General features: G+C 50.9%; 5 protein-coding genes and 2 non-coding genes across 12 annotated transcripts in view; 1 reads left to right on the plus strand and 6 right to left on the minus strand.

The window, feature by feature from the left end:
• Positions 1 to 17,570: 17,570 nt before the first annotated feature.
• On the minus strand, positions 17,571 to 84,025 carry PLXDC1 (plexin domain containing 1). Its single transcript, XM_027517815.1, has 14 exons — positions 83,806 to 84,025; positions 75,964 to 76,142; positions 52,821 to 52,964; positions 52,463 to 52,532; positions 51,727 to 51,849; positions 50,911 to 51,029; positions 49,812 to 49,911; positions 40,599 to 40,694; positions 35,664 to 35,745; positions 32,289 to 32,349; positions 30,822 to 30,957; positions 23,156 to 23,191; positions 20,216 to 20,376; positions 17,571 to 18,892 (listed from the first exon to the last, which is right to left on the minus strand). The coding sequence occupies exons 1-14, from the start codon at positions 83,879 to 83,881 to the stop codon at positions 18,773 to 18,775; spliced, it is 1,503 nt and encodes a 500-aa protein (XP_027373616.1). The 5' UTR covers positions 83,882 to 84,025; the 3' UTR covers positions 17,571 to 18,772.
• A 1,817-nt stretch (positions 84,026 to 85,842) lies between these two features.
• Positions 85,843 to 85,914, minus strand: TRNAC-GCA. Its single transcript has one exon. It is a non-coding gene; the product is annotated as a tRNA-Cys (tRNA).
• Positions 85,915 to 86,576: 662 nt separating this feature from the next.
• On the minus strand, positions 86,577 to 86,648 carry TRNAC-GCA. The gene has a single exon. It is a non-coding gene; the product is annotated as a tRNA-Cys (tRNA).
• A 1,032-nt stretch (positions 86,649 to 87,680) lies between these two features.
• Positions 87,681 to 94,935, minus strand: ARL5C (ADP ribosylation factor like GTPase 5C). Its single transcript, XM_027519153.1, is given in 5 exon segments — positions 87,681 to 88,282; positions 90,243 to 90,302; positions 90,304 to 90,392; positions 90,941 to 91,024; positions 91,876 to 94,935. Coding segments are annotated over 5 exon segments (459 nt in total). The 5' UTR covers positions 92,053 to 94,935; the 3' UTR covers positions 87,681 to 88,233.
• A 4,180-nt stretch (positions 94,936 to 99,115) lies between these two features.
• Positions 99,116 to 119,058, minus strand: CACNB1 (calcium voltage-gated channel auxiliary subunit beta 1). 4 transcript variants are annotated; one of them, XM_027517303.1, is made up of 15 exons: positions 118,100 to 119,058; positions 117,564 to 117,694; positions 115,036 to 115,122; positions 111,946 to 112,065; positions 110,905 to 111,027; positions 110,201 to 110,337; positions 109,892 to 109,968; positions 109,328 to 109,482; positions 108,163 to 108,243; positions 107,645 to 107,703; positions 107,351 to 107,460; positions 107,053 to 107,204; positions 103,826 to 103,921; positions 103,209 to 103,394; positions 99,116 to 100,989 (listed from the first exon to the last, which is right to left on the minus strand). In XM_027517303.1, the coding sequence occupies exons 2-15, from the start codon at positions 117,645 to 117,647 to the stop codon at positions 100,525 to 100,527; spliced, it is 1,932 nt and encodes a 643-aa protein (XP_027373104.1). In that variant the 5' UTR covers positions 117,648 to 117,694; positions 118,100 to 119,058; the 3' UTR covers positions 99,116 to 100,524. The 4 variants fall into 4 exon arrangements, with proteins under 4 accessions (XP_027373104.1, XP_027373105.1, XP_027373106.1 ...); XM_027517304.1 differs by lacking the exons at positions 109,328 to 109,482; positions 118,100 to 119,058 and adding an exon at positions 108,500 to 108,519 and having other exon boundaries at positions 117,564 to 117,836; XM_027517305.1 differs by lacking the exons at positions 115,036 to 115,122; positions 117,564 to 117,694; positions 118,100 to 119,058 and adding an exon at positions 113,651 to 113,758.
• Positions 119,059 to 120,809: 1,751 nt separating this feature from the next.
• RPL19 (ribosomal protein L19) lies at positions 120,810 to 124,486 on the plus strand. The gene is made up of 6 exons (XM_027517718.1): positions 120,810 to 120,914; positions 121,628 to 121,734; positions 122,729 to 122,851; positions 123,474 to 123,594; positions 123,962 to 124,072; positions 124,278 to 124,486. The coding sequence occupies exons 1-6, from the start codon at positions 120,910 to 120,912 to the stop codon at positions 124,399 to 124,401; spliced, it is 591 nt and encodes a 196-aa protein (XP_027373519.1). The 5' UTR covers positions 120,810 to 120,909; the 3' UTR covers positions 124,402 to 124,486.
• A 4,919-nt stretch (positions 124,487 to 129,405) lies between these two features.
• STAC2 (SH3 and cysteine rich domain 2) overlaps positions 129,406 to 140,259 on the minus strand; it is a 13,634-nt gene continuing 2,780 nt past the window's right edge. For 2 of the 3 annotated variants that reach the window (XM_027518449.1, XM_027518447.1), the window contains 10 exons: positions 135,477 to 135,855; positions 135,026 to 135,123; positions 134,759 to 134,849; positions 133,314 to 133,426; positions 133,164 to 133,236; positions 133,010 to 133,071; positions 132,465 to 132,562; positions 132,047 to 132,098; positions 131,567 to 131,704; positions 129,406 to 130,910 (listed from right to left, as the gene is read on the minus strand). In XM_027518449.1, the coding sequence (XP_027374250.1) occupies positions 130,806 to 130,910; positions 131,567 to 131,704; positions 132,047 to 132,098; positions 132,465 to 132,562; positions 133,010 to 133,071; positions 133,164 to 133,236; positions 133,314 to 133,426; positions 134,759 to 134,849; positions 135,026 to 135,123; positions 135,477 to 135,855 (1,209 nt within the window). In that variant the 3' untranslated portion in view covers positions 129,406 to 130,805. The remainder of the gene's footprint in view (positions 130,911 to 131,566; positions 131,705 to 132,046; positions 132,099 to 132,464; positions 132,563 to 133,009; positions 133,072 to 133,163; positions 133,237 to 133,313; positions 133,427 to 134,758; positions 134,850 to 135,025; positions 135,124 to 135,476; positions 135,856 to 140,259) is intronic. The other variant, XM_027518450.1, reaches the window with a different exon arrangement.

Below are 140,259 nucleotides of genomic sequence, written 5' to 3' on the forward strand. Positions count from 1 at the left end.
ACTAGTTTGCGGTGGTTTTATGTATGTTAGAAATTTTCCATAATAAACGTTTTGTTTTGTTATGTTTTGTTTAATTTTATTTATTTTTTTAAAGCACAGATTTTTAGCCCAAGACAGATCTAGGTTCAAATCCCTTCCTGCTATTTTTTTGGCTGGGCAATCTTGCATTTAATGCTTCTGAGTCCAGTCTCCAATTCCTAAAACATTTGTAAGAATAATTCCAGGCTCACAAATTTGTTGCAAGTACATAAAGCCCTTAGGGCAAAGCCTAGAACATGGTTGGCAATCAGTAATGCTACTGTGAGTCTCCTTGAGCCTAACCCTCTAGTTATACCAACTCTTAGGAACAACCTGTAATCATGGTATGGTTGCAAGCAGATGGCTGGCCCACTGTCTTGACCGCAGGGTCCGTCACAGCTTTGGCAGATGGAATGGAACTGGGGATCAAATTATAGGTTTCAGACCCTTTACTAAAACTCCTGGGGGGCATTTCTTTTACAGCATTTTTATTCTTTATAAATTTTTCAAAACTGAAGCATAGTTGATTTGAAATATTATGTGAGTTTCAGATGTGCAGTGTAGTAGTTTATTATTCTTTGATGTTGAAAATGGCCATGAGAGGAGAGAAGAGGCAGTGGGAGGGGTTTGATGATGCCACTTTTCTTGGCTGTCAGTGTTCCTGGGTTCACAGCTCGGCTGTCACTGGGAGGGGTCAGACCGGGAAAGCAGACCCTGAGATGTACATGGTCAAAGTTGAGGGAGGTCCCATCTGCAGATCCTTCCTTCCAGGACAGTTGCCTGTCCTCCCTTTCATCTGTTCACAGGCAGCTAGCATTTCACAGGTTGTCCAGGGACTTGGGGTTCTGTACACCTGGGCACATTTTCAGGCTCCGGCTGGCAAGGCAGCCCCATCCATTTTGTAGAGGAGCCTGTGCTGGAAGAAGAAAAGTGAGATCATAGGAAATTCATTAGCATCCCAGATTCTGCTGCTTTCCTCTCTACACGTCCTCCCCCACCAGCCCCCACACCGCCTAATCTTTATCCCAGCAATTTCCCTTTAAAGTGGCTGAGGGAATCTGTCAAAGCTGGGCCAAGAACTTGCCTTTTCTGGTGTCTTTTCTAAAGACCCAGCATTCAGCCCTCACCCAATGAGAACCTGTCAGTGGAGCAGGGAGTTGATTATCCTTTCAGCGGAGGGAGGCTTTACCGTGAATGGAAATTCAGGCATTTGCAGCAGCTGTGGCCCCACAGCCACATGAGGGAGGCAGCCCACGCTGAGTTGGTAAGGTTTACCTGGGTCAGTCCACAGGAAGTGCTGGGTCTGGGAGGTGGGAGCAGGGGTGGAGGCAGATTAGGGCTCCCATCCCCGTGAAGCAGTGGGGAACATGCTGGACTCTCCTTAGAGACCAGTGCAAACCAGCCTATCCTTTCAGTCTAGCTCAAGGGGGCCACCTCCACTAAGAGCATTCCAAACTTAAGGACAGAATTTAGGATGAACAGATTCCTAAGTAGTCAACAATGGGGCATGCTGCCTAGGAAGGTAATGAACTCTCCATTACTATAGGTATTCAAGCAGGGGCTAGCTGGCCACTTTCCAAGAATATTGCAGAAAGAAGACCTGTCATGTGTGGTAGTTTAGGTCCTATGCCCTCCAAAGCCTTTTTATCTCTATGGGTCCTCATGGGGATAAGAGCATGAAGTTGGAATCATCACAGGCCCAGGATTCAAGTGTTGGCCCTGTGGTTAGTAGAAGAGCCGCAAGCAAGTCACTTAATGTCTTAATTTAAAATAAGTGATATAGGTATATTTAATTTTTCTGATAATGATGATAATTGTTAAAAAAAAACATTTTAGGGACTTCCCTGGCAGTCCAGTGGTTAAGACTTGGCATTTTTAATGCAAGAAGCACAGTTTGATCCTTGGGTAGGGAACTAAGATCCAGCATGGCCAAAAAACCAATTTATTGTGGACATTTTTCATTGTAATACATTTAGTTTTAACTTATCCTTTTCTCATAGTTATATACTTTACTCCTTTAAGCCACGGCTTCCTCATTTGTAAAATAGAAAAACAAATAAAATTGTGGAGATGATTAAATAAGAGAATGCACATAAAGTGCTTAGCATTTAGTTAGACATCTAAAACATGACAACTGATCATTATTCAAAACCAGCATTGTCCCATAGACTGTTATGTGAGCCTCCACACAAAAACTAGTAGAACTGATAAAAAAAAATTCAGCAAGGTGACAAGATTAACATACAGAAATCTGTTGCATTTATTTATACTAACAATGAAATATCGGAAAGGGAAATCAAAAAAAATTATTTTAAAATCACATTAAAAAGAATAAAATACTTAGGAATAAGCCTGACCAAGGAGGTGAAAAACTTATACACTGAGAACTATAAAACACTGATAAAGGAAACTGAAGATGATTTACAGAAATGGAAATATATACCATGCTCTTAGGCTGCATTGGAGAAGTCAATGGCACCCCACTCCAGTACCCTTTGCCTGGAAAATCCCATGGATGGAGGAGCCTGGTGGGCTGCAGTCCATGGGGTCGCTAAGAGTCGGACACGACTGAGCGACTTCACTTTCACTTTTCACTTTCATGCATTGGAGAAGGAAATGGCAACCACTCCAGTGTTCTTGGTTGGAGAATCCCAGGGATGGGGGAGCCTGGTGGGCTGCCGTCTATGGGGTCACACAGAGTCGGACACGACTGAAGCGACTTACCTTTCTAGGCTGCATATACCATGCTCTTAGATTGGAATAATCCATATCATTAAAACAGCTGTACTATCCAAAGCAATCTACAGATTTAATGTGATTCCTTTCAAATTACCCATGACATTTTTCACAGAACTAGAATAAATAATCCTAAAATGTATATGGAACCATAAAAGACCTAGAATTGCCAAAGCAGTGCTGAGAAAAAAAAAACAAAGCTGGAGGCATAACACTTCTAGACTTCAGATGATGCAGCAAAGCTACAGTGACCAAACAAGCATGGTATCAGCACAAAAACAGACATATGAATCAATGGAACAGAGTAGAGAGCCCAGAAATAAAGCCACACACAGATGGTCAATTAATCTTCAACAAAGGAGGCAAGAATATATAATACAATGGAGAAAAGACAGTCTCTTCATCAAGTGGTGTTGGGAAAGCTGGACAGCCATCTGTAAATCAAAGATGTTAAAACACTCCATCACACTATATACAAAAATGAATCTCAAAATGGCTTAAAGACTCAAATATAGACAGGACACCATAAAACTCCTCGAAGAGAACATAGGCAAAACATTATCTGACATGATTTGCAGCAATGTTTTCTTGGGTCATTTTCCCAAGGCAATAGAAATAAAAGCAAAAATAAACAAACGGGATTTGGGCATATATCCAGATGGATCTCTAAGTCAAAAAGATACAGGTACCTCAGTGTTTATAGTAGCATTATTTACAATAGCCAAGACATGAAATCTAAATGTCTACTGAGATATTTAGATAAAGAAGATGTGATACACACACACACAATGGAATACTACTCAGCCATAAAAAGAATGAAACAGTGCCATTTTCAGCAATGTGCGTGGACCTAGAAATGATCATAATAAGTGAAGTAAGTCAGAGAGAAAGACAAATATATCACTTACATGTGGAATCTAAAATATTACACAAAGGAACTTATTTATAGAACAAAAATAGACTCACAGAGATAGAGAACAAACTTACAGTTACCTAAGGGGAAAGGCGGGCGAGGGATAAATTAGGAGTTGGGATTAGTAGATACAAATGGCTATAAATAAATATATATGTGTATACATACACACATATATATAGATATATATGTGTATATATACATATATATAGATAGATAGATATAAAGACTTTATTTTCTTGGGCTCCAATATCACTGCAGATGGTGGTGACTGCAGCCATGAAATTAAAAGACACTTGCTTCTTGGAAGAAAAGCTATGAGAAACCTAGACAGCATATTAAAAAGCAGAGATATCACTTTGCCAGCAAAGGTCTACATAGTCAAAGCTATGGCTTTTCCCATAGTCATGTATGGATGTGACAAAGTGAAAGTCGCTCAGTTGTGTCTGACTCTTTGTGACCCCATGGACTGTATAGTCCATGGAGTTCTCCAGGCCAGAATACTGGAGTGGGTAGCCTTTCCCTTCTCCAGGGGATCTTCCCAACCCAGGGATCAAACCCAGGTCTCCGCATTGCAGGTGGAGTCTTTACCAACTGAGCCACCAGGGGAGCCCATGGATGTGAGAGTTGGACCATAAAGAAGGTTGAGTCCCAGAGAATTGATGCTTTGGAATTGCGGTGTGGAGAAGACTCTTGAGAGTCCCTTGGACAGCAAGGAGATCCAACCAGTCAATTCTAAAGGAAATCAACCCTGAATATTCACTGGAAGGACTGATGCTGAAGCTGAAGTGCCAATACTTTGGGTACCTGATGCAAAGAGCCAACTCATTGGAAAGACTCTTGACAGTACCTTGGACTGCAAGATTAAACCAGTCAATCTTAAAGGTAATCAACCCTGAATATGCTTTGGAAGAGCTGAAGCTCCAATACTTTGGCCACCCGATGCAAAGAGCCAACTCCTTGGAAAAGCCCCTGATGCTGAGTAATGCTGGGAAAAATTGAGAGCAGGAGGAGAAGGGGACAACAGAGGATGAGATGGTTGTATGGCATCACTGACTCAATGGACATGAGTTTGAGCAAACTCCAGGAGCTGGTGAAGGACAGGGAAGCCTGGTGTGCTGCCATTCACAGGGTCACAGAGAGTCAGGTATGACTGAGTGACTGAACAACAACAACATATATAAAGTAGACAACCAACAAGGTCCTACTGTATAGCATTATATTCACTATCTTGTAATAACCTATAATGGAAAAGAATATGAAAAAGAATATGCATTGTATATATATGTATAAATGAATCACTTTACTATACACCAGAAACTAACACAACATTGTAAATCAACTATACTTAAATTGGGGTTCCCTGGTGGCTCAGACAGTAAAGAATCTGCCTGCAGTGCAGGAGACCTGGGTTCTTAAATTAAAAAAAGGAAAATATAATGAGCATCTCATATGTAATTTAAAATTTTCTAGAAGCCACATTAAAAAAGTGAAATTGATTTTACTAATTTATTTAACCCAACATATACAGAACATTATAATGTTAACATGTAGTCAAGATAAAAATTATTAATGTGATTTGTTTACAATAATTTTTTTGGTACTAAATTTTTAAAAATCCAGAGTTCAGATTGAATCAGCTACATTTTAAGTTCTCAGTAGTCACATGTAGGTAGTGGCTATCATACTGAACAGTGCAACTCTAAGTCTTCCATCTGGGGGTTCCCCTGATGGCTCGGTGTAAAGAATCTGCCTGCCAATGCAGGAGACATGGCTTCTATCCCTGGTCTGGGAAGGTCCCTCATCCTGTGGAGCAACTACACCCACAGTTCAGTTCAGTTCAGTTCAGTCACTCAGTTGTGTCCAACTCTTTGAGGCCCCATGGACAGCAGCACACCAGGCTTCCCTGTCCATCACCAACTCCCGGAGCTTGTTCAAACTCATGTCCATCAAGTCCGTGATGCCATCCAACCATCTCATCCTCTGTTGTCCCCTTCAATCTTGCCCAGCATCAGGGTCTTTTCCAGTGAGTCAGTTCTTTGCATCAGGTGGCCAAAGTATTGGAGCTTCAGCTTCAGCATCAGTCCTTCCAATGAATATTCAGGATTGACTTCCTTTAGGATTGACTGGTTTGATCTCCTTGCAGCCCGAGGGACTCTCAAGAGTCTTCTCCAACACCACAGTTCAAAAGCATCAGTTCTTCCATGTTCAGATTTCTTTATGGTCCAACTTTCACATCCATACATGATTACAGGAAAAACCACAGCTTTGACTATAGGGACCTTTATTGGCAAAGTAATCTCTCTGTTTTTTAATATGCCTCCTAGGTTGGTCATAGCTTTTCTTCCAAGGAGCAAAGCATCTTTTAATTTCTTGGCTGCATCTATACAGCCTGTGGTCTAGGGCCCACGAGCCGCAACTGCTGAGCCCACGTGCCACAACAGGAAAAGTCACTGCAATGAGAAACCCGTGCATCGCAATTAGAGAATAGCCCCTGTTCACCGCAACTAGAGAAAAGTCTGAGCAATGAAGACCCAGCACAGCCAAATAAAACATACATGAATATTTTAAAAATTATTTTAAATCTTCCATCTTATTTCTCCTTTGAGCTACTCTAACTCTGAGAGTTTAGTCTGCTTACCAATTTGAAAGAATGTGAAAGTCGTTCAGTCGTGTCCAACTCTTTGCGACCCCATGGACTATACAATCCAGGGAGTTCTCCAGGCCAGAATACTGGAGTGGGTAGCCCTTCCCTTCTCCAGGGGATCTTCCCAACCCAGGGATCAAACCCAGGTATCCCGCATTGCAGGCGGATTCTTTACCAACTGAGCCACCAGGGAAGCTTACTAATTTAGGCCATAAATATAAATTAGATTGTATTGTTTTCTGTCTTGAAGCATCTCATCTTCTCTCTGATGGACTCTACAGTGAGTACCACAAAGGCAAATAGCTCCTGTATTCTCTCTCTCTCTCTTTTTTTTTTTTTGGTAGGGAATGATATGCTACGAAGCTTGCAGGCTCTTAGTTTCCCAACTAGGGTAGAAATGGGGCTCTGGTGGTGAGAGTACCGAGTCCTAACCACTGGACTGCCAAGGAACTCCCTATATTTTGTATTTCTAAACTCCTGTTTTACTGGGCTCAGGTTGATGCCTAAAAAGTGCACTTTGATTGGTATCCTTAGGAATTCAACAGTAAGTGAAGTCACTGGCTTCTTTTCTACTTTCTGGCCGAAATGCCTATGAGATGCTTAGTATTGCCTGGACCATGAATGATACTCCATTAACATTAGCTGTCATTCGTAACTTATTAATGGTGGAGGTGAAGCTCTAATGTGATCTTCCTTTCAGAGGCAGTGGGACCTGGGAAAATTATTCAGTGTTCTGAGCTTCGGTTTCTTTTATCCTTAGTAGGAGATGCGGGTTTCCACCCTGCCAATCTCAAAGGAGAACTACGATGCTCAGATGAGATACCATACTGAGAAAGAGTTTTGAAAGCCAAGAAGGCCTGTCAATATCACCTATGATTATACTAGTACTGAACTCGGCATCTTGCTTGGTGTTGGGCTGGGAGTAAGGACAGAATGAGATTTCCCTAGTGGCTCAGAGGGTAACGTGTCTGCCTACACTGCGGGGGACCCAGGTTCCATCCCTGGGTGGGGAAGATCCTCTGGAGAAGGAAAGGGCAACCCACTCCAGTACTGTTGCCTGGAAAATGCCTTGGACGGAGGAGCCTGGTAGGCTACAGTCCATGGGGTCTCAAAGAGTCTGACACGACTGAGCGACTTGGCCTCAAGGACAGGATAGGGGTCCAGATGGTCCTCGAGGCATATGACTTGAACGGGTGAAAGTGTTCTGAAAGCTGTAAAGCCCTAAGGGAGCTATCTTTTTATTATGAGTGAGAGTGGAGGCGGGAGAGGGAGCCCCCGTTATGCCAAACTGGTGAGGAGCTTTGTTTTACTAGAGCATAGGGAAGTACAAGTGCTGTGAGAGCTGCATTCATTTAGGTTCCTGTAATTGCAGGTTGTCAGATCTACAGCCTGTAAAGAAAGAACGATGGAACTAACAGAAATCACTGTGGTAGATATTTCTTTAACTATCACCTCCAAGTAAAAGAACCAGGAGAAACCTTAGAGAAGGCTCATGGGAGCTTTTATGCTTCTCTGAGCCCTGAGAGGCATAACGACTCCCTCAAAGGGACTTTTCAATAAATCTTCATAAACACAGGAAAGGGGATATTCCTTTGTAGCCTTTTGGTGTTTAACTCTGATCCCCTAGGGCCATGAACCCTTCCATGCTTCCCACTCTGCTTGGGTGTTTCTACCGCAAAAAGCGATTTTACCCAGAAATTGAGAATCAGATTACAAAGACCCGGCCTGGAAGGAGTTTGTTCCAGAAACGCCTCTGGCACTTTGCTCTGCATTTTGTGTCCTTTTCTAATGCAGCGGGCTGCCTGTGAGACTTGTACTTGGGTGCTGAGGACTGAGAGCTAATTTGTGCCTTTTCTCCCAAATAACCAGAAACTGGCAGACCCAGCCCTGGGTCCTATATGAGTGGGAAGTGCTTCTGTGTCCAATGACCTGTTGTCCTGATTCTGGGATTGCCGGGCACTTCGACGTCTCCCCTTATGAAGGAGAGGAAGCTAGTAATCAGAGGAATGAGGATTCTAAATTTGGGTTTTCTGATTGTTCTGTGGACCTGAAGGAGAGCCACATTTGGGCTTATCTTGGCCTCACTTTGAAAAAACACTAAAGGCTTTTCACTCTTTTCCATCAAAATATCCATGATTTCCTAAGTGAGGAAGAGTTTCTGGTTAAGAGAAATTCCTCTCCTTCTACATGCATCTTTTTTACAAATATGCAAAGTATTTGCACTTATTGCAAATAAGTGCAAGTATGCACTTATTGTGGGTGCTTTATTAAATGTTTTTAAAAAGAAATTGCAACAATTAATCTGATTTACGTTGAAAAGGAAATAGAAAAGCTAAAAAAGAAAGGAAAAGGAAATGGAAAAGCCAGCCCAGTGCCTCATCCAGTCTACTTAAAAAAAGTCAGCCTTGAGTACTGAGACCTTCCTTCAAAATTATTCACTGAGGGAAGTTTCTAAGGTTTGATTTCTGCAGTATTCCTTTCTCATATTCCCCTTTTTCCCTTAAAGGACATGAAAATGAGCTTTTGAATATAATTATAGAAAGCTTAGAATGATGAGTTTCAATGCCTGTTTCCTTGAAAGAAACCAGAGCCACCTATTACATGGGTGTCTGTTGATGTCTGTCCCCATCTCCGGGGAAAGTGGGAGGCAGTCTGAGACGGATGCTTTCTGAGCAGATTAACCAGCAGAGCATTTCCTTCTGTAGCAGTGATGCTCAAACATACAGACAGCAAGAAGCACCAGAAAATCCATCCACTGCCCTGGATAATAGATGGTGTTGCATTCAGTAACTAACAAGTGAAAAAGAAGCCAAGACTTTTGGAGCACTAACTGAGTGCTATGCTTGGCTCCAAACACTGAAATGTTTAACCCTCACAAAGCCTGAGGAGGCAGGTTCTATTTCACATATATATGTATGTTGTTCAGTCACTAAGTCATGTCCTACTCTCTGCAACCCCATGGACTGCAGCATGCCAGGCTTCCCTGTCCTTTGCTGTCTCCCAGAGTTTGCGCAAATTCATGTCCTTTGGGTCGGTGATTCTATGAAACCATCTCATCCTCTAGGGGCTTCCCTCATATCTCAGTTGGTAAAGAATATGCCTGCAATGCAGGAGACCCCAGTTTGATTCCTGGGTCAGGAAGATCCCCTGGAGAAGGGATAGGCTACCCACTCCAGCATTCTTGGGCTTCCCTTGTGGCTCAACTGGTAAAGAATCCACCTGCAATGCGGGAAACCTGGGTTTGATCCCTGGGTTGGGAAGATCTTCTGGAGAAGTGAAAGGCTACCCACTCCAGTATTCTGGCCTGAGAATTTCATGGACTATAGTCACATGGTCACAAAGAGCTGGACATGACTAAGTGACTTTCACTTTCATTTTCATCTCATCCTCTGCCACCCTCTTCTCCTTTTGCCTTCAATCTTTCCCAGTATCAGAGTCTTCATGGACCAGAGCCTTGTCATGGCAAAGGGGTTTGTGTAAATTAATGAAGCCTCATAAGGCATGCTGTGCAGGGCCACCCAAGACAGACAGGTCATAGTGAAGAGTTCTGACAAAATGCAGCCCCCTGGAGAAGGAAATGGCAATTCATTCCAGTATTCTTGCCTGGGAAATCCCATGGACAGAGGAGCCTGGTGGGTTATAGTCTGTAGGGTTGCAAAAGTCAGGCACAACTTAGCAACTAAACCACCAAGAGGCTCTTTAGTTTCTCTTCAGTCTGCCATTAGAGTGATATCATGTGCGTATCTGAGGTTGTTGATATTTCTCCCAGCAGTCTTGATTCCAGCTTGGGATTCATCCAGCCTGGCATTTTGCATGATGTACTCTGCATAGAAGTTAAATAAACAGGGTGACAATATACAGTCTTGTCCTACTCCTTTCCCAATTTTGAACCAGTTAGTTGTTCCACGTAAGGTTCTAACTGTTGCTTCTTGACCCACATACAGGTTTCTCAGGAGACAGGTAGGTGGTCTGCTCTAAATATATATATATATATATATATGTATTTATTAATTTGGCTTCACTGAGTCTTGGTTGTGGCATGTGGGATCTTCAGTCTTCACTGTGGCACGTGGGACACTTTTTTTAGTTGTGGAGTGCAGGATATTTTGTTGAGGCATGTGGGATCCAGTTCCCTGCTGCCGCTGCTACTAAGTCACTTCAGTCGTGTCCGACTCTGTGCGACCCCATAGACGGGAGCCAGGGATCAAACCTGGGCCTCCTACGTTGGGAGCATAGAGTCTCATCCACTGGACCACCAGGGAAGTCCGTGGTGCTGCTCTTTTCATCTCTTCCATTTAACCAAAGCAGCAAGTATGCAGAGACATTGAGCAACTCTGTGAGGTCACAGAGATGGTATGTGGCATTACCAGGATTCAGCTCAGGCCTGGTAGCATCAGAGCCACCTACCCTCCATACATGCTGGAGAACCAGCAGGGGCAGCTCTCTCACTTCCTGTGTGGTCTTGGGTGTGACTCTTGACTTTCCTGAAGCTTCAGTTTTCCATCTATGAAACTCAGGGATTGAGGGACTGGACAAGAGAGTCATTTTTACAATCTGGGCTCTTACAAATGAGAAAACATCAGGTAAGAGTCTCTTAGATGTGTGGCCCAAGGATGGGAAGGGCACCCCAAGAGGGTTCATTTCTACAGGGCAAAAGACTAGCCACCCGGTCTGTGGGGTCTCAGAGATTTAAAACTTCCACTTGAAACTAGGCAGTGGTGCTTCTTCCCACCCAATTTCACTTCCTGGCTGGGAAATGAGTCTTCTGTGGAGGACAGGGTCCACGGTGCCTTTGATAGAGGATGGGTCAAGGTGTTAAGGGTAGGAGAGTGGGCATACCTTGGCCTCAGGAACCAAAGCTGAGGGCCAAAGGCCAACTGACTTCTAGTTACCCTTGCCAAGTTCTAGATACCTTGCCTGAGTGACCTCATTGGTGACCCTGAGCAAATTCCCTCATGCTCTGACCCTCAGTGGCCTCCTAGGTAACGTAGATATCGCAGTAGCATTGGCCCATAGGTGATGATGCAAATAACTCTCATAAAACACTGCCTGGAACACAGTACCGAGCAAATGTGAGATGTCACCTGTGTGATCATCATCTCAAAAGTACATAGACCAGGGTCTTGGTAAGTAAGCTTTGCTTATGCCTGGTTTTGTTGGGTTGGTTCCTCCTTCACAGTGAGGGAGGGCTGAGTGCTTGTCTCTGGAGGCAGAAGGAATTGTGAGCACAGAGGGCTTGGGGAGAAGAACTCTGTATGTCGGGCTACTCAAGATGGCCATTCTCTTGCTCTCTGCACATCTTCTGCCCAACCAGTGTCTGCTTCACCTCTATCTTACCCACACAACTGACCTCTCTATGTGCTTGCCCCTGGCCCTAGCGAGTCATCATTCTTGTCAAAGGGGCAATGAGGAGCATGCCCCACTACTGGTTTCTGTGGTAACTAATGAGCCCACCTGATGTCAATCCCTTATAACTGGTAAACTCCCCTTCCCCTTGGGAAGTAGTGAAGAGTACCACCATGTCCTGCCCACTGCCATCTGCTGCACACAGTAGGGTGTCACCCCAGGACCTTGCTTCAGACATGTAAGCTCCCCATTCATGAAACCATTGATAACTCTGATGCTGACTCTGGGCTCTTTCTCCCGTCTTGAAGTTGGGCGGCACAGGCCTCAGAGGCCTGTGGGGTACAGCCCAACAAGCCCCATGGAACACAGAGGGGTGTCTGCAGCTCTGGAGGTGGGAGCGAAGCTGGGGCCGGCTGCCCTTTTGAACTTGAGGGGGCGAGATTGGAATTATTAACACATACCATTCCTTGGGGGTGGGGGCAGTAAGAACAAAAGATCACCACTAGACCCTTGCCTCCACTGTGCCTGTTAGTTAAGACCAGCAAAACTGTGCATTCAAAATGGGGTCTAGGGGACTTCCCTGGTGGTCATTGGCTAAGACTCAGTGCTCCCATTGCAGGGCGCCTGGGTTCAATCCCTGGTCAGGGAACTAGATCCTACATTCACAACTAAAGATCCTACATGCCACAACTAAGACCTGGTCAGTCAAATAAATAAATAAAAATTTAAAAATAAAAACTTTAAAAAAACCAAATGGGGTCTAAACTGAGAGATGGCAAGATGGATCAATGGAGGAGAGATGGGATCTGTTATTTTTTTAAGGCTTTTCAGACTTCTCGCCACTGGTTATAGTGAGTCTTATACCTTTTGGATACCCCATGTGGTACAGTCACTTTCTGAATAGAAAAATGTGAAAAGGAAAGACTGAAGCTGGAAAGGAAGTTTCTCACCCAAGACTGGGAACGTATGATGAGATTTTATTGGCCTACATTCAGAAGTTTCTTTGTGCTTTTAGCTTTGTGGAAAACTGGGTATGATTCAGCCACCTCTAGGGACCAAATGTAAAAATGTTTTATGAACATCAGAAAAACCATTCCCTGAAGAATTTCTTTGGTGTCAGCAGTTAAAGTAAGGATTCTCCTTCTCCTCCCATTTCCCTTCTCTCCAGCCCCAAGGGGACAGTGAAGTAATCAATTGTCTTCCATTCAAAAAAATAAGCCCCAGGGCAGGCCTTGTGTTCTGCAAAACTTTAAGGACAGTTTTTCCAAATCTTCCTGAGGGAGTGTTACTGGAGTGGGGGATCCGGATGAGGAGGCAAGAACAGTGAGTCTTGGACTGTGTAAATAAATAGCTGATAAGCTCACAGTTTCAGGAGCTAAGAGTGCTTGTCCTTGTTCTGCATCTTTTTAAGACTCTTATAAGCCCAGGACGGCTCTGTTTATCTTTATTTATTTATTTGGCTGCTCCGAGTCTTACTTGTCGCATCTGGGATCTTTGGTTACAGCATGTGGGATCTAGTTCCCTGACCAGGGATCGAACCCCAGCCTCCCTGTATTGACAGCACAGAGTCTTAACCACTGGACCACCAGGGAAGTCCCTGCTCCCCAATTAAACTGTGGGCACATAGCTCTGGCACTGTCCCACCCTAGAGGAACAACCCTAGATGGTAAACCCAAAGTCCTGGGTTTGGGAATTCTCTCAACTACTGGGTGACCTTGGGCAAGCCACTTAATGATGCCTGGCACACAGTAGGTGCTTAATAAGTATGGAGAGAATGAGTAAATAAACAAGGAAACCACCTGAGTCTCAATTTCCTCATCTGAGAGATGGGGAAATAATGCCTCCGCAACAGGTTGTGATCATGTCAGTAAAATTGCCTCCTAGAAATGCTTCTCAAATGTTCATGCATTTCACCTGAGTCACCTCAGCAGCTGGTCAATTGCAGATTCTGACTCAGTAGGTCAGGGTGGGTAGGTCTGAATTCTGCATTACCAGCTAACCCCCAGGGGATGCCTGTATGGCCCACGCTTTAATGCTTTACAGGCGCTTGAGATTGTTAACATCTCCTCAACCAATGGGTTCAGGATAGACTAACCACTGTCCCAGTGGGTTCTTGATCGAGTGGTTTCCCGGGACACAGGACTCTCAGTGTTAAAGTCAGAAAGTCTCAGGCAAACTAGAACAAGTTGGTCACTTTATTAAGCATAATGGAAACCAAAGAGATGCTTCCATTCAAGCTGCTTGTGAATTGGAAAGAACAAGACTGGATGAGCGTATTTGCTAAGGAGAGGAAGACATCCTCTCCTTAGATCATTAGTCCTCCCACTTCTTATTTTGCAGAGGCCCAGGGAAGTTGGGTGCCTTGGCCAACAACACACAGCTTCTCAGGGGTGGGGCAGGGGCCAAAGCTCCCGCCTTCTGAAGCACTGTGGAGTAACCCAGGGCTTTCTCATCAATCCACATCGCCTTCTCCAATACACTCCTCTTTATTTGGCAAACACAGCATGCTTATTTATAAGCTGGCTTGTTCGGAGCCTGAAATTTGGCATAGCTGAGTTTGGCTGTGAGGAGTTCAAATTTTTCCTCTTTCTGTTTTGATTTGCTTAACCATGTTTTGTGAGCAAAATCGAGAATAAAAACACGGCAAAGCTGCTAAGGCGGTTCAAATGCAAAATCTCCAGAAATGTGGCAGCATCAACTTAGCAGATTTATTTTCTGTCTCTAGATAGTAGATTAGAAACCCCCGTAGTTTACTTCCAGGGACTTACAAACCTCTAATAAATAAATAGCTAGAATCTCTTTCCAGGCTGTTTCTCTTTGAGGTGGGGCAGGAGTTTGGGAAGAACATGACTGCTTGGCAGATTGCTGGAGGCTCTTCCTATGCTTCTAAGGGTAGGTCCTCAGAGAAGGCGGCAGTCATCAGGACTAAGGGCTGTGTGGTGACTTGCAGAATGTCATTCAAAATCTTTTTGCACTTAATTTTGCACATGGCAGAAGTTATAAAAGAATGTTGCCTTTTATTTTTAACACTGGGAATCTGTGCAAAGAATTCTCAAGCTAAATATGTGAATAGATTGCATTTAAAACAGGTAGGCTTCCCAGGTAGAGCCAGTGGTCATGAATCCATTTGCCAGTGCAGGAGACGCAGGAGATGTGGGTTTGATCCCTGGGTTGGGAAGATATCCTAGAGGGGGAAATGGCAACCCACTCCAGTAGCCTTGCCTGGGAAATCTCACGAACAGAGGAGCCTAGCAAGTTGCAGTCTATGGGGTCCCAAAGAGTCAGATGCGACTAAGCACGCGCGCGCGCGCGCACACGCACACACACACACACACACACACACACACATGCGCGCGTGCGCGCGCACACACATACTCACACACGCACGCGCGTGCGCGCGCACACACGGTTCCCTCATATCCCAAATCCTTTGAATTGTGCTTTAAGCTCAGGTGTCTTTTTGTTTCGAGGGGGGGCACCTGGGGGAGGGGAGAACGGGAGATGGGAGAGACAGAGAAAGAGGCTGACTTGATTTGTGACTTTACCTGATGTGGGGAATCTGGATGTGGCTCCTGATCAGTGCTTTGTGCAAATCTGCTCCAGCACCCAGAGAAGACAGTCTCAGCTCTATAAGTGAACAGCTCAAGTGAATACTCTGCTTTTCACATAGTGTGGTTGACTGAGCTTTTCCCACTGTCTTAGCACATCAAGCTACAGGCTGAGCATGGCTATAAGCTGCATCCAACGTTTCTAGCAATTTTACATATACGTATGTGTGTGTTTGTATAAATAGATATACATACACAGGGGCTCCATTACACAGGAGAGTCCTGGAAAAACACACAAGTTAAAAAAATTGTTTCCATAGGCCCATCGAGAACCTCTAACAGTGAAAAAAGGACATTTTCAACCTCAGGCTCCAGGCTGAGACCTGAAGACATGAAGAGGCAGTCTCCAGAGTCAGGGGCCTGCTGGTGTGAGTGGGTGGTGACACCTGATTGAGGCAGGAGGGAGATGGTGTCCAGCTTGGAAACCCCATCTGCTCCACCTGGGGCATTCCCGGGTACTGGAATTGCTGGCTGGGCTTATATGCATTCATGTTCTAGAATCAGAAACCCCCAAGGACCTTATTGGACAAATCCACAAATGTAAGGGCGGCTGATTACAGGGGAATTAAGTTGTGCTCACACCCTGATCCAGGGACTCCCCCCTCACACTTGGCCTCTGCATTTTTCTTCTCTTTTTCTTTCTTTTTCTTTTGTGGCTTGTGAGATTTTAGTTCCCTGACCGGCCACCTCAGTGGAAGCAGAATCCTAACCTCTGGACTGTTATCAGATTTCCTTCTCATTTTCTTGTTGGCTCTCTTAAGAGTTCTGATGTAAAACAGAGCCTCCCAGAGAACTCCTGATTTCTGGGTACCACACAGACAGCTGTTTCACGGGGTTGAAGCTTTCTGTCAGTGATGAGCTTTCATGGACCCATCCAACCCCTCTCCAGTGGGCTCACTGTGAGGATCCCCAAAGGCACCATGTAGGGAAGGATCTGCTGAGCACCTGCTCTCCTGGGTGATTTTGTCTGCCTGTGGGTCAGAGAGGCCTGGAAGTCTGCAAGCTATCTGTGGTTGATGGTGCGCAAAAGTACTCTTTTGCTGGTTGACCATGAAACCGCTATGTCTCTTTCTGGTCATTCACTCTGCAGCTACCCAGTGAACCCCCCCTAAACCTTGGAGTTAAACTCTCGGGTCTGAGAGATGCTTGATCTCGTGAGAGAGCCTAAGGACAGGTGAGAACCAGCATTAATTCTGTGAGCTGCTGGCTGTTTCTTGGGAGCGCTTTGTTTTGACTTGAGGCGCTCTGAATGGCCAGGGACCTCTCTGAATGACACGTCTTTAGTTCTTTTTTGCTGTTAACAAACCAGGCTACCTGCTGACAAACAGCTCCACTGCCCTCACCACCGTCATCCCGGGGGCCAGCGAGGCTTGCTCTGACTGGCCCGAGGTGTCTCGTGCTTTCTGTCTCCACCTGCAGTGTTCCTAGTAGAGGCCTCAGCACATCACTGCCCATTTTTTCATCCTCAGTCTTCTTTCCCTTCAGGAATCAGCATGATCGGAAGAGCCCCCGTTAGGAAGAAGCGTGCTGGAGTTTGGGAGTGGGACCTGTGATGCTGTGCGCTGCATCTTATCACAGCTGGAACTCCCTCACTGGCTGTTTTAGACACACAAAGGTCACAGATTCTCTGCTGGTCAGCCAAGGGCAAAAATCACCCTCCTGCCAGCCAGCAGTGCTGGGATCCCTGAGTATTTCAGTGTCTGGCTGTGATTCTCTCATTAGGAGGGCTCTGTTTCATACCTTCAGAAGCTTAAAAAGAACTCTTTCCTCTTTGTTGCATTATCTTTTTACTTTCTCAAATTTGGATACAATTTCTCAAAATCATAGCTCTTCCTTGCCTGGCTTATGAAGGATACCTATGGAAAGCAGAGGTTCAGCATGTTTCCCACTCCAATGGTTATTAGCATACTCACCAAGGATAAACCATGGAGCATCTGCAAGACCATCAGTCCAGTGTTGGTATGTGCCTGGTTATTTGCAGACTCCCTAACCCCCCCTTCAGGAGGCTTTGTACATCAGCTTCTTTCTTTGGCAGCATGCTGGTGATATGCATAAACGGACATGACTGAGGACGGTGGAGGGCTTCCCAGGTGGCTCAGTGGTAAAGAATCTGCCTCCCAATGCAGGACACATGAGTTTGCTCCCTGGGTTGGGAAGATCCCCTGGAGAAGGAAATGGCAACCCACTCTAGTATTCTTGCCTGGGAAATTCCATGGACCCAGGAGCCTGGTGGGCTACAGTCCATGGGGTCACACACAGTCTGACACAGCTTAGTGATTAAACAACAACAAAGGACAGTGGAGACTGTGATTTACTGTTTATTTGCTGCTGATATATATATATATTTTTTTACTTTGAATGAGGGTGAACTATAGGTTTTCATTTGAAATGCTCTTCAGAAGCAACACCAACTCATCTCTGGGACAGAACTCAAAACCAGATTGGGTTTGGGAGTCTAAACTCTCTGCCCCAAGAATTTCTGGCAGATATAAAGTCCTTCCTTTCTGCATCAGCTTCCTCTGTCCCAATTGTTCTAGAGGTTTGGCTTTTCAACAGAATCCAACTGAAGTTCCCTGTTGGGTATGTTTCAAGAAGCTTCTCCCCACCTTATTTCTCTTTAATGGCTATACAATTCCAGCTCAGAGGAGGCAAAGTATTGATCAGGCAGGCCCTGCCTTTGGAGGTACTGACTGGCACTGACGGAAGACCAGGCCAGTGAAGACAATGGACACCCAACCGTGCCGCTGGAATGAAGAGCCCACTTGGTAGATGTGGCCGCGCACAGCACGGCTCACCTGGTGGGCTGGGCTGCCGTTGGATAAAGCCCGTGACATGGGCCACACACATGTTCAAGGTAGAAACTAACTGATTCTCAGCAGATAGGGCAAGTTGGGGGAGTGAAGCCTAAAAATGCAATCTGCCCACAAGTTCTCTCTCCTCTCCTTTGGCTTGCTTCGGATGCCAGCATGCCAATCAGCGTCTTGCCGAAAGCACTGGGAGCAGCCGTACCTGTGTGTAACAGATGGTGAGAACTCCTTCTCCAGACTTCTAGACCACAGAAGCTGGGGCAAAATACACTGAATCCATAGCCATGAGGACCCGCTCTTGAGTCTATGGACCCTGGAATGTGGCGGCCACAATCAAGAGCTTGGTTCTCTTTGTCGTACACAGGGGCATTAGGTGATGGGAGCAGGGCATCTGTCCATCTCCAGGTGGGAAGGGACCTCGGAGGCAGCTCCAGAGTAGACCACTGAGAGACTCAGAAGGGGAGACCTCTGGCACTGATGATTGCTACTGGTAATTGTGGCTTTTCTGCCCCTGCTTCAATATCCGGGGTGTGATGGCCAAACTGTAGTGCTGGCATTGCAGACCACGGGCTCGTTTTCCCAGCCAGGGTGTGTTCAGAGGAGGCCAAGAAAAGTCATTTCTCTGCTTTGCTTTGACTCGTGTGTTTTGAGGTCCCCGGGTCTTCCTTTGTACCCTTCCAAGGGAGACCTGGCGCTCTCAGCATTGCTCCGCCTCCACGAAGCCCTCCTTCTCATGCCCTGAGGGCTCAACCTCTGTGTAGGTGGAGTGGCTGGGGTGGTTGCAGAACTTCATGGCCGGCCAGTGGTGAGGTCTCCGCTGCAGGGGCACAGACACAGAGTGAGTGGGGGGCGATACCACCCACTGGGGACCCTCCCCACCCTCTCCCCTTCACCCAGGGGGACAGCTCTGAGCACTTTTCAAGGGCTCTTGGGGACTACTGTGTGTGAGCCAGGTGAAGTGTAGAAGGCTCCCGGCTGTGATCCTCGGCACATTGGGAAACCCGCTGGGAGCCCCAGGAGTTGGGAAGGAGGTTATCTGATGCTTTGCCATGTGGACTGCACGACACAAGGTGAAAAACTCAGCAATACACGGAGTGGAGCCCTAAGACTTCAGAAAGTGAGGAAATGGGTAAGAGATGGAATGATCTGGGAGGTTCTGGAAATGCCAAGATAACCCTCTAGACAGGACAGGTCCTGCATCAGAGGTGGGGAGCTGAAGAAAATGCAGATTCCCAGGTCTCAGGCCTTCCTGTCTGCATCCCTGTGGCTGGGGATCTGCAGGTTCCCTGGGTGAAACCAGGTAGGTCTTAGCCTTGGCAGGTCTTAGTGTTAACCTACCAATGACTGGTTAGAATTCATAAGAAACAGGTGGCATTGAACCAGAGGGGAGGGAACCACCCAGGCCTCTGGGTGATGAGGTCAAGGGGCGTGTGACCCACGTGGAGGGTTGTGGACCTAGAGGCCACCCTGCTAGGGGATTCAGAGAGCTGGTCAGTCACCACGGGTCGGGGGTGGGCAGGGGCTCCTGAGCTCTGCGGCTCACAGTGAAGGAGCCCAGGCCTTACTTCCCATGCTGCACGTCAGGCTGGCTCTTCTGAATTCTGAGATGTTCAAAACTGCAGCATCCTCAATGAAAGCTCCCAGACAGAGCGACTCTTATGATTACTGTGGCCTGTCAAATCTAATCAAAAACGCACACAGCAGGCCAAGAGGCAAAGACCTCAGTTTCATTATGGCTTTGGCTAATCCCCAGGCCTTGGAATTTGGGTGTGAGAAACCATAAATCACTGGGGATGGTCACATAACCACTCGAGGGCATATGAGGCATCTGTGGTTTTCTCTCCTTCCTCTGGGGATGGTCACTGTTCTGATTTCACAAATGGTGGAGCCAAAGCAGAGGCCATGCGATAGGACAAGCAGGCCAGAGGAGTCCTGAGGGGCAAGCCCTGGGGGTTAGGGACTCAGAGAGCGCCTGCTAGTGGGAGGTATGCCCGGATGGAATCGATGAAGCCCCTCAAGTGGGAACAGGAGCCTGGTGTGAGGTGGGTGAGGGATGAAATGAGGAGAGATAGGGACTGAATGGCTGGGGAATGCTGACGCAGATGGGGATGGCAGAGCGGTCGCCCCACCCCGCACAGACCTCGATGAAGAAGAGGGCAGCGTTGGAGGTGGGGTGGCCATTGATGTAGATCCCAGCCAGGATAATGGAAGCCACGAGGAGGACGGCCAGCACAATGCCCACGATGGTGCCCAGGTGCACGGGGGACCCCGTCGTCTTGGGGGCCAGGTTGTTCTGAAGGCCTGCGAAGAGACCATTAGGTCAGGGGATTGAGGAAGGGGGGCCGTGGAGTCCCGGGTTCTGACAAAAGCCCAGAGATGAAGGCCAACAGAACCTTCAGATCTACTCATCAAATACATGAAGGGGTGGGTCGGGTGGAACTATAATGAGCGTGACATTAACTTTGTTCTTAGCACACTTCAGGCAGTTTTCCAAAATCACTTAAAAGTTGCCCACATGTCTCCTAGGGATCATAAAAGCTCTCTCTAATACCCATCCCATATAGGTCCTTTTAAGGAGTTCACAAAGGGCATGTGATGGTTGAGAGATCTGCTGGTTGTGGGGTCTGGAGTCTGGCTGTCTGGTTTCAAATACAGACTCTGCTACTTACTAGCTGTGTAATCTTGGGCATCTTATTTAACTTCTGTGTGTCTCGGTCATCATTTCTGTAGAACAGGATAATAATGATAACTACCCAATAGGATTACAGTGAGGATTAAAATGAAATAATTCATGTTAACTGCTGAGGAGCACAGTCAGTCTCTGGGACAACTTCAATAAGTGTAGCTATTACGAGAGCCAAATGACCACATTTTTACCTGTCACTGTCCACTACCAGACTGTGACCTCCTGGAGGGCAGAGACAGTGTCTTATTCACCTCAGTGTCCTCAACTCTTAGAAAAATGGCAGACCCATCAGAGGAACTCAATAAAAGAAATGAACTAGGTCCTCTAAGGGCTAATAAACCAGCAAACACTCTCTGAGAACATTGCAAGCATTTGAAATACAGCCCAAGGAGAAGGCTGAGTATTTTCCATAGACTATGGAGCTGGAAGCACATCCAGCCCAACCCTTTCTCGTACAGCTGAAGGAATGGAAATACAGAGGGGTAAAGGGATTCGTCCAAGGACACAGTCAGTGCCAGTCACTAAGAAGCCTCAGTTCAATTCAGTTCATTCACTCAGTCATGTCTGACTCATTGCGACCCTATGGACTACAGCACACCAGGATGTCTATCACCAACTCCTGGAGCTTGCTCAAACTCATGTTCATCGAGTCGGTGATGCTAAGAAGCCTAGTTCGCTAATATTACCTGTGGTGGCTTTTTGCTGCTTCTCCTTATCCTAAAAGGATGTGGGGCTAATGACATACAGAAGATGGAGCAGCATGCGAGCAACAGAAATATTGAAGTCTGTTTTACTTCGCTGGTGGGTGTGATGGGAATCAACAAAGGGTGGGGATTTTTAATAAAATGTTGCATACATCCAAAGTCATTGTGTTCCCCATCCCCTTTTCTCTGCAAGAGAAAAAAGCTTAGGAGAGAAACTACACTGGGGCACTGCCAGGGTATCTGCCAAGAACTGGAGGAGTGGAGAGGACACACCCCGAGCTGGCCTCTCCTGACCTGGCCATCAGCCCGCAGCCTTCAGTGACCCTGATGATCTGAGGGCAGGGCTTGGGCTGATGAGCACACGATGTGGAATAACGTGGCTCAGAGGCCCCTGCCTCCCCTCAGCCCAATGGACACAGATGCACACTCACACCTGGTGCCCACAGAGGAGCAATGGCTCCTCCTCTGGTGGGAGAAACCATCTAGCTGTCTAACAGTCCCTCCTCTCCTGCTGGAGCCAGGTTAACAGTCTCCCAGCCCCTGGAGCTGGAAGACTCTTCCATCTCCTCTTTGTGGTAGTTGCAGCAAGGGCTTAAGCTGGCTCTGGGCAAAGGCCAGGGGAGATGGCCGCCCGCGCCCCCACATCAGCAGAGAGGAGATTATCCCCCCAGGCAGTCCTGGGATCAGGGACCCTACCTTCTTAAGCTGTGTAAAATTGTGGTGGACAAGTTTTGTGTCCTCTCTGCCAACCCATGTTGGGAATTAAAGGCAACTTTATTAGGGCAAACACTGATCAAAGCCGCCTGCCCTGGCCAGACCCCATAGTGCCCACGTGGCTGAGTTATCTTAAACTGGAGGTTCCGGCAAGGAACGCGGAACTAACAAGCTACCACCAATTGGAAGAATTCGGGAAAAGTCAAAAGGAGAGAGGAGACTCCAGTTCATGCACCCTACCAACCTCCCAGAATCCTGGCTGGAATCCATCTTGGCTGATGCACATTACACCAGGAAGGACCCTGAGGCAGAATGACTGGCCAGAGACAACCCAGAAACTAACACCATCGCCATAAAACCAGAGACTGCAAAGCACAGGGCAGAGTAGTCCTCCTGAGTTCCCTTACCCTGCTGCTTTTCACCCGGGCTCCCCTTCCCAGTAAAATCTCTTGCTTTGTCAGCCTGTGTATCTCCACGAACAATTCATTTCAGAGTGTTAGACAAGAGCTCACTCTTGGGCCCTGGAAGGGGTCCCCCTTCCTGCAACAACTTTAACGAGAGAATCTACTCTCCACCCATCACTGGTTGGGAGGCCCCTTGGGGACAGAGGCCAGGGCCACAGGTCCGTGGCCATGCCTGCCCTAGCTCATCCTCTCCTCTGCCTCTCACTCCTTTCAGGGCAGTGAATACTCAAGAGCACCATGGTCAGAAGAACTGCAGGAGGTTCCCACCCGAGATGAGAAATGTCTAGATGTAGATTTGCTTTTTCAGCCTCGGGAGTGTGTGCCCAGAAGCTCCCGCCCACGTCCCGCACCTTCCCACTGAGCAGGAGGTTGGAGAAGCCCAGGCTGCTGCTGTTTCCCCCTCCCCAACTCAGGGAGTAAAAGCAAAGAGGCCAGGTGAAGGCTGCACCCTCTGGGGGGTGAGTCCAAGAGGCAGCGGTGTGATGAAGAGGGGCAGGTGTCTCTGTACTCACCATCTCCTCCTGCGTAGGGATTCACCTTGGTGTCATCTTCAAATGGAAAGGAGAGAAGGTGCAAGGTTAGCAGAATCACAATGGCCTTTGTCCCGTTAGGATTGGATGAGACTTTAGGGAGGTTCAGTTCAGCCCTTCATTCTGAAGGCTAGGAAACTGAAGCCGAGAGAGGGGAGGTGACTTGCTCAAAGTCACATAGCAGTCTAAAGGTCAAAGGCCACAGACAAGCCAACTTTTCCCAGTGTTTATTCATTCAACAAATACTTATTGAGTGATTGCTGGGAGTTGAGTCCAGGAGTAAGTACTGTGGATAGATGTGATCTCTGCCCTCAGGGAGGTCAAGCGGTGGGGGTGGGGGGTGGGGAATGGAGGGACAATGAAAACTGTCCACACAAAGGCAGTCAAGAAGGCAGGATAAGATACAGGGCTGAGATAGAGTCCCATATAGGCGGTGTGGCAAAGGCTGGAGTCAGCAAGAACTTGGCCAGTAGAGACATAAAAAGCAGTTCAGTGCAGCTGGAGGGCAGACAGGCTGTGAGTAGGGGGTGATGAGAGTGAGTGAGGCTGGGGGTGGGGGTGGACAGCGGCCTGAAAAGCCAAATTCGGGGCCTTTCACAGTATCCTAGGGGGCAGCAGGAAAGGGAGGAAGGATTTGAGGTGGGGTGTGTGTGAGTCACGAGATCAAATCTGCTTGAAGACCCCCGGGGTACAATGCGGGAGACAGATTTCCAGGCCAACAGACTCCCTCTACACCTCAAGGAGTGTACCCTGAAGCCTCCTAAATAAGTTCCAATAGTTGACCCTTCCTGTGGAGAAAGGACAGCAAAAATTCCACATCAGGAGAATATTCTAGATGACTAGAGATCACTGCTTCAAGCATCAAACATTAAATGAATGGAACCTTCCACAATGTAGGACCTGCAACCTGCTCTGCGTCCTTTCTCCCCCTCCACCATCCTCCTCATTCAAAGGGGAGCTTCCACTGACTCCCCTTTGATTACAGATGTTCAAGACCCTTGGCAGTTTGTCCCAGCCTTCTCTTCTCCTGTCACTTGGGTCAACTCAATAGCACTTGTTACAGTGGGTGTAACAAGCTACGCAAGGCTCTCCAGACCTCGGGGTCTTCTCAGATCTCTGAATCGCTGCATATTCTGTTCCTCCTACAGGACATGCCCTTCCTCCCCTTCACCACTCCTCTTTCAAAAGTCCCACTCCTGAAATGCCTCTTGCAGGGCTGAGGCTAGGGAGACACAAGTGAAACAGGGTCTGATTCTGTCTTTTTAAAAATTTTTTGATATTTTGTTCACCATGGAGTTCTTGGCATCACTTTTGATTTTTGCAAATATTGCATGAAAAGATTATTTCTCTTAATTATTGCTTTTGTGTGTGTGTGTATGCCTCCTTAACTTTTATATCTGCACTGAATGTGTCACTTACCTTAGCCTAGTCCTGGTCCCAGCCCTGTCACTTCCCAGAGGACAGATGGGTATGTCCTCCCCTGTGTCCCACGGCATTTGATCTGTTTCTGGAGCATCTTGGGTCCCCTGGTTTCCATAGACTATGAGCCTCTCAGCAACCAACCGTTTCACGCTCCCAGTACTTGAATATAATACCCTGTTCTGCTATACATGTCCAATAAATCTTCAAATATCAAAAAATCACACTAGATAGTGGAAGAACAAACCATAAGACAGTTTAAAAATAGTACCCCATAGCGGAAAGGGGCTTCCCTGGTGGCTCAGATGGTAAAGAATCTGCCTGCAAAGGAGACCCTGGTTCGATCCCTGGGTTGGGAAGATCCCCTGGAAAAGGGAATGGCAACTCACTCCTCTTTCCTCCAGTATTCTTGCCTGGGAAATCCCATGGACAGACGAGCCTGGCAGGCTACAGCTTATGGGGTCACAAAGAGTTGGACACGACTAAGCAACTAACACTTTCACTTCATTTTCACAGGGAAAATGGGGAATAGAATGGAGGAAGAAAACAAGAAACTAAGCTTCTTTGGATATAGTTGCTTTTGTAGATTTGACTTGGGAATCATTTAACTGTTTATCATGTATCGTCATCGTTGTTCAGTCGCTAAGTCGTGTCCGACTCTTTGCGACCCCATGGACCGCAGCACGTCAGGCCTCCCTGTCCCTCACTATCTCCTGGAGGTTGCCCAAGTTCAAGTCCATTGAATCAGTGAGGCTATTCAGTGATGCTAATTTCATCCTCTGCTGCTCTCTTCTCCTTTTGCCTTCAATCTTTCCCAGCATCAGGGCCTTTTCCAAGGAGTTGACTGTTCGCATCAGGTGAGTTAAATTCAGAAAGTAAAGAATCTGCCTGATAATGCAGCAGACATGGGTTTGATCTATGGTCTGGGAAGGTCCCCCTGGCTGTGGAGCAACTAAGCCTGTGAACCACAACTAATGAGCCTTCACTCCAGAGCCCAGGAGCCACAACTACTAAGCCCATGTGCTGCAACTTAACGAAGCCCACCTCCTGGAGTCAGGGCTCTGCAACAAGAGAAGCCATCACAATGAGAAGCTGCAACCAAAGAAAAGCCTGCACGGCAACGAAGGCCCAGCATGGTCAAAAATAAATGAACAAAATTACAGAAACCCCTAAAAATTCAAAGTAAAACAAAACAGAGAATTGTTGACTTGTAACAGAAAGATACGTTTTCTTCAGGAATTGCAATACACAAGGTATTTATATATGCCTCTGAATCTGTTTTTTTACTACAAGTTAAAAATGATGGATTACCCGAAATTGACCAAAGTAATCCTAAACATGATTGGGCAAATTAACTTGATTTTTTGAATCAACTTGTTTTGAATCTAGACCATTGGAAATACACTGTAGCCCAAGCCACATGTAGTCTTGATAGACAAATAGACACCTGCAGCCAGTCCCTCCCACAAGACGACTAAAGGTGACCACGCTGTGCCCACAGCAGCTTTTCTTCCCCTCACTGAGGGCTGGTTCCCAGACGCTGCCTTGCTAGGGGTCCATTGAATGCAAACTGGTTCCCTAATTAACGGATTGTGGTCCAGGCCCATGAAAACCCACAGAGTGAAGAAATATGTGTGATGTCTACTGAATGAGTGGTCATTTCCTGTGGTTAGCAGTCACTTCTTGCTGCTACCAACATGTTCTGTTCAGCTGCTCATCAGATGAGTCCTTAGACTGCACAGATATTCTGGGTCAGTGCCTGTCTATCCTTACGATAAAATGCATAGATTTAGTGGCAGCTGCTTACCACTCTGAGTTCACTCTGGTTCATTTAAGTGGGCGGCATTTAGCAAGTAAGTAACTTAAAATCCAGCTCCCACACTTCCTGCTTCCCTGGCCCTTTCTGCTTTTCTGGCTGGCTGGGGAGAGAAGGGGTCCACGACCCTTCAGCAGCCATTCCCACTAACTTCTCTGCTCTCCACCCCTGCCCTGACCAGGTGGGTCCCCCTGGCTGAAGTGCTGTATCCCCTTCATTCACAGCATCTTCCTGGACCCTGAGCTAGCCTCTGCCCCCAGCATGTCATCTCCCTGTGTAGGCTGTAATAACACAGGCAGGGATTGACCCAAACCTGTCCCTCCAGACACCTTGAGAGTTTGTTGTGGGGACAAGTCCTTGTCACATTTTTTTCTTATAAAGGCAACTTGCTAATCTTTGCCACCTCCTCCAGGACTGGAAGGCCATAAAGCCATAATTGTCCTTACTGTAATTAATGTTTCCCATGTGGATTACATAGCAAACAGGAGGGACACATTCCTGGGCTGACAGGAGACACACAGGTGATAAAACTGATCGCCGGGACACACTGTATAGGGACAGCCCTTCATGGCCATAGCCCGGGACTAAAGGAGAATAATTCCAAGTCAGGGCTTGAACCCAACCCCCAGATGCCAGACCCTGGGCTCTCTCCATGCCCACCGCAGCCACCCCTCTGGCCTCAGGCCCCGTGGCTCACCCAGACATAAGCCCCTGAGGGAAAGGCTGGGTTCTCACCTAGTGTCTGCAGACCCCAACCCAACTCTGGGCTCAGACTGAGCCCCCAGTAGCACATAGGGTTAACTCAAGGGTGACTGGCCAGGGGGCTCTCTTAAGTGGAGTTTCCTCTGACTGGAAGGTCACCCCTGAACCCCACTATAATTCCCGAGGGCAAGGTCTCCTCTTGCTGCTTTTTCATGTAATCTATTCAGTCTCCTGCTTCACTGTTCACCCTTCACTATTCTCCCACCCACGGAACCCCTGAAGACCCTTCTCTATTCCTTTCAACATGAGAAAGGCAGTGGGGTTGAGCGAGCCAGATTGCTGCTTTGGGAACCAGATGAGACCTGATACCACATTTTCCTGGCTGTGTGATTTTGGGTAAGCCCATCAACCTCTCTTAGCCATAGTGTCTCCTCTGTAAACTGAGGATCAAAGAGCATCAAAGTTCAGGATAATTAGGAGGATTGAGTGTTAATGGGTACACAACGTCAGCACCCTACCTGGCTCATGGTCAGTCCCCTTAGATGTTTGCTCTATCAACTGTTCGCTTCCCTCCGGCCAGATCCATGGGTTCCTGCTTTCTGGTTCTCTAGGCTGCATTTCAAAGGCAGGGGGAGACCGCAGAAAGAATATTCCACTGCTGAGCAACCTACTTTGCCCCTCATGAGCCCATTTCCTTGTCTATAAAATGGGATTGTGGATGAATAATGTTTAAAAATACCAACTTTTTTCTCCTTTCCATTTGCTCCTTTCAAACAGGTAATTGGGCTCAGGGGAGGTAGGAAGACCCCATACATCTTTCAGTCTTAGACTTAGGGCAAGGGCTTAAAATCTAGATGCCATGTATCAAAAAAGGATGAGGAAGGAATTTCTCAGAGATAGCCAAAGAATCCAGGGACCCTGCCTGGTCTTCCCCACAGGGTGGATGGACCTCCGGCAGCTTCGATAAAACCCTAGGCCTGGGTGAAACAGAGCAGGATCCTGTGGCCCTTGCCCTCCATGTCCTCAGCCTACCTTTTCTATGTGGAAAAACTTTAACCAAAGAATAAGTTTAGTCAGAGACGTGAGAAAACACAGACATAGGAAAACAAGACTAAATGATAATACAGTCATTAGACACAGTCAAGGACCTTTGGACACCCAAACCTCCACCAGGTGGAAGAAGTTAACTGCATGAGGAGCAGACTGTAGCCATGACATAACTGCCACAATTCCGAGAACTGGCCTCAAAGAAATGGAAGCAACTTGACCTTGGAACTGAAGACTGGTAGATAGCAAGTCAGACATGAGCAGGTCCCACCCCATCCTGGATGGGGTCACCTTTCCCTGCCTGACCTGGACCCTGGTGACGAGAACATGCCCCGAGAGCTCCCTTTTTGTGGTTCGGTTCAGATCAGATCAGATCAGTCGCTCAGTCGTGTCCGACTCTTTGCAACTCCATGAATCGCAGCATGCCAGGCCTCCCTGTTCATCACCAACTCCTGGAGTTCACTCAGACTCACGTCCATCGAGTCAGTGATGCCATCCAGCCATCTCATCCTCTGTCATCCCCTTCTCCTCCTGCCCCCAATCCCTCCCAGCATCAGTCTTTTCCAATGAGTCAACTCTTCGCATGAGGTGGCCAAAGTACTGGAGTTTCAGCTTTAGCATCATTCCTTCCAAAGAAATCCCAGGGCTGATCTCCTTCAGAATGGACTGGTTGGATCTCCTTGCAGTCCGAGGGACTCTCAAGAGTCTTCTCCAACATCACAGTTCAAAAGCATCAGTTCTTCGGTGCTCAGCCTTCATGACCACAGGAAAAACCATAGCCTTGACTAGATGAACCTTTGTTGGAAAGTAATGTCTCTGCTTTTCAATATGCTATCTAGGTTGGTCATAACTTTCCTTCCAAGGAGTAAGCGTCTTTTAATTTCATGGCTGCAGTCACCATCTGCAGTGATTTTGGAGCCCAGAAAAATAAAGTCTGACACTGTTTCCACTGTTTCCCCATCTATTTCCCATGAAGTGATGGGACCGAATGCCATGATCTTCGTTTTCTGAATGTTGAGCTTTAAGCCAACTTTTTCACTCTCCACTTTCACCTTCATCAAGAGGCTTTTGAGTTCCTCTTCACTTTCTGCCATAAGGGTGGTGTCATCTGCATATCTGAGGTTATTGATATTTCTCCCGGCAATCTTGATTCCAGCTTGTGTTTCTTCCAGTCCAGCGTTTCTCATGATGTACTCTGCATATAAGTTAAATAAACAGGGTGACAATATACAGCCTTGACGAACTCCTTTTCCTATTTGGAACCAGTCTGTTGTTCCATGTCCAGTTCTAACTGTTGCTTCCTGACCTGCACACAAATTTCTCAAGAGGCAAATCAGGTGGTCTAGTATTCCCATCTCTTTCAGAATTTTGCACAGCTTATTGTGATCCACACAGTCAAAGGCTTTGGCATAGTCAATAAAGCAGAAATAGATGTTTTTCTGGAACTCTTGCTTTTTCCATGATCCAGCGGATGTTGGTAATTTGATCTCTGGTTCCTCTGCCTTTTCTAAAACCAGCTTGAACATCAGGAAGTTCACGGATTGCTGAAGCCTGGCTTGGAGAATTTTGAGCATTACTTTACTAGCGTGTGAGATGAGTTAAGGACTGCAAAATTTCCAGCCATATCAGGACCAAGCCAGATAACAAAAACCCAGCGGGGCTTTCCAAACCCCCAGTACTGGTTGGTGTAGGTGCAACAAGACCTAAGAGGTGACTCAGAATAGCCTGGGGTTCATTATGCAGTATTTATAATAAATTAGTATTGCCATTCCCTTCCCACCACCCCCCCAATCCGTTTCCACTTGGGTGCTTATGGGTAAGTGGCTGCACACAGGAGGAAAGTTACGTTATCTAAAGCTATCAATCAATGCATCAATCCAGTGATGCAGGACAGGGAGGGACTTTCCATCGCTCTGAACAACCCAACTCTACCTTCACTGTGGGGCTGCTTCTGGCCCCCAGTCCGCTCTCCTCCCTTCTCATGAGTGTACATTTTGCTTTGCTTATTAAAACTCCTGCTGCTTAAAACTGTTCTATGTCTCTAGATCGATTTCTTTCCCTTGTGAGGACAAGAACCCAGGAATCACCATTCCACCAGTAACATGGGGATGGCAGAGAAGGCCCCAGGGACAGCCAGGCCTGAAGAAGCAGTTCAGCAACAACCCCATATGGTCAGAGCTGTCCTGCACTACCCTCTGCCCCCTGGACATCACAGGAGTGGAAAGTCAAGCCCCAGCACGGCGAGGGTGGAACTTCCCACCACACCAGCCCAATGAGGGGTGGGAACCAGAAGGGAAGTCACAGAAAAATTATGCAATCTTTCTCTGACATCTGAGTGTGTGGGACTGAGTTCATACCTGCTATCGGGATGCCAAGATCTCACAGGTTCTCTGAGAATTGCTATTAAGATGAATCAAGTTATTATGTAAACTAATTGGCATTGTGCTGGGACAGTAATTTTTCCCACTGCCACAGTGAATTCTGTTCCACAACTCTGACGTGGGTGTGGAGTCCACTCGTCCTAAACCTAGCTCTGTATCTCACTAGCAAGTGACCTCTGCTCTGGGAGCCTCAGATGTGATAGGATGCAACAACCCTGTTCCCTGAGATAATCCCCATTAGGGGCAGTGATGCTCCAGGGCCATGGCTCCTCCCCACCTTTACCTTCCGTGGTGAGGCTGTCAACGAAGAGGGAGGAGGAGGTGGTGGTGAAGTCTCCGTCAAAGGGGCTGAAGGAGCTGTCGGGGGAGGACGAGTAGGAGTCCTCGTCCTGGAAGTCCTCACACGTTCTGCCTTCTGCCTGCAAGAGAGACCCGGGGCTGCGATGCACAGAGGCCTTGCAGCAGCTACGTCGCACGCAGGAGGACCCTGGGGGTGCCTTCATCCCTCAGCGGCCAGAAGATTTAAGATGCCAGTGAGTGGTCCAAGAATGGTAATCTAACCAAAGCTGGGCTCTGAATGCATTTAAGCTTTCTACTTTATCCTGAAAGTGTCTTATCTTACAGGGCAATTTACCTGTCAGCCACTTCGAATCCTTCTTGAAGGAGCTGAGATGCCAATCTTAAATAAATAAAGCGAATGAGAGCATTCACCAACAGCCAATGTCAGAAACAGGCTGCTGGATGGACAAGGGGTTTTGGGGGTGTATTTTTGAAGACTAGAAACAGCTCACCCAGCCTCACTGATAAAACAGATGGTAGTGAGAGCATAGCAGTAATTCTGGGGGTTCACATTTAAATGCTGGGCCCAGCACCTTCACCATTTCACTAGCTGTGAGCGGCAAGCCAAGTCACTGAACCTCTCTGAGCCTCAGGTTCCTTCTCTGATCGGTGGGGACACTGGTCCGTAGCTCCTGGGACCATGATAGGATTAAATCAGAGCAAGTGCTGGGCACATGCCATGTGCCTGCCCTGCAAGAAGGGAAAGTGAGAGGAAGGGAGGGGAAGGGATGCATACATGAATGGGTCTCTCTGTGTCAGTAAAAGGTGTGAGAATAGGACATTACCCATCCAAAGTGTTGAGCATTCTGGAAAATTCCAAGTGAGAAGGAACCTGTGCTTGTGCATGCGTGCTAAGACAGTTCAGCCGTGTCCAACTCTGAGACCCTATGGACTGTAGCCCTCCAGGCTCCTCTGTCCATGGGATTCTCCAAGCAAGAATACGGGAGTGGGTTGCCATGTCCTCCTCCAGGAGATCTTCCTGACCCAGGGGTTGAACCTTTTTATGGGATTCTAAATGGGAGGTGCCAGGTACAACCCACTTCGCTCCCAGAATGACTGCCTTCCTTAAATGCCTGAAGGTTTGAGCCGGGGCAGTCGTTTCTTGAATGTTACCAGGCACACAGCCTCCTAGAAGATTCCAGCGTGGCCAAGGCCACACCCAATATACCCTCTGCAAGGACCAAGAGAGCCCCTGGAGAACTGCCGCTCTGGGCCAAGTCACCAGGAGAAGTGCTTATCCCAAGGACCCACTGAGCCCTCAAAAACCTCCAACAATGGTCTCACTGGCGCAGAGCAGACAGGGAGGCAAGCCCCAGGTGAAGGGGAGAATGTCACCAAGAGAAGAGAAACCAGGCAAGGGGCAAACCTGCAGCCCTGCCCTTCCCCCACCCGGCTCACTTCAGGCTCTCACCTCCTGGGCACAGCCGTAGGCCAGCCACTCCTGGCGGTAGCGGTCAAAGCCACTGGAACATCTGCAGGGGGAAATCAAGAGGCTGAGGTGTGATGGGATTGACAGAGAAGCCCTCCCCTACCCCCATGCAGTAATAGCTCTCCAAGGGGAGCAGGGAGGAGGCGAACCTCCCCAAGACCACTGAGCAGGTGCCCCGGCACCAGGTGGCTGTGATCAAGCCCCTCCTGCCCCCTCTACTCCTTCCCCCAAAGGAGGGGAAGCTATTTGTGGCATCCCCACCCTTCTCCTGACCCAGCTCCCCAGGACCAAGGCCACACCCACCCAGATGCATGTGTGTGTGTGTGTGTCTGTATGTCTGTATGTGTCTCTGTATTTATGGAGCTGACAGACTGCATGACCTCTAATGACCTTAAGCCCCACCCTGCAACTCCGGGCAGCCCAGAAACTGGGCGGAGAAACCAGGGAGTTCACACACGTGTTCTCATCTGGGGAAAGTCTTGCTCATTCGCTGAATCCCCCTTCTTTGTGGAGGAGCCTAAGTTTGGCAAGGAGGGGCGAGGCCAAGGATGGACATCAGCCAATCTGGCCAACACCCACCATGTGGTCACTGAAGGGCAGAAGTGAGGTCCTGCCAGAGACTGGGAGAGATGAGATCTTGGCTGACCAGGGTCCCCTGAGAGGACACTGCACAGCTCAGCTGGGCTGGAAGACATCAAGTGCTTCCCTAGGGAAGGGGTGGGGTACGAGGATGAACCAGAGAATATTCTCCACGGCGTCATGCTCAAAGTTCCGTTCTTCACTTTTTGGTGCCAGGAGAATCCACCAAGTCCTACTCAAGTGCAGGGACCTCTGGATGGGAAGCCAATATCACCAGCCACCAGTACTGAGAAAGGATGTGAGGCTGGTGAACTCTGCACCAGCAACCGCCTGCCCATCTGTCCAAGACCTGGCGAGGCCGAGGCTTCCAGGCTCTGCCAGTCCTTCCTTCCAAAGACGCCTCTGAGCTCCTCCTGTAGCAGGGACACCGAGCGGAGCCGTCCACGGTCCCCTCTCTCAGGTGCTCCATGCCCCCTCCTTCGAGGCGTGGAAGACTAGGGGCATCGCTGAGGGCTGGGAACTCAAGTTTCCTTTAGGCCAAACTAACTGGTTCTTTCAAGGACTGAGCCTTGGATATAGGTCCAAAAGCACCCCATTCCAAGCCCGGGGCCAACCAACCCAGACGCAAAGGAGAAAGGCATGAGAAACGGCCATTGTTTGAGCGTCTCCTGAACGCCAGGTGTTACCCCAGTCACATGCTGCCCTTGCGCTATCTCAGAGGACCTTTGCGATGACACTGTAAGGCAAGGGTTACGACCCTCATTTTCTGAGCCAAATCCTGGAGTCAGGGTCACCCGTAGACTCCAAGGTGGGCCATTAGGGGACAATGTGGGGTGAAAGGAAAATACCTGCATGATAAGTGAAATCATCTGAGTCAGATCCGGCCCCCGTGCAGGGAAGGGAGGCTCTGCAAAGCTGCAGAGGGCAAAGCAGGTGGAGGCGGAGCCAAGAACCGTGAGGTGGTTTCAAGCAGCAGTTGGTGGGAGAGACCACGGTAGCCAACTGCCCTGCAGCAGCCCTCATCTCTGGCTTTTTAGAAATCTGGAGTCAGCTCTCAGCTGAGGCTCCAGAGATCCGTCAAGAAGGAATGGGCCTGGCTTGGGTGAGCCTGGGCCCACATACATCTGGGGACAGGATCCCTGATGGAGCTTTTCTGTCCTCTACTTAACATAATCCAGCAAAGATAATGTCTACAGCCAAGGCCCTGCCCCCCCACCCCGACCAACTCTCATTAAATTGTCATGGTTTTCTGGGCATGGGCATATGCATTAAGTGCGGGTGTAGCAAGCTAGGGTTTTGCTTTCATCTGACCCATTTTGCAGTCCTCATGGCTCAGCTGTTGTTGGATGATGCTGAGTCACATGGTGGCAGCCAGCCGCAGCATTCCAGGGCTCATCTGAGGTCATCTGGATTATCGCCTCACACTCACACGGGGCTCTCACATTTCAAAGTGCACAAGATGGATCACACCGCAAGTCTCCATGCCAGGAAGATGCAATCTCGGGCCTCCCCCAGGTACTCTCTCTGAGGCTCTGTGCATTTCATGTGAAGGACTCTGAACACTTTGCAAAAATTCTGTTTTGTATTTGAGGAGTTAAAATAACAGGCATGTTCCTCACTCACATCTCCCTGAATCACATAACCCCAGCCCATTTTATAGGGAAAATAAACTGAGGGCACAAGAGAGTGAATAAGAGCACAGCTGGTGGGAAGAACAGCTGGGAGACCTGATGAGGGCCCCTTTCTCCTCCTGGCCCTGAGCTGTGTCTTGTGTGCTAGGCAGGCCGCCTGTAAAGGCAATGGCTTTTATTTCTGCACCAGGACATTGGAAAGGAGCAAAGGAAATACTGACAGTTACAAGACAGCTGCACGGAACTCAAAGCCTCTGTAATTTGCAATTTTCAAGATTCCAAGGTTCTTAGAGTTCATAGGTCTTCCCAGTCTCATGGGAGCTCTAGTCCCCCAAGAAAGTCTTTTCCCCCCCAATTCCCCCCTCCCCCCACCATTTATTTATCCTGGACAGGAGAAGAGGGATCAAATTTTGAGTCTAATCTGTGAGGAAATGATTTCAGAACAAGGAGTAGAAGATGAGTAGGATTTAAGAACTTTATCCCTGAAACTGAATCTCATCCAGAATTTTCCCTGCTTCCAAAACCAAACAAACACAGCTTTGTTACTTGTCCCAGCTTTCTACAGATGCCTGCAATGTCCACACCCTTGGATTTCAGGGAACCCTGTTATAGCCTGAGAACAGTTTTGAGGTGCGGTTTTGGGATCGTGGGGCTTTCGCCCAATGATGATAGGTCTTAGGCTCACCCCTGAGTTGGCAGGTCTCACGCTTGCTTGCAGATGAGGTAGTGAGGTAAAATGCAGGCTCCCTGGCTTCTTTCTGAAAGACCCTGATGCGGGGGGCCAGGGGTGGGCCCCAGGAATCTGCACATTTAGCTCGAGCCCTAGCTGATTCTGGGATGCTCGCAACTGTGGACCACTCTTGGAAAAGGCCTGCCAGAGGATGAACCAACCCTCCCGGTTGTGAGGAGGGAGCTGCAGTAACTGGAATCTCTGAATGGTCTTCCAAAGTCTAGAGTCACCTTGATGGGTCACAAGCCTCAGAGAGACACTCACTGCTGTAATATTCTTGTCCTAAGCATCAGAGTAGCACTGGCCAAAGTTACCTTCATGTTGGACATGAGACCTGAGGCAGGGAGCAGGGTGGTGCCACCCTCTGCCCCCCACACAGTCTGCCTGTGGGAACCAGAGGGTGAGCCTGGTACAAACCTCTGCAGGACATGGCACCAGCTGCAGTTGAAGGTCAGGTCTGAGGACATGCAGGCGTCGCAGCTCCGATGCTGTAGGCAGGCTGCGAAGAAGAAGGCAGCAGTCACTCAGCACCAGTCCCGCCACAGACCTCCAAAAGGTGCGACTTCCCTGAATGCTGGGTCCTTAAAGAACTCCGGAGGCTCTGACCAGCAGGGACCCTAGAAGTTTATAATGCCACCCTCACTTGAGTCCTTCCCTGGTGGCTCTGATGGTAAAGAATCTGCCTGGAACATGGGAGATCTAGGGTTTGATCCCTGGGTTGGGAAGATCTCTTGGAGAAGGAAATGGCAACCCACTCCAGCATTTTTGCCTGAAGAATCCCATGGACAAAGGAGCCTGGAGGGCTACAGTTGACAGGGTCACAAAGAGTTGGAGATGATGAGCAACTAACGCACATTTGAGTCCAGCCTTGATTCTCTGACTCTCCCTCTTTACCCTCCCTCCCTCCCTCTCTCCCTGTCCCCACCTCCCCGCTTCCTTTCTTCCTTTTATCACTAGCAGATCAAGCCCTGAGCTGGTGCTGGCCGTTCAGCAGTAAGACCTGGTACCTGCCTTCCTGGGCCTTACAGTCACACGGGAAGACAGACACTAAGCAGATCATCAAAGATAACTACATAATTATCCTTGTGATATGGTTTACAAAGGAAGATTACAGGGTGTCATAAGGATGTACAAGGAATCACACCTAGTCTGGGAAGTTAGACTTCTGGCCTGTTGCCTATAATTTACAGGGTTGAAAAGGATTTTTTAAAATCAAGATATATTTGACATACAACATCATGTAAGTTTCAGGTGTGCAGCACATTGATTTTATCCATTTATATTGCTGTCCAATGACCATGGTAGCCTTCGCTAACGCCTCCACCACTCCACATCAGTATCATTTCTTCCAGTGCTGGGAACAATTAAGATCGAGTCTCTTAGCAAATTTAGTGTTTATAATACAGTTGTGCTGTCTTCTATCACTTGAAAGGATTTTAGATGTTCTGGTTTGACCAGCTAGCGCTCCCAACTCCTGATGACTCCATGTGGCAGAATTGCCAACAGACACCCACTCCTGGCCTCTCCAGCTCCTCCCAGGGAAGTCTGGGCTCTGAGTTTTCAAGAGTAAACCAGGCGTACGGGATTCCGTTCCTTTCCTCTCCCTCTCCTCTTGGAAGTGAGCTATTTCCAGGGAATGTGCTGACTTCTGCTCAAACAGGCTTAAATCTTCCCTGGAAAGTCACCTGGCCTCTTGGTGCCTCAGTACCCCATTTGTAATAGAGGGATAAGGATGCTGTCTGTGTGGTAGGCCAGCTGTGAGAGGGTTTCTAACAGTGCCGGCCACACAGGGAGCCAGTGAATGATACTTGTTATCGACTCTGGTCCATCGTTCCTCTCAGGTGCTCATTCACTAGTTCATTCTTTCAACAAAAATTTATTGAGCATCTATCAAGGGCCCAGTACTGTCCCTGGAGATGCAGTGTGAACAGGAAAAGCCAGAAGTACTGCCCGCATAGAGCCTGCAAGCAAATGGAGGAGATGGTCGACAAATATACAGACAAAAAGATCCACCCTAGGGCTCTGCCTGGGCTTCCCTGGTGGCTCAGATGGTAAAGGAACTGCCTGCAATACGGGAGACCCAGATTTGATTCCTGGGTCGGGAGGATCCCCTGGTGAAGGGAATGGCAACACGCTCCAGTATTCTTGCCTGGAGAAGTCCATGGACAGAGGAGCCTGGTGGGGTATAGTCCATGGGGTTGCCAAGAGTCAGACACGACTGAGCAACTAACACATTACATTGGGGCTTCCAGTGGTGAGAAGGGCCAGGAGAAAAGTGGAGCAGAACAAGTCAGGGATGTGTTTTACTCAGGGAGGCTGGGGAAGGCCTCTGAGGAGACGCAGAGAAGGGAAGCCAGCAGGCAACTCTCCTGGGGGAGAAGTCCAGGCAGAGGGACCCCTCTGTGCAGAGGCCCAGGAGTAGGTTCCAGGATGCTCCCAACAGTAGGCAGCACTCTGCAGGGTGGAGAGGTGGAAGGTGGTGGGAATGGGGAGGAATGGCAGCTGGGGCCTCGCTGGGCAAGGCAGGGGTGGAGAGCAGGGAAGTTAGTGGAAGTGGCTGCTGGAGGGTGTGTGGATCCCTTCTGTCATCAGCCAGCCAGAAAAGCAGAGAGGGCCAGGGGAGCAGGAAGAATGGGAGCTGGATTTTAAGAGTTGTTCACTCACTCAAATGCTGCCCTCTTAAATGACCTCGGAGTGGCAAGCAGCTGCCACAAAATCCATCCATTTTACTATAAGGATAGATAGACACTGACCCGGAATAACTGTATGCATTCTGAGGACTCATCTGAAGAGCAGCTGAACAGAACACGTTGGTAACAGCAAGAAGTGACCGCTAACCACAGAAAATGACCACTTATTCAATAGGCATTTCTTCACTCTGTGGGTTTTCATGGGCCTGGACCACAATCCATTAATTAGGGAACCAGTTTGCATTCTGTGGACCCCCAGCAAGACAGCATCTGGGAACTAGCCCTCGGTGAGGGGGAGAAAAACTGCTTCGGGCACAGTGTGGTCACCTCTAATTGCCTTGTGGGAGGGACTGGCTGCAGGGGGCACTGTGTGCTTTCGTCTACCAGGGCTTTGCAGGCTTTGGAAGGGTGGAGGGAACTCCGTAGGCAGAAAACAAGCAGGGACTGGCCTGACCCCAGAATGACAGCGCTCTGGCTGTTTTCTTCTCTGGTGCACCCCGAGGGTCTACAGCAGTGCCCAGCATGTGGTAGGCAGTTAACAAAAGTTTATGGAATTGATATAGAGTTGCTCTCATCCCCATTTTACAGAGGAGGAACCTGAGGCTTGGAGAGAGTCACAAAGCTAAGAGAGGCAGATCTGGGTTTGAACCAAGGTCTGTCTAAGCCAAGAACCTGAGCTCCTAGCCTTGAGGTCCCCCTGGGAGACCCCCTTCCCCAGCTTCCACCTTCACACCAGCCCACCTTTTCAGGAGTCTCTTCTAGAAGAAGGACCGGCCATGGTGTATGATGGCTTGAAGAGCCACATCTCTGGAAGAATTTTGGCTAAGTCCTCCGGCCCCCAAAGGTAAGGGAGAAAACCTGGGGCTGTGGGGTGCAGAGTTTTCTGAGAACAAGGCAAACCAGCTTCCAGGAGTTTAAATCACAGTTTCAGTAGCAGTTCCCTCCTGGACTTGGGAGCCCATGACCTGCTCATTCCCAGTGACTCTGGAGGCCCCTTAAATGGCTCCAGTCAAACTGAGAAAAATCCCTAGGAGCCTCATGAGACATTAAAAAAACACACTGACCTTTACTTTCATCTGCATTTCAGATGTCCTGTGTGCTATTAAATGCTCACAAAATTCACTGGAGGGGTGGAAGAGGCTTAAATGTACAGACGTGTCCCAGAAACTGCATTCCCAGATGTTCCACTTCTTCTGCCTGGGTGGTTAGCCCTGCCCTTGGATGTCCCTGCTCCCAAATGTAGTTTAGTCATTCCTGGGGCCCAAGGCTTGCTCTCACCAGTCCTAGAGGAAGCTCTGCCCAGAGGGAGGGCGACTGGGATGGGGGTGAGCCTGGGACCCCAGGGGTCCCAGCCCTGTCCCTAGGCATCAGGGGAGGACACCTGCTGGGCCATGGCCTAGCATTTGAGAAGACCCTTCCTCCTCCTCTTCTTTCTTCACCCCCTGCTCCCAGAACCTCCAAGGAAAAGGAAGAGGAGAAAGAGAGGCAAGAACCGCCCCAGAAGGCAGGGAGAAAGCCATGACTCCAGAGGGAAGCTGGGAGGTATCATGAAGCAGGAGAGGAAATTAAAACTGTCTTTAGAAATATAAGCATGGGGGCGGGGCAGGTGGTAACTTCTCTTGTGGCCCAGTGGTTAAGACTCCATGCTGCCAATGCAGCGGGCCTGGGTTCAATCCCTGGTCAGGGACTAGGTCTCACATGCCGCAACTAAACACATGTGCCATAACTACTGAAGCTCATGAGCCACATAAAAGACCTGGTGCAGTTTATATAAATAATAAATATATATATATGAACAGGAGCACTGTCCTTCCCTCACTCTCCCCATCTGCCCTGACTGGATCCTTCAGGCTCTGCAGCAGCGGTGGGGGGCCTCCACCATGGTGTGCCTTCAACAGCAGGTGAGCAAGGTGCAGAAGAGTTACAGGACCCAGCCCCCTGGATCCTGGAGGGCTGCTGGCTAAACCCGACACTGCCTTCTGCCTGTGGATGCCAGCATCACGCCTCCTCTAAAGAAAATGCAATGATAAACTTACGGTTCCATTCAGTTCCTGTATTATCTTTTCTACGAGCTCAATCCCAGTTATCAGAGGTATCTCTTTCCTGGGTTACAATTACATGTTAATAACAGCGCCTGCGTGCTAAGTCGCTTCAGTCGTATCCGATGCCTTGTGACCCCATGGACTGTAGCCCACCAGGCTCCTCTGTCCATGGGATTCTCCAGGGAAGAATACTAGAATGAGTTGCCATGCCCTCCTCCAGGGGATCTTCCAGATGCAGGGATCAATCCTGTGTCTCCTGCAGCTCCTGCACTGCAGGCTGACTCTTTACCTCTGAGCCACGGGGGAAGCCCGTTAATACCAGCAGCTGTCATGTATCAAGCACAAGCCATGCCCTGGGCCTGGGATGTGCCAGTGAGTGTCTGGACTTTGATTTGCATCCTCAGCTCTACCTAGTGCAGTTCTCACCCATACCATAGCCCTGGGAAGGAGGCAGTGTGAGGCCCATGTTACAAATGAGAAACGGAGGCCCAGAGAAGTCAGGTGGCCGTATCTAGACAGGGGACCTTGGTGAGCCTGGGATGGAACTCAGTCTGACTTCAGTGCTCTTGCCAGGATGGCAGAATGCCTCTCTTCCATCACTGGGAACAAGCCCTACTTACTTGGTAACGGGGTGAACTCCACGGCAGATGTGCTGGTGACCTTGCTGGGGTCCAGCTCCACACGGTGGTATTCGAAGATGGTCCTTCTCCGAGATTCTGAAACAGAGACAGAGCCTATCATTGGGAGCATTTCATAGGCTTTGGGGCCTGGAGCCTGACAGGGGGGCAGGAGATTGTAGTGAGAGGAACCAAGAATCAGTATGCAGCCCCCAAGGGCAGGAAGTAAAACCGTCATCCCGGGATGATGCTGTTGAAACTCTGGAGAGACAGGAGGAGGGGAGTTGACTGTGAGTAGTCAATCCTAGGTCATAAGCAGGCTGACAGTGCAGAGGCCCAGCTGCCGCTGGGGCCAGAGCACAGGAGTCCACCCTCTGTGCCTTCACAGCTGCTGTTCCCTTGACCCATCACACTCTTCCACCCCTTCTCTTCTTGTCTATCCCACTCTTTCAGATCTAGCTGAGGGCCACTTTCTCTGAGCAGCCCCCCTTGACCAGCTCCCTCCTATTACCCCCTTTGCCCCAGGCCCTCCTCCCACTGCACTCCTTGCATGATGTAGTCATGATGGTCAATTTGGAGGGTGGAGACCAGTCAACTGCGATCATCTGGTCCTGAACCTGACCCACAGTGAATGCTCTGCAAATGTCTGCAGATGGACAGGCTGACCTCGGAGATCCTCTCCTCTCCTTGATGGTTCAAGGGCTGGAGCCAGGTTGACCTGAATTCTGAGTCAAGTTCTGCTCCTGACAAGTTGGATACCCTTAGGGCCTCAGTTTCTTATCTGTGAAGTGGAAAAACATTACTGCCCCAACACCCTTGCGAGGAAAAAGCTGGAATTGTAGATAGAAAGACTTTTCCTAAAATGGCAGTCTGAGATGCTCTGATATTTCCCCCATGCCCGAAGAACCATGACTTGCGGTTGGTTTCCTTCAGCTCCAAAACACAGGCTGCAAGCAGCTGAGTTTCATGAATGAGCTTTCCCATGAGGGGAAAGGGCCACTTAGTGTTTGGCCTACCCAGCAGCCCTTCTTCCTTCTGGAAACAGAAGGAACTGCCCCCAGCCCCTTCCTACATGTGGTCTGTACTGTATCTTCTTTCATGACTCTGCCTCCCTGGCCAACAGTGATTGGTCCAGGGTTGGGCATCTGATGAAGTCGGACCAATCAGAGACCTTCCCTGGGACTTTTTAATTGTAACCACGCAGCCCTTTGCTCTCTAGTAATAATGCTGAGAAGATGCAAGCTTGGTGTCCATGAATGGCCACAGTTCCAGTCTCATGGGGAAAGCTAGGGGATGAAGCCATATTGGGGAAAGAAGCATGGAATACTGGTGGCACCCCAGTCCCTGGAGTCCCGGACCTGCCCTGGCCCTATCTTCCCAGGTGTTGGCTCTTCCTTTGGTTCTTTGGGCTACTTCAGTATTCCCAATGCACCCCTTTTCAGCTGAACTAGTTTCAGCTGGGTTTTTTGCCACTAGAAGCCCAGGTGATATAAGTTTCCTTCCAGCTGAAGGTGATTTTGAGGAAAGTTTCCTAAGGGGGCAGAACTCAGTAGCTGCTGCTGCTGCTGCTAAGTCGCTTCACTTATGTCTGACTCTGTGCGACCCCATAGACGGCAGCCCACCAGGCTCCTCCGTCCCTGGGATTCTCCAGGCAAGAACACTGGAGTGGACTCAGTAGGGGCATCCATAAAAAGCAGAGTGTCCTGTGCGACAGCTGGGCACCCTGACCTGAACGAAAAATCTAGGGCAACATATACTGCTCAAAAGAACATTTCAGTTATGTTTCTATCATCTATTTATCCTCAATCTATAGCTTGGCTCAAATGGCAAAGAATCTACTTGCAATGCAGGAGACCCTGGCTTCGATCCCTGGGTCAGGAAGATCCCCTGGAGAAGGGAATGGCAAACCATGTCTGGAGAATTCCACGGACAGAGGTGCCTGGTGGGCTACAGTCCATGGGGTCACAAAGAGTCAGGCATGACTGAGCAACTAACACCTCCTGCTTAAGCCAGGACTGAACCCCAGGTGATGACCCCAAAGCATGCTTTCTTTCCACTGTGCTCTCTTCTCTGTGGCAGAGCCTGGGGACACCTCTGTCCCTAAAACGTCTGCAACCACAGAATGTCCTTGAGACATTCTGTGCAACACAAAGGAAACTGCTCTGGCTCAGGTGGCCACAAAGCTCCCCTGGAACTAAAGAGGAATCTGCAGACCCACCTCAAAGGTCTGCACTCCAAATGTGAGTACCACCCACTCACATGTGCACATGTGAGCGCCTGCACACACACACACACACACAGAGTCACATGTGTGTATGTGAGCACCTACATGTGCACACACACACACACGAGATTTTTTTGATATAAGAAACGCCCCTTGCCAAGCAGGGGTGGGTCTGAAAGAGATTGAGGTGAGAGATTATCTGCTCAGAAGAGGCTCCAATTTTCAATTCACCCAACAGCCCACAGGTGCGGTAGGGCCCTCCCTGTGTGACACCAACTTCTCTGCAAAGATGGCCTGTACTTCGACTGAGCCTGGGCCATGTGAGACCTTAGATGGAGGATGGGAAACTTCCAGGCAGCCTTTCGCAGCTCCATCCCACCCACCACCCCCAGGGGCCAACTCTACTGAAAAATCACCCCCTTCAACACCAAAATGGAATAGGATAAAAGTAAATGTGAAACCAGGTCTTCCAAGATGTCTGAGGCCCTGGAGTCTAAACTCTGTGTAAACATTTATTCCTTAATCTGCCTCTTCTGTCAAGGCTCAACTCAAATGACAGGTCCTCCTTGAAGACATCCCCCAAGCAGGGATGCAGTTAGTGGCCCCTCCTCTGAGCTCCACAGCCCCCTGTGCCCCACCCAATGTCACCCGCTTCACAAACATTTACTCTGCTGGCCACCCGCCCCCTGAGACTGTGAGCTCCCCAAGGGCAGAGCCTGCAAGTTATACGTCTCTGTCCCCCAGCCCCTCGCCCCAGGCCTGGCACACAACAGGGTCTTGAGAAAGGACTGTGAACGAATGAATGGCTTATAAATAGTCAGGAAAACCCTAGCAATTTATCATAACTTCAGCCCGCAGCACAAAGGAAGGACGCCTTTCCTCCCCAGTCCACCACAGATTATGGCCTTTCTCAAAAGGGCCACCCGCAACGGGCCACAGAAAGCCAGACCCTTCCGAAGTTAGAGCTTAAAGTAGGAGTATTGGCTTCCAGGGTGTCTCTACCTACAGCGCTGTAGGGGAGAGCTGGCTCTCAGTTAGGAAAGTGAAAGTGAAAGTCACTCAGTCGTGTCCAACTCTTTGTGACCCCACGGACTATACAGTCCCTAGAATTCTCCAGGCCAGAATACTGGAGTGGGTAGCCTTTCCCTTCTCCAGGGGATCTTTCCAACCCAGGGATCGAACCCAGGTCTCCCACATTGCAGGGGGATTCTCTACCAGCTGAGCCACAAGGGAAGCCCAAGAATACTGGAGTGGGTAGCCTATCCCTTACTCCAGCGGATTTTCCCGACCCAGGAATCAAACCTCAGTTAGAAGGAAGGTGAAATAGGACAAAGGGGTCAGTGTTGAGGCATGAAGAGAGATGCATGAACTTGTCAAGAGAGTCGAGTTTAGGGATAGACAGGAGCAAGGAGCAGCTGGGGAAGGCGGGGCTCCCAGTAAACCCTACCCCAGAATCTAGGGATGGGTCTCCAACCAGCCAGCTGGGGAGTGGGGATGTGCCTTAAGTGAGGGTTCAGCCAGAGATAATGGGATATATCCTCCAAAACCCAGCACAGCCCCACCAGCAGGGAAGGGGAGATGTGTGTGGTAAGAAGGGGGAGGAGGGTGGGTGGACGGAAACATCTCTGACTAAAAATATTTGCTCACTTCAGCGGCCAACTTGTACTTGTTTAAGTGTCTGATTTGGTAAGACTTTTATTTCTCAATAAACAGAACCCTTAGTATCCCAGTCTGTGTTACTTGCATCTGGATTATCTTGCCAACATCTGGGGCTCGCCCAAGATGATGACGTCCGTCTTCGTGACCAACAGATCCCTCCCGGAACCGAGATGGTGGCCGCCCCAGAGCCACATTCCTGGCAGTTTGAGACGTTATGTGTTCTCTCTGCTTCCACTCATCAAACATTCAGAAATGCTAAGATCCAGACCCGGAGAGCCCTGCCATGCAATCAAGAGACGTCCGTGGCTCAAAGGAGAGTTTGGCATGTCCCGTTTTGTTTCCACACCAGACACCAGTGGGAGGGGTTTGGTTTGATCAGAAGAAATCACACTGACAGATCCAGCCACAAACTCCCCTCCGAGACGGTGGCTACCATACAAAAAATGGAAGATGGTGGATCAGGAGGCATTTTTCATTTATTCATTCACATCTTCCTCTGCTCATTCAGTTATTCATTTAGTAATCGTGACTCGAGCCCTAGCAGGGGACCCCAGAGATAAATACAATGAGAATCTTATACCCCAAGGAGCTTGCAGCCCAGCAGGGGAGGCCCCTCAACACAGATGCAAAGTAGAAAAGGGACTGAGGGAGGAGAGGAGACAAGGAAAGTAGACGCTCAGGGAGCAGAGTTGAAGGAAAAACAGAAAATAAAAGTAAAAATCAGGTCCATGGGGGCGGGGTTGGGGGAGGGCACCAGGATGGATAAAGAGCCACAAGAAAAGAGCACCATGGAGGATCCTTATCAGGAGCAGGGAGATGACAAAATGGGCTGGATACGGTGACGATACCCCCTCCCGTGCCCTCACTTGGCTGCTCCTTCTCACTCCTCTGCTGCCAGTTCCCGGGCCTCCTCTTCCCCACCCAGCACCAAGGTACAGCTCAGGCCGCTGCCGCTTTTCTCAAGTTTGCCTTTGAAACGAAAGGAAGGTTCTGGAACAGGAGAAGTTTCCAGTGCTTGGGCCATCCAAGGCTATTCTGGGGCCAGCCAAGTGGCAGGTTGCCATTTGGAGTTTTAATAAGGAAATCCTCATTAATCGATTCCATTAATTCAGAATCTATCAGTTTTTATATTGGAGACCCTAAAGTTGCTTTTATACTGTCCGTGAAAGACAGGGTTTCTTAAATGAATAGAGGAAATTATATTGACTTCTGGGCCCCCCGCCAGTCAAATACAGAGTGTATCAACTACTCTGTATGTTTTGCCTGCTTCTGCAAACAGACGCTACTAATCTGAATCTTTTCTCTGCAACAAAGCACACTCTGCAGACTCTCTGCTCCAAAGCCTGCAGAGCGGTTTCTTCAAGGAAGTGATGGTAAGAGAAACTCTGCCTGTTTTCCTCCCTCAATCCCCAGACATGAGACTGTGCAGAATTCCGTCCACCTTCAGACAGGGGTGGGAGTAAAGTGTTGGGGGCCTGGGGGAAGGAGAGAGTCCCCCAGACATGGTTCAGTTGAATAATGGGGAGTAAATGCCACTCCTCACAGCACCCCAGGCAGGGAGGAGGCAAGCTTGGGTGCCAGGGCAGGGACATCGCCTATTCTATGGGACAGGTGGGTTGGGACAACAGGAATATCCACAGTGACTCCCACAGTGACATTGTCTGTGGACCAAAGGCCTCTCCCTGAACTTCTATCATGGTTTTTTGAAATGTATTGTTATTGGGTTGGCCAAAAAGTTCATTTTCCATAATATCTTATGGAAAAACCCAAACGAACTTCTTGGCCAACCCAATATTTGCATCTCAACCAAATTCAAATGAATTCCCTATTTGCTGGGTTGATTATCAGACCCAGAGGAATCTGATCTCTCAGCCACATAAAAGCCATCACTCTGAAAAGCAGGAGTTGTAGCCTATTTAAAATCCACTGAAGGCCATGGATACTGCCCTAGAAAAATGCATACATGTGATTTACTTCACCCACACCTCAGTGCTCCTTTCAAGTCCACACCTGATCCCCAAGCTGAAAAATCTCTGACAGAAAGAGATACGGTTATCAGAGCACTCACCCCTAAACTCAGATGTCAGGCTCTGTTCTCACTTAGGGTCACCAGAGGGCAGAGCACACGGTCTCTACCACACCCAGTCTCTTCAGCACCCGTTCCAGGGATCATTTTTTGAGCACCTGCCCTGCTGTAGACACTGGGCTAAGTGCTGGAGCCCCAAGGAGCTCACAGCTAGTTGGGGAGAAGACGAATGAGGCCGGATGGTGTCAAGAGTTCTATATTAAAGCTCTTAACAAAGTGCCCGGAGGATGGAGGAGGAACGTGAATTCTGCTGCATGGAGGAAGCTGGACCAATGGATAAGTAGGATTTTGCCAAGTGGTAAAAGGACTAGGGTAGGGGGTGGCTTTTACATGAGGAACTGCATCCGAAAGATGCAGATTCCCTCTTGGCATGTTTGGGGAACACAGGGCATGCAGACCAGTGCTGACTGGACAGAGTGGTGGGTGACAGGAGGGTTCAGAGACCAGCCCATAAGGGTAGGCCTGTGCCCATAATACATGTGAGAAATATAATTAACACTGTTGTATGTTATCCATGAAAGTTATTAAGAGAATAAATCCTAAGAGTTTTCATCACAAGGAAAAAAGTCTATTTTTTTTCTTTAATTTTGCATCTTCATGAGATGGGAGATGTTAACTAAACATTGTAATCATTTCATGATGTATGTAAGTCAGATCCTTATGCTCTAACGCCTGAAAGTTACACAGTGCTTTATGGCTTCTCTGGTGGCTCAGACGGCAAAGACTCCACCTGCAATGCAGGAGACCTGGGTTCAGTCCCTCGGCTGGGAAGATCCCCTAGTGGGCATGGTAACCCACTCCAATATTCTTGCCTGGAAAATCCCCATGGACAGAGAAGCCTGGAGGGCTCCAGTCCATGGGGTCGCAAACAGTCGGACACGACTCAATAACACTGAAAGAAAAATGAAACAGTAAGCTGTGCCCAGCTGTGTAGGCCCCAAGTGCCATGCTAAGAACTCTGAATTCATGTTTTGGGCCATAAGGAGCCAGAGAATGACAAGATCAGCTCTGTCTGGCAGTGACAACAAGGAGTAGGGAGACAGGGGACAGGGGGCAGGGAGCCTGGAGGCCAGGAACTGCTGGGCAGTGTCTAGAGTCAGACGTGGGTTTCCCTTGGCTGGTAGACTCAGCGCCTCATGAACCACAGCTGGAGCCACCTGATTTGGCCGCTCCCACAACAGCCCTTGTATTTCCTCCAGGTCTCACAGAACAGGCGCAGCCGCCCTCCTGTTATTTCAGGTGGGTTCTGCTTCCTCCCTCGCCCCTCATTACCACACCTCCCCACATCTCCCTGGCTTGCTCTAAAACAGCCTTTCATTCTAGAACCACAGAGGAGCCTCAGAGGCAGACACTCTCGGGGGATCTGACTTCCTCTAACTCACCCTCATTCTACAGCTGGATCCAACACACATTTCCTGCCGCTGGGCACAGGGCCTGCGAGGGGGGCACAGACCCCACCCCTGAGGTGCGCAAAACAGGGCCGTGGGGAGGGGCAGGGAGGCATGGATACCAAGAACAGTCCTTCCTATAAAACAGCCTGGGTGTGTGCACACAGTGCTGTGGGTGTTTGGGGAACTGAGGAGGGAAGGATTGCCCGCTCTGGATGGAGTGGGAGTTGGTTGGATTTAGAAAGCCTCAATGGTGGACACTAGGGTTTAAAATACAGAGGATTTGGGTTTCAGTTCTAACCCTCAGAGCTGTGTAAAAGCAAGTCACGCCACCTCTCTGGGCCTCCTTATCTTCATTTAGAAAGAGACAAATGCACAGACTTCATTTACAGTGCTGCAGGATAATCCAATAAGATAACTATAAGCTCAGTATCTAGGGATGGGGTTGTAATCAGTGTGCCCCTAAATGACCCCAGTGATCCCTGCCTCCTGGGATTCACACCCTGTTTAATCCCAGCTTGAGTGTGGGCTGGACCTAGGAACTTCCTTCCAACCAGCAGAAGGTGGCAAAAGTGGTGAGGTTATGAGAAGGCTCTGGCTTCCCTCTCGCTCACCCTCTACTGCTGTCTTCCTTGCCTGCTCTGATGGAAGCCAGCTGCCACAGTATGAACTGTCCTATGGGGACGTTCACGCAGCCAGAACCGAAGGAGGAACTGAATCCTGTCACAACCACATGAAAGCTCTTAGATGTCCCCCCAGCAGTCACTGAGGCAAGCCTGGCAACCACCTTGAGAGCAGCCTGTGAAGGAGTCTAAACCAGAGGACCCAGTTAAGTCATGCTTTGTTTCCTGATCCACAGAAACCCTGAGATAATGTTTTAAGCCTCTAAGTTTTGGCACAATTTGTTATGCAGCAGTAGCTAACTAATACAACCAGGGTGATATTGAAACTCTTTAGTAACTGGCTCAGTATAGGTTTTAACCAACCAATTAGAGTAGTTGACTGTGCAACAGAGCAGGGTCTGAGCCACTCGCTAGAGTGCTGGGAGTTTGGGGGTGGGAGAAGGGACAGTGGAGGGACAGGTGAAGTGATGGGAAGTAATCTTATGGAAATATTCATGCAAGAGCATAAAAGTACATATTTGCAAGAATATTCACTGCAGTATTATTTGTTGTAAAGAAAGATTAAAACAACTGAAAAGTCTGGGCCCAGGGGACTGGTTCAACTAAGGTACATCCATGCGAGGGGTGTACAGTTATTAAAAAGAGTGATCCAGAAAGATGGGCAGGATATACTTTATTCAGGAGCAGAACAGAGGACAGCTTATGCCATTGTTTATGATAAATACACTTATGTATACTTACCCGAAGGCTTGTAGCTCTAGAAATACCCTGGTGTCCCTGGTTGCCTCCAGGAAGGGGAATTGGGGAACGGGGATCAGGGACAGGAGAGAAATCTAATTTTCCTGTCTCCTGAAGCCCGCTGTGATGCTCCTTCTATCATCTGGGTTTGGGAGGCAATTACGGTTGTGTGCTGGGAGGACTAATAAACCCTAATTTAGTGTCTTTGGAGATTTTTCTAAGTGGAGGGTGTGCTAAATGGAAGGGCCCTGGCTCCCCACCCCCCTCCACCACCAGAGCAGTGCCTCCCACTGGAAATTTTATTGGAAAAATGGTTCCTCAGCTCGAATGAAGAGAAGTTGGAACTCACTCTGCCCCTTTTCTTCCCTCAGTTCCCACTTAACTCCTCCTACCCACCCCCAACCACTTCCTACCACTGCCCTCTCCCCCACCAGTCTGGCTCAATCTGAGCTGAGTCCAGCCCCATCCAGGGATCTCTGTGGGTCCATGGGGTCTCACCTGGTACATCTGGGGATGGATTGAGAATCATGAAGGCATCTGACAGGCCTGCTTTGACAGGGTGCTGGGACGAGCTGATTTCCAGGACGGGTATAGGGATCTGCAGGCGGGGAAGAAGAGGCTCCATCTACCCCCGAAACACTCTTGGACCAGCTCTTCTTGGAGCTTCAGACCCATCTGCCTGGTGGGCATTGGCTCCTGGAGGGCTCAGACATCTCAACCCAATGGGCCCATCCAAATTCCAAGTCTTCCCCACATCATCTCCAAACACATTTCCTTTTTCTTTTCTTTCTCTTTGTTAATGGCACCTCCATGGAGGAGTCACCCTCAGCCTCTCCCAGCTTCCTTTCATTTCCCTCCTCCTCTGTCAAACACATCTCCAATCCTGTTAACTAGCCTCCTAACAGGCTCTCAAATCTATCCAGTTTTCTCCATCACCCCCACCCTACCCCAAGCTGGCCCGTTCTCCTGCATCATCTCCCAGCATTCCCTCTGAGTCCCAGCCCTCTGCTCTCCACTTTGAAGCCAGAGTGGTGTTTTTCAAGATTTTTTTTTTTTTGATGTGGACCATTTTTAAGGTCTTTATTGAGTTTGTTACAATATTGTTTCTGTTTTGCTCTTTCAGCTGGGAGGCATGTAGAATCTTAGCTCCCCAACCAGAGATGGAACCCATACCACGGGCACTTAACCACTGGACTGCCAGGGAAATCCCTAGGCCGCCTTCTTTCAGTGCTTTATACCAGCCATGCTCAGTCCTGCCACTGAGCCTTTGCATATGCTTTGCTCCCTCCCAGAACACACTTCACCCTCCTCTTTGCTTCCTTAACTCCTACACGTTCTGAAGATTTCAACTCTTTTCCTCAGGAGAGCCTCCCAGGCTCCTGTTCAGGTAAAGAGCCCCGTGAAAGGCTTTCCTGGCATCACTATTTAAGAGCACTTGCCCCCACAGTTACTATCTATCCCCCAAGCCAGATCCTCAGCTCCACAAAGATGGGCCGGCAGCCATCCTGTGAACTTCCTTATCTCCAGCACCACACCCTAAGTCTGGCGCACTACAGGGCCTCGACATATTTGTTGAATGAAAGAATGGCCCACTCACCTCTTTGTAGCCGAAGACAATACGGCCGTCTTGGTGCAGAGCCGCCTGGAAGGTGAAGCTGCCTCTGTCCTCCCGACCCTGGAGGTAGACGTGGTCCCACTGAACAACAAAGACTGTCCCTGGTGAGAAGAGCAGAGACTTGGCTGGTCAGGGAGGTCGTGCAGGGAGCAGGGCCCTGCAGAAATGGTGGCCCACGTGGATGGGACACCAGCTAGTGCCTTTAGCGATGATGGGGGCAGTTTGGAAATTTGACAGGAGGCAGAAACTGGGCAGCCCACAAACAGTCTGGCTCCCAAGCTGGAGGGGAGCCAGGAGACCCTGCTGCACCCTCCCCGCCCCCAACCAGGTACTGTAATTGTACCTGAATCATCTCCAACCCCAAGCACTGCCCTGTCCTTCTTGCCTATCCTGACCCCCTGAGATGAAAAGGAGGAGAAACAGTAGAAACTTCTGTTCTCTTGGGGCAGCAGGTAGGTTCTCAAGAGAGAACCTGGTGAGAGTAAGAAACAAAGTCTCTAATGTTTATTTCACCTCTGCTGCTGCTGCTGCTGCTGCTAAGTCGCTTCAGTCGTGTCCAACTCTGTGCGACCCCAGAGACGGCGGCACCGAGAGCCAATTGTTTTCACTTAATTTTCTCATCAGGTAGCAGGCATTTTGTCCCCAGGTGAGGAAAATGAACACAAAGGTAGGGTAGCTGCCGTGCTGTGTGACTGTGGGCAAGTCCCTTGCCCTCTCTGGGCCTTGGGCGCCTCTAAAGGGGGCTAGACCAAGGGATCCCTGGAGCTGGATGAATTAAACTCTGAGCTCTGATCTCACCATTGTCGAAATAAGCAACTGTGGAGTTGTCAGAGTAGCCAGGGTTGAAGTTGGCCATCAGAGGGGCCACGTACTGGGTAGCTGTGAGCATCCGATGGACCACATCACCCATGAAGATGAAGCCTGGGGTGGGAAGAAGCGTAGATGAGTCATCAGAGATGGACTTGCTTCCTCATGCAGGAAGGAGTAGCGTAGATGGAGCTGGAAGTGAGTCTTGGACCTCTGACCCCCAGCATCACATGGTGGGCATGGGTCTGGTGTATACAGAGCAAAAGGGGCCCAGACTAGAGAAGGTTCTCTCTGCCCCTCCACCCATCTCTGTCCCTTGGAAAGTGCACAGGAATCCAAGATAGGCTCCCTCATATCAACAGGGAGCCTGGTCCCAGGAAACAGGCTCTCAGTGCAGTCTCCTCCCTCTCACTCACAGACTCAGAAGCACAAGGACCAAGGGACTGCCCACACTGGGCTGTGCTGACCCAGAGGGAGACACACATGCATGTGCACCCACACACACACACACACACACACACACACAATTAAGTCAGCAGACGTGAGGGAGGTGGTCCGAAACACTCATGATCTCTCACCTGAGAGTGGGGTCCCAAGAGAGAGCCACATGTGGGACCCACCCCAGTCCATCTATAAAACCCTGACTCCCGTGAACCTTTCCAGTTTAGGTCCCAGGTTCTAGCTGAAATCTCCACACCCTCTCCCAGCCCCACAGACAAGGCCTTACCTCCGGTTGCTATGGTGATCTGCCGCAGAGGATGCCCGTAGAAAGGGAAATCAAAGGACAAGACCACTCTCTGCAGGGGACGGGAGAGAGTCAGCAGGGCCAACATGCAGGCCAGGTAGCCGGGCAGTCACACTGCCCCATACTTATCTGGATGGGGTGGGGGGGTAGGCATGTCCAGGGCAGGCCCCCAGGGCCACAGGTGGGCACCCCAACTCCGGTCAAGCCCCCTAGGATCCCCTGGGAAGGCACTCCCCAGACCCCAGACCTCAGGCCATAGCCATGCCCACTCACCAGGCAGAGTGGGCTGGCCCCCAGCCTCCCAGCCCGGGGCAGTGCTGCCAGGGACTGGGGCACTCACCGAAGCCTGCCGGTGGGTGTTGGAGAGGATTCTGTGAACTTTCACTTGGCTCTGGTTGGCCTTGGCCACGTCCACCCACAGCTCCTGGCTGCGGGGCTCGCTGGGACCATACAGACGGGACACATAGTAGCTGTGGTTGTCCTCCTGTCGTTATCCAAGACAGAGTCCCAGGAGGATGAGGAGACAGGATGCTAGCAACCACCCTCTCACCTCCTCCATCCAGATGTCCGGATAGAGAATTCACGGTCCTCCCAGACCATAGTCCAGAAGAGCTGGTTTAGGCCTGGGAGACCCTTGGATGCCGTTGGCCCTGGAGAGCTCAGTACCTGCCCCCTAGCTATGCCCCCAACAGCTCTGCTCCAGCTAAATCCATGCCTGCTATACCTGAGCTCCACTCTGCCATCCCCAGGACAGGCCAGGGGTTTTCCTAGAGCCCCGAGTTCCATTCCCCGCTACCTCACCCCTGCCCCAGAGCATACCCAAGGCAGAGCTCAACTTGGGACATGAAGGAGCAACAGATAAGGTAGCCTCAAACAGAGCCCTGTCTTCAGGGAGCTCCCAGTCTGAGGGGGAGACACAGCTCCCTACCCTGGGGAGCACCCAATTTAACGGAGAAGAAAAATCTGAATCTTGGAAGCTACCCATCTAAAGATGGAGGCAGATCCTTGATCTTGGGCATTGCTAGTCTGATGGAGGAGGTGGGACCCATGCAAACGGAATACCCAAACAGAGACCCTCTAGCAGAGAGATAAGACAGGGCCCATACGAGTCACTAAAGAGTTGAGAACGGGGAAAGAAGCAGCAATGATGCCTTCAAGACATATTTTTAAGCTTTACTATGTGCCTGATTGGGACAAAATGAAGAATAAGCCAGAATCCAGAGGGCTGGGAGTTAATTCTGTAAAGCCTCTCCTGCAAGGGAGCATTTAGGGGCAGGATTTAAAGGAGGCTGGGAAATAAGCAGCAGAAAGAGCGGAAGAGCCTGGGGAGGAGGCCATGTCAAAGCCTTTCAGCCCATCTGGGAGCGCAGCCGAGGAGGAGCAGAGGCACAGCGGGCAGGTCCATTTGGCCGCTGCCACAGCCATGGGGCTGCTGACCCGTGCAGAGCCCTGGGCGTTGCGGGTCATTAATCAGGCTGTCAGGCAGCAGTGGCTGCAGACACAGCAGAGCTAACCATGTTTTCCCTGCCAAGCTGCCAGCTGCCCAGCCAGCCCTTGCCCGGGTCCCAGCATGAGCAGGGCCAAGGGTCGCCTGCTCTATCCACCCGCCCGGAGGCAGACTCTGTTCTTCTGACAGGTGACACACTCTGGGGCCTGGGGTTGGGGCAGGGCTGGGGGAAGATGAGCAGGAGAAACACAGGGCCAGGCAGGGTTGGGGTGGGGGGTAGATTTCCTTTGGCCACTGCCTGGTTCCTCCCCTCCAGCCTCTAGACTGCCGGCCTCTCCACCCATTCCTAGCATGGACATCAAGCAAATGTAAACAAATCGGAAACACATGAGGCCACACTCCTCTGCTCATAAGCCATCTGGGGCTCCCACTGCCCTGGAGACGAAAACCCAAACCTCAGCCTTGCATATGAGGTTCCCCCATGAGCCCGCCCCACCCTCTCTCTAGCTTAACTTCTCTCTCTCTCTCCTTCACCTGTGCATCCTGGGCACCCACTCACCAGACCAACTTCCCAGTAGTCTCAGTCCACCGTTGGTCACTCAGGCCTTTGCATATGCTGATCTCCCTGCCCAGAATGACTCTGCTTTCTCCCCCTTGCAGATCCCTCCTCTTCAATGCTCAGCTTAAAGATCACCTTCTTATTGATCTCCCCCGACTTGCCCAGTGAGGGCCTCCACCATCCACAGGAGTCGTCAAGGGGTGACTCACAGGTACTGTTTGTGAGAGTCACCTGGGCTCATGCTTGTTGGATTTCTGATTTTACTCATGAAACCTTCTGAGGGGGGGCCAACCAACCTGATGCCACCAGCCATGGGTGCCCATGGATATTGCCTCCCACTGCTGCCACAGTCATCTACCCTGAGGTCCTAGAAGATGCCCAGAGGAGGAAGCACTGAATCTCAGCTTGCCCACAGGCATGGGCATCTCTGTGTTCACAGCCTCCCTCAGGAAAGCAGCCCCTTCAGCTTCTGCTTATTCCCTCATCCCACCCCCTGCCAAAGACTAGAAGTCACATTTTCCCCTCTAGGTCTCCAAGTTTCCTATCCCCAGTCATTTCTGCTGGTATCCCCACCTTGACCACCAAAAGAAAAAAAAAGCAAAAAACGACCCCCAAAATCACCTGACACCACTATAGAAAATAGTATGGAGGTCCCTCAGAAAACTAAAACTAGAATTATCGCATGCTCCAACAATCCCACTCCTGAGCATATATCTAGACAAAACTATAATTTAAAAATATACATGCACTCCTATGTTCATAGCAGCACTGTTCACAATAGCCAAGAGATGAAAATAACCTAAACGTCCATGGACAGACGACTCGGTAAAGATGACGTGGCACATATATACAACAAAATACTACTCAGTCGGAAAAGAATGAAATAATGCCATTTGCAGCAACGTGGATACAACTGCAGATTATCATATACGTGAAGGAAGTCAGAAGGAGAAAGACAAATACCATATGATATCACTTATACGCGGGATTTAAAATATGACACAAACGAACCTGTCTGAAAACAGAAGTAGACTCACGGACAGAGAAAACGGACCTGTGGCTGCCACGGGGCAGGGGGTGTACAGAAAGGATGGACTGGGAGTTTGAGATTAGCAGAGGCAAAGTATTTTACATAGAAAGGATAAACAAGGTTCTACCGTGTAGCACAGGGAACGCGATTCAGTACCCTGAGACAAACCAGAATGGAAAAGAATATAGAAAAGAATGTGTATATATATATGTGTGTGTGTGTGTATACTGAATCACTTAGCTGTATAGCAGAAATTAACACAACGTTGTAAATTAACTATGTATGCACGCATGCTAAGTTGCTTCAGTCGTGTCCAACTCTTTCAGACTCTATGAACTATAGCCCGCCAGGCTCCTCTCTTATTCGCTTCTCCAGGGGATCTTCCTGAGCCAGGAATCGAACCTGGGTATCTTGCACTGTAGGCAGATTTTTTTACCATCTGAGCCATCAGGGAAACCTGGTAAATTAACTATACTTCAATTAAAAAAAAAAAAAGCTCCAGAAAAAAAAAGAAAACCTGCCAAGAAAGCAAGCCCCTTGCACACCAACTCATGCAAAGACACGTGAACAAATGTGCCCACGAGAAGAGTCCAAAGGCCCCCAAGCTGCTTCCAGGGAATCACGTGGTGAGTGGGTTTTATTCCACCTCAAAGAACAACCACGGGGCCCTGACCAACACTCTGCACCTGAACGTCTGCAGGACCACAGCTCTGAAGCCAGTTCAGGTTCAGCTGCGACCACCTGCCAGACACAGCTACCGCTCAATTCTTCTCTCCACTAGGTCCAACAGAGGAGTGGTTTATTAAACAGCATCAGTGGGCCTAAAATTTTGCCCAAAGAAAGGAAGCCCTAGTTTACATGCTATTCAGCCCACCATTTAGATGTCCTCTCCAACCTCCACCCCATCGCCTCAAACTCTGAGCCCCTGACACAGAGGGACAGGCAGAATCACCTCTGCACCACAGCTCAGGATCCCTGAATCCTTGATGCCTGAGAAGGGTTTGCTGAGGTGAGGCGAGGCCTGCTCAGGGAACCCAGAACCTTCCTTTTGCCCTTTTATAGAAGTAAGAGGGACCAGTGCCTAGCACAGTCAAGATTTTGGAAGTAAACTTGCTTCCCTAATTCCTGGGCTGTCTTTTCATAAAAAGTAGGGGAGGAGGACATGAGCAGCCAACAGAGCCAAGCAGGGTCTAGGTGGCACTCTAGTCCTTTTAAAAAAAAATTTTATTTAATTTAATTAATTTATTTGGTTGTGTCAGATCTTAGATGCGGCATGCAGGATCTAGTTCCCTGGCCAGGGATCGAACCCTACCAGGCCCCTTGCATTGGAAGTTGGGAGTCTTAGCCACTGGACCACCAAGGAAGTTCCTCTTTGACCTGGTGAACTAACCAGGTTAGTCCTTTTGAATGCATAGAAGGTTTAATTGTGTCCCTCATAAAGCTATGTTTAAGTTATAACTTCCAGTACTTTGGATATGACCATGAATGGAAATAAAAGTCTTTGCAGATGTCAAGTTAAGATGAGGTTCTACTGCATTAGGGTGGGACCTAAATCCAATGACAGGCTTGTTATATGATTGTTACAAAACAAAGGAGAGGGAGATTTAGATACAGAGACACAGACGGGACACAGGGAAGAAGTCCATGTGACAACAAAGATAGAGATTGGAGTGATGCAGTTTACAAACAAAGAAACACCAAGGATTATCAGAGGCCACCAGAAACTAGGAGAAGGCAAGGAAGAATCTCCCCTAACCTCCAGAGTGACTGTGACCTTGCTGACACCTTGATTCAGATTTCTGGCCAAAACTGTGAGAGAATAATTTCTATTGTTTCAAGCCACCCAGTTTGTGATACTCTGTTATGGCAGCCCTAGGAGGCTAATACACAAGTCCACAGTTGTGTGATGCTGTGCCGCAAGGGGGCAACCCTCAATGTCTCCCCCTTCTTGTCACAGTCCTGCTTGGAACATTCTGTGGCTTCCCAGCTGCACTCAGATTGAAGGCCACATTCCTTACCATGACCTCCAAGGCCCTGTGAGGCAAACTCTAGACTTCGCCTATCCAATATTCATTACCCCGCTTCTTTATTAATAGCACATTGATTTTGTAGCAAGCAGCAATGTAGTCAACTAAAAAACTTCATTCCCTAGATGACTTAAGGCTTACCATGTGATGCAGGCTGGCTTATGAGATATACTGAAGGTTCTAGCAGAGCCTTTTACAAGAGGTCAAATTTGACTGCTCATCCCTCTTGCCTTTGCCCTTCTCTTTATTCCTGCCTGGAATGCAGATGTGATGACTGGAGCTTCAACAGCCATCTTGTGAGCATTAAGACAAGTGAAAGGGTTAGTCACTCAGTCATGTCCGACTCTTTGCAACCTCATGGACTATAGCCTGCCAGTCTCCTCTGTCCACGGGGTTCTCCAGGCAAGAATACTGGAGTGGGTAGCCATTCCCTTCTCCAAGAGATCTTCCTAATCCAGGGATCAAACCCTGGTCTCCTGCATTGGAGGCAGATTCTTTACCATCTGAGCCACCAGGGAAGCAATAAAGATAGGATAGTGGAGTGGACAGTTAGACAGAACCTGGGTCCCTGGAGGAATGCTTGTTAAGTCCTCAGGTTCAGCATTCTGTTATATGCAAACATGAATTTTTCCTGATACACAGTAGTCTGGCCCCTCCCCCCACCACCTCCCTCCCCAGGTCTCCCCTCCCCACCCCCACCCCCGCTCTCCTTGCCCCAGCCCTGCAAGGCTTTCAATTCCTGAAATCACCAAGTGCATGTCTGACTCAGGGCCTTGGTACTTCCTATGCCTCAAAACCTCTTTTTCATGCAGTTCAGAAGCTGATTCCTCATGGTCCTTCAGACCTCAGTTCGATGGTCACTTCTTCAGGTGCTCTTTCATCAGGAGTGGCTTCCTGATGTCCCTGTTACACTCTCATCACATCTCGGTCTTCTGCCTCTCCATGTGTTGCACACTTGCAATGACTGATCTGACTTTTAGACTTGTTATCTCCACACCTGCCTTTCCTAGAAGACCATAATTTCCCCACAAGTAAGGTCAGCCTTTACCTATGGTGGGTTATTTTTAGGCTGTGCTGTACAGCATGTGGGATCTTAGTTCCCAAACCAGAGATCCAATTCGTGCCCCCTGCATTGGGAGCGTGGAGTGAGAATCACTAGACCACCAGGGAAGTCCCACCTCTGGTGTTTAAGCAGAGTATGCACTTGATTGGAGGATATGTTGATAAATGAATGACCAACCATTCATAATTTCAAAGCATAGTTTGTTGAAAGCCTGCTCTTCCTTTGTTTTATTGCTATTGCCAGTAGCCATGCATTCTAGTGAGCGGGATGGGATGTTATTACCAAACAAAGCGAGACAGCAGCTCATGGGGAACAGGTTTAAGACAGCTGCTTGGAGGCCTGGAAAAGGGTCTGGTTTCCATCACCTAATCCCTGGGACTCACCTGGTGTTCACCAACCCTCCAAGCATTGGAAGTGACAGCCCTGCGCAGAAGCCACGCTCTGCAGTTGTGAAGCCCAAACAGACGCTGACACATCTCTTGCTATGTTGCCTAAGAGGCAAAGGGTGGGGTGACTGGGGATTTGTCTCACCAGCCTGTTACTCTGAGTCCTCTGCCCACGAAGGACAAACAGCCCACCACCCTAGCCAGCGCTGCTCCACTGAGGAGGCTGTGTGCTACTGGGGGATCCTGGGACAGGATCAGCTCCTTCTTGGAGTTCCCAGGAAGCCTTCCAATGGCACATCAAGGAGATCGAACCAGTCCTAAAGGAAATCAACCCTGAATATTCACTGGAAGGACTGATGCTCAAGCTGAAGCTCCAACAAGGACGGCATCCTCCCCCATCGCTGATGGCAGGTGATACAAGCGCCCGGCCCTGACGGCAGGTGACAGACACAAGAGCCACTGGACTCAAGCAAGTCTCTGGACAGCACTCCCACAGGCAGGACATCAGGCACACGGGAAGGTGCCTCCAGCTCCCCGTCTTCTCCTCTCCAAACGCTCGTACCATCACCTGAGGAGGGCCTTTCAGTCAAAAGACCTGAATTGGTACAGTTGCAGTTTGAAGCACATCCCTTGGGCTGTATTCCTGTCTGGAATGGGGAAGGGTAGGAGGAATTTGAGATGCAGGCAAGGGGAGAGGATGAGAAAAACAGTTCTCTGTCAAAGGAGGAAAGGAGGGAGGGAGGGAAGGAAGGAAGGACGTCTCCTGATGCCTCAAGCTCTTCTGCAAGGAAGTGAAGCTAACGAGGGAGATGCTTCCAGGCCATGCAAGGAAACCCTGATTCCACCTGCTCAGACTCGAAGCAGGTGCTGGTAGTCCAGTGGTTAAGACTCTGCATTTCCAACACAGGCGGCATGGGTTCGATCCCTGGGCAGGGAGGTTCCCCATGCTGCCACCTGACCCAAAACCACAACAATAGACCCAGAGGAAGTGTACTCAGTCCCGTGGCTGAGAGTGCAGCAGGGCAGCAAGTGAGGAGCACAGACCTCTGGTGTAATCAGGGCCTTGCCCTAAGTGTGACTGCTGTTCCACAGAAAGGAGAAGGAAGCCAGCCCTCACATGTGGCTTCAACAAATATATGCTGCATAAGTGAAAAAGAGACCAAGTTGAGGAGGGTCTCGAAAGACAGAGAAAGCAGCCCTGGTTCCTGATGGCTTTCTAGGTCCGAGGTCAGGCTGGAAGGTCAGGCTTCATCTCTAGCCCATGGATCCCATGGCAAGTCTCTGAACTCTCTCTATAAAGCTTTCCCAAGACAGCTTGAATGGCTCCTTGGAACCAAAAGAGCCCTAAAGACAACAGTTGTGCTCTAGGGGTGATCAGAGGAAGGATTTTGAGGGATACCCCAGATAGTCCTTCACCAGCATAGACAGCAAGAATCTGCATGGAAAGAGAGAAATGAGAAACTAAATTTCTGGGAGAATTTGTCCTTGGCTGCCATGTTTTTTCTTCTACAAAGTCAATCGTCACTGGCTTCTGGACTTGGTGGTGGCTTGGAATTTGGCAGCCATGGGGGTGCTTCCTGTCTGCCACTGCAGGTCCCTTATCATGTGCCACCGGCATGCAGTTTGGATGGTGCAAGCCCACTCATGGTAGACACTGAAAACTGTCTCCCAGTAATCATCCTCCTCTCCTTCCTTCAGTAGCAGAATCGCCCAGTTCTTGTTAGACACATGGTCATCCAGCTAGATCACATTTCCCTGCCCTCCTTACAGCTACATGTAGCTATATGACTATGTCTGACCAATGGAAGATGAGAAGAATGATTGCCCTCAATGGGAATTAAGGGGCTCTCACCTTTCTTAGTTTCCATTGGCTGGGATGCAGATGTGATGGCAGGAGCTGAAACAGCCATTTTGGACCATAACATGAGAGATAAATGTTGTAGAGGGAAGCTGGGTCTCTAACACCATGGAGACACTACAGCAACTCCTGCTTACTTATGCTCACACTATTACATGTAAGAGAGGAATAAACCTCTTTCATGTCTAAGTACCTTGTCAGTTGGTCATTTTTACAACAGCTGAATCTGTATCCTAATTAATACAAGCTTCTAAATGGCCTCCTCAGGCCACTCAATCCGAAGCCTTCTTCACTGTTTTCCAGATAGATACGTCTCCTGAAAGGGCTTCCCAGGTGGCTCAGTGGTAAAGAACCTGCCTGCCAATGCAGGAGCTGCAGGTTTGATCCCTGGGTTGGGAAGATCCTCTGGAGGAGGAAATGGCAACCCAACCCAGTATTTTTCCTGGGATAATCCCTGGACAGAGGAGCCTGGCGGGCTACAGTCCATGGGGTCACAAAGAGTCAGACACAGCTGAAGTGACTGGGCACAACAAAGAAAAAGGATTTAGAGGCTTGCCTGGCAGTGAACTCACCTGAGGAATTCACACACTTCACAGCTGACACCACATTTGACCTGCTATCTGTGGGGCAGACCTGTTACCTTAGAGGGCAGCCTTCCAGGCACTGTGGCCAGAGGCTTGAAGCTGTGATGGAGGTGACACTACAGAAGAAGGTCAGAGAGCGCAGCACAAGCCAGACCACTTGGCAAGTCCACCAAAGGGAACCATGTTTCCTTGAAATGCCTGCAGGAAGCCCCAGTGGGTAAACCACATTCATTTGGGGAAGCAGCATGATGTGGCTTTCAAATCTTTTTGGCCATGAAACCCTTTCTTCCAATTAACCTTCTTCCATGGAGGCGCAATACATAAATTACATCTAAGTAGAGCACTCTGCAGGGAGAAAAGAGAAGCCCTGGAACCCAGCCTGCTGTTCTGTTTCCTTCTCTGCCACCCTTCATCCACAGTGGCCCCTGGAGTACCTCTGGGAACCCTTAGGGTTCTGTGGACTGCAACTTGAAAACCACTGCTCTAGGATCAAGGGCAGGGGCTGCGGAGTTAGCCGACCCAAGTTCAACAACTAGCCCCACTATATAATAGTTGGTGCCACACATTCCTCTCCCCACTGAGCGTCAGTTCCCTCATCAGTAACCTTTCTCACAGAGCTCTTGCAAGGATTAGACAAAACATAAGCACATAAAGCTCTTAGCCCAGCATCCACAGTAGGGGTTTGAAAAGTGGGAGTTATTATGATGAATCTGTTGAACCTTTCCAGGAAAGGTCTTGATTGTGGAGGCTGCCTCCTCAAAACCATCCCCAGTTCCATCTTCAGCTCCTGCTGTTTCAGTGTCTCTTCTGCCTCAATTATTCATGCCGGGAGCCTGCCAGGCACTTCATTTCTGACAGCGGGGCAGCATTTACCTTGGCTGAGCTCAAGCCGTTTCTGGACAGGATCTCTGGCTAAGCTGTCACCATCAGCCCATCACCTGCCAGCCAACTGGCAGGTGGAAATGCTGGGGCAGGCAACCAAGTGCACCCTGCAGGGCCTGTTAAAGAAGCCAGGCTGGCCGTGCTGGTTAGAATGGTGGGCCAGACAGCTGGGTCCAACCCAGGACATGCTGAGGGGATTACTGGGTATCCCATTGCCTGCCTCCACTGCTCTAGGAGGCCTTACAAGGCCAGTGGAAATGTTTTCTAGATCCCTGCTACTCAAAGTGTGGCCCAGGGACCAGCACCTTCAGATTCACCTGAGAGCTCACCAGAAATGCAGAATCCAGGTGCGTGTGTGCTAATCACCTCAGTCGTGTCTGACTCTCTGTGACCCTATAGACTGTAGCCCGCCAGGCTCCTCTGTCCACGGGATTCTCCAGGTAAGAATACTGGAGTGGGTTGCCATTTCCTACTCCAGGAAATCTTCTCAACCCAGGGATTGAACCCACATCTCTTATGTCTCCTGCATTGGCAGGCGGGTTCTTTGCCAGTGGTGCCAGCTGCAGAATCCAGACGCAACTGCTGGATCAAAATCCACATTTACACAAGCTTCCCAGGGCATTATTTGGCACAATAAAGTTTGAAAAGCCCTGGTCAAGAAGCGCCCTCTGTGTGGACCAGCATGTCACTCGTTTTTGTCTCTGAGGTCTCCGAGGACAGAAAGGCCTGAGTTCTCATCCTGGCCCTGCCACTCACTAGTTGTGCAGCCGTTGCCCAGCACTTTAGGTCTCTGTTCCCAGATAGTATTAGAAACACTTGCTTCCTGGAGTGTTGTTGTTCAATCGCTCAGTTGTGCCCAACTCTTTGTGACCCCATTGACTGCAGCACGCCAGGCTTCCCTGTCCTTAACCAACTCCCAGAGGCTTGCTCAAACTCATGTCCATTGAGTTGGTGATGCCATCCAACCATCTCGTCTTCTGTCGTCCCCTTCTCCTCCTGCCTTCAATCTTTCCCAGCATCAGGGTCTTTCCCAATGAGTCGGCTTTTTGTATCAGGCAGCCAAAGTATTGGAGCTTCAGCTTCAGTATCAGTCCTTCCAATGAATATTCAGGACTGATTTCCTTTAGGATTGACTGGTTTCATCTCCTTGCTGCCCAAGGGACTCTCAAGAGTCTTCTCCAGCACCACAGTTTGAAGGCAACAATTCTTTGGCGCTCAGCCTTTTTTATTGTCCAGCTCTCACATTCATACATGACTACTGGAAAAACCACAACTTTGACTATACTGGCCTTTGTCATTGAGTGGATGAAATGTAAGGCCGGGGAGTGAGGCCAGCTCTCAGGGAGGGCTCCTTTAGTTTCCCTCACCTCATGCACCTACATAATAACCTCGATTTGCCCTCTTGAGGCATTCAAGCCTCAGACTGAAATAAACCATATGGAAAACTGTCATCACAGAATTGTAGAAAGTAGGTCCCAGTGGGTTAGCCTGGAAAGGGCTTTGGACGACAGAGGCTGTGATATGGTGCTGAAGACCTGGGGTAAAGAGGTGTCAGGGTGCGTGAGGCTGACCTGAGAAGGTGCTGAAAGAGGGGTTTGGACCAGGCTTGGAAAGAGGGTGTGAACTGGCTTTCTAGACAAAGCATTTTTTAATACCCCCTGACACTTCATGGAAATGGAAGAATCATCTTATCCTGACACTGATTCAATATGTGGGCTTTTGGAGGAGTACCTATCAGTCAACCAGAGATTTTGACAGCATCAATATATTTCACCTAATCACAGAGAATTAGAACAAGGAACCAAAAAAAAAAAAACAAAAACAGGCCTCCTCCACCCATCACCTGGTCCCATTCTGGCATATTTCCTTCTAGTCTTTTTCATCTGGATGTAATTTCACGTGGCTATAATCCTGCTGACTATCCAGTTGTGTGGACGGCTTCTGTCATGTTTCATGATATCTGAAGCAGTTTCTGATGCTGAACATGGTCTTTTAACAATCATTTGTAAATGAGTCATGACCATCTACTCAGAAGAAAACCCATAATTTTCTTAACTATCTCCTTATTCGGGAGCACTTAGTTTCCAGTTTTTATGATCTATTTTTCTATTTTAAATACTACTCTGATGAATTTGTTGATACACTTTTCATATCCAGAATTATCATCCCTGCTTCAAAGCCTCTGATACAAAGCAGTGCTTCTCAAGTTTTAATGTGCATAAGAATCACCTGGGAGTCAGATTCTGTTTCTGCAGGTCTGAGGGGCCTGAGCAACTGCGTTCCTAACAAGCTCCCACTATACAGTGAGGAATTGTGATAATATGAAGAGTAGCCCCTAAAGCTTCAAGGCCAGGAAATCCTCCTTTGTGGCTGGGGTCCCATTTTTGTACTTCCAGCTAAGATCTGGGGGGAAAACCACTACTCATTTTTCCTAGACCTTTCTGATTAACTTTTCAATCAATTAGCTTAACTGATTTTTATGAAAACTCTGTGAGACATTTAGGTGAGGAAACCGAGGTTTAGAGTGACAATGCAGCAAAGATACACACTATTTACCATATTGGGACCAGATTAAGATGACCCGCTGTCCCAGTATGCCTGAGACAGAGGGGTCTCCCAGGATGCTGGACATTCAGTGCCAAAAACAGGACCATCTTGGGAAAACACAGATGGTTGGTCACTTAACCAGAGCCTAATTCAGAGTCAGCTAATGTCTGTCATTCCCAACCCCAGGCCCCTTTATGTAGGTTAGTGTATGACACCTTTGCCATTAGGCAAGAGCGTCCTCATGTGACAATGCAGAAATGGGCTCAGAGAGGTTAAGAAACCCGCCTAAGACAAAAAGACAAATCACCCAATTTCACAAATGGGCAAAAGAAAAATAAACGGGCAAAGGACATAAGTAGACATTTCTCCAAAGAAAATATACAAATGGCCAACAAGCACAAGAAAAGAAGCTCAGTATCATTAGTTACTCAGTTCAGTTCAGTTCAGCTCAGTCGCTCAGCCGTGTCTGACTCTTTGCGACCCCATGAATCAGAGCACGCCAGGCCTCCCTGTCCATCATCAACTCCTGGAGTTCACTCAAACTCATGTCCATCGAGTCGGTGATGCCATCCAGCCATCTCATCCTCTGTCATTCCCTTCTCCTCCTGCCCCCAATCCCTCCCAGCATCAGGGTCTTTTCCAATGAGTCAACTCTTCGCATGAGGTGGCCAAAGTACTGGAGTTTCAGCTTTAGCATCATTCCTTCCAATGAAAACCCAGGACTGATCTTCTTTAGGATGGACTAGTTGGATCTCCTTGCAGACCAAGGGACTCTCAAGAGTCTTCTCCAACACCACAGTTCAAAAGCATCAATTCTTCGGTGCTCAGCTTTCTTCACAGTCCAACTCTCACATCCATACATGACCACTGGAAAAACCATAGCCTTGACTAGATGGACCTTTGTTGGCAAGGTAATATCTCTGCTTTTGAATATGCTATCTAGGTTGGTCATAACTTTCCTTCCAAGGAGTAAGCGTCTTTTAATTTCATGGCTGCAGTCACCATCTGCAGTGATTTTGGAGCCCAAAAAAATAAAGTCTGACACTGTTTCCACTGTTTCCCCATCTATTTCCCATGAAGTGATGGGACCAGATGCCATGATCTTCATTTTCTGAATGTTGAGCTTTAAGCCAACTTTTTCACTCTCCTCTTTCACTTTCATCAAGAGGCTTTTTAGTTCCTTTTTACTTTCTGCCATAAGGGTGGTGTCATCTGCATATCTGAGGTTATTGATATTTCTCCCGGCAGTCTTGACTCCAGCTTGTGCTTCTTCCAGCCCAGCGTTTCTCATGATGTACTCTGCATATAAGTTAAATAAGCAGGGTGACAATATACAGCCTTGATATACTCCTTTTCCTATTTGGAACCAGTCTGTTGTTCCATGTCCAGTTCTAACTGTTGCTTCCTGACCTGCATATAGGTTTCTCAAGAGGGCATGTCAGGTGGACTGGTATTCCCATCTCTTTCAGAATTTTCCACAGTTTATTGTGATCCACACAGTCAAAGGCTTTGGCATAGTCAATAAAGCAGAAATAGATGTTTTTCTGGAACTCTCTTGCTTTTTCCATGATCCAGTGGATGTTGGCAATGTGATCTCTGGTTCCTCTGCCTTTTCTAAAACCATCTTGAACAACTGGAAGTTCACGGTTCATGTATTGCTGAAGCCTAGCTTGGAGAATTTTGAGCATTACTTTACTAGCGTGTGAGACGAGTGCAATTGTGTGGTAGTTTGCGCATTCTTCGGCATTGCCTTTCTTTGGGATTGGAATGAAAACTGACCTTTTCCAGTCCTGTGGCCACTGCTGAGTTTTCCAAATTTGCTGGCATATTGAGTGCAGCACTTTCACAGCATCATCTTTCAGGATTTGGAATAGCTCAACTGGAATTCCATCACCTCCACTAGCTTTGTTCATAGTGATGCTTTCTAAGGCGCACTTGACTTCACATTCCAGGATGTCTGGCTCTAGGTGAGTGATCACATCATCGTGATTATCTGGGTCGTGAAGATCTTTTTTGTACAGTTCTTCTGTGTATTCTTGCCATCTCTTCTTAATATCTTCTGCTTCTGTTAGGTCCATACCATTTCTGTCCTTTATCGAGCCCATCTTTGCATGAAATGTTCCCTTGGTATCTCTAATTTTCTTGAAGAGATCTCTAGTCTTTCCCGTTCTGTTGTTTTCCTCTATTTCTTTGCATTGATTGCTGAGGAAGTCTTTCCTATCTCTCCTTACTATTCTTTGGAACTCTGCATTCAGATGCTTATATTTTTCCTTTTCTCCTTTGCTTTTTGCTTCTCTTCTTTTCACAGCTATTTGTAAGGCCTCCTCAGACAGCCATTTTGCTCTTTTGCATTTCTTTTCCATGGGGATGGTCTCGATCCCTATTTCCTGTACAATGTCACAAACCTCCGTCCATAGTTCATCAGGCACTCTGTCTATCAGATCTAGTCCCTTAAATCTATTTCTTACATCCACTGTATAATCGTAAGGGATTTGATTTAGGTCATTAGGGAAACACAAAGCAAAACCATAGTGAGATACTAGATCACACCCACTAGGATGCTATAATTTAAAAAAGAGAGAGAGAGAAAGAACAAATGTTGGCAAGGATGTGGAGAAATGGGAACCCTCATACATTGCTGGTGGGAATGTAATATGGTTCAGTCACTGTGGAAAACAGTCTGGCAGTTCCTCAAAGAGTTTAGCATAGAATTACACTATGACTCAGCAATTTCGCTTCTAGGCATATACCCCAAAGAGCTGAAAATATGTACTCTAACAAGTACACGTAGACATGTTCACAGCAGACTGTTCACAATAGCCAAAAGGAGGAAACCTAAACGTCTATCAACAAAGGAACAGATGAACAAAACTATGGTATATCCATATAATGGAAGACACTATGCAGCCATAAAATGGATAGCCGTGAAAACATTATGCCAGGGGAAAGAAACCAGACATGAAAGATCATATATGGTATTTCATTTATATATGAACTATCCAGAACAGGTGAGTTCATAGAAATAGAACACAGATTGGGGGTTACTTGGGACTGGGGGTGGGGGGTGTGGAGCGACAGCCTAAATCCAGGGTTTCCTTTTGGGGGATGAAAATGTTTTGGGACTAGATAGAGGTGATGGTTGCACAACACTGTGGGCGTGTTAAACGCACTTCACTTTAAAATGGTTAATTTTTTAATGTGAATCTCACCTCAACAAGAAAGAAAGAAAACCAAACGACCAACCGACAGACCAACTAGCTGGCTGAAGGAAAAGGGAAAGGGTCAACGAAAGGGACCTGCGTGGAAGGCAGAGCAGGTCCTTAGGCTGAGCAGCCAGCAGAGGGCACTGTGGCACCCTTCCCGAGCCACGCAGGGGAGACATCCCCAACTGAGAACCCATCAAGTGCCTGGCATTTTGTTCTTGAGTCTCAACTTTGTAAGATCAGTACCTGCTGCTGCTAAGTCGCTTCAGTCGTGTCCGACTCTGTGCAACCCCATAGACAGCAGCCCACCAGGCTCCCCTGTCCTTGGGATTCTCCAGGCAAGAACACTGGAGTGGGTTGCCATTTCCTTCTCCAATGCATGAAAGTGAAAAGTGAAAGTGAAGTCGCTCAGTCGTGTCTGACTCTAGCAACCCCATGGATTGCAGCCCACCAGGCTCCTCCGTCCATGGGATTTTCCAGGCAAAAGTACTGGAGTGGGGTGCCATTGCCTTCTCCGAAAATCAGTACCTACCCGCTCCATTTGAGAAATCTGAAGCTAGTAGGGGTTTGAAACGCCAGGTTCATTAAGTGAGGGTTTTTAAGTGCCCGCCCGGCCCAAGGTCTGCCGCTGGTGCATGCCAGATGGAAGGCCAAGCCAGTGGTACTCTTTCCACAGCGCTAAAGACTGAATGTCTGGACTCCATCTTTCACCTCTCAGGACACGCCTCCTCTTCACAAAATCTCTTATTTTCTCTCTCTTTGCAATTCAACTCACCACTTTCCTTCCACCCACCTCACCCTCTACCCTCAGGAATCTTCCCCTAGCAGCCTCCTCACCCCATCCGTGCCCCTGAGTGCAGGCACTGGCATGCCTGGGTTCTTCCCTGAGCCATTGCTTGGGGCTCTTCTTGTGTCCCTGCTACGAGTCTGTCTGTCCTGTCTCCCCTAGGCCCTTAGGTCTGGGGAGGGGGCCTTCTAGAGGCTTCGTTTTGGGAGCTGCCTCCTTTGGGGGGTGTAGGAACCAGGCAGACGTTGCGCCCACTTGTCCCTCTCGCTGCCCAACTGTCTTGAATGCTGTGGTCCCTGCCAGCTGCAGAGTTCCTCAGCATTCCTAGGCTTGCCAGGGCGGTCGGATGAGCTGGGAAGTTTTGCTTGGGTCAGAGAGAGAGGAGAGGAATTCAGGGAAGGGAGGCCAGGGGGAATACTGGGGTGAGAGGTGGGGAGTCAGAATTTTCTGTTATGGAGTAAAACTGTTCTATTACGGGGGAACTCCCAAATCTGAATGCTCTTAAACTTGGTTCCTCCCAAACTGTTAACCAGACATGAACCACAGAACCAAGAAAACCCTTCATTTGGATTTGGAAATCCCCAGGTTTGAAGACATTCCCCTTCAGCCTCTTGGAGGATAAACTGTGGCTCTTCCCAGATTTCTGACTTAGCACTACAGCCCTCCGCAACCCCTCCCTCCCCCATAAAATTTCCAGTGTCTCCAGGGCCTCAGGACTGGCCTTGGTGGAAAATCTCTGGAAAGCTTGAGTCCAGACAAGAATCCTGTTTCCACGGGGAAATAGGATGGTAGATGGTGGCAGAGTGGGCGTGAGAATAAAATCCAAGGAGATGGCTCTGAGTCTACCCTGGGAACACAGGCCAGACGCCTCAAAGTTTCCAAAGCAAGAGGTCCGAGTTGAAGGAGCATTGTTGCAAGGTGGCCAGGCAGGAGGTGCTGGGCAGAAGGGACTAGGAAGAAGGGGTTAGGCCAAAGGAGTGAGAAAGGAAGATGGAGGTGGGGGGTGGTGGGGCTGGGCAGAGAAGGTCTGGAATGGGGGCTGGGCAGACAGACTGAGGTGAGGGAGCTGGACCAGGAGGGAAGCTGAGGCCAGGAGGGTAGACTAAGGAGCCATGAAGGAAAATGAGGAGGCTCCTGTGTGGGGTTGGGGGTTGGGTGCAAAAGGGATGGTAGCCCAGGTGCCAGGCCCTCAGCCTCCTGAGCAGAGGGAACCAGAGTCTGGTTCCTTTTGGCACAGAATAGACTGTGATGTGGATAAATGGTGGAAATGTTGTTCTGTGGAAGCCGAAGAAAACTTCCTGAAGCAGACCAAATCCAGCTTGCTGAAATGTCCCCTTTCTGCCACTTCCCTCTCGCTCAGCCCTCTGCTACCAAGATGGAGTTTCCTTTGGAAAAGGAGAACCCAGTTCTCAGAGATGCTGACTGGAGACACAGGAGAAGCAGGCGTCTCTGGGCCCCTTCCCGGGACACCTCAAGAGGGCCCGCTGTCCAGGGTAGGGTGAGCACACAGCCCGGGGGGTGTGGAGGTCTGGCTGTGCTGAAGAGAGGCAGTCATTACCATCCTCCACTGAGAGCTGCTCAGGGCAAGGCCTAATGGGTTCCAGGCCAGGTAGGAATGGAGCACAGACCCCTCTGAGGATTCAGGCACGAGGCCCCCACTCCGGGTCGCAGTGTGTGAACATGTGTTCCGGTGCATATAGGGTATATAAGCGCTGATGTTGTCTTATGTGTGTGGGAGCCCAGGAGTTAGTAGAGTTGGGTCCTTTGAGGCCAGTATGTCCAACGACTCACCCCGGGCAAAACCTCTTCTCTTCACCAACCCTGTCTTTCAAGGCCTCTGGAGATGGGAAATCCCTGCCTCCTTTGTTCCTTCAAAGGAGGAATGCCCACCGTGGGCCAGGCACTGGCGACAGAGTGATAAGACAATCTCAGATCTCATGTGCCTCGGTTTCAGGGGAAGAGAGGCAATAAAAACAAATAGATAATTCCATGCAGGAAGGGATATGAGCTATGGAGAAAAATAACCCTTTCCCTCTGCCCCAGTCCCAACCCTGCAGCTATTAGAAAACAGCCACATCTAGAAGTTTCTCTATTGCGGGCTAAATACCCCAGGCTCCTTCAACCATTTAGACTACTCTGGTTTCTGCATAACCATCTGAAAGGGGACACAAGCCCCTCAGCCATGGTCAAGGAAAGAAACACCCTCCCTCCCCACCACAGGATTCCCAGAGCCCCAATCCTTGTCGCCGGGGTTTCTGTGGGTTTCCATGAACACAGCTGGCTCCCACCTCCGTCTTTGGCAGCCACTCCACACTCCTGACTCATCCCAGCCCACAAGCAGTGAGGAGCTCCAACTCTTTTCCTCATGAACCGCTGCTAAGCCACATCTCTCCCACCTGATTTTAAGCTGAAGTGCCAGGATTTATATTTGTCCCGGAAGTTTCATCTGGCCTGAGGCCACCTATCATCCAGCCTACAGAGGAGGGCTTCTGGTTCCTAATCTGACATCTGAACTCTCTTCCGGCTGTTGGAGAAGTCTGATCTAGAAGTTTGATTTTTCAATCTTCTGGGCAGAGCTAGGGAGACCTCTACTGCAGTCAGAGGGGCCTCCTGCCAGGGTGGGGCCGTGCTCCTTCACATGAACTCTTTTTTTTTTCTTTTGGCTGCACCAAATGACATGGGGGATCTTAGTTCCCCAACCAGGAATAGAACACCTGCCCCTCTGCAGTAGAAGCACGGAGTCTTAACCACCGGACCACCAGAGAAGTCCTCCTTCGTGTGGACTCCTGATGTGTTGAGGGGGCCACAAAGCCCCCAGGGTGGTGGAAGTCTTGTGATCAAGTACAGACGCATGGCACCTGAGAAAGCCTCCCCTTCCGGTGATCAATCTGGTAATGGGTTTTAAAACTGGCGTGGAATGTTATAGCTCAGAAGTTCCTACAGGTAGAGAACCATCAGGATCATATGGGGGGACTTGAAACAAATGCCCAGCTCCAGTGTTTCTCAACCAGTCAGTTCAGGGTGGAGCCCAAGAATTTGTGTTGTTTTTTAGGCTCTGGGGTTATTGAATCCATACTGGCTCTTAATGATCCCCACTGCCCTTTCTGAACGCCCACAGACAATTGCTTCCAGAAGGCCACGTCTCTGTGGCTCTCTTCTGCAAGGGCCTCTCTGCTCAGACTGGACCATGGTCCTCTGACCGTGGTGTCTGGCCCAGAGCAAATACCAGTTCTTTAACTGATGGCCTAACAAAGCTGGGGGTTGAGGGAGGGATGAGCCTCCAGGCGTTCCCTTCCTCGGGGTGCCTCCTCTGCCCTGGCCCTCTGTCCCATCACCCCACCATGGCTCCTTGGTTCTGCAGGGTGGAGAAGACAGGGCAGGATGGGAAGTGAATGGGGCTGCCTTCTCTGAGGCTCCACCTCAGGGTTGGTATTAGGGTGAGGCGAGGGAGGCCCTGACTTCTGGTCCAACCCTTAAAATGGCACCAGCGAAAAGAACTTATTTACAAACAGAAACAGACTTGCAGATTTTAGAAATGAATTTATGGGGACCCAAGGGGAAACAGGGTGGGGAGGGGTAAATTAGGAGCTTGGGGTTAACATACATACAAACTACTAGGTATAAAATAGGTAAGCAACAAGGACCTACTGTGCAGCACAGGGAACTCGACTCAATGTTCTGTAATAACCTATATGGGAAAAGGATCTGCAAAAGAATGAAAATATGTACGTACAACTGAATCACTATGCTGTATATATACCTAGAGCTGGGCTTCCCTGGTGGTTCAAACGGTAAAGAATCTGCCTGCAATGCAGGAGACCTGGGTTCAATCCCTGGGTTGGGAAGATATCCTGGAGGAGAGAATGGCAATCCACTTCAGTATCCTTGCCTAGAGAATTCTATGGACAGAGGAGCCCAGTGGGCTATAGTCCATGGGTCGCAAAGAGTCAGACTCGACTGAGCAGCTAACACACACACATACCTGAAACTAACACAACATTGTAAATCAACAAGACTCCAATAAAAAATTTTTAAATAATAAAGTGGCATCAACAAACTCAGCCATCAAGAGAATATTTTAATGCCATATATTTTTAAAATCAAATTAATTAGTTCAATTGATGCCAAAAAGTCCACGATGAACAAAAGGTTAGCATTTTAAATAAAGACAGGATCAGTAATGGTGCCAAGCCACATCGGAGGCTGAGGTAAAGGGAAAAATAAGTCACAGAAACAATGCAGAAAGAGAGTTCAGAGCATGTGTTACCCTGCTCCCTCCCTACCAGGCTGCAGGGCGGCTGGGTCCCTCTCCCATGCACACTGGTGCAGCCCGTCCAGCAGCCCCTGTGGCAGAGTGGCACAGCTCTTCCTCCTCTGGGGAGCCTCTCTCCCTGCCAGCTCAGGCTCACGTGGACAGTTTTAGCTGCTCCCTGCTGCAGCTTCTCCTAACATCTTCTCCTCCTTCACCCTGCCCACTCCTGGCCCGTCCGTGTATACTGTTCCTACATTAAACTCTTTAAAAAAAAGAAAGAAAGAAAGAAATGATGCAGGAAAAAGTATTAGAAAAGCTATTACATCCATGACACACGAACCATAGGAGACTATTTTTTTAAGAAAAGAATAAATAGCTCATGGAAATTAAAAATATGATAGTAGAAAACAAATTGGTAACATTAAGAAAATAAGGTCGAGGAGACTTCCCCGATGGTCCAGTGGCTAAGACTCTATGCTCCCAATGCAGAGGGCAGGGGTTTGATCCCTGGTCGGGGAACTAGATCCCACATGCCGCAACTAAGAGTTTGTATGCTGCGACTAAAGAGCAAAGATCCTGTGGGCTGCAACAAAGACCCAGCAAAGCCAAGTAAATAAATACTAAAAAAAAAAAAGGGTTGAGAAATCTCCCAGAAAGTGGATCAACAACAACACTTACAAGCCAACAAACAGACAGACAACAAAAAATGCGAAGGGATGGACAACAGAAGAGAGAAGAAAGTTTGGGAATCAATTCCCTAGATGGACATCTAATCAAGGGGTCTGGAAGAAAGAACTGAGTAGGTAGTAGAGAGAAGATAGTCAAAGCAATAAAACAAGAAGATTTTCCAGAACTGGTGAATATAAGTGCCTGGGTTGAAATAGCCGGTCAACTGTCCAGAGCAGCGAGAGAGAAAGATAGGACAGACACTTTTAGAAGGCTGGGGTTAACTTAAGGTAACACCCTGAAAGCTTCCGGAAAAGCAGTTATCTACAATGAGCATAAGCACATCAGACCTCTCAACAGTGACATCAGAAGCCAGACGACCATGTGAGATGCCTGCAAACTCATGAAGGAAGATTATTTTTAATCTAGAATTCTATATTCAGCCAAACCATCAATCAAGAGTGAGGATAGAATAAAGGCATTTTCAGACGTGCAAGTTCTCCAAAGAATTTCTCTTCTTCTATAACCTTTCTCAGGAAGCTAAACAAATGAGGGAGCAAAGCAGGAAAGAAAAGACACAGGATCAAGAGGACAGGGCACCCAGCGAAGAGAGAGACTAGGGAGTTCCAGGATGGCTGCAGGCAGGCAGGCGAGTACCAGGCCAGCGTGACAACAGGAGAGAGATTCCAAAAAAAAAAAATAGACAGGTTTGACCACGCCAAAATTATGTTTGAGGCCAGTGGATGTTTAAGAATACATAGCCATGGACTTTCCTGGCGGTCCAGTGGCTAAGACTCAGTGTTCCAGTGCAGGGAGATGTGGATTTGATTCCTAGTCAGAGAACTGAGAGCCCACACGCTGTGCAGTGAAGTCAAAAGATTAAAAAAAAAAAGTACATATATTGTTGGTAAATACAAAAATCTAAGCAACTAGGCAGGGGTGGGAGGTAGGAAAAGCAAAAATGATGCAAGAAAGGAAACAATGATAGTGCTCTGACCAGCTTAGTAGTGAACAATATTTACCTGATAAAGATAAAAAGCAGAGCCTATGGATTTAACAATATTGAGAGCGTCAAACCATGTTTGGGGGAGTATACAGAAGGTGAATCTTCATCTACACAACGGGCAATCAACATACAATGTCTAAACAGATTTATCAAGAGGCAGATGCATAAGCAAATTACTTAGAAACACGGAGGTAACAGCCAGGTAAAAAGCTCCAGGTGGCATATTCTGAGCAAGGGACAGGCAGGTCCAGAGCGGAGGGGCGGACTGCTGTTTTATTTTCTGACTTCAGCACTATTGGACCTTTTTGATTGCGTGCGTGTCTTGGATTTAAAAAACGAGTTATTGAAACATAAAGAAATGCCCATCCTCTTGTTGCTTCTCCTTCCGTAGTTTTTCTGCCTCCTGAGAATCCACCCTCTTCGCTTGCAGCCTTGGCCGCCTCCGCTCATGACCACGGGCATGCTCATACAGTCTCTGTCACACACTCACTCTCATCACAGACACAGCAGCCCACAGTGACAGATAAATGTACATAATACACAGTAACCCTCAGACACACACATGATTACAGAAGCCCCCAGACACAGAAGCCCCCATCAGCTCTTCTGTGGCCGGCCGGGAAGCCGGCCAGAACTGCACAATCTCCATGTCTTCCCTGCTTCACCAGCCCCAGGACTGCCCCAGGCAGAGGAGGTTTTCTCCAGCCACACCACCCTAATTGCCTTCTCTGCTCAGAGTGCCCTGCCCTGGGGCTGAGCAGTGACACCATTAACCCTTTGGGGCCACGTGGTCTGTAGATGGTACAGAAATGGGGTAGGCACAGGGCCAGAGCTGGCAGTCAACGTGACTAGTAATAGCCACCTTCATTCTGCTTCTAGTGGAGGCCCTAAGACATGGAAGAGTCCAGTGTCTTGAACCCTGTGGTAATGCTGTGCATCCTTGAGCAAGTCACTGCCCCTCTCTGAGTCCACAAGGAGGTAGGCAGCCTATGAAGCTCTGAGATGCTAAGATTTTCTGACCCAGGCTGGGCCGGGCTTCCATCCCCTCCCCTGGGAGCCCTCTCTCCACGCTGACCTCCAGGATCGACCCCAAAGGATACACTTGTGGCTCTGACAAGCTTACAAGGGGCACCTGGGGCCCCCCCACCGCCACTTCCCTCCCCCTCTGTGTCCCTCCAGCACTCACCACCACCCTGGTCCCGTTATCCGGCAGTTTGTCAATGGCCAGGGTGCCCCCACCCAGGTCCTGGCTCAGCTGAGTCCTGTCCAGCTCCGACACCGGGCCAGGGCTCTCTCGGGCTCTCCGATTCCAGCCCCACGTGGTCCCCTGGGTGGCCCCTCCAGAGCCTCGGCCTGCATCCTGACCTGGGAGAAAGGGACAGAAAGCTGAGTCCTGGCAGTCAGAGTGAAGGCCGGGAGGGGGACCAGCCCGCTTATTTTGAGAAGCCCTGACCCCCCTGATACCATCATTGACTCTGGGGACACTGACACCACGGCAGGAGACACCCAGCATGCACCAAGCTCCACCCCACAAACTTTGCATACGGAACACCTGAGCCCTCACTCCAGCCCTCCACTGAAAATCTGATGTTCTCCATTTTTCGAACAGGAATCAGCAGCTCACAGAGGTTAAAGAAGGTCATAGAGCAGATCAGGGATGGAGATAAGTTTCAAACCCAGGCTGATCTGCCCCTAAAGGGTTGATTATTCTCAACCTCACTGGAATCATCTGGGGAGCTTTAAAAATTCCTGGTGTCTGGGTTCTCCACCCCAGAGATTCTGATGTAGTTAGTCTGTGGTGTGGCCTGTGCGTGAGGACACTTAAATGATCCCCAGGAGAGTTTTTGAAAAGCCCTGGACCTAACAAGGCAGACAAGGGTGAGAACAACCACTCTAGTACTTTCCAAACCAATTCCCTATTTCTCTGCCAGAAATGGCATATAATCTCATCTTCCAAGGGACTCCAGGGACTAGAAGCCAGAGAGCAGAGTTATTTTAGTTCAGGGCTTCTCATCGTTGGTACCACTGACATTTTGGACTGGATAATCCCTTGTTGTGGGGGACCGTCCCATGCATTGCAGGATTGCAGGATTTTTTTTTTTTTTTTGCAGCATTCCTGGCCTCTACCCACTCGATGCCAGTAGCCCCTCCTCCCAGGTTATGACAACTGAATATGTCTCTATAATGGAAGCACTGTTTAGTCTTATCACTACCTTGGGCAAGTCACTTTCCCCAGGAAACAAGGAGCTTTACGAATCCACTGAGGATAACAAATGGGTTTCATCTCAAAAGCCACCTCCAATGGATTAGTGAGAACCAGGAATGCTCTAATGGGGAAGAATTCTGAGGCTCCATTTGTGTTTAGCAGGAAAGATGGTCACGATCAATTGGCAATGTCTGCGGCGGGCACAGGATTGAAGAGTGGCTGCGCCCAGGCCATCTAGCAGCCATTCCTCGACCCAATATTCTCTCCAGTTCCCTCTTGGTCATTAAATGTATTCCAAATGACACAGAAACCATGCTTCCCCATTTCAGAAAAAGAGTTATGCGTGCCCACAAAGACATGTCTTATGCTGTTTCTCCAGTTGCCACACCTATTATGGACGTGTATATGCCCCAGATGGGAGGAGCTGACATTCCCTGTGACCTCCATCAGTTTCAGGCCTGTGCTGTGTCAGATGCCCTGCCCCACCTGGTCCCCAGAGCTCCCGGAGGTAGCCTTCTCTCCTGCAGCACCTGCCAGAGGTCCAACGATGTGCCCGTCTCCCTGGTAGACTTGGGTTCCCCCAGGACTCTGCCACCTACCGTAAATGTGCATCCTGGTACCTGGCAAACAGTGGGTGCTCAATCACTGCACAACTTAGAACACGATACTGGAGGTAACTTGGGAGCCAGCAAGGACAGAGGTTGAGAAACGGCTTGGCCAGGACCAGGCCTGGGGCCAGGGCCAGGACTCTTTGCTGCGGGGCTCCGGTTTGTCATTAGACAGTTTATCCAATTAAGTCATTCTTGGCTGCCGGCGCCTGCTGGATCCTTGCCGGCCCCCTTTCACTCCCCTGCCCCTAATTGCAACCAGATGCTCTGGAGAAGATGGGGAAAGGGTGGTCTCCAGACCCCTGCCCCAAAATGCCCACTGGCTGAGACGGACCTGAACCCAGTACTGGGAAGGCAGTCTGCCTGTGGCTCAGACCCCAAGGCAGGGCTGTCTTGCCCCTCTCGGGTGGGGCCCACAGCTGCCTCTGGAGTCAGAACTATTTGTGCTGGGCTGGCCTGCCCAGCTCCCTGGGTCCTCCTGCAAGCAGCCCTCAGGCCTGGGCAGGAGCCAGAACAGGAAAGGAGCTTGTGCAGAACGAGCAGAGGAGCTCAGCTGGCCCGGAAAGGGATGCTAGGGATCTGCAGGCGTCACAGTCCTGCATCCGAGACAGGAGGTGCCTGGACGGTGCGGCCCAAGGCCTGGTGAGAGGGCCCCACCAGAAGTGCGGCCAGGGACAGCACACCTGACGCCCACAGGCTGTGTGACCATGGACCCATCAGTCTACTCGTCTAAGTAGAAGTAGAAAGTGGGAATGACAAGTGTGCCTATGGCACAGGCCACCATGAGCATACAGTAAGAAGCAAAAGTAAGATTTTATAAGTAGAAAGACTCAGGGCCAGGACCAGAGACCAAGTATCCAGGAAGGAGAAGGGCCAAGGGATGGAGAAGGAGGTCACCGAGGAACCTGCCCCACCCTGACCTAACCCTGAATCTTGCCCTCCCAGCCCCCACCACAACTGTCTCCCTGACACCCTGCCCCCTCCCGGTTGACTAGGATGGGACATCACTCCCTCAGCTTGCAGAAGGAGCCAGCACAGCTGGCTTTGCACATGTGTATGTAAGGGCCTATGTGCACACACACACACTTGCCTGAAGGCCTGGGTCCTCCTCCTCCTGTGGGCTCCAACTCCCGGCTACCGCCTGCTCTGCCCTCTTCCCAGCAGCCATCCCCTGCCTCTGCATGTGAGGGGACCCGCCTATGAGTGATGGTGAGAAGCTTCCAGAGGACCGCTAGTCACGTATTCATCCATTCCGCCACCCATGACCCCAAGTAGCGAACAAGTCTAGTGTTCGCACTGTGAGGGGTAATAACAATAATAGCTCACTTCTAGAGAATGCTTACCCTGTCCTGGCACTATTCCAAGGGTTTTAAACCCACTAACTCATTTAATCCCCACAATCGCCTCATGAGAGGGGTGCTGTTGTAGATCCATTTTATAAACTGGGAAACCCAGGTTGCGTGACCAGTCCATGACAGGGTTTGCACTCAGGCACAGCACGTGCAGGCTTGCTCACACCGCAGGACACCAGGTGACCCACACACCAGGCCGTTCTCTAGGGTGCAGGGCAGCCCCAGGGCAGGATGCACAGGTGCCGCTGGGCCCGAACCTGGGAGGTTCCCCGGCAGACTGCACCCCTTGGAATGCAGAGGGGCAACCCAGTGGCCGTGCCCCAACCCTCTTCGGGTGCCACTGCCCTGCTCCAGGGCAAGAAGCAATGGGCTGACTCCGGGAGGCCTGATCACACCATCCCAGCGCCTGAGCCAGGTCACCTTCATCCCACCTGTCACCCAAGCTTGCCATTCCAGCCCCACGGCCACCACTTGGTTGTGGCCACCATCACCTTTTTCCTGGTGATGACTTCAGCCTCTACCATTCATGCCCTTGGACCTGTCTCCCACACACCTGCCAGAGCATCCTGTCCAGAGGAAAAACTCCATTCCATCCCTCCTGCGCTCCCCTCTTTGCCACGACCCTTCAGCTGACAGCCCAGCTCTCCCACTCAGCACTGGAGCCCCTTCGTGATCAGATCCTGCTGGCTTCTTCAGTCCCCGAGTCCTTTCCAGGGCTCAGCCCCACTCTCTCTGGCCATGGGACTTCACACAGGCAGTTTTCTCAGCCTAGATCATTCTGCTCCATAAATAAATGGAGCTGACGAGCTCTAGCCCATCCTTCAAGTCTCACGAGATGTCACTTCTTCCCAGCGCCTTCTCTGACACTTCTGTGCCTCACCCCAAATGCTATGTGCATAGTCCCAGCCCTGATCCTGACAAATCACTGCTATCTGGGCAACCACAAGCTCTAGGTGCTTGACATAGAGCAGATGCTGGTCAAGCACACACAGGTGATGGATAGAAGGAAGGAAAGAAGGCAGGCATGTTTAAATCTCAGAACTCCTGAGGCCCACAGGGCTTAGAAGACCCTTCTCTTGGGGTACAGCCTCACCAGAAACCCTCCTTATTATCACAGCAATAAAATAAAATAAAATTGTCTGTGAGCAATAAAATAAAAAAACACGAGTTTGGAATCAAATAAGCTTGAGATTGAACCTTCAATCTATCACTTACTGACTATGACATTGGACAAATTGCACAATCTCTAAGTTTCCTCCCCTAGAAAACGGAAATGATAAAGCCTACACTTGGCAAGTCATTGTGAGTCTTTAACAAAATACTGTACACAAAGCATCCAGCAGGGTCCTCCTGCCTTTCCTGGGTTTCATATGAGGACCAAGGGGTCTGGGGAAGGCTCCAGACCCTGAATTGAAATCCCGCCTCTCAGTTACAAAGCCATCAACTGCACTCTCTTCCCTCCTGCAGGCAGGCAGAGACCCACTGAGGACCCTGATCTGGGGAGCGAGAGGGAGGCATAAGGAAGGGGCAGGGAGGGATGGCCAGTGGCTCAGAAGAAAAGAGAGGAGGAGAGGAGAAAAGAAGAATTTGCCTCTCTGAGTTTCTCTAAAAGGGACAGAATGGGGTCTGTGAGCCCCTCTAATTCATTCACTCACTCAATACATGTTTATTGAGCCCCGTGTTCCAGGCGGGCTTCCCAGGTGGCATAAGTGGTAAAGAACTCGCCTGCCAATGCAGGAGACGTAAGAGACGCAAGTTCAATCCCTGCGTTGGGAAGATCCCCTGGAGGAGGGCATGGCAACCCACTCCAGTATTCTTGCCTGGAGAATCCCATGGACAGAGGAGCCTGGTGGGCCATGGCCCATAGGGTCACAAAGACTCTGAAGCGACTTTGCACGCAAGCACTATGTGCCAGGCACTGTGTGAGTGCTGGAGCAAAAACAGCGAACAGGTAGACACAAGCCCTGTGCCCATGAAGATTCTAGTCGGGAAAGACACACACAAAATGAGTAATTCAGCCAGTAAGACAGTGTGAGATGATGAGACAGACTGTGGAGGAAACAGAAGGACGAAAGGGTTGGGGTTGTTTCTGCTCTGGTCAGGGCCCTCAGGGAGCCTCTCTCAGAGGTGGCCCTTGAGCTGACTGAGACCCGGATGAAGAGAAGTCAGTTACCTGGCGATCCCAGGGGACCGCAGCCTGAGTGTTTTGGGGAACAGACCTGGGCAGAATGCGAGCAGAGGTGGGGGTAGGGAGAGGCTGTTCAGTGGCCACTGGGTGGAGATTGGATTTCAGTCTCCATTTGTTTGAAGATCCCTCCCTGGTGAGCAAGGAGAAGGCTGGAAGCAGAGTCAAGGCTACAAGGGGCCCTAGAGGCAATCTGGTCCAAACCTCGTTTTATGGATGGAGAATCCAAGGGGCAGAAAAAGGATGAAGCTGCCAGGGTCACCCAGGGTTGGAGCTGGGCCTGATCTGCTAACTCCCAGGACAGGATGCCACCTCCAGTGGCCTTTTCCTTCTCTGTCTGCTGTAGGCACTTCCAGTTTCACTCAGCCCAGACCCCAGGGTGCCCCCAGCTCCCACCATGCACCCTAGTGTCTTCCTGTCTCCCCATCTGTCTATCTGCCTGTCAGCCTCTGTTGGTCTCCCTCACCACCTGACTGTATCTTTAGGTCACTCATCCATCTTTCTCCTGCTCCTGTTTTAATGATAGATGAAGTTTCAAGGCCAGTTCATCAAGAGGGAGGGGAGATCTCAGCTCCCCTCTGAGCCCCGCCCCCCTCCACCCCCCACCCACATCCCCTCTCCCAGCACAGCACAGAGGACTTGGAGCCTTGGGGCTGGATGGCAGCACCCACCACTCAGGTCCAGCTCCCAACTGCCCTCTCACCTGTCACCAGGGCTCCACCACCAATCGGAGCAGCCCTCCCCCAGAGGGTCCCACTCCCACATCTATTCTCCCTAGAAGACACCCCCTGCCTCCACACAGGGCCCTCTCAAACCCAGTCTGGTCGTCGTGAAAAAAAAGCTCGACACTGAGAGTCAGCAGCGCCCCCACTGGCTTCCTTCAGTATCACCAGTCTCGCCTGCTGCAGAGAAAGTTCATTTCTCCTGGCTGAATCTGCCAAAGCTGAGGAGACAGGGCGTCCTCAACTGAGAGATGTGATTCGAATCTCTGCCTGCCCCCTCTTTTTGGCCCCCCAGGGTATCTACTCTTCTAACCACCTCTGAAGAGGCAGCCCTCAGCCCAGCCTGGCTCTGGCTCCTGCATTGCCCATCCTTGTTTCCTTCCAGTGCCCTCTTCCCCACCCCTTTCCGTGGATCTCCCATCTCAGTCAGGTTCAGCGCCATCCCTCATCAACCCAGTCATATCCAGAGTTCAGAAGATCCCATCAGGATGGGTTTGCAAAAGACCTCAAAAATTGACCTGTCCAACCCATTCCTTTTTATATTGACTTAATTTTTTTTTTTTTTGCAATTACCTCATACACATCATAACAAATCTGAAAAGGAGAGAGAGTCATAAAAAAGAAAAAAAGATCTTTCATAATTCTATAATCCCACAAAGATTTTGCCCACAGCCTCACTTTATAAGGGAGGAAACAGGCCCAGAGAAGGAAAGTAACTTGCTCAAGGTCACACAGCAAGCAAGATGTTGGAACTAGAAGTCAAGTCTCTGGCCACTCTCTGTGTGGTCTCTCTGAAAACTGGTGGTTTTGCATCAGCAGCCTCTTGCCACCTCAGTTTCCACTGCCCTCTGCCCACACTCTCCTTCTCAACAGAAACCCAGGCCTGTCTCAACAATATTCAGGGACCATTAAAGTCAAGAATGCCATCACTGATGCTGTGCCTGATGCCCGCAGACCCCTGAGACACAGCAGCCCAACTACCGCATCCCCCTGGACAAACCCTCCACCTGCTCCATCCCACCCTGGGGGACATCACGGAACTCTATCTTCCCAATTCTCTCTGTCAAGAGGCTTGACTGCAATTACCCACCTCCCCAACCCCAGAGAATGCCTGCATACATAAGGAAGAAAGAGGAGAATGCAAAATTACTTGCTGAAAAATGGTTCTCCTTTATAACAGGAGAGACTCAAGGTAGATCTCCGAAAGGACTTCCAGGTGGGAGAATGATTGCAGAGAACTGCTGTGGGGAAGGTAGGACACCCCACCCTCCTAATCTAGAGCCAGAACAGCTAAAGGCCAAGGGCCACCAGGGGAGTACAGCAAGAGTGACTGCAGGACCCTAGAGGCTGGGGGTGGGGAAGCAGCAAGTTGCTTCTTTCTGGGCCCCGCGCTGCTCTTCAAGTACCAAACAGAGAGCAGAGGGCGTCAGGCTCCCCATTGCCCTTGCTGGAGCAGAGATGGTGGGTCTCCTCCATCCTCCTGGCTACTGCCACTCAGTCCCCAGACTGGGTCAGCTTGGGAGTGGGGGCAGCGGAGAGAAAAAGGAAACAAAACTGAAGCAAGACATCCCAGACTTCGCATCTCATCAGAATTCAGCCTCACCCAGTGTGGCCAGGGGTCCCTGTGACTCTCCCACCGTCCCCTTTGGGGCCAGAGCCCAATGCCTTATGGATTCCCCCTACTGGGGTCCCTCCAGTGTCCTTCCAGGAGGGAAGGAGAAATGCGGGCATCGGTGTCTGATCCTTCCACCCTCACTTACACACCCTGTGTGTTTAGGAAAGTAGGGGTCCCTGTTCACCTGCCACCGTCCACAGCGCTCCTGGCCTCCCGCGGACACGACCCCCGACGCCTCTGACATCGTCAGCCTGCCGGTACCTGTCCATGCCCACGCCCGCCCACCTGCCCCCTCGACCCACGACCCTGACCCACCCCCATCAACTCTGGCCAGTCCTACCTGCTCCGGGCTGGGGGCTCAGAGCCCGGGCAGCCTCCCTGAGCACCAGCACGAGGAGCCAGAGCTCGGCCCGCATGGTGGAGGCCAGGACCCGCCCCCGGCCCGCAGCTGTCCCGGCCCGGCTCGGGCGGCGTGGTCCCCCGGGTTGGCCGGCGGAGGGGTGGGCGGCGAGCGGCAGCGGAGCGCGGGGCAGGCAAGCAGTGAGAGCGGCGGAGCGCCAGCGGGCGGCGAGCGAGCCGAGCGGCCTCCCGGAGCGGGGACCGGGGAGGGGGCGGGGCGGGGGGGGGGGGGGGCGCGGCGCCTCCGGAGCTCTCCCCGAGTCTTCCCCAGCCCTCCCAGCCCTGCCCGAGCGCTCCCCGAGAGCTACCGCGGCCGCTTCCCAGGCGGGAGGAGGGGGTAGCGGGAGGAGGAGGGGGACAGGGCGGGTAACCCTCGGGCTGGGAGAACCCCCGAGGAGCATCAGCTACCCCTACACCGCACCTTAGCTCCTGCCTGCCTTCCCCTCCTCCACTCCCTGGGGGAAAGCGGTGGAGAGAAGGCTCGAAGGGCCAGATCCCAGGAAGGGACAGCGGGCGCCCCTTCCTCAGACCCTGGGCTCCTACCATCCACCCCCGGCCCATTTCCACCAGGCTTCCCGACTTTCTGGGCGATTCCACGGAGTTGTGTAGGGATCTGATGCCCACCCCCACCCCAGGAGTCTCCCCTTGCAGCAGAGGCCTGGATTCCACGCCCTCTTATGGCTTCTCTCCACTTTATCCCACCCCGCAGACATGGGGATGGAGGGGACCTGGATCATCCCTACTTTGAAATAACCTGGACTTCTTCCCATCACCAGAAAGTAACTGAGGTCACCCTCCTCTTTGGGGACCCCAGACCTCCACAGGGCCCGACCCAGTCAATCTTCAGAGGAGAGCAAGGAAACGTCTCACCCCAACTGCCACCACCTTATAAGCAGGCTCTGGGAATAGATCACTTTTTTTTTTACCCTACCAGAACAGAATAAAAATACCCTCAATTTAGGAGATTTAATAGATGGCAGGGAATCAGGTCAGAACCCGGAGGTGCCTCTTCCCTCCTCGACCTACTTCGTGCGAAGGCAAGGAGATCCCGCGCTGGATGGAGGGAGAATGAGGGTGAAGGCGACACCCTGACATATACAGGCTGGGGCCCTAAAGACGAATCTTTCAGAATCCCAGTTCCTTCTTCCTCAGGACCCAGGGTCCCAGAACCGACCTCCTTTAGCCCCACATCCCCTAATCACTTACAATGGGACAAGACTAGGCCTGTCTGTAAGTTCTTCTTGTCTCATTTAAATTGCGGTTTTGCCAACTCTCAGAAGCAAAAAGGCTGCTGCTTCCAGCTGCGGCTTCTTGCTGCCCTCTAGTGGCCACGTGACGAGACGCAACGCGCGTGTTTTGCGGTTTTCCTCGATTTTCCAGACCTGCCTCCGCGCTGCGCGCTGTCTCCGACTCCAGCCAGGCGGGTTCACATCTCCTTGCCCCTACCTTCCGAAAGGTCAAGGTGAGAGGACCCAGGACGGAATTTCAACTCCAGCACTGATCTTTTTGAACAGTCCCCTGTCCGGGATGCCCCGCGCACGGTCTGTTTTAAAAGGTCTCTTAATAAAGGACTCAGGTTGAAACAGCAACTTGGAAATAATTAGAAGCAAATGACATGTCAATTTTTTTTTAATGTAAGCTTCTAGAACTTGAGTGTACATCAGAATCACCTGGAGGGCTTAGAAAACACAGATTTCTGGGAGCTCCCCACCCCCCCCCCACCCCACCCCCCGCCAAGTACTATAGTTCTGAGGCCGAGAATCCATATTTCTAACACGTTCCCAGCTGGTGGTGCTGTTCTCAGTAACACATTTTGAGAACCTCTGCTCTAAATTTCTGTTTTGCTGTCTCGCCGTTCCTCATCTTGTCCAAAATAGCAGTGGTGAAGTAAATGTCAACATAAAATAGTAGAAGTAGAAAGTTGTAAGAAAAGTGGTGACTGGGAGAATCCGAATTTGGATCCTTAAAAATGTACACAAGGGGGCACCCGGATTTGAACCGGGGACCTCTTGATCTGCAGTCAAATGCTCTACCACTGAGCTATACCCCCTCTGCTGGTTATCCGTCTGCGGATGACTTCTTAGTGCTACTCCAGCGCAGGCGCTGTGACCGGGTACAGACGGAAGTGGAATCCAGTATTTTCAAGAGACAGAGAGACTATAAATCTCGAGAGACTACTTATCTGAATGCAGAGTTTGTTTCCTGAAACTCTGAACTAAAGAATTATAATGATGTAAGAAAAAGCAATTTGGGACTGCGGGAGGGGAAGTCCCTCACTTCCCCTAGATTTCTCACTTCCTGGACCTTCCTTTGGGCCTGGGTCCGCCTTTCCTGCCTTGCTAGAGCGCCCCTAGCGTTTCCCTTGGCGCCCATCTCTCTCCTACACGCTCACAAACACCTCCAGTCCTTCCTGTCCCAGCCCAAGCCCGGCCCCTAGAAACTCAGTCTGTCTTCCAACAGACTGAGATCCCGGTATACGTAGACCTGCGTGCGGGCGCTCACGCCTCCACCCTACCATCAGGAGAGCCTGCCTTTGTACAGCCCCCAAGAGGCTGAGGGCGTGGTTTGGCAGGACCTGGGGCTCCACTCTGATCGCCGGCAAAAGAGCTCCGCAATGTTGAAGGACCCTTCCTCTTTAGCCTGTAAGGGAACTTCAGTAGGAGCACTGCAGGACTAAGAAGCCGGGGAAGGAAAAAATAACCTAGGCCTTAGAGGGGGCACCCGGATTTGAACCGGGGACCTCTTGATCTGCAGTCAAATGCTCTACCACTGAGCTATACCCCCGTGGTACTGGTGCTGCTTGCCGGTTAGGATGAATTTCTACGGAATAAGGGAATAATTAATTTTCACCTATTGTGTTCTTTGTAGCTAACCTAATGGAAGGCAGACGGCATCTGAATGGAGATATTTAGACTTCCTGAGTTCTTCCCCTCATCACTCTTTATGGAAGCCACCGGGTTAAGAAATCCTGAGCCCACTATATCTGTGTCCAGACTCTCACAGCGTTGTGCATCTCCTGACTTTCTAAGAGAACAGACCCACTGACCTCAGGACCACCCCAGGTTTTCTGGGGGTAATAGCACTGCTCCCTGCACAGGATAGGCAGCCTGGTTTCCATCCTGTTTCCAGCTCTACTTTCATAGTACTCCTGGGCTTTTCCAACCCCTAAAGTCCCCTACTCCCCTCCTTCCCCTAGGCCCAGGCAGAGCCCAGAGCTCTGAGTGCTGGCAAACCCGGTGTTAGTCACCTGGCAGAGGGCTATAGAGCCCAGGACCGAAGAGCCAGTCCCCATATAGACCCTAAGGCAGCCCCTTTCCACTTCATAGATGGATTTCCCCTGCCAGAGAATCAGTTTTGAGGTGCAGCCAAAGGAGCAGGCAGAAATAAAAGATGAGCAGTTTTCAATGGCATTTATTATACCTTCATAAAATTCCTACTACGGTGTGGGAAAAAAATCACTACAAAAAGACAAGATAAACAAATGCTGTAGGAATCTGGGGTATTGGGAGGAGTGGGATTCACACTGGAAGGATACTGGGAGTGAAGGGGTAGCTTAAAGCTCAAAAGCTGTGGTCAGACCCAGCGTCTCAGAGGGAATGGGAAGGTGGGGAAGGAGTGGAACCCCCTGCAGTGTGAGGACCCGTCTCTGGCTGGAACGTCCAGTCCTCCACCCTCTCCCCTCTCAGGCTTTGGCTCTGCCCCCCTTCCCTGGTGGTTCAGAAGTTAAAGCCTCTGCCTGGAATGAGGGAGACCCAGGTCGGGAAGATCCCCTGGAGAGGGAAATGGCAATCCGCTCCAGTACTCTTTCCTGGAGAATCCCATGGAGGGAGGAGCCTGGTAGGCTACAGTCCATGGGGTCGCAAAGAGTTGGACACGACTGAGCAACCCCTGAGCCAGCCTCTTCACCTTTCTAGCATCTCCTTTGACTGAAGCGTATGGGACAAAGATGGCTAAGGGGCCGGAAAGCTGGAGTGGGGGTTAAAGGGTTGGGGTAGAGGTCTAGGAAATAAAGAACAATTCCAGGGGTCTCTTACTCGGCCCTCCATTTTTCCTACAGAGAGGTTGAGGGCTGAGGGAGGGGGCTCCACTTCCTGATCCCCCAACACATCCAACAGCTCCCCTGGTGTCTCTAAGAAGGATGCCTGCTTCCATGGAGTGAAGGGCAGCTTTTCTGCTGTCCTGTCTGCAGCAACTCAGGGTGCTCCATCTAGCTCCTCAGTGGGGGGGTTGGGTGGACAGTAGCAATCTCACCATCCATAGATGCCCCTGGTCACTACAGCGTCATAGAAAAATAATAGTCACTTGGGTTTTCTACCCACATAGTCCATGCAAAACCCTCCAAGTTTCTGGTTGGCCTCAGGCTGGGACATCAACTGGCAGTGGCCTGAGACTGCATCCACTGCAGCCCGGCAGGCAGCCTGGGAGAGGGAAGAACAGGGCAAAGATCAGCATATCCCATGAGGCTGACGGCCTTCCCAACCCCCAGCCCTGCCCAGAGCTGACTGCTGGAACGCCCAAATTTATATCCAGTTTTGCATTCAGTTAACAAACATAAATGAACTGTGCAATGGGTATTATGCTAGGGGTTACTGGTGAAAAAATAGACATGCCCTCTAGGGCTTGCAGTCTAGCAGAGGAGATAGATATTAAACAAATGGTCAAAAAAATAATTGTATAACTACATACTGTGATAACGTTTAGAAAGGAGATGTACAGAGACCTCTGGATGTTTGGGAGTTGGGGAGGGCTTCTTGGACAAAGAGGCCTGGAGACCCACCTTAGCAATGTCTTTGGGCAAGCCTCCAATGCCACCTTTCCACCCACTCCATCATTAGGTCAGTGCCAGGGTGGCTTCAAAGGCCTGCGAAGAGGCTCCATAAGCAAGTTCTTTCATTAGACTGTGAGCAACTCCAAGCAAGAATGGGGTCTTGGTCATGTCTGTATCACTTGGCACAGTGCATGGCACATGAGGGTTACCTAGGAAATGCTGATTGAATTGAACTGAATATGGGTTGGAGACGGGGGTAGGGGGCTCCTCCTGACCCAGGAGTTAGAAGGACACGGCCAGAAATACGTGGTTCCTTGGGCTGGCCTGCCTAAAGTCTCCCCTTCTTCAACTGGGCATCCAAGCCCCAAACCCACTGTGACTCCACTTGAGAGGGAAGAGGACAGGGGATTCTCCAGGCCTGATTCAAGAACCTTTCTGTGTGACCATGACCTAGCTCCTTCACATTCTCAGATGTTTAATTAGCAGCTCTCTTCTCAGCAGCCCCTCCCTGGACACATTATCTAAAATTGCAACATTCTCCCTAACACACATCCAACTTCCCTTTCCTATTGATGTTTCCCCTTCACACATCACTTTTTAACTTACTGTACATTTTTCTTATTTTTATTGTTCAGTGTCTCTTTCTCCCCTCCTGGAAAGTAAGCTCCGTGAGGGCAGGGATTTCTATCTGTTTTGTTCACTACTTTTTCTCAGGTGCCTAGAACAGTACCTGGCACAAAGTACAGTCGTTTCTCTGTATCCATGGAGTTCCAGGGTTCCAGGACCCCTGCAGACATCAAAATTCTCATTCAAGCCTCTTGTATAAAGTAACATATATTTGCATATAACCTAGTCACTGATTTAAATCAGTACTTTAAATCAACTCTAGATTACTTATAATACCTAATATATTGTAAATGATATGTAAAAAGTGGTAAATATAATATAAATGCTGTGTAAATCATTGCTAGCACACGATAAATTCAATTTTCACTTTCTGGAATTTTCTGGCTTTTTTTTTTCTGAATATTTCCAATCTACAGTTAGTTAACTCTGAGGATGTGAAATCCATGGATATGGAGGAACAGCTGTAGGTTCCCAGTGAATGTGAATTGAATGATATCATTTATTCTCTATAGAAACACTGGGAGGAAACAGCTTTCTTTACAGATAGGGAAACTCAAGGTCAGAGTCAGTGATTTCTGCCTGGAAGGCTTGCCCCCCAGGTCTTCCCATGGTTGTCTCTTCACTCAGGTCTCAGTTCTGAAGTCACCTCCTAGTAGACATGGCCCCTGACCACCAGAGCTCTAGCAAACCCATCCTTGTTATTAAATTTCACTTTCTTCATAGCATTTCTCAGTACCGAAAATGTTTGTGTTTGACTGACGCGTCACCTCTCTCCCCAGTAGAACAAGCCCCTGGAGAACAGAGACACTGTCTTGCTCACTGCTTACCCACAGCATCTTAACTGTGGGTAGGTGTTCAGCTCTCCTGACCCAGATGCTAAGGGATGCTATGAGTCAGATTCTGACAGGAGAGAGACGAGAGAAGTTTCTGATGATCAGCTGGTTGGGACAGGCCCTGAAGGTCCAGGTAGGACAGCCACTAACCCTTCCCCGGTGAGGGCACAGCAGCCCTGTATGTGCCACGGGTGGTCTTTGATGGCACTAGGGTGAGGAACTGGAGATCTCCACGATGGTCATGGAGTCCTTCATGTCCTGCTTATTGGCAAAGATGAGGATGGGCGCATCGCGTAGAGCCTGTGGACAGAGGAACCCAGCCCCAGTCAGCCTGCCAGGACCCAGCCTCCCTTCCCACTGCCCCATGAGCCCTCTCAAGCTCTTCTGCTTTCCCAGCAAGACAGCCCCATGCCCAGGTGGGCAAGGATGGAGGCCCTGCCCAACAGTAACAACCACATGAAACGATACCAACAGTCCATGGAGGGCCCGCAACCAGCTCAGAGTCCTTACAACGATCCCAGGAGGAGGGAATTGATGACCTGTCCCACTTACATTGTACTTGGGGAAATTGAGAATTAGAGAAGCGCAGTAACTCGTGTGGGGTCCCACCACAGTGAGTGACAAGTGAGGTCAGGACTGGCACTTGCAACTCTGAATTCTGTGATCAGTTGTGCTGAAGGCCTTATTGCCCTTCATCTGGAATAATCTTGCCCTGCCCAAGCTGCTAGGATAGAGGTGCTCAGAGACTGGGACATCAGTAATGATGCTCAAGAAGCTGTGTGACTAGACTGAGGTCACACAGCTAGTAGCTAGTGCCCTGGGTCCTCTCCCAACTACAGGGAGCTTACCTCATGGGCCAGCATCTTATACAGCTCCTCTCGAGTGGTCAGCAGCCAGTCCCGGTCTGTGCTGTCAATCACAAGGATGATGAACTGGCCAGCAGAGGGAAGTTGTGAGTGATGACACACACATTCATTCATCCCATGAATGTGTCTCTTCCCACTTTACTCTGCCTTGATGTGAGCCCCACAGAAAACAAACTGTCCAGTCTCAAGACCTCACTGCCCTAGTCCCATTTGAATTCCCTTTTTATCCAGACCCAGGGTGGACAGAGCACAACTTCTGATTGTGTGCCAGAGGTTATGCCAAGTCCTGGGCGTTGTGACTCCACTTGGGTCTCGCCACAACCTTGCGGAACTGGAACTGTTACTATCCCCTTTTACAAACTAGGAGACTGAAGGTCGGTGAGGTGATGTGGCGATCTTGCCCTCAGCATACAGCCTAAGAGTGGTAGCGCTGGAGCTTGAAATCAGCTCTCACTCCAGGAATGAAACCACTGGATTCTGCTGCTGCCAGAGTGAGAAAGTAAGGCCCCCAGAGACAAAGAGTTTACCCCATCCGATGCATCAAACAGAAAGCTGCCAGCAAGCAGACAAAGCTGCCAGGAAGTATTCAAAAATTTTAACAGGCATTGTGCTGCATTAAGTATTCAACACATCTGAATTAGCTCTTGTTTAATCGTTTAATTTTCACAACTCATGAGATCATTTAAAAAAAAATTCTTTGGTCAAGTTGCACGGCATGTGGGCTCTTAGTTCCCCAACCAGGGATCAAACCCATACCCCCTGCAATAGAAGCACAGAGTCTTAAACACTGGACCGCTAGGGCAGTCCCAGAGAGGTCGTTATTACAGTTTCCATCTCACAATAGGGGAATCAAGGCTCAGAGAGGTTAAGTGACTGGCTAATATCACACAGCTCCTCCAGCCCAGGCAGCTTCCTACCTCAGTGTTGGAGTAGTACGTGTTCCAGGTGGAGCTCAGAGACTCCTGTCCTCCTATGTCCCACATGAGGAAGTGGGTCTTTTGCAGAACAATCTCCTCCACGTTACTACCCATGGTGGGACGTGTATGGACCACCTCATTTGTCAGGCTAGGGAGGTAGGAGAGGGCACCAACCATTCAGCCCAGTCCACTGTTAAGTCAGGCTGAATCAAACTCAGAGCATCTCAGCCCAGGTTGACAGAGCTTCTGCTGGGGATGAGGGAATGCAGACAGGAGGGAGATCAAGTCCTGCTTGACTTGGACCCCAGAGAGGGGAGACTCATTAGAACAGTCTCCCCCAACTTTAATATGCAGCTCAGTCTTGCTAAACGGCAGATTCTGATCCAGAGGGTCTAGACTGGGGCCCAACATTTTGCATTTCTAACACTTTCAGCTGATGTCAATGCTGCCAGTGTGTGGACCACAGTTCAAGTAGCAAGGGATTGAAAAAAGGAGACAGACATAAGTGAGGGCCTTCAGAGAGGGGCTTTGTTTAAAGTGAGTTAGAAAAACAAACAAACAAACACATGTTTTTATATGTAGGAAATACCTCTGGAAAACCTGGGACATAAAACTGGGAGTTAGGGGTGAGAGGGAACTTTACTATATATATATGCTCATGTTGTTTGAATTTCTCTTTTCTTCAGGAAAAATTATACTTTTTCAGGGAGAATTTTCCTAAGTAAATACTCAGGAAGTTCCAAACAGGAGAGATGCCATCCAGAGAGTGAATATCGGGAAACGCACACGTGCCAGGCTCTGCTAGACCAGGATCTATACAGTCCACCCAGACCCAAAGCCGGCCCTCCCTTTTGGGTCTGAAAGTGAGTGAGTGAAGTCGTTCAGTCGTGTCCGACTCTTTGCGACCCCATGGACTGTAGCTACCAGGCTCCTCCGTCCATGGGATTTTCCAGGCAAGAATACTGGAGTGGGTTGCCATTTCCTTCTCCAGTCTGAAAAGGGACTGAAAGGGGGAGGAAAAATGAAGACACAAGGCTGGGATGCCGGAGTTTGCGGAGACCTGACGCTAGGGGGAGCGAAGAAGGCGATCATCGGTCAGGTTTGGACAGCTTTACGCTCACAACCGGCTTTGGCAGGGACCGCGGGTAGATGGCGGGGAGCAGTGGGGTTGCTCATACCGAGCAGGATTCGAATACCTGATGGAGAAGCCACTGAACCGAGGGGCTCCTGTACCAGGAAGGTCACACTAGCGTTCCGCCTATCTGTTCTCCCGGCTACCAGAGACCCAGGAAAGGGCTCCGGTGATTGGTCCAAATGCCTGTCAGTCTAGTAGGAAGGCCCAGCCCCCTCAGAATCTGAGAGTCTCTTACAACTGGTAGAGAATGGTGGTCTTCCCTGCATTGTCCAGTCCCACGATGATAACCTTGTGCTCTGGAAGCATCCGGGGGAAGGGCAGGGTCAGGGCCAAACCCGATGACCAAGGGATTGTGTGCCCCACCAGCCTCCAAGGAAGGAGACATGTGTTCCCAGCAGGCTGGGGGACCTCGGCTCACGGTACTACTTCTGCTCCCGAGCCCCCTCTCCACACAAGAAACCAACAGGACAGATTTCTTTCCCACCGGGACGGGACCCCTGAGCCACCTCGGAACAGCGGAAATGAGAGCTGAACCCCACTGTCCCCTCTCCACATTTCCAGAAAAATGATTGTGCAAAAGGTCCGGGGAACCCAGGGCTTCTTGTTAAGAGAAGGGGTTTGAAGAAAGAGCTGAGCGTGAAGTCACGACCGTAGGAAACCGGCGACCGCGTTTAGCCCGAGGAAGGAGGCTCGCCGGGCGGGGCGCCCAAAGATGCACCGAAGCGAGCGACCGACGAGGAGTGGGCGGGAGGGGGCAGAGGAGACTTCGGAGCAGGCAGGGAGCCCCCACGCAGGATTATTTGAGCGTGCCCCATCGCATCTTCCCAGACCACCCCACAGGTTGAGGGGGAGGAAAGGGGGCGGATAGCAGGTGGGAGCTGGGTCAAAGTGGTCACTTGGATGACTTATGTGCCTCTTACCCCGTTCCCAGAAGATGCTCATCAACTTGGCCATCAGTTGTCCCATGGCACGTCCCGAGTCAGACAGGGCTAGGACTCGGGGGGTCTTCGGGGGCCCAGGTCGAGCCCAGATGCTTGGAGCCCCTACCCCTGGGGAAGGCTGTCACAAACTTTACCTATGAGGTCCCTGAAGCCCCGCGAGTCTGTCCCCTAAGGGGCCTGGGAATCCCCTGGGACTCTGGCCCCAGGAGGGCGCCATGGACCTTACAGGGACAATGAGCTACCATAGCCCTGGAGGTGCAAGGAAAACGGGGTCCAGAATTTACATCTTCCCCCTCACCCTGAGGAAACCCCTGAGTTCTCTGGGTGGACTAGTCTCCCCTGCAAATCAGGAAACCTAGCACAGGGCCCCACACTAGATGCCAGCTCTCGCTTCTCCAAGTGCCGTGTCTGGGGAACTCAAAACAAGCAAAACCCTAAGCTATCCACCTTCTGTACCTACTAGCTGTGTGATGCAGAGAGGGCTCATGGATCCTCTCTGAGCTGGGAGAATGTTCCAACCCTCAACAGGTCTCCAGCTGTGACATCAGTGTGGGCCTTTAGGCCTCCTTCGGGTGAGCTCCCTTAGGGAGGGCTTGATGTCCAGCTAGGCTCCTTGGTGATGGGCAACTTCTGCAGGCTCCTTGGTGATGGGCAACTCCTAGGAGTAAAGCAGTGCTGCTCCCATGATTTGCTGGCAAACCACCTGCTTGGACATAGTTTTCTGATTCCCAAGAGTGGGCATCTGAAGATAGGGATGGAGCAAAGAGAGAGCCTTCAGCCAAGAAGACCCTACAAAGGGGTCCAGGATCCTGAGACGCAGCGAAGGAGAGCCCGGGCCAAGAGAGAACCAGGCTGGAGGAGACAGAGGAAGTGGGGAACTGCTTGTTGTTGTGTGTGAATTTCCTTCTTTGCATAAACTGGGGGAAACCAGAAGACAAAAGGAGATGTGAAGAAAGCAAACCAACATCAGACGGAGGGGGCAGTTAAGAGAGACCCATCACCACACAAGAGATTCAGCTTCTTCCAGCCCACTGCCACTGCCCACCTACAGCCCATCAGTGATCCTCTCCCCAAAGAGAACAACATTTTAACTGGTCCTCCTGCCTCCCCTTTACCTAGAGCATCTGCCTCACAGCCCTATGAATCTTTCTCAAGCACAGCTCAGAGTCTGTTACTCCACAGCTCATAAACCTTCAATGGCTCCCTGTTGCCCACTGGATTCAGATCCATCTTCCCACCTGACATTGAAGAACCCCCAAGAACAATGTCCCACCCGCCTTTGTGGGTTATCCCCCATGCTCTGCATCCATGGTTCTTGTCTACACATGCCCAACTATGATTTTGCTTCTGCGTTTCCTCCATCTGAGCGCCTTTCACCTTCTCAGAGAGGTGTGTTCCTAAATCCCTTCAAGTGCCCACTACATAAGCCACCTTCTTCCCAAGCCCTGGTCTGATTCTCCAGTCAAATGGGGCTTCCTTTTTACACTGAGATGATAACTGACCTGTCTGCTTTCTCCAATCAACTGTGAGTCCTAGAGGGCGGGGTCATGTCTCTCTCACCTGTGTATTCCCCACCATCCACTCCCCATCAGCCCAGAGCCTGGTGCACAGTGGGGATGTGTTGCTTTTGGACTGAAGGGCTATAAGCTAAGTTACAGCCTGAGAAATGGTGTTTGGAGTATTAAAAAAGGATTAGGAATGGAAGTTGAAGAGGACTGAGGAAGGCTGGGTAGCTTGTGGACAGAAGAGGGAAAAGTTCACTAAATACAGAATTTTCATCCCACCCAGAGTGGTGCCCAGAGTTAGATGGAAGGAGAATTGACTACCAAAGCCCATCTAGGCTGATTCCATTTCAGCCCTAGTTAAAAATGGGCTGGGCTGCGCTGGGGTGGGGTAGGGTAGAGGCTCAGAAATGTGCTAGGGGAAGCAGCAATATTTAAAGCATTTTTACCATCTGTTTCCTGGAGGGGTTGGAGGGTGGGAAGAGGGAAGGAACCTCTTAGTGCACCCTGCCCCCACCATCAATTGCAGAATTGAAAGTGACTGTTTCTGCTCACTGGAGCACATTCAGTAAACAGACATGAGCTGCCTCTGCTGTGAGGCCCAGCAGTAGGATCTTCAGGGGGCACTCATTCATTTATTTGACAAATGTGAGTCAGGAATTAGAAACATGCCAAGCAGACAAAACAGGCCCTGTCCGGGTCTTATGGAGCTTGCCATCTAGTTAGGGAGACAAATATACACACCCAAAAAACAACTAAAAAAGAGACAGTGGAGGGAAGGCCTGATTTAGAAGGGAGCCAAGGCACACTTGTCTGCTGATGTGATTACTGGGGCTAAGATTTTTTTCTTGAGGTTACTGAGCTGGAAACCACCCCATCTTCTGGCCTGCTCCCAGGTCCTGGTGGTCACAACTCAGCTCTCATTTTTTAGCATGAGGGAAACCTTCAACCTCTCTGACCTCAGCTCACTCTGGGGCAGAAACTACTGAAAAGACAGAAGCAGCTGGTCAAGGAGGGAGGTAGGAGGTGTCCCCAGCATCTCAGTTCCTGAGTCCCTGAGGTGGCTGCGGTAGGAGCATCAGCCTCTCTGGGCCTAGTCCGAACCGACTTCATGGTCGTTGAAATCCTCATGTGTTGACAACCACCAACATGCTTATTGTGTGATGGTTGAGGGTTGGTGGTTGCCAAGAGACAAGAATCTCTCTCCCCTCATCGCTCAGTATCTCCAAACCACCTAGAAACGCCCCTGCCTGCAAGTTCCGGGCGAATGCAATTTCAAGCAGAAGGCACACGGCGAGAAGACAGAAACATACTCGGACACCTGCTTCTTCCTGCCCCGCACCCCTCCCCTTGCAGAAACCAGGGCACCCTGGGCCAGGGGAATCAGCACAAGACTTGGAGGTCATGGACAGCACAGAACTTGAAATCTGAAGATCTCAGTTCAAGTCCTTGCTTGATGGCTGTGTAGCTATGGTCAAACTGCTTAACCTCACAGAGCTTTATCTGTAAACTGAAGCTAATGATCCCTGCCTTTGATTGAAAATACCAGGGTGCACTGCAGATGGAGTTCTCTGTGGAGCCCAGACGGAGCCTGTTTTCTGCTCTTTCCCTTTTGGATGTCCTCCCACAGGAGGAGCTGTCTGCGGCTCCCACTTAGGCTTGTGACCACTTTGTCCAAAACTAATGTCTGCCTCTAACCTGGTTTTTTCATTTGCTTCCTCTATGTCTGGGAAGACCATCACCCACAGTCATCCACATGCCTCCCTCTCTCTCACACAGTTCAGTTCAGTTCAGTCGCTCAGTCGTGTCCGACTTTGCGACCCCATGAATCACAGCACACCAGGCCTCCCTGTCCATCACCAGCTCCCGGAGTTCACTCAGACTCACGTCCATCGAGTCAGTGATGCCATCCAGCCATCTCATCCTCTGTCGTCCCCTTCTCCTCCTGCCCCCAATCCCTCCCAGCATCATTGTCTTTTCCAATGAGTCAACTCTTCCCATGAGGTGGCCAAAGTACTGGAGTTTCAGTTTTAGCATCATTCCTTCCAAAGAAATCCCAGGGCTGATCTCCTTCAGAATGGACTGGTTGGATCTCCTTGCAGTCCAAGGGACTCTCAAGAGTTTTCTCCAACACCACAGTTCAAAAGCATCAATTCTTCGGCACTCAGCCTTCTTCACAGTCCAACTCTTACATCTCTCTCACCAGCCACCTCCAATTGCTCTCCAAGAACTCTCAATCCTAAACACTATTTGTCTCTTGCAGCCACCGCCTCCTTACCTGTTCCACTTCAAACCCTCATTTCTCACCTGGAGCACTGCAGCTGTTTCCCAGCTAGGCTGCCTCAAATCTATGCTCCTGTGACCCCACTCTTCCCTTCACCTTGAGAGCACCCTTTGCTAGTGAAGTGTCAAGAATGTGTCATGCATGTCACTTGCTTCCTCTGCCTTGAATACTTTCCCTGGTTCTCTGCAGGTCAACTCCTAACCAGCCTTCTAGACTCTGCTCAAGCCTCACCTCCTCTAGGAAGCCCTTCCTGATCTCCCCAGGTTAAGGCAGGGACTTCTCTTTCAGGTTCCCCTAAGACCCATTGCTTCCCACATCAGAGAGCTCCCTTATGAACTGTCTGCTGCTCCCACTTAAGACTTGTGCCTGGTACATAGTAGATGCTCAATAAATGTTTGCTCAATTACTAAACACAGGAAAGAAAGATTGATTCCACTGCAATGCAAGGGGAAGAGCACCACAATGGGAGGCAGAATGGGCTCCAGTCCCAACAGTGCTGGCTTTGCCATCAACTCCCTGTTGACCATGAGCCAGTCACTCAACCTGTGGGCCTGTCCAGTTCCTCTTTCCTTGGGTTTGCTAACCCCTCATCTGGAGGGTCTGAATGTCCGTTGCCCTCTATACACACACACAGACACACACACACATGCACACTCTGGACAGGATTATCTGGGTCTACCACCCCAAAAACAAGAACCAGGAGAGTGGAGAAATGGTTTCTGGGTGCTGTGTGAGGCAGGCAAGTCCACATCCTTCCAGGTGACGAAGGCAGGAACTGTCACTCTCACCTGCAGACTTTCTTCCTGGCCTTTTCTCTTTCAGTCTGGGACTGGGGGAGTTCCCAATTCTCTACCCACCCCTCCCCCCAAAAAATACCTCCTTCTCTCTCACAAGGCTAGTTAGCAGTGACTGGGGTGGGGGTTGGAGGCATCAGTGGAGGAAGCGGGAAGTTCAGCCCTTCCCTCCCTGAGGAGCCCGGGAGCAGCTGAGGCCACAGGAGCAGAAAAACACGCATGCTTCTAAGACTGTGAGCCAGTGGCTCTGGATCTGATCCCCTGAATGACATCCGGGACACTCCACTTCCCTCTACAGTTTCCGGTTTTCCCTGGCTCTACTTATGCGGAGACAGGACAGGTATGGGGCTTGGGGCGGAGTGGAGCTGAGACTGGCCACGAAGCTCCTGTCAGGCTTGAATATAATGTGTCAGAGTCGAAAGTCAAAGCACAATCTCTCCCGCTGTGCAAATCACTCAGGGCGCAGCTGACTCCCACGCCCACCGCTTCACTCTCCTTCCCTGCAGGTCAGCAGCTCCCACACACCTAGGCTGGCAACCGAGTGGCGAGTGATGGGGACAAAGAAGCAGGCCTGGGAGGCGGTGCAAAGGACAGGACGGCGGTTTTATATGTGGCAAAATACTTCTAGGGTAGTACAGACGAACAGACAGACAGATTGGGGCACGGGACACCAGACAGGAAAGGGGGAGGGTTGGGCAGTGGTCTCTTCTAACCAGTAAGTGGAAGCTGCACCCCGCCCCAGGTAGGGGGTGGGGTGGGACAACATTGGCACAGGAGGTGGCGAGACAGGCATGAGGTGCCCATCCCTGAGGCGGGCAGCCGGGCAGGGCCCAGTCCTCGTTGGCACAATCGGCTCTCTCTGGCCCAGCTGGGTGCTGGGGGGCAGGGCTGCTGGGCAATGGGATGCTAGGCAGAGGGACACTCCAGAGCAGAGGGCGTTACCAAGGCCTCTCCTGGGTGGAGTGGAATGGGTAAAGGACAGGATCACAAGAGGCAAATACAGAGCAGCAGCAGCAGCAGCCAAGCCCCCCACCCCCCAGGGGAGATCTGACGTCCAGAGGCAACCCCTGGGGTGGTGATTAACTCTGGGGCACCAACCATAGGGCCTCTTTTCTGGGGCCTCAGGGTGAGAGTGAAGGAGCAGTTTTTTTGGTTTCAAAATGAGGCGGATCAGAGTGTTCCATGGGCCCAGGTGACGAGAGGATGGGGGGGCTCAGATGCAGAGGGGCCCCCTCTTCTGATGGCAGCAGGCAAGGGATGTTGTAGGCAAAGCTCATTCCTGGGGTAGGCAAAGGCTTGAGGCATGGAGGTGGTGGGACGAGGAGCAGCATCTGGGGCGGCCTCCTCCTCAGAGTTCTAGGTCCTGGGCAGGCACAGGGCACTGCACCTGATGCCCGCCAGCATCATCCAGACCGCTCCATGAGACAGCTCCCCATGGAGCTTCCACTGCTGTAGCTTGCACCTCCCAGACAATGAAGCCAGGAAGCTGCGGGCAGGTGCTGGGGGCGGGGCTCATGGTAAAGGACGCTGGACCAGGGGTTTGGGGACGAGAGCCCTCATGTGAGAGTCTGTGGTCTCCCTCTCCAGGAAAAGCCCCTCCCCCCCATTCCCAAATACTCCAGGGTGGAAAAAGAAAGGGCCACACCATTTTAGGGCCCTCATTTAGAGCCCGGAGTAGAAGGAGTTAAGGAAGTGCACCTTTTCTCTGGGTGAGGGGAGAGAGCCCCCTGAGGTGGAGAGGGGGATACTGCAGAAAGGTGGGCATCCTCCATACATCCACAGCAGGTAGGTAAAAACCTGCCGCTGAGGCTTAAGGGACTCCCAGGAGCTGGGTGGAAGGTTACCACCAAAGAAACCCCAATCTGAGCAAAGGCATCTGAAAGGAGGGAGACAGCGCCCCCTGGAGGCAAGATACATCTCCGTGGTGAGCCCCCCTGTCCCTCCCCTCCCTTGGGCTCAAGAGCCCTTCCTCCCACTGTGTAGCCCCTGCCCCTCAGCGGATGTAGACACCCCGCCCCCAACCCTCCAGCTCGTTCTTGTTGCGCCCCAGAACTGGGCCCCCGCCCTCCGCGCAGTAGCGGGCCTTATTCCGGCCACGGTTCCGGTTGTCGGTCAGCTCCTCTTCATAGTCTTCTTCCTCATCCTCCCAGGATCCCTGTCGGGCTGGTGGGGTGCTGCCCCCTGCAGGGTCTCCAAGCCCTGGCCCCTCGGAGGGGTCAGTCTCCATGTCCACACACGAGTCTCCCAGCTCCGTGTAGGCAGAGTTTCGGTTGCCAGGGGTGTCAGCATCAAACGTGTCTTGGCGGGACAGTGCCCGCAGGGTGCCCGCCCGGCCTGGCGGGTGGCTGCTGGGGTAAAGGCCTGGGGGCTGGCCCAGCTCTCCCGGGTACTCGTGCACACTGGCGTGCTCCCCCGTGGCCCGTTCCAGCGACTGGTCCCCGGAAGCAAGGTAGGGTCCCTGGTTAGCAGACGGACGGTACACACCATGCAGATCAGGCAGGAGTGAGAGAAACACAACAAAGCAAGGCAGGTTAGTGAGGCACCAAGACGCCCAGCCTGGCTGAAGGAGGAGGGTGCTGGCCCTAGGGGTTGGGCAGCTGGGCAACCGGCTCTGGAGCCCAGCCAGAGGACAGAACTCAAGGCATTTGTTCTTCCATTAGGAGAGGGGGCGCCCGACCTTCTCAGGTGTGAGAAGGCATGACTCTCCTGGTAATCATGGTAGAGAACCCATGAACAATTAGTCGTCACTTCCTCAAGGCACTCATTAACGCTGTCTTGGGCTAAATCATCATTAACAGCTCATTAGTATTGCCACTTGTTAGTGGTTGATTGGATTAGTCGTTGCCCCAAACATACTAAAGAGAATTTCATCCAGCTCCTTCAGCCCAACAGGACCCTAATCATAGGCGTCCAGAACTCCACACTTCTCCCTACTCCACTCTGAGTCAGGTGACAGTCTCCAAGGTTGATAGGATTCTTCCCCTGCCCCCAAAAGACTCAAAGCTTCAGGCTGGGGAAGGCTGCTGCTGCTAAGTCACTTCAGTCGTGTCCGACTCTGTGTGACCCAGTAGATGGCAGCCCACCAGCTCCTCTGTCCCTGGGATACTCCAGGCAAGAATACTGGAGTGGGTTGTCATCCTTCTCCAATGCATGCATGCATGCTAAGTTGTTACAGTTGTGGACAGGAGCCCACCAGGCTCCTCTCTCCATGGGATTCTCTAGGCAAGAATACTGGGGAAGGCTGATGGGTCTCTATTCCCCACTGGCAACGATGAGATGGCTCAGTGTCCTTAGCACCAATGTCACATGAAGATGGCCATGGAGGCTGCTGGGTGGGGTGCCAAGAGGCCTGGGTTCTAGTGCGTCCCCTGCCACTTCAAGCTGTGTGACCCTGAGCAGTGACTCCCATCTCGGTGACCCAGTTTCTCTGTGGTGCTGTGATGGGGATTAGGCTAGAGCAGCAATTTTCATTCCCTGGAGTTCTGGGGTAGATGGACAGGACATAGAGTGCTTCAGGGGTCCCCGTGGAGGTAAAGTGGAGGCCAAGCCACTAGCCCTCTCCAAGCAGAGCAAGGATGCCTTATTTACACACTGAACTTCCCATAAGATTCAGTGAACAAATGGGTTCTGGTGCTGAAAACAAATTTGAAAAGCAGTGGTCTAGAATGATTTCCTGGGTTTCTTCTAGCTCTAGTCTAGAACCCAATACTTAATGATTTGACCTCAGAAATAAGCCATGGCTCCCATAGGAGATCAAGGTAGGGTGGGGCACCCACAGGAGGATCTTCCCTGGAATCTGTTTAACTGGAAGGGTGGAAGGTTCTATATCAACTCATAGAATATGCTTCATTTTGGGTCTCTTCTGAGAACCCCTGGAGATTAGGGCTCTGGAGCAGGGGGCAGTCTGTCTGGTTTTAATGGCCCTGCTCTGTGGGACTCCCTGGGTCTGAAGGCCGTGGGTCTGTTGCGTCTAAAATGCTGTGACCTCTGTTGAGTCTAAAACGGGTGTTGCTGCTACTGCTGCTGCTGAGTTGCTTCAGTCGTGTCCGACTCTGTGCGACACCATGGACTGCAGCCTACCAGGCTTCACCGTCCATGGGATTCTCCAGGCAAGAACACTGGAGTGGGTTGCCATTTCCTTCTCCAAGGGATGAAAGTGGAAAGTGAAAGTGAAGTCGCTCAGTCGTGTCCGACTCTTAGCGACCCCATGGACTGCAGCCTACCAGGCTCCTCCATCCATGGGATTTTCCAGGCAACAGTACTGGAGTGGGGTGCCATTGCCTTCTCCGAAAACGGGTGTAGAGTCCAGCAAATATACATTGGTTTTCCTGTTTCTTCCTAGTCTCTTATCTTACAAGGCCCCCAAAGCAGAAGCCCCCAAGGCAGCAGATATAGTCTTATGGGACCAGGCCCAGATAGGCCCCACCAGCTAGCCCCAAACCCATCAAAAACCACAGACACCAGAAGCTGCCACTCACCACATTTTTTACAAAATAAAACTTTTCCCTTCCTTCCCCAAGTTCCCTGCACTCAGTTCCGAGCCCTGGGCAGGAGGGGAGGTGGGCGGGGCACCTACACCGTGTGCTCCTGCTGCTGGGGCACCGCCCTGGCTCGCTGCGAGGCCTCTAGCCCGCCCCAGAAGCTGAGATTTCTCCTGAGTGAGGTGAGCACTTGTACCTGGAGGTTGGAGACAGGGGCAGGGCTGGCAGCCAGGGCTGCAGTAGCCATGGTGCGGTTCAGCAGCGGATTGGGCGGAGTGCTGCTGGGCGGGTGTGTAGCCTTCCAATAGGCTTCCAAGTACTCTGCCAAGTGCTCGCAGGCGTCCTCCAATTGGTTCTCATCCAGGATGATGTCAAACATCTCCTGTGGAGGCGGGGTTAAGGGCAGGGCTGGGATGAGCTGGGCGTGACCAAGGGGTGAGGGTGTGGCCTGGGGGCAGTGGGTGGAGTCAAGGGGTTGAAGGACAAAGTTAAAAAGAAACCTCTGGATGTTCAGGAAGAGGAGGGCTCTCAGATATGTAAATTAAATATATATAAGGAGGTCTTAGCACCTAGATATTACAGCTTCCTCATTCTATATATAAGGTAGCCAAGGTGTGGAGAGGGGCTTAACTCTCCGTAGAGAAGTGGTGCTGCTGGGACTTGAACACAGTCTCTAACTGCCTGTTCAGCCCTCTTTTCCCAGACAATCCATCTGCACCTCTGAACTGGACCCAGGTGTTCCTGGTCATTCTCTTAGCAGGCCAGAGGAAACCAGGAGAACCCAAATGCCCTCCCTTCCCTTTGAGCACTCACAGGGGGACACTGCGCCAGTTTCTCTGAGGCCGCTATTTGGACGTTGAGGTGTTTGGACTGAGACTTCCCTCGAGACTTGATGAGCCTCTGAAGAACCTGTTTGGTAAGGGGAAAAGAGGAGCTAGAGGGACCCTGCAATGCACCAACCTGGAGAGGCAGGTCCTGGTTGGAGCCAACGTGGAGAGACAGTATCAGGGCCGGGGGAACATTCCATGACGCTCAGCCCTGGATGCCTTTTCAGAAATGACCTCACCAGCCCTGTGTCCATCCTACACAAAGCTCAGGCTCTCTCCTGGGTCTCATGCCAGCCTCCCCTGGGACATTCCAACAGTGGTTGTATGAAGGGCAGTGATTCTCCTTCCCAACCCCTGTAACCTTCTTTACAGGTTTCATTCATTCTAAGCCAACTTCCCCTCCGTGTTAACAACAGGCAGCCATCCTTGATAGGGACACTTGCTATGCCTTGGCACTGGTCTGTGCTTTTTTTCATTTTGTTGTTGTTGTTTAGTTGATAAGTTGTGTCCGACTCTTCTGCGACCCCATGGACTTGTAGCCCACCAAGCTCCTCTGTCCATGGATTTTCCAGGCAAGACTACTGGAGTGGGTTGCCATTCCCTTCTCCGGGGATCCTCCCTACCTAGGAGACAAACCCATGACTTGCACATTGCCAGCCAGATGCTTTAGCACTGTGCCACCAGGAAAGTCCTTCTTTTCATTTAGTCCTGACAATAATGCCTTTAGGCAGCCACTATTATAATCCTCCTCTCAATGATAACAATAATAATGATAATAGCTAGACATAAAGCTACAACCTTAACTAAGTGGTCAAAGTTAACAGTACCAGCAATACAACAAACCAACATCCTATGCTTCCTGATGTAATGCACTCAGAAGGACACATCACTTGGGGAATATTCCTACCGGAAATGCAAAACCTCAATCTGTTGACAGGGAAACATCAGACAAACCCACCTTGAGCAACAATCTACAAAATAAGTGATCTGTACTCTTCAAAAATGATAGTCTCATGAGAATCGAAGAAAAGCCCTTCTTCGATTTTTAGCTTAAAGATTACTAAGGAGAAAAAAAATGAAATAAAGAAGAAAAAAGTACTAAAGAGATTTAACAACTAAATGCAACACGTGATCCTGGATTGAAGGGGAAATTGCTATAAGGGGCATTTTTGGGACAACTGGTGAAAACTGAAAATAGTATTTTAGTGAGATTTCTTGAATTTGACATGTAAGTTAAGGTCCTTGTTCTTAAGAAATACATGTTGAAATTTTGAGGGATAAAGAAATACAAGATCTACAACTTAAACAGTTCAAGAAAAAAGATATATATATATAAACACATATATACATAATACAGACGTACATAAAGTGTGTGCATGCCAAGTCACTTCAGTCATGTCCAACTCCGTGTGACGCTATGGACTATAGCTCCCCCAGGCTCCTCTGTCCATGGGAATTCTCCAGGCAAGGATACTGGAGTGGGTTGCCATGCCCTCCTCCATGGATCCTTTCATTTCCTGACCCAGGGATCAAACCCACATCTCTTTCATTTCCTGCATCTGCAGGCAGGTTCTTTACCTGCTGAGCCATGGGGGAAGCCCTAAAGATAAAGTAGATGTGGCAAAATGTTCAAAATTAGTGAGTCTGAAAAAAAAATTAAATTGTATGCTTTAAATGGCTGAATTAAATGGCATGTGAATTTTATTTCTAAAGAGCCATTAAAAAAGTAGTGAGTCTGAGTGAAGGGTATTCAAAGGTGATCCTTTGTACTGTTCTTGCAACTCTCCTATAAATCTGAAATTACTTCAAAATAAAAGTCTTTAAGAATTGAACACATATAGCACTCAATAGGTACCAGGCACTTTGCATGGTTAATTTGTTTATTTAATCTTCACAAACATCACCTAAGGATTCCTATTTTCCAAATGAAGAAACTGAGGCACAGAGAAGTCAGGTGACCTGCCCAAAGAGCCAGAGCCAGTAGGTAAGTGGCAGCAGTGAGACATAAACCCAGGCAGCCCGGCTTCAGAGTCCCCACCCTTAACCTCAGAGTCAGTGCTCAGCAGGGCAATGGAAGTGTGTGTTACTTTCTAGTTCACAAAGTGCTTTTGCATCCATTATCTCATTTGATCCTTTAAACCACCTCAGGAAGTACTTAAATCCCATCCTCCTCTTTATCCTCATTAGAAACTGGGTGTTTAGCTCATAGGGTGCTATCATGCAATGTTAATCCCTGATTGCCTTCATCAGACAGAACTCTGGGCTCTTTACATCACTACCTCAAGATAAGGATTATAATTCCCATTTTGTAGGTGAAGAAATTGTGCAAAAGCTAAATTATCTCCCCAAGATCCAAAGCTCAATAACATACAACCAAAAAAAACAACAAACTTTAATTAATTAAAATAAGCCACTCAGAGCTAGGATCTGACCCTCATGCCGTCTTCTAACTTCAAATCCTTCACCTAGGGACTTCCATTGTGATCTACTGGCTAAGATTCTGCACTCCCAGCGCAAGGGGCCTGGGTTCGATCCCTGGTCAGGGAACTAGATCCCAATTGCTACAACCAAGAGTTTGCTGCAGCTAAAAATCCCACAAGACACAACTAAAGACCCAACGTGTCACAACTAAGATCCGGAGCAGTCAAATAAATAAACATTTTATAAAAATCCTTCAACCTGGCTCACCTTCCACGTTTCTCAAAACCATTAATGTCTAGGGGGGGGAATTAAAGGAGCTGCTGTATGACAAAGAAGTAAATCAGTCTTCCTACCAAGTTCATCTCTATCAAGGTCTAAATGAGGGCAGTACAGTAAATAAAAAGACAGGAGAAAAAAAAAAGACAGGAGAGGTCTTTTTCCAACTGCCAAGTTAGCTGGGTGACACTGAGGCAGAACACACAGAACTGTTTCTATTTTCTGGACTAAGGATGGGAGGTCAACAAAGCAGAGACAGGGGACTAACCTGCACAACTCTAATAATAATATTTAAAACACTTAATACACGATGAGGTATATTATACCAGATCGTTTGCTAAGTGATAAGTATTCACATTAGGTTGCATCTTCACAATATCCAGACAATGGAGTTTGATGGAGAAGAGAATCTGGGCTTGAGGAGATGAAGTCACATGATTAGTAAGCAGTACCTGGGGCTTAAACACAGGCAGCCCACCCAGAGCACTCCTGTCCCCAGTAGGGTCTTGTACCCACCTTAGGAGAGGTGATCTTGATGTAAACAATGATGGGGGCCAGTGAGGTCTTGGAGAGCTGGGCTGGATGGTTGATGGTGTCGGCGTCCAGAGCAACCAACTGAAGGGTTCGGGCTAGCTCAAAGATCCGCTCGATCTCGCTCTGAACCTCAGCTAGGCGAGTGGAGTCATGGGGAAGGGGTAAATGTAAGGCAGCCTCCCAGGAGGCAGTGGGCAGGTAGAGTGTTTCTGGAGATGCCCCCTCACTCCCACATCTGGCCCCAGAGCAGGGTGGGGGCAGAGTCAAGGGATGGGCTCACCCAGGCTGGAGCGTGTGTTGGAACGCTCGATGATGATGTGTTTGCTGGGGTTGTTGAGGACTGATCGCTTAGCCAAGGAAATGTCCGCTGTCACACGTGTGATGGAGATCCTGGGGGGCAGAGCAAAGTGTCAGGGTTCAGGGTGGGCTAAAATGTCCTGCCTCCTCCCCAGGCTCCAGGACAGCATTGTAGCCCTCAGTCCAAGAGTTCCAGGATTGTCATTCAAGCCATCCTGCCCAACCCCAGCAGCAGAGAACCATGCTGGGCATGGAGAGCCAGCTCCAAGGGGCTTACCTGCCATCAAACCGATGCTTCAAGAAGTCAAATAAAGCTTTCTGCATCATATCTGTAACCTGAAGTTGGGGCAGGGGGTGGGGGTGGAGGAGGAGGAAGAGATGTCAGGTGTTTGAAGCTCTCAAGGAGGGTAGACTGCTAGGCATTTGCCCCCTGACATTCCATTTTCTCCTTTAATCCCTGAGATGAATGAGTCCCTGTTCAGGGGAGGAAGTGATCCTTCTGAGTTTGAGGGGCCTCCACTGGGGTCTCTGATTCCAGAGATCCTTTCAGGTAGAATCTCTAGGAGGACTTTTCTGGGTATTTTTGAGAAGACTAGACCCTTCTGAGTGGGTCTCCCCATGGGTTGGGTTGGGGCCCCCCTGGGGAAGGGGGTGGTCTCTAAAGGTCTGTAGCCCTCTGGGGAGGAAACCCTGGGAAGACCCTGCTGGGGGATGTCTCTGGAGTCTCAAGACCTTACAGAGTCTTTCTGGCAGTCTGGGCCCCTCTGGTCCCTATGCCCCTCTAGGGGCTCCTACCTCATAGCCCTTCAGCGACGGTCCCACCAGGATAATGGGCCTCATGGAAGGTACCACGTCATAAGGGGGCACGTGTTCTGTCTGGGGGGAAGCAGGGAGGGGAAACCCCAGAGTGGAGATGGCATTAGCCCCTCTCCCCCCGCCTCCAGGCTCCCGCATGCATCCTTTCCTCCCCCTGGTCCCAAAGCCCAGATGTAGGGGATCAGGGTAGGGGTGGGGAGGGAGAACCAGGAATGGTGGGGGGAAAATGGGGGCAGATATGGGAATGGGTGTTAGAAGGTCCCCCTAGCTCATCCCAGAGGGTGGGGAGGGAAACATAGAAAGCTGTGCTACTCACCGACTTCTGCTTCTGTTTGGCTGGGTCCAGAGATTGCCAAGATGGGGGAGGGGGAGGAGAAAGGGGAGGGTACCCAGGCAGGGGCAGAGGGCAAGGGAGGAGCCAGGACAAGAGAGGGAGGGAGAGCGGGCGGACGAGGAGAGATAACAGGGCATGCGTGTTAGTGACAGACAGAGCCAGAGAGAGGGGATGGGACCCCATGCCAAGGGGGAGCCAGAGATGGCCCTGGATCAGGGCCAGGAGTGGGACTGACAGCCAGTCCGGTGAACTTTGGAATATTCAGACATCCTCTACCCCCTTTCCGGGTCTTGGAAAAAAGCTGGAAAGAGTGATAGCCCCTAATTTGGTGCCCATCTCCTGGCCCCAGTGCAGGCCAACCTGCCCATTGTAAGGGTTCCCTTAACTGTCCTGCTCTGCAGCCAGGAGATCCCTGGGCACCCTAATCTGAAAAGGGCAAAGAAGAGTCACCATTCCACTTTCCCCTTCACATCTGGGGGCAAGGGCAAACATGAATATGCCACTGGTAGTGAGGGGGAAATGTCGGGTTTCATTACAACCAGATCTGCTTTCAGTTGGGGGGCGGGGGCTAGAAGGGCTGCTTCCATGGCAAGAACCATCCCTTCTGGGCAAGAAGGCCAGGGTGGGGTTGTGCATGGAGACAGACGTGCCCATTCTGGGTGCCACTCTACCCTTCCCTCCTCCTCGGCAGGAAGGCCTGATCCCCACAAAATCAGGCCGATACCCCATCTGAATCCATTCCAGCCCCCCTCCACCCACCGAAGAGCTGGGCCCTGACCTCCCCTCTCACAAGAACGCAGTAAGAATTACCTTCTTGAAGAAGGGGATGCGCTTGCCGTGGGGCGGCGGGGTGGTAACACTGCTAACACTAGTCTTAGCAGAGCCGCTCTGCTCCCCGAGCTCTGCCTCCTCATCCTCTAACTCTAGGGGGTCTAGTTCAAAGGCTAAGTTAGTCATTTCATTACCTGGACCGGAGAGTCAGGATTGAGGGAGGGAGGAGGCGAGGTGGGGAGGAGTGAGATGGACATGGAGACACAAGTACAGAACGCGGGGATGGGATGGGGAGAAAAGAAAGAAGAAGAGGTGAATGGAACAGGGCTGGGAGAAATGAATGGGGGGCAGGGGGCGGGGCAGTCAGGAGGAGAGATGGAGCTACTGAAGAAATGGGAGAGGACAGACATGAGAGAATGGGTGCTGACTGACCAGCCCAGCTTGGGGGGTGCCCTGCTCTTCATGGAGGGGGTACCGCTGGATGTGTTTGGAGGACTCAGGATTGGGATACCCCTTACTGCAGGGAAAGGAAGGGACAGGCAATGGGGAGACCACCCCACCCAGGAGCTCCACCCCACCCCCTGGGGTGGTGGCAGCTCTTACCACTGGCAGGGGGCGTGGGGCGGCGGGTGCCAGTCACCACGTCTCCCAGGCTGGAGCTGGAGTTGTCACCTGATTTGCTGTGTGGGCAGAGAGGCAAATGGAGCCGTGAGCAAAGAGGTGGGTGTGAGGGCGGGGGATCTTGTTCTCTCACAGGCTGCCCCTCCCCACTCTGTGGCCCTCATTCGCCAGCCCCACGGGTGAGGCCTCGGGCAACTCTGTGTCCTCAGAATATGAGGTCAACCCTTGGGGCCTCCTCCTGGCTGGCTGGCCTCTCCCGGGGGTGGGAGTGCCCCGCCCCCAGCCAGACACCTGGAGCTGAGGCGGTTCTGGCGCAGCTTCTGTTCCTGCAGCAGGCGCAGGCTGTCCAGTTTGACAGGGCTGGGGATGAAGCCAACCTCACAGCCCTCCTTCACCAGTCGCCCGATCCACCAGTCATTATTGTATTTCTGCAAACAACAACGGCAGGTGGGGTGGGGGAGACCAAGAAGGAGATTAGAGGTCAAGCCAGCAGCCAGCTCCAGGGGATACCACCCCCAACCTTGCCTTCTCTGCCCAGGGGATGGCACCCTCAAAGAGCCCCGGCACCAGCCTCTGAGTACAGCTCCCAATTCTCAGGGCTCTCTAGGACCAGCATCCTCTTGTGCCCTGGACTACCCCACCCCAAGCATATCCCTGTTCTGAGAGTCCTTCCTCCCGCCATGTGTCAGCTCTATCCTGGAAAGGCGGGGAGAGAAGTAAATGCTGACACCTCTGTGTGCCTGGCACACTGCCACTCCATCAACAGTCCTCTTCACAAACCCTCCCAGCAACCCTGCAACCTAGGTATTACCATCGCACGTTACCAATGAAAAATCTGAAGCTCAGAGAAGTGGAAAGATTTGTCTAAGATCACAGAGCAAATTTAGCCCAGCTCTGCTTAGTTCAGAAGTCTTTTTCCACTAGAGCTCTGACTGCCCCTCTCCTGGCACACACTTCACTGCCCTCCCTCCAGATGCCAAGCGGTCTCGCCCCACCTCTTTGATGTGTAGGAAGTCCTTAGGCTCGAAGGTGATGGCCACTCCCTGCACAGGCACCTCATCCCCTGGAGATGGGTTGTAGCCGACATTTGTCCGCACAGCAAATGCCACCGGCTTGGTCTAGAGGAGGCACCCAGGGTGGATGACAACCAGAGAGTTAAATCACAATGGGATGTACAACTTCCTGACTGGGGTGGTGATTATGGAGAGGTTTGTTTTGTAAATTCTTCATTAAGATACACATTATACACGCTACTATACACAAAGTAAACACAGTCCTACTGTATAGCAGAGAGAACTATATTCAAAATCTTGTAATAATGAAAAATGCATGTATAACTGAATCATGTTGCTGCACACCTGAAACTAACACAACACTGTAAATCAACTATACATCAAAAAAAATTTTATTAAAAAAACAAAAGTATTCACTGAATGGCTTATGCAGGTTTTTACGTGCATATTAAATTTCACAGTAAAAAAAAACAGCAAAAAACAGAACTCAGTCCTCTCAGGATGGAGGGGGGCATCAGGGAATAAGTATAGGTTATGGGGGACCCCAGAATGACACCAAGAAGGAACAGTCACAGTAATAATAATAATAGTAGTGATCATGATAGCAGCTACTGTTTAGTGTGCCAGGCACTGTGTTATATGTTTCACACCCATTATCTTATTTATTCATTACAAAAATCCTACAAAGTGCTATTATCATATTCACTTGAATGAATGGGAAAACTGAAGTTCAGAAAGGTTAAGTGAATGGCCTAAGATCTCACAGCTAGTAAGAGCCAACCCAGAAAGAGTGGAAATGTTTAGCTCCTGTTACGTGTGGCAAGAGTTTTAGGCACTTATTGCACTTTATAAGGAGGCAGGTATTGTAGCTTACACTTTTACAGATGAAAGACAGAGGCACATAGGAGGCGTACATCCGCCGGGAAGTGGCTGGGCCAAGACTTGACTCAGGTCTGTTCAGGCTGTCTCCAAGGCACGAGGTAAGGGAAACAATGCCAGCACAGCCCCTCCCATCTTTCTCACCTTGGCTTTCTCTAGCTGGGCTAACGCCTGACGCTCTGCCTCCTTCCTTAAGGCTTCCCGGTCCTCCTCCAGAGACACATCAGAGTCTGACGGACGGCTGGTGTAGGACTCTGCTGAGCCCTGAAAACAGACAGGGCCAGCTCAGGGCCAACGCCGCCTCCCCAGCTCCTGGGCCGCAGAAGGCACCAGTGTGAGACCACAAGGGCTAGGAGGTGGCGGCATTAGACAGGAAGAGCCTGAGAATGAGGTCTGCAGGCCCCTGGGAAGAGTGTGGCCCTAGAAAGGGTGATAGCAACAAGCAGGGAATTATGGCAGGTCCAAGGACAGCTGCTTGGGGCCCAGGGAGGGGTGGGAACCTGATAGGGTGCAGTGCAGAGGCAGAGTGCCAACGGTCAGTCTCCATTCCCTGTTCCTCCTTCCCTCCCCTGCTCCCAGAACCCGCTGAGACAGACCCAGCACAGGCCCAGTGAGTCCTTCCAGGGGCCACAGCCACCAGCTTAGGTCTGAGCCCTCTGCACTGGTGGCCATGGGCAGCCTGCTCCATGTGCTAGGGCCACACAAAAATTTGCTACCTTCTGCTCAAGGGCGAGGGAAAATAGAATCCTACCTCCCCTGCCAGAAGCTGGAAAGCCCCAACCCTTAGACTCTTATAAGATACAAAAAAGAACCCAAAGTTCCTGGGGTGGGGCAGACAGGAGAAACACATCAAGAGAAGAACACAAGCAGGCTTTTCCCTTGCATTAGGGCAGCCAACTGCCAGCATTAAGACAGGTTCAGAAGTCTGGGTGTGCCAGGATGCTGGCCTTGACCACACGGACCATCCCAGGACATAAGGAACTCCCTCAGCAATGCAGACACACGTGTAAGGCACACATAGCCCAGGAGGTGAATGAACATGCTCTTTCACGGGTGTATTTGGATGTGCAACTTCGAGTCTGTTCGGGAGTGTGTGCTCTGTGGTATGTCCTGGTGCATGACTGAATGCATACAGGTCCCTGTGTGTGCGTACAGGGGAGGGGCAGGGGGGCGCCCTCAGTGTCTGTGTCCCCAAGGGAACGTGAGGACGGGAGCCAGAAGTGTGGATTTATTGCTACAAAGGGCCGGAGGGGATGTGACGAAAGGGTAAGACTGCAGGGGTGGGAGGGTTTCTTTCTGAAGACAGGAAGGGATCACTTGGCCAAGAATGCCCATTAGCCTGGTATGGAGGGGACCTCGGAAAGAAAGAAGACCAGGTCCCATCTCCCCAGAGTGCCCTCGTCATCAGCCAGTGCAGCGGCCCATCCATTTCCCAGCCAAATCAGGAAAATGGGAGACTCTGAGAGGAAAACCAGGGGGTGGGGTGGGGTTTTCATAGAAGCTGGAAAAGCGATACAAAGGAAAGAGTGAAAACCAGTGAATCAACTACTCTTTATCCCTCCTGAGCACTCAGAGTCAGGAAGACAGCCACCAGGAGAGCCAGAGGAACAGACCCAGAGATGGAGAGGGGCAGGCACTTACTGACCCCAACACACACACACACACACACACACACACACACACGCACACACGCACACACACACACACAAGTGCGTGCATACCAGAAATGGCGGGAGACAAGGGAACAGTGAGAAGGCAAGGAAATAGGCTGGAGTGAAGGCCTCCCACCAGCTTTCCTGAGGGGCTGCTCCCGCCCCCCACCCCCACCTTCACTCCATCCCCAGCTCACCACTACGAGGGTCTGGTTGGGCGCCTCCATCCCGGCGCCCTCAGTGCCTGGCCCTGCTGGCCTAGGGGGTGGCCCAAACTGCCCGTTCCCCCAGGGGGCTCAGGTTACAAGCAGAGTTGCTACATGTGCAAACTGCTAGGGTATATTTAGCTCAGAGATGTGGCAAGGCCTGCCCCCCCACTCCCTGCCACCTACTGGGGGTCAGAGCTGGGGAGCTGAGAGGAGAAAGGATTGGAAACTGGGGTCTGATCCCCTGGGTTGGCAAACACTGAAGGAATGAGGCCCTTTTCTGTCAAGAGGGGCTCCACTGAGCACGGTGTCATTTTTCCTAGCCCTGGCCCTGCCCCAGTCCTACAATACACACAGGGGATGAGGGAAAGGACTTCCCATTTGTATGTGTATTTAGGAATCCTGGGATGAAAGGTCCCTTTCCTGATCCTCTCAAGTCAGGCCTGGGCTTTCGAGTGCCAAGTGTTGTGGAGACATAAGAATCAAAAAGAAGGGCCTCACTCCAGTCAGTAGTGGATCTGCCTGGCATCATCCTCTCTCTCTTGGCCTGGGGGTGACTGACTTTCCTACTGTCCTCTGTCCTCATGTGCCTGCCCATTTTTTCTTCAACGTACTCCTTCCTTGTCTGATCCTAAGCCCCTCTCGCCTTTTTTGGGTACCAGGCTTTGTTGAGATGCTCTGTAGTCATAGCAACCACAGGGCTCTCTCACTGCTTCTCCCTGAGCCTGAGATGGCCTGGGGTTGAGAGTTAGAACAGAGATGAGAATGGCAACTTCCTGACTGAGAACAGAAGACCCCAGAAGGCCATTCAGTTATAACCCCTGCCCTTTCATTCAGGGGTGCTGGGCTGAAGTCCTCTCTAAAATCAACTTCCTGCTGCCTCTCCTCCACCCTCCTCAACACACGTTCTCTCTGCATATTAAACAACAGTCACAACTGGATGTGAGGAGGGCGTTTCCCCGGATCCATACCTAATCAGGGCTCCAGGGACCCAAATGTCCTGGCTCCTCATTTCATAGGACCTCCCTCTACCCCATGCTGTCACAGATTCTGGGGGAGGACATGGAAGAAGACAGCCGGCAGGGGGAGTGGGTGACAGCCTGAAGCAAGCTAGAAGGAGGCAGGCCAGGCTGTCCCTGAATGAGATGACGCAGGCAGGCAGCAGGGGCTGGTGCCTGGTGCTGGGGGAGGGGCTGGGCGGGGGCTGAGGGAGTGGGTACAGCTGACAGTATATGCAGAGGAGGTCATGGGGTGTAAGGGTGATGGGGTGGTTCTAGGCAGGTAACAAATGACATGGGGGAGGGTGCCTGGAGCTCACCAATCCTGGTCTCCACCAACCAGCCACCTCCCTCCTCTCAACCCAGCCTCCCCATTACCTGGCGGACAAAGCTGTTGGATGTTGTATCCGAGGATGTGCTCCCATCCGACCTTTTGAACCGCCCTTTCCTCTTGCTGTATTTGCCCTGGAGAGGCCAGGAAGGGACAAGAGTAGAATCTCAAAGACCCTTGCCCAACCCTCATCCCATCAAGTCCAGAACTACCGCCAAGCCTTGGCAATATCATTCCCTAATCTCAAGAGCCTGCCCCTCCATCTTCTTCCTGGGATGGTACAGCCCGAGGGAGAGGGAGGGCCCAGACCACAGCCATGGGGTGGGGGACAGAGCAAGAGAGCCCTAGGAAGCACACACAGAAACCCCCGAACCAAGTCAGAGGTTGGGAAAGGGGAGGTGCTGAGAAGCTGGAAGCTCATTAGGCAGCAAAGCTAATTAAGACGCTGGGCAGGCTGCAGAGGCCTGGGGGGAAGGGAGAGACTGCCTGCAGTGCTGGGGGTGTGGAGACAGCCCCTGGGAAAGTCCCCTTCCCTCTCCACTTCAGCTGGAGCAGACTGGGGCTGTGTGCACCTATAGCCCCCAGAGAGAAGAGGAATCGCCAACCCAGGCCCAGCTTGGCTTTCCTGAGCCCAACTCTTGCCTTGTTTTTTGCAGAGTGGGGAGGGGAGTTGCAGCTCTCTGGTCTTAAGAGACCTAAAACTATTAGATTTCTAGGGAGGAGGGGAGGGGACATGAAACTGTATTTGGAAAGTAAATATCTAACCCCAACCTTGACCCATGGGGGCAGATTTAGCACACCCCTCATCCTGGTAGGACTTTTTTTCAGCCCCCTTTTCACAATCACAGTGATCATACCTCTTCCCAAGGGGGCAAGAGACATCAAGCCCTTTAGCCCTCAGCTGCCACTGCCCACTTCCTGTCCCATGATGCCCACCAGGCTGCATAAATCTAAATGTCCCTTGGCCCTCCCCCAAGAAAAACCGAGGACACAGCCCCTGCAGGGCCTCCGGGAAGCCGGGCTCAGTCCCGCTGGCTGGGCTCCTGGCTTGGGTGGTGTGGACACTGCCTGACCTCTCAAGTAGCCACCTATTCAGGTATTTCCAGGCCTCCTAGGAAGGGGGCTGCTTCTTTGCCCTCCCCAACTCACATATACACATCAGCCCCCAGGCAATCTAGAGTGAGAGGGGATGATTGAGGGTCCAGGCCCTCCAAGCTGCTGTCCACAACCTCCATCCTAGAGTTTCTTTGCCAAAGAAGCTAGATAAGCCATAATCAGACTAGAGGCTCTGGTTCCTTGGGCTTGAGTACAAGAGATGGATGGATAGATGGGCAAGACACCTGGGAACCCTTCAAGAATCCTCCCTCCCTCACCTTCTCTGGAACCAGACATATATCCAACCTTAAGGACTGAGGATCCCTATGAATTTAAGAGGATTCCCCCAGTGAGCACAAGGCTCTCTTTCACAATATCACCACTATCCCAGGCTAGGAAAAGGGAGTGGCACCCAGAGGGACAAGGGACAGCTGAAAGGAAGGGCCCGGTCAGCTGCCTCCCAGGCTCCAAGGGGCCTGGGGTGGAGAAGGGAAGTATTTTTAGGTCTGATCTGACACCCCCCCGCCCCACGTGCCCATCAGCCATACTATCATGGTGGTTACAGTTGCTCCAGGCTGGCCACAGCAAGAAAAGAGTTAATGCTATCCTAGCCTTGGGGTGTTGCCAGAATGGAAAAGGACATGTCCCAGAGAAATTCTTGGGGACGACCACCCCAGACTCTGCTGGTCACTCCACCGGCACCCTCCACCCCCAAGAATATCCCTTCTTGGGGGTAACCAGTTGGTACAGGAAAAGTGTGAGTGGGGGTGGGGAGGCAGCCCCCCCCCCTGTTCCCCAGGTAACACAATTTCTTCCCCTCCAGGACAGTGAGTTGGCATCCATCCAACTTTCCAAACTTTGGAGGCGTTTTCTGGGGCTAGGGGGATGGGTCGGGAAGGGCTAACACGGGTGTCGGGGGAGGGGAGGTGGTCTAATATAGAGGTGGAACTGAAGTGGCTGGGACGGGGGCCTAGCTCGGTGCTGGTACCTTCCCCACCCTCGAGGGCCAGTGTCCGTAGCTCTGAAGGCCTGCTGGCACCGCCCTCTGACCACCGCCTCGGCCATCTCCCAGTGCCACCCCCACTCCACCCACACCCGCCCGGAGCCCCTGAGCGTGCTCTGCGTCGCCCCCTTTGCCTGAGCTCCCTCTCTAGCCTCCCTCAACCCACGGATCCCGCCGCCAGCACCCACACTCTTAACCCACTGGAGCCGGTACCCAAGGAGCAAAGCCCCTGACGCGGGGGAGAGGAGGAGGCGAGGGTGACAGGCGGCCCGACCGCCCCCTCCCCGCTCTGCAAAACCGCAGCATAACTCCCAGCCAAGCGCCCATCAATCATTCACTGGCAGGGATGGGGGGCGCAGAGCCTTTTCCCCTCCACGCCGGGCATATAACCCCTTTCTCCCCGGTCCCCCCTCGATCCGACCCCACAAGGTCCACGGGAGCGGCCCCCTTCCCTCGATCCCGGCCATCACACCTCACCTGTGGGCTGGGGTCGAAGACCTCCATGGGGATCTCCTGGGAGGATGGGTAAGGGCCCCGGGACATGCTGGTCTTCTGGACCATGGAGAGGAGCCTCCCCTCCGGCCGCCGGCCCGGCCCAGCCGGGCGCCCTCAACGCATGAGAGAGGCCGTCGGAACCGAGAACAGCGTAGCCAGCACCCGGTCCAGCCACCTGGCCCGGCCTTCGGTTGCCCTCTTCCTGCGTTCCCTCCCTCCTCCCGCTCTCTCCTCTGCTGCCGCCGCCTCCTCCGCCCCTGAAGGCTCAGCATCTCCCCCCGCCCCCTCCGCTCCCACCCGTCCCTCCCTCCCTCCCTCCCTCCCTCCGCCAGTCGCGGCCCCGCCCCTCGCAGCCCCTCCGCTTGCTCTGCACAGACAATGGGAGGGAGGCTGCAGGGACGCACGCCTCTCCCGGCGAGCTCAGGTCTCCGACTGGCCTAGGGTGAGGGTGGCCACTCTGGGGGACATTAGAAACCTTGCCAAGGGGCTGAGAGCGGGAGGGAGGGGGTGCGGTTTACCAGTGGATGCCAAGCGCGGATGGAACCGAAGCGCGGATTAGCATGGCTGGCACCGCCCCCCGCTTCCGTCCCAAACCGCTCTTCCTAGCTGGTCTCCCCATTCCATTCCAGGCTGGGCCACCGGAACTTCCCAGCCCTTGTGATCCTGGGACCCAGCTTTAACTCCTTTCTCCCCACTGTTGTCCCAGACCGCCTTAAGCCAAACAGAAAGGTCCCTCCCTCCCAAATAGGTTGGTGCTGGATGGCTGGAGGCTGAAGCTGGGGTGGGGAGGGTGTCCAAACGGAGTTCAGCAGAGACAGCAACAAGAAATCCCAGGGATTCAGGAGTCCTATTGCCCTAGCGCTAACAGCTATCCCCCAAGCCTTTCCAAAAGGCCAGGGGTGGGCCTGGGTGAGGTCTGTGTTCCTGGGTAGAGAGGGAGGAGGAGGAAGAAATGTGGAGCTGAGACTGGAGAGTGGCGAAAATCAGATCTAATGACCTGTCACCTGGAATTGTTTCCCCCTTCATCCTTTATTTGGGGACAGATATCCAAGGCCTGGACCCCAACCACCATGATCTGTGAAGCTAAAAGGACTAGAGGATTCTGGCAAGCGGCCTTAGTGCCAACTTGGTTCAGGCTCTTTCTGGTGGTGTGGCTCTGGGCACATCAGTACACCTCTCCTGTAAAACGGGTTTGCTGGTACTGTGGTGTCTTTGTCACCTGGGATTTTTGGGAGGAAGAGGAAATTAAATGATGGGTTTCTGAGATGTTTGGAGATGCTGTAAGATGCTGTGCAGGGCAGGGGTGAGGTAGGGAAGGGAGGGGAGAGTGTCAATTTTGACAGGAGCACCTGTTACCACCTTGCTTGACCCCTTCCCGGGCTCCACAAAAAAGAGAAATGAGAAGTAGAATGGAGATTTGCCCAGGTTCAATGACTCTAAAATAAGCCAAGCTGGGAGTTTTCTGGCAGTCCAGTGGTTAGGAGTCCAGGCTTTCACTGCTGAGTGAAAGTGAAGTCGCTCAGTCGTGTCCAACTCTTTGTGACCACATGGACCATAACTTAACAGGCTCCTCTGTCCGTGGGATTTTCCAGGCAAGAGTACTGGAGTGGGTTACTATTTCCTTCTCCAGGGGATCTTCCAGACCCAGCGATCGAACCGGGGTCTCCCACATGGCAGGCAGACGCTTTACTGTCTGAGCCACCAGGGAAGCCCAGGTTTAATCCCTGACTGGGGAACTAAGAGCCTGCAAACCGGCGCTGCTAAAAGTAAAATAAGCCAACCTGCTGTGTTCTGCTGGAGGGGAGTCTGGGGAATACACTGACTCCTCCTTCTCACCCTGGGTTTTGCAACAGGTGTGGGTCAGCCCTAAGATCCAACCCTGAGCAGGGCTCCCATCTTTCCCTTGGACACAAGAGAGCCTGGCATGACAGAGAAGGCCTGGGTTTTGTAGAAAGACCTGGGTTTTCGATTTCTCTATTGTGAGAAAGTGGCATGAATTTTGATCCCCTTCCTCTTTTTTTTTTTTTGAGGGGGTGAGGGTGGCCACACCACACTGCTTGTGGGATCCTAGTTCCCTGACCAAGGATCAAACCTGGGCCCTCAGGCAGTGAAAGCACAGAGTCAAAACCTCTGGACCATCAGGGAATTTCTTTCCCTTCCTCTTTTGGACCTCATCAGCACTATTTAGCTGGCTTCCCAGCTAGCCCTAGTGGTAAAGCACCCACCTACTAATGTAGGAGACATAAGAGAGGAAAGTTGGTTATGTGGGTCAGAAAGATCTCCTGAAGGAGGAAATGACAACCCACTTCAGTATTCTTGCCTGGAGAATACCATGGACAGAGAAACCTGGAGGACTACAGCCCAAAGGGTCACAAAGAGTAGGACACGACTGAAGCAACTTAGCATGCATTCTCTATTTAGCAGCCAGGAAAGTTCAGATGATAGATATGGGGTTACCAGCTGGAGCAAAGTAAGAAGTTATTACCAGAACCCAGCTTTATGTTTCTTGGACCTTGGAATGTTCTCCTTGGGTTCTTAACCAAGCCTTCGGTTCTCCGAAGCAAGAAGAAAGAACTATGAGAGGTCCTGTCGTTTGATTTAAAAAGACTTCCCAACTATTCTTTCACTCACTTGCTATTTCTCAAGTGCTTACTTATGTGCCAAGCTGTATGAGCCAAACCCATCCTGCCATCATGGAGCTTGTCTTAACGCCTTCTTTTGCAAATTAGATATATCATAACTATACAGGTACACTATACAGAGGAGGAAATGGAGGCACTAAGTAATTAAGGACCACAGTGGCTCAAAAACTAATGACCTGCACTCCAGGGCTCCCCAATTACTGGGAGAGTGAATAAAAGCTTGCTTTTGTCTGGTATCTCAGCTCATTCTCTTTTGCTTCATTCCCCTCCACCCCGCCCATTAATAAAACACCCTTCCACAGAACCCACTACACCTGGGAGAAGTAGGCCACTGTAGCAAGCCCCCTTTATCCCGCCTGCGCAATCCAGCGGACTTCCGGCTTCCACTACCCACGTAATCGGGTACCCTCGCTGCGCATGCCTAATAGGAAGTCGGACTATACCACTTTGGCATACCGAAGGGGGATATTTTCCATGTTTTAAAGTTTAAAACCGACTCCTGATGTTAGACTTCTATTACTCTGGGTCTTTTCAGAATATATAAGTAAGTATAGGGTGGCGGAATATGAAAGGACCGGACGGGAATACGGGCGAAAGCGGAACGGGGGATGGACTCTCCCCTTCACAGATAATGGGAGGAGCCTAGCGAGAGCAAGCTCTTTCCTTTCGCCGCTGCGGCCGCGGCCATGAGGTAAGCGCTCTTGTGTCTCTGATCCTGGTTGATTTTTACTTTGCGGGGCTCAGTACCGCGCCCCATACTGGAAAAGACAGGGCAGAGGCCGCCCTGAAGCGGCTGGTCCTGGAGCTTGGGGTAGCCGGAGCACACTAGCGCCCGGCCTCGAGGGGAAGTGGGTAGGGGGACGTCTCGGGAACTCTAGGCCGGGGGAGGGCTGGCTACGCGCCCTGCACGTGTCTGAGGCGACCCACTTGGGCAGAGGAAAGGCGGCGGCGGGGACTGGGCTGTGGCCCCCTTAACTCGCTGGGGCAATCTGTGACTCCGAGCCCATCCCTGCTTCCATGTGACGTAGGACAGGCCGCAAATAGGCCCCAGGCCTCTGCCTGCCAAAAGCGCGGCGATCCTAGCACTTTGATGGCTTCTGCCCCGTAGACCCATCATTAAGAAAACTTTTAAAGCTAGTTTATTGCCGAGATAAGAGACAAACGAGCCCAGGAAACAGTCCACTGGCCACAGATTCTTCACGTTAAACACTATTTTTCGTGCTGGATACCAGAAAAGGCGTAAGCCCCCCTCTTCATTCCCGTTTTATTCGCTAATCTTATTTTCTAGAGGGGAAAACAAACCCACAGACGTTGTCTACGTGGGCTGGGCAGGTTTTGTTGGGGATGCTCAGCCTTGCCCAGGTATGGTTTCCAGGACCTGATAGTGTTTTCTGCTTGTCACAGTATGCTCAGGCTTCAGAAGAGGCTTGCCTCCAGTGTCCTTCGCTGTGGCAAGAAGAAGGTCTGGTTGGACCCCAATGAGACCAATGAAATCGCCAATGCCAACTCCCGTGAGTTCTTGGGGTCTACGTTCCTCCTTTACCCTCCCCATTTCTCATCCTTTGTGCAATGAAAGGTGACAACAATTATGTTGACTGTTAACATAATCTAGCTTACAGTCCTGGCGGAGGGGTGGGGGGTCTCATAAAATGGAGGAGCCATGAAAATACGGATTGCCAGAGGTTCTCTTCCTGATCTTTGTCAGAATGACAGGATGGAAATTGATGGCAACCACTCAGTGTTAACATTAATAAATATCGCTAGAGTGGATGTTCTGTTTTATAGCTATGTGAGAAATTTTTGGAGAGACAGTACAGGGACTCGGGGATTGGGGGGAGGCCTGTAGAGATGGCCAAGGAAATGAAGTGATGAATTGGGAAGTTCAAATCTGAATATACAGTGGGCAAGTAGGAATTTATAGCCAAGGAGCATGGTGAAGGGGGTCAGTGGATGAAAAATTACTAAGAGGACGACAAACTAATGGATTTTTTTAAATAAAGAAAAATAACTAAGAGGAAACAGGTTAGGGGGTTTCTGGCTGAACTGACCTAACAGAATTCTTTAAGGAAGTGTACAGATTGGCCTGTGAGAAGCTTCAGGAGCTGATGAAAGTTTAGCAGGAATCTTTGTCAGGGAAATTCTTTTCTGTTTGGGTTTGTGTTATTGTCATATGTGCTCAGAAAATCCTTATTTTAGACTGGTAGCTAATAGGTAAGACAGAATCTGAAGGATATCTGAAGGACTAGGCCATATCTGTATACTATTTTGATCACATATCCCCAAATACGTATATTTTGAGTGCTATTAGACATCTAAAAGGATAGAAGTTTTGTTCTGTTTTTGTTTTTTTTTTTTTAAGGAAAGAAATAGAAGGTCCCCCGTTTGTACCATTTTTGAAAATCGGGGATGTGAGCCATGGCTCTGTCATGTCCTGTTTGGACTCGTGAGTTATGACTGGTGGGACTAGGGCCCACCTGACTGACCAGGTATATTGTGATTTCCCAGGCCAGCAGATCCGGAAGCTGATCAAAGATGGGCTGATCATCCGGAAGCCTGTGACTGTCCATTCCCGGGCTCGATGCCGGAAAAACACCTTGGCTCGCCGGAAAGGCAGGCATATGGGTATAGGTAAGTGTGTTCTGTTTGTTCCAAGACTTGGGGAAAGATAGGTGATTAAATGTAGACTGGGATCAATTCAGAATCTTTCCCCATTCTGACTTATTTTGAACCCTTTTCTTAGTCCATGATGCTTGGTGTGTTTTTCTGTCTGCAAATCAGAACGATGGCACTGGTGTGGGAATTGATGGTATTGGTAGAAATACCAATTGAGCACCTATACCTTGCCAGGGATCCTACTGGATACTTGGGAAATGTCATCCTATAAATCCTAACATCACTTTGTAAGGTCAGCATGATCTGGGGAGATGAAGGTCACACCGCCTTTTAAGATCTTAGAGCTTACCTGGTGCAGGCTGCCTCAGTGCGTGCCTTGGAGTATTCACATTCTGCCTGAAGTGAATGAGAGATAATTGCCTTGTTTCTGCTTCTTTGAAAATTGAGTAAATGAAAGAAGTTTAATACTTGAGATCATCTGTAAAATGGAAATAATGCTACTTAAGATGAGGTACAACTCTTGGTACATGACTCGGTGGACTATAGAGTGTTGCAGAAGTTAGTGGCTCTTGTTGTGACTAATCAGCTGGCTCTAGTAACCCAGATGCACTATGATGAGCCTGACTCTTCTTCCTAGGTAAGCGAAAGGGTACTGCCAATGCTCGAATGCCCGAGAAGGTAACCTGGATGAGGAGGATGAGAATTCTGCGCCGGCTGCTTAGACGATACCGTGAATCTAAGAAGATTGACCGCCACATGTAAGTACATTCTCCTGGCCTCACCAAGATCCATTGTGGCTTTGCTGACTTGTTCTTTGCACAGATGCAAGCTCTGTCTCATTGGCCTTGGGCGGAGAGCCATGTGTCTTACACTTTTCTTAGGAAAGTTCTTCCATTCGATCCTCCCTGCGTATACCATCAGGGTAGCCCAATATCTGCCAAGTGAGCTCTTGCTGTCTCCTAATTGTGCAGAAAGTCTTGGATGAGGGAAAGAATTCTCTGCACCAGGAGGGGAGAGGACAGGAACTCTACATGCTTAGGGGCCTTGTGTAGAAGAGCAGATCAGGGCCCACCTCTATTGATGCCATTGCTGACCAGAGCCTCTAATAACCCTTGTACCCTACAGGTATCACAGCCTGTACCTGAAGGTGAAGGGTAACGTGTTCAAAAACAAGCGGATCCTCATGGAACATATCCACAAGCTGAAGGCAGACAAGGCTCGCAAGAAGCTTCTGGCGTAAGTTCTGAGACATTTAAAATATGCTAATGTCTAGTCTTAACTTCCATGCAGTCTGTCCAGAATACAGCTGTTATGTTAGAGATACATACTGCTGTGTCTTGGACACACCCGCACGCCATCAGTGTTGGGATAGTGTGGGGCTGTTGGTTAGTTGAATCAGCTTTTGGTGTTCCCAGCAGCTCACCCATCTTTTTTTTTCCAGGGACCAGGCTGAGGCCCGCAGGTCTAAGACCAAGGAAGCCCGCAAGCGCCGTGAAGAGCGGCTCCAGGCCAAGAAAGAGGAAATCATCAAGACTCTGTCCAAGGAGGAAGAGACCAAGAAATAAAGTTCTCCCCCTCTTCTCTGTACATAGTGGCCTCGGCAATTGCATAGATCACTCATTCAATAAAAGACAAGCCTTTATCTGCCTACCTCTGTGCTTCCATAGTCTTCAGTGGGGTCTTCACTGTTTACAGGACCAGCACTGAGGACTGGGATACAGACCCTTCCCTGGGTTCCTGCTTTGTTGCTTCCTTGACTCCTAGCCTCTGGTCAGGCTCATGCCCCCTCCATCCATGGCGTGTGGGGCCTACTTTGAAGGGAGGGGAGGAATGACTTCTACCCAGGCTTTGGATATTGTGCCTCAAAACTGCCCTTTACAGCAGAGCATGAGTGGCACTTCAGACACGGTCTCAGATGTTGGTTTTTGGTTGGTATTCAGTTGTGAGTTGTACATTAATTAAAAACGACAGAAAGTAGTATGCTTGTGCTCAACTGCACTGAGGTTCAGAGTTGGAGTCTGCTGCCTTGGAACCCCAGGACAGCGGGGATTGAACCACCGCCACTGGTCCAGAAGGTGTGATCTGAACCTGAACTGCTGGCTGCTGCCTGAGCTCTTTAGACAGCCTTATTGAGATAGAACTGAAGCCATCATTTTGAGCATCCCTATTTAAAATTTCTAAACCTTTTTTTCTTTCCTTATCAGTACTGTTTCCTGTTTTGTTTTTTGCTTTATAAGCATCAAAAGGGGGCCAAAAAAGACTTTGTTGGCAAGAGTTGGAACAAAGGCACGTGACACACTTGTCAAAGCCATTCTGGGTTAACTCTGCAGATGAGAAGTAGGTTTGATTTTCCCTGTTGTATGGTAGTAATAACCAATAAATCTTTCAATAAGGTATGTGCTCTATGAGCCAGATACTGAGGCATTTACATTGACTTGCATTGGTTCTCTAACATTATAAAGTAGGGTATTTGCTTCTCCATGTTCAGATGAGAAAAGAGGTTAAGCCACATGTTGGGAGTCACCTGTTCAGCCTGAATTAGTGTTGCATCATTAGGGATGGGGAGAATGAATTTGAGATAAATAACCTGGCTTGGTTCCCAGGCCTCAAGCTTTGGAAGACTGGGCAAGAGACGTCTTTGATGGTCAGAAGGATCCAGTCAGTGGAGGATGCTTGGAAAAGCTCACTTGAATATTTTGAGTGGGTAACAGTTTGAGGGACTGGTGTCCAGGTGGAAGGGATCAGTCAACCAATCAAATACAGAAGTGTCAGCTCCGGTGAGAAGTGGGAAGGAAAGGGGAACAGCTATGACTGGTGCCCCTCCTGGTTACTTCCCTGCCTTCTACCTGTATTCAGGAGGAATTCTTGTTTTGGAGTAATGAGAAGGCCAGTAAGGGGTCTTCAGGGTGTGTAATGGGCAGGTGTGCAGATCTGCATTTGGTGTGGGAAAGGCAGGGCTAAAGTGATCTTGAGGGCAGCAGACCTGTCCCCATCTCTGCCTTTAGTCTCCTTGTCCATTCTGGACAGTAGAGAGATGGGTAACCCAAGGCAGGGAGGCACAGACAGAATAGTCCAGACAACCTCGACCACCACCCATGTGCATCAGAATCTGGGCTGAGAGGACACTGATTTGGGGTTGCCTGTTGCCACCATACCAGCCTGTGCATAGTGTATCCATAGGACCTGCTCTAAGCCTATCATTCCAAATGGGGAAGCTGTGGCCTGGAAGAAGAAGGGCTATCACCAAGCTGCTTGGAGCATGAGACACCTTCCCATGCCTGGACCAGAGGAGGAAGGGCATGGAAGGCCACCCACCTCCACCTCCTCCAGGCAGTACAGAGATGACAGGAAGGACAATTAGAACCTTCACTGGGGCTCCTGAGCCGCCCGCACAGACAAGGGTTGCCATCATGGACCAGGAGATGGTGCTATTCTCTCACAGGTCACTGAAATGAAGTTAAGTGGTAGTCCTAACAGTCGTGTCTGACGCTGCAACCCCATGGACTGTAGTCTGCCAGGCTCCTCTGTCCATGGGATTCTCCAGGCAAAAATACTGAAGTGGCTTGCCATTTCCTTCTCCAGGATCTCCCCAACCCAGGGAATGAACCCGGGTCTTCCACATTGCAGGCAGATTCTTTACTATCTGAGCCACAAGGCAAGCCAGACCACAGGTCACTGAAGATATAGGAAACTGCCTTACTTTGGTGAAGGGCTGAAGGGAGGGGGAGGGAAGAATTAGGTTGTAGGAGCCTATCTCTTGGGAAGGCTTGCATCTAATCACTTCTTTCTGAAGCTCACTCCAGGCCTAAGGTTACCTCTTTCCACCACCGGCCTCTAACCCCTTTCCAGGCAGTGCCTGGGAGGGCCCCCTCAGCAGACAGATCCCCTAAAGTAATCACTGGATCTCTTCCAGTCCTGGAGCCTTGAGAACTTCTAATGAAATGACATGTCCATTTGGGACTTTCGTCGTGGTCCAGTGGTTAAGAATCTACCTGCCAATGCAAGGGACACAGGTTCAGTCCCTGGTTCTGGAAGATTCTTCATGCTGCGGAGCAATGAAGTCCATGAGCCACAATTACTGAGCCCACATGCCGCAACTACTGAAGCCTTCGCACGCTAGGGACTATGCTCCTCAGCAAGAGAAGCCACTGCAATGAGAAACCCACGCACCGCAACTAGAGAAAACCGGCGCGCAGCAACAAATACCCAACACAGCCAAAAATAAATAAATAAAAATTAAGGGAAAAAAAAGACATTTCCATGCAACTGGTCCCATCATATAATTTTGCATACCCTTTAAAGGGGTTCATGGCCCCAGGTAAAGACTCCCTAAGCAAGTCCAGCTCCATTTCTGGAGAAGGAAACTGAAGCCTGGAGGGCCCCCCAGAACCCAAGCTTGGCTTGAACATCAGCACCCACCTTTGATTCCTTCAGATGTGCATGGGGTGGGGGGTGGGGGGTGACTCAGAGTGGGCTGCACAGGACAGATACGAGCACAGCTGCTGCGCCTGGAGAAACGCTAAGGTCCTCGGTGCTATCTCTGAGGTGAACAGATGAACCACCTGGGCTGGCTTCCCAAAGCACAGGGAGAGCTGAGGCTGGAGGTATGCGCTGTCTTCCTCGCACTCTTCAGCAGGTGCCCCCAACGTCCTAAGCATTGGGGAATGGGTGTTAAGGAGGTGGGGAGGAGGGAAGGCTGAAGGAGCCAAAGGCAGTAGGGCTAGTAAGATGGGGGGGCCTTACTCTGTCTGCATCTCCCTGCCTCCACCTCTGGTTCCCATCTTCCTGCCCTTTTAGGCCTCTTGTTTCTGGCCCCCAGACTTCCCTCCTTTTTGCATCTCCCCTAAACCTAGATAACCTTAATCTCTCAGGGTACCCAGGTTAAGCTCAGGCTGAGGTAGGGGACAGAGGGCACAGACAATAGCCAAATGGTGGGTGGGCACCACCAGGGGGTTGCTGAGCATCCTCCACCCCAGGCCAATGGTGTTGCTACTCCTGCCACCCCCAGCGTGGACACAGAGGAGGGCCGTGGCTACAGCGGGGGCACCAGCTGTTCCCAGCCCCCAGGCTGTGAGCCTGCTTTGGGTGGTTCAGCCACCCGAAAAAGCTGCTGTGTTCAGCAGTGCAGCAAATGAGCTGGGGGGAGGCGGGGGTCCAGGCCAGCTGCCGGCTGGTACAGACACAAGTGGGTGTTCAGAAGGTTTGGCTGAAAGTCTCTGACTGTCTCCAGGGGGTGAAGTCTTGATCCCTGGAGCCCCTCCAGCATCTCCAGGGGTCTCTGTTTCCATCATACTGGTTTAAGGCTCTGAGGAACCCAGGGTCAAGTTGGGGAAGAATTGAACTGGGAAGTGAGAGATAGACTTTCTGAAACCAGCTCGACCATTAATTTGCTGGGTGACCTTGGGCATGTTATGAGTCTGCTCTGGGCCTCAGCTGCTCTGTGTAAAAAAGGGACAAGTTTGGGCTGGATAATCTGTATGACCGTGGGCAAGCCGCCTAATATCTCTAGGCATCAGTTCCATCATCTGTGAAAAGGGGACACCACCGCTTTCCTCACTGGGTCCTTAAGAGGAAAAATAAGTCCCTGGCACAGCTTCCCAGACACAGTAGGTGTCTATTTGTGTGAGTTCCCCTCTTTATAAGCCTTTCCACTGGGTCTGTGACACTTTTATCCAATCCCACCATCAAGGGTCCTAGGAAGGGGAGTCACCTTCCTCCTGCTCCTCTGCTGCCTCCCTACCCGCATCATTCCTGGATGAAAGGGACCAAATAAAACATGGTTTGGGGACCCAGGGGCTGGTCCCCCCTGGCCCACCTTGATTTGGGGGTGGGGGGCTGGAAGGCAGAACCGGATGGGTGCCTATCCGGAGGAGCAGGCCTCCCACCCGCTCTGCATTCTGGCTGCACGCGGTTGCCCTGGCACCCCCGCAGCCTCTCCCTCCCTCCGCGCCCCTCTGTCTATAAATAGCCCAGGACGTGCTCGCCTGGGCGATGACGCGGCCCGGCGTGCCGGAGGGGAAAGGCGGCTCTGCCGAGCAGGTGGGCGGCGGGCACCGCGGCGGGAGGGGCGCCACCGCGGCCCCCTTGCGCCAGGCTCCCAATGATGGGCGTGATTGAGTCATCTCAGGGCCGCACGGTCCGCCAACGTATCTGCCTCGGGCTTAGGGGGCTGAGGGGGCGAGGCTGATCTCGGGTGGATATTGAGGCCGCCAGACCCTGGGTTCGGCTGGTCTCCGGGGGCACCTTTGGGTGGGCAGAAACGCGGAGGTGCATGCCCGCCCGCTGCGCGATGCAGGTCCACATCGAACTAGAAAATGACCGCAGCCCCACCCTCTCTCCCTCCGGCGTCCCCCAAACCTCCTCCTCCATTTCCTCAGATCTGGAGTGAGGAGGCGCGGGGACCCTCACTGTCAGGGCCAGCCCAGCCCCTGTATCCCTCCTCTCAGAGATGAACACATTCTCCACCTTCAGACTCTCTCCTATTTTGGTCCACACCCACCACACCTCCAGGCCCCGCCCACCCCTTCCCGTCCTCTGACCCAAGCTGATAGATACATAGAGCAGCCAGATTGGGACAAGAAACATTTAATTAGGGGTCTGGGGGCTCAGCAATGCCCCAGCAGACTCCTCATGCAGCCTCATGTACAGTGGGCATTGGGCCCGCCCCTGGGATATTGCTGGGGGGGCCTCATGGCAGCAAACAGGGCAGTGTGGCTTGAGTTCCTCCTCCCTCTGAGACGGAGAGGTGGGGCAGGGGCCAGTGGGTAGGAGGGTGTGTCCCTCCCACCACATGGGAGGGTGTGACTGTGCCCAGGATGGAGGTGGCATTGGCTGGCACGATCAAGGGCACAAGAGGAGGCTCTGAGCTTGGCGGGGAAAGGGAGGTTGGCACCAGAGAAAAGCAACCTGCAAGGGAGGGGTCCTCTTTGCGTGTCCCCACACACCCCCTCCCCAGCGTGCCTACCCCCTTCCCTTTCTGGTGGTCAAACAGAATTCATTGTCTGTCTCCCACTCCCGCTTCCTCCCAGGGCTGTGTCCTGGAAAAGGGACCAGATGCAGCCAGAAAAAGGGCCCCTGCAACGGCAGCCCTGTCCCCCACAGAGCCCCGAGTGAGGGGGTAAGGGAGGGCTATTGCAGGGTCAGTCCTGAGGGTGGGGTTCCTGGGGCAGGCCTGGCAAGGCCTGGGACAGGAACTGAGCGTTCGGAGTCCTGACAGTGAAATGGGGATTGTTTTGATCAGGTGGACCAGTGGGTTTCTGTGTGCAGGCCGCTCTTGGGTGTGTCCTCTCCCAGTGAACAAGGGTAGAGTGAGGTTGCTCTGTGGTGACTGTCCTACTCGAGAGGACAGCCTCTGATTTGCCACACTCTCCCCAGACCTCAGCCCTCCCCTCCTCTGCCCACCCAAGTTTCAAGTAACAGGAGAGAGAGCCACAGAACTTTCCTGAGAGTTGATGGAGTGACAGAGGTGATGAGACCAGGGTCCTCCCACAGCCCTGAGCTCCCTCCCGACCCAGAGCTGGGGCTGAGGGACCCAGGAGGGCCCCACTCCCAAAGTGACAGCTTCAGGGTCACACATACAAGGGCCCGAGCAGAGGCTCTGTGAGGAGAGGGGGTGTCAGGCATGCAAAGGTGTGGTGGGCGGGGATAGGCTCTCTGGAAGAGGCAGCCCAGACGTTCCTCCGGAACTTCCTCTCAGGGCTGGACTCTGCATGGCAACTGGACCGGAGGAACCCACCTAGAGTTTTGCCATTCCCTCCCACTTTCTCCTCCTCCCCACTCCCGAGTCTCAGAGCTGCAACCTCTTCAGGGCACCCCAGGACCCCAGAAATAACACCTTTCTCAGTACAGAAGGCTCCCAAGCCATGGTGAGTGGCCCCTAGGAGAGGAGCAGAGGGAACCCCCGCGAGGGGCCAGAAGCTAGGAGGGCTGGGCATGGGCAGGGGTGGCTTCTGGGTTCTCTTGGCTCCTCTCAGATCTCGGTCAGGGCATCGGCTGGAACCAGGCCCCGCTTCTTGCCACTGCTGACGCGGATGAAGCCGTCAGCATCTTTGCTCCTGCCCACGCCCACACAGATCTGAGCGGGAGAGACACAACACTAAGGCCTGGCGCTGCCTGCCTCCCTGGCCCCGAGTCCTGCTGATGCCTCCCATGGGGCCCATCCCAGGGGATGATGGGACCAGCATGTGGTTGGAGCTGGGGTGATGGGAGCAGATCCCATGAGAATCCAGGGCACAGCAGCAAGAACCAGGCGGTCAGCGGACACCGAGCAGCACTTCGGGGCTGACCTTTGAGATCAGCTGGTCTAATGCCCCTGACAAACTCCCCGTTTCCCAGAGGAGGTAACAGCGGGGAAATGACTTGCCCGTGGTTGACAATAACGTTCAGACCTAAGCCTCTGGACTCCCACCCCAACGCTCTTCCCCTAGCTGTCTCTAACATAACTGAGCCCATGCCTGTGTTGGCCACCAGCCCCAGTTCTCAGCAGTCCCACTGCTGCTGCTTTCTCTCTTTTCTTAGTGAGAATCTCAGTTCCCCGACCAGGGATTGAACCTAGCCCATGGTAGTGAAAGCCTGGAATCTAACCACTAGGTCACCAGGGACTTCTAATCTGCCCTCCCTCCTGCCCCCAGGCTCCAAGCCTCCTCCTCCTCCAGGGTGCTTGCCCACGTTCCCGCCACTTATCTCCCTCCTATGCCAGCCTCTCCAGCCATGCGGGGCCCAGGTCCTCACCTGGTTCTCCTTGAGGCTCATGTAGCCTTGTTCCTTGTTCCCAGAGAAGGGTTGGCAGCAGCGCCAAACGTTCTCGCCTGGTCTCACCCGCTGCACAAAATTGGCTGGGAAGAAGCCAACCCGGTCGCCGATCTTGCCCTGGAATGAGGCTGGCAGTGAGCACTGTGCTGCCCCAACCCCAGCTGCTTTCTCTAGACCTAATATCCACTCAGAGCCAATGCCATCATCCTGTAAATCCTGGGTTCTTTTGTGTTTGAGCCCTTAGCTGGGGGGCTTCTGGGTTGGGAAGGGCACAAGGTAGGCAAAAGAGCAAGACTGGGGCATGGAGGGGTGAAGTAAAGGCAAGACCTGAGGGTGAGCCTAGGCCTGGCTGGGTCGTGGAGGAAGGAGGGGGGATGTTAGGGAAAGTGCCCTCTAGCTCTCTGGGCTAGTCCGGTGCCTACCACGGCTCACCCTCCGCTCCCCACCCTGCCACATCACCTTCCACCAGTCTTCATTAGAGTCATCCACCAGCATGATCCGGTCTCCAGGCCTGGGACGAGAGAGTATGGGGGGCAGGGGGTAGCATGTGGGGCAGGAGGGACCTGCCCGTCCTGCATCCCAACAGTCCTAGACCCCCAGGTCCCCTGCAAGGGCACACGATGGCCCCTGTGTGACCATAGGTACACAGACACTGTCTAGGACAGAGGCCTGGCATCAGTACCAACCCTCTTGGACTCTGGCCCCTCTGTCTCATATGGGGGCTCAGTAGCCTCCAGCATGCCTGGCAGAGGCTCTTGAAGGTCCCCCTCAAACTCATGTTGCAAGGTCTGGGAGTGCAGAGCCCTGAGGTTGGAGGCAGGCAGCCCCCGGGATCGGGGTGGGGGTGGGGGAGAGGCCGGGCCGCTGGGGGACTCACTGCAAAGCCAGGTCATTCTTTTCCTGGGGCAGGAACTTGTAGAGCGCCACGTAGGAGTACATGGGCCCCACATCCTTCCGGAGGGCAGGCCTGGGGGGCTGCGAAGAAGCTCGGGGTCATGGCTGGGGGAAGGACACCTTTATTACTCCACCCACTCTCCCCTTGCCCTGATCTTGCCTACGCTGGGGCTAGGATATGGGACAGTGACAGGGAGAGGTCAGAGTCTCCTGTCTGCTGTGCCCACATACCCCTGAGGGACTGGGCCAGGGGTGGGAAGGGGGCGCCTCCTCTGCCTGCTGCACTGGAACTGCCCACCCTTGGGGAGTAGGAGTGGGCTCAACAGGCACGGGTCAGTGTTGGGAGGGGTAACACCCCTGCCTCCCATGCCTACTGACCCTGGCATTGCATATCCCTGTAGATTGAGGATAAATGATGGCACAGTGAGACTCCCACTCAACACACTCTCACCCACCTAGGGATCAGTGACAAGAAGGATGTCCCCTTCCCACCTGGCCGGCCAAGGCTCAGTGCCACCCCAGCCTCACCTGTTGTCCTGGGCTCTTCTCCTCTGGTCCTGACCCTTCGCTCTCAGCTGGGGCTGTGAATACTGGAGATGCCAGGGTGGGGCCAGAGTGTGAGGCTGAAGGTGGTGACCCCCACTGTGCTCTGTTCCTGCCCCTGGTCCCCAACCCCACTCACCGCTGTCGCCAGGGCCCTCCTCTGAGCTGCGGATGCTGCCCTCCCCATCCTCGGTCAGCTCATCCCGCTCGCTCTGGGGACACAGAGAGGGGAGGGCTCAGCCCCCTACCCTCTGGGACCCCTGCCCCCTCCCTTTGGTGTTCCCCATACCAGGCTCCTTGTGGGGGACTCAGAGGTGCTGCTGAAGCTGGAGCGGTTCATCAGAGCCAGGGAGGTGCCATAGCGCAGGGTCTCGTACACAGGGTCTACCTTCCCGCTGGCCCCTGCCGAGGAGTCACCATCAAGGCTGGGCACCTGGCTGCCCTGCTAGCTGCCCTGCTCAGCCAGCTCTAAAGTGAATTCTGCGCATGCCCCTCACCTGCCCCTGCCAGGTCTCCCTAATTGCAGTGAGAACTCCATGTCCTCCCATGGTACCCAGGCACAAGCCTGAAGCATCCTCCACCCCTCGCCCTCTGCACTGTCCATGTTCACTCCATCACCTCGTCCTGCCTCCCAAACAAGTCTAGCATCTGCTCACTTCTCTCCAGCTCCACGACTGCCAGCCTGATCCAAGCTACCAAACTGGCAACCATCATAGCTTCCCCATGGTCTCCCTGCTTCTCTCCAGCCCCTCCAATCCACACAGTAGCCAGAATGCTCTTGTGAAAACACAAAAATTGACCTTAGAATAAAGTCCAAAGACTTGTGGTTACCGAGGAGGGGTGGGGGAGGGATGAACTGGGAGTTTGGGATGAGCAGATACAAACTGTTATATAGAGAACAGATAAACAACAAGGCCCTACTGTATAGCACAGGGAACTATATTCAATATCTTGTGATAAACCATAATGGGAAAGAATATGAAAAAGAATGTATATATATATATAAAGAATGTATATAACTGAATCGCTTTGCTATAAAGCAGAAATTAACACAATGTTGTAAATCAACTATACTTCAATACACTAAACGTTAAAAAAAAAAGAATAAAGTTCAAAGAACACTCTTAAGAGGGACCCTAAGGCCCTGCACCCAGAGTTCTATCTCACCCTCTCACTCCCAGGCTCATTGTCCCTTTTCTGCCCCTTCCTGCTTCCGGCCTGCCTTCTGTCCACACTGGTCTTCCCCAGATCCTCAGGTTAATTCCCTATCCTTCAAGTTTCCTGGATGCCTTCTTTGTCTCTGCGGATGAGTGGATGCCTTTTTATCCTCTCTTCGTTTCCTATCCTTCGGTTGCAGGCATTCACCAAATGGTGGCTAATTGATGATTTGTGTAATTATCTATTGCATGTCTAGCTCCCTTACTAGACCATGAGCTCCACCTTATTTAAGACTGTGTCCCTGTGTCTAGCACAGTGCCTGGCACTTAGCAGGTGCTCTATAAAGTTTTTGTTGAAGGATGGATGGATGGATGAACGGATGAATCAACTCTACATTCAGGACAGAAGCATCCAAAGAATTAGGGGGAGGGGAAGATGAAGAAAAATCTAAAAAAATGAAAAGGGAGTGGTAGCTGTGCCAAGAACAGGCAGTGCCAGTGTAAGTCAAAGCCCATCTGAGGAGTGTGTGGGTCTCTCCTCACACCACAGGGATGAGGGACAATGCTGGACACTCACCAGTGGGTGGGGACTCCTTGCTCATGGCACAGGCTGGCGGAGGCTCATGTACCAGGAGTGGGGAGCTGAAGTTGCGGCGGAAGGAGGAGGACTGTGGCAAAAGCAGGCAGAGAGAGGGTATGGAGAGGTCACAGCCCCCGAGAGGTGCTGGCTTTCCCCAAGCCCAAGCACCCCTCGACCTGAGGAATCAGCCCTGAGTGGCACTCAGAGCCCCAGAAGCCAAGCCTGGGAGCACCAGTCAGCCATCTCCACGTGGTCCCCACTCACCGTCTTGCCTGGGCATTGCTGGTGGGAGATCTCCTCAGAGCACCAGAGGTGGACACTGACTTTACATGTCTTACACCGCAAACCCTGCTTAGAGTTTCCTGGGAAGAACAAGAGGGGTGGTCAGTGACAGGGGATGGTCAAGATAGGTTACATCCATGGGCAAGGAGCAAAGGAGGTAGGTTAGGGCGTGGAGGGAGCAAGGGATTGGGCTTCCTCATGGCAGCCTGGGGCCAAGCTCTGAGAGCTGACCCCGATACAGTCAGGGTGTAGCTGACCCCCAGCTTGAGACCCCCCCCCCCACCCTCAAGGGTGCTATGTGTCCGCCCGCGTGGAGGGGCACAGTTAGGTCTGGGGACCATGAATAGCTGGAGCCTTGACTTCAGGCAATCCGTTCCATGGGCCCACTCCCCACACCCACCCTGGCCCCTTCTGTTGCCACCCCGGCACCTACCCACAATGAGCTGGTGGCACAGCTCACAGGGGCTGGCTCGCTTGAAGACGTGTTCCTGGAAGCTGTGCAGCCTCACTGGTTTGAGTGGTGCCAAGGGGCGTGGGACTGGGCAGGGGGATGGGGCGGGAGTGGGCAGGCCCCGGTCTGCGGAGGCTGGTGGTGGGGTAGGAGGGGGCAGCGGGGTCGGGGGCGTCAGCAGCACCTCAGTGGGGCACTTAAGCTCAGAGCCGGAGCGAAATAAGAAGTTCTCAACGCTCTTACTTCGGAGGATGGTCTTGAGAGAAAGAGAGCGCTTGAACCGCTGGAGCTGAGAGAGGAAGAGGGATGGTGAGCCTGGAGGGGGCTGGCTCCCGGGGGTCTCTCCTCGGCCAGCAGCAGCCTGAAGGTGAGAGCCAGAGGTGATACAAAGCTTCTCCTGAGAGAGAGGCTGCCAAGTTCCAGAAGGTAGGTCACCACCCCAGGTGCCCACAAGAGCCAGGCAGGGAAACTCCTCTAGCAAAGGAGTTCTGACTGGAAAGGCTAATTAGGAGTGGTGGGGACTGTGGCAAACTGTATGGCCAGCAAGTAACTGCTGATCTCCTATACCAGCTGAGGCTAGTCTATGTGAGCAGCCCAGCATTGCCAGGGTTCTCAATTTTTTAAAAGAAATCTAGACTTTTTTTTATAAATGTAATTTTTTTTTGGGTAATTTTATTTTACACGGCATGTGTAATCTTAGTTTCCCCATCAGGGATTGAACCTGTGCCCCTTGCAGGAGCATACAGTTTTAACCACTGGACCACTAGGGAAGTTCCATATAAATGTGATTTTTTAATAAAAAAAGATTAATGTGCTTAATGAACTTATGAAATTTGAAGTCAGTTAAGAGGGACTTCCCTTGTGGTTCAATGGTTAAGACTCTGCGTTTCCACTGTGGGGGGTGGGGGCTGGGGGGTGATGAGGGGGTTGGGGGGATGGTCATGGGAAAATCCCCCATGCTGTGTGGCCAAAAAAAAAAGTCAGTTAAGAAATTGAGACTCTTATGTGAAATTGAATAGAAACAAAGTCAAGAGGTTTTATTCCTTTTTCTTTGCAGAAATGGTAGTATAGTATTTCTCCTGTACCTTGCTTTTTTTCACTTAACAGTAAATCTTGGAAATCATTCCATACCAATACACAAAGAGTTTCAGCATTCTTTTTTAATGGCCACACAGGAATTTTATTGAATGGGTGTGCCATTTACTTGAGTTAACAAAGTAATACTTTGGGGGCCCAAACAAAACATGCCAGGTCCTCAGTTCTTGCACAGGGAGAGGGGCGTGGTTGCTCTGGACTCTCATCCTCAGTGTTGATTCTCCCTCCGAAACACCTCTCCAGCCTATCCCTTGCAACCTCTCAGCACCCCCAGAGCCTTGCCCTAGTTCAGGCTCTGGCACCCTCAGTCTGGTTCAGGGCTATAACTCTTTGCCTCCACCTTGTCCATCCCCACCTGTTCTCCATGCAGCAGGAAGGTGACCCCTGACAATGCAAAAACCATTCATGGCTCCTCAGGACTCAGTCAAGGCCTTTATGCCAGCCAGGGCACTACTACTTGGCCAAATCCACCCTTCCACCCCATGCCTTCCACCTGAGTTCAGACAAAATGACTTGAACTCATCTGTATTTTATGCTTCTGGGCGTTTGACACGCTTGTCCTCTTCTCTGCCTTATCCAATTATGTCTCGCTTTCTATCCTCCAGGGTTTCCTGTGACTATTCTTCCTCGGGGGAGCTATCTCTTCTGTAGGGATTCCTTTTAGTGGGACCACATGAGCGCTCCGATCAGGTTTATGCTTTGTCATTTACTTCTCACTTCTCCAGGAGGTTGTGAGCCCCTGGAGAGCAGGGAAAGTTGCTTCAAATCCCCATAATGGGCTTCAGCACATAGAAGATGCTCATTCCATGTTTGTGGAATAAATGATGAGCAAGTGGCTTGAACCCTAAACAGAGTGCATGTTCTGGAGCATAGGATGGATTCTGCATGAGGCCAGAGCACATTGGCCACCTGATGTGAAGAGCTGACTCATGGGAAAAGACCCTGATGCTGGGAAAGATGAGGGCAGGAGGAGAAGGGGGCCACAGAGGATGAGATGGTTGGATGGCATTACTGACTCAATGGACATGAGTTTGAGCAAGCTCCTGGAGTTGGTGAAAGACAGGGAAGCCTGGCATGCTGCAGTTCATGGGGTCGCAAAGAGTCGGACACCATTCAATGTCGGAATAACAATGACAAAGAGCTATTTCTACTGCACACCCGAACATACCCTTATTCTGCCTGGAATGAAATCTGGACGGCTCTACCCAGACCCTTGCCCCACTCACCTCCTGTTCAGAACCCTTTCTCCTGCCCACTTCTTTTCACTGGTGATTAAAAAAAAAAAAAAATGGGGGGAGGGGACATAGGGCAGGGAGACTTGGCCCAGGTTCCCAGCTGGGATACCAGGCAGCCTGTGTGCCATGGCTGCCAGCTTGGCAGCCATGCCAAGGGGATGGAAGCAGAGACCCCTCTAGCCCTGGGGAGGCCAGTAGGCCACAGGACAAAGGGGAAGCAGAGGGGGAAATGTTTGGGCACAAGGTGGGTCCTGGTGTGCCAGCTGAAAGGCCAGACAGAGCCCTGGGGTGACTGGCATGTTGAGCTGCCCAGCTCCTTCCAAATCCAGTTTCCTGGCCAGTACTGTGGGCTTCTTTGTGTGTCTCTGAGAAGCAGGGCCCCAGGCCCCAGATGCCAGGGTGCTGGGGCAGAGGTAGAGGCCCAGAGGGACAATTAATTAGAACACAAATGTGTTCTATGGGCCAAACGTGGCTCTGGAGGCTCTGACAGGCCTGGAGGCGGGTGAACCAGCCGCTGCTCTGCCCAGGAGTTGTAGGCAAAGAGCACAGGAGGCCTCTGGGAGGACAGGCTGAGGGTGGGGGCAAAATGAAACCTGCTCCTGAAGGCAAGTCACTTCACTTCCTCTCTCTGAGCCTCAGTTTCCCTACCCCCAAGAGGAAGGAGGCAGGGTTAGGTGCTTTCTAAGCAAGACGGAAAGCAAGAATCTGAAAACCCCAAACCAAAAACCTAAACATATGGGGGACTTCCCTAGTGGTCCAGTGGCTAAGAGAGGGGACCCAGGCTGGATCCCTGGTTGGGAAGCTAGATCCCACATGCCGCAACTAGGAGTTTGAATGATGCAACTAAAATGGAGACCCAGTGCAGCCAAAATAAATGAATATTAAAAAACAAAACAAAAAACTAAATTTACAAACATAATGAGAGGTGGTTATTATCAGAGTCCTGGAATGGATATGCAGCATCTCATTAACCTTCCACCATCCTCTGAGGTAGTGATAATTATTGTCCCGCTTTTCAGGATGAGGAACTGAGGGGTTAAATTACTCACTCATTATGCGTCCTCAGCTGCTAAGGAGCAGAGCTGGGACTTGAACTAGTGGCTTTGGCTACTGAGCCCAAGGAGTAAGGAGCCCTCTGCCTTGGCCCTCACCTCTGCCCCTCAGTTGTGCCATGGGCTTGTCATGAGATGTAAGCTTAGAAAGACTGGCCACCTGGAGCAATGCCCACCCTGCACCACTCTGGCCACAGCCCCTCAGAATTGTTGTCTGACTCTGTTGGTCACCTCTTGTGACGGCAAGAGCACCCTCTCTTGGGACAGTCATTCCATCTTTGGGCAGCTGCAATCGCTGGAAAGTGCTTCCCTATATAGAGCTGAAACCTGCCTCCCTGCCTATCAGCCCTTGTTCCTCCCTTGGCTCAAGAAAGGGCTACTCCCGCTTCCGCACATCAGTTCTTCAAATATTTGAAGACATCAATCATGTTCCCCCCTTCTGAGGCCATTATTTCCAAAGTAATCCTCACAGGATGAGGTTTCAAACCTCTCTTCTGTCCAGCCTGTGCCCTTTCCTGGTCCCTGCCTGGCCTTAGTGCCAGGAGCCACCGCTGCAGGGGACCAGAGGCCTCTGGAACAGACTGTTCCTCAGCGCCGGGGCAGTCCTGACTCTGTCCCAGATCCCAGGAGGGTAGAGAGGCAGGAAGGAATAACACCTGGGGTGGCTGGCGGATGTCAAAGTCTGTGGCTGGAGGGCAGATGCAGGCATCTCTGCCAAATGGCTTAATGCCTGCCCACTCCAGAGACATCTGCCTTGGCCACCCAAACCTCATCTTGGCTCAGCCTAGCCAGGTATTTCCACTCCTGGAACTCTTAGTTTCCAGGGAAGACCTCCCCACCACTATCTTTTTGGTGCCCCTACTGTCCCAGGACCCATTCCCTGACAGGAGAAGTTGCCATATACCCTGGCAAACGGGCACATCTGCATCCCATTTCCTCCCCACCTCCCACCCAATCACCGCCAAAGCACCAGGAGCTTGTCTGGCTTGGAGCCTGGACCACCAGGCCTGTCATTCTGAGTCCCCTCTTGGAAGCAGGGCCTGGCCTCCCTGCCTCCTCCCCACATCTCCACACCCTGGATGGTCCTTTCTTCCCTCAGTTCCCACCAGCTCCTGAAAAGGTATCAGGCAACTGGCAGAGGGGGTGGCAGATGTGACACAAGCTGACTCAGATGGCAGAGCTGGCATGACAAGATTTCCCCAAGAATGGCACCAGAAGGGGTGATGGCAGACCCCACGAAGTAGGATGGGATGGGGACCCAGAGAGGGCAATGCTGACGCGAGGAAGCTCACTGAGTACCTTAGGTTTAGGAGTGACACCAACCTTAGAGTGGGCAGGAGGCTGAACTTGGGCTGCAAGAAATTCCCAGGGACCCCCAAACAC

This window comes from Bos indicus x Bos taurus, chromosome 19 (assembly GCF_003369695.1).
Source record: "Bos indicus x Bos taurus breed Angus x Brahman F1 hybrid chromosome 19, Bos_hybrid_MaternalHap_v2.0, whole genome shotgun sequence".
In the NCBI taxonomy this organism is placed as follows: domain Eukaryota; kingdom Metazoa; phylum Chordata; class Mammalia; order Artiodactyla; family Bovidae; genus Bos; species Bos indicus x Bos taurus.

Excerpts from the sequence above, each read along its gene's own strand:
- PLXDC1 (XM_027517815.1), bottom strand. The coding sequence starts at position 83,881 with ATGCGGGCCGAGCTCTGGCTCCTCGTGCTGGTGCTCAGGGAGGCTGCC. Across the intron at positions 51,030-51,726 it reads AGTTGCTTATTTCGACAATG|GGACAGTCTTTGTTGTTCAG; the intron begins GTGAGATCAGAG and ends TCTTCTCACCAG. Across the intron at positions 30,958-32,288 it reads CCTACGGCTGTGCCCAGGAG|GCAGAAGGCAGAACGTGTGA; the intron begins GTGAGAGCCTGA and ends TCTCTCTTGCAG.
- CACNB1 (XM_027517303.1), bottom strand. The coding sequence starts at position 117,647 with ATGGTCCAGAAGACCAGCATGTCCCGGGGCCCTTACCCATCCTCCCAG. Across the intron at positions 109,969-110,200 it reads CAGAACCGCCTCAGCTCCAG|CAAATCAGGTGACAACTCCA; the intron begins GTGTCTGGCTGG and ends CTGCCCACACAG. Across the intron at positions 109,483-109,891 it reads CCCCACGCCCCCTGCCAGTG|GTAATGAAATGACTAACTTA; the intron begins GTAAGAGCTGCC and ends TCTCCGGTCCAG.
- RPL19 (XM_027517718.1), top strand. Across the intron at positions 121,735-122,728 it reads AATCGCCAATGCCAACTCCC|GCCAGCAGATCCGGAAGCTG; the intron begins GTGAGTTCTTGG and ends GTGATTTCCCAG. Across the intron at positions 122,852-123,473 it reads AGGCAGGCATATGGGTATAG|GTAAGCGAAAGGGTACTGCC; the intron begins GTAAGTGTGTTC and ends TCTTCTTCCTAG.